This window comes from Myotis myotis, unplaced genomic scaffold (assembly GCF_014108235.1).
Source record: "Myotis myotis isolate mMyoMyo1 unplaced genomic scaffold, mMyoMyo1.p scaffold_m19_p_3, whole genome shotgun sequence".
NCBI classification, from domain to species: Eukaryota; Metazoa; Chordata; class Mammalia; order Chiroptera; family Vespertilionidae; genus Myotis; species Myotis myotis.
Genome location: NW_023416335.1, coordinates 148857608 through 149001786, shown reverse-complemented (window position 1 = coordinate 149001786; position 144179 = coordinate 148857608). Strand labels below are relative to the sequence as shown.

The 144179-nt window shown below is 41.5% G+C and overlaps 2 protein-coding genes across 8 annotated transcripts in view; one reads left to right on the top strand and one right to left on the bottom strand.

Annotated features, from left to right (window-relative positions):
• The first annotated feature begins 32279 nt into the window (after positions 1 to 32279).
• Positions 32280 to 91762, top strand: CAND1 (cullin associated and neddylation dissociated 1). Of its 7 annotated transcripts, XM_036297743.1 has the most exons (15): positions 32290 to 32708; positions 48099 to 48242; positions 60730 to 60884; positions 68587 to 68710; positions 70250 to 70506; positions 70593 to 70698; positions 73617 to 73762; positions 79775 to 80067; positions 82202 to 82343; positions 82699 to 84192; positions 85771 to 85866; positions 88329 to 88498; positions 88583 to 88747; positions 90363 to 90470; positions 91190 to 91762. In XM_036297743.1, exons 1-15 carry the CDS (start codon positions 32641 to 32643, stop codon positions 91412 to 91414), a joined length of 3693 nt encoding a protein of 1230 aa, XP_036153636.1. In that variant the 5' UTR covers positions 32290 to 32640; the 3' UTR covers positions 91415 to 91762. The 7 variants fall into 7 exon arrangements, with proteins under 7 accessions (XP_036153641.1, XP_036153640.1, XP_036153637.1 ...); XM_036297744.1 differs by lacking the exon at positions 88583 to 88747 and having other exon boundaries at positions 32286 to 32708; XM_036297749.1 differs by lacking the exon at positions 82699 to 84192 and having other exon boundaries at positions 32292 to 32708.
• Positions 91763 to 134114: 42352 nt separating this feature from the next.
• The window catches only part of LOC118650622 (EKC/KEOPS complex subunit LAGE3-like), a 21972-nt gene continuing 11907 nt past the window's right edge, over positions 134115 to 144179 (bottom strand). Inside the window, exon 2 of the mRNA XM_036298978.1 lies at positions 134115 to 134726. Coding sequence (XP_036154871.1) covers positions 134218 to 134726 — 509 coding nt within the window. The 3' untranslated portion in view covers positions 134115 to 134217. The remainder of the gene's footprint in view (positions 134727 to 144179) is intronic.

Here is a 144179-nt window from a genome sequence, read left to right as displayed (position 1 = left end):
AGCTGCCTCCTGCACACCTCCCACTGGGGATGTACCCACAACGAAGGTACAAGCCTTTGGCTGGAATCAAACCTGGGACCTTTCAGTCTGCAGGCTGGCACTCTGTCCACTGAGCCAAACCAGTTAGGGAATTGCTTGCTCCTTTTCTGAACTATGGGGCTGAAAACTGCTGATGGGAGGAGAATAAACATTTAGAAGGGAGATTGTCTTTTTCCAAAATACAAACACTACGGTATTTCCCCTTTGCCATGGCTTCACTGTGTGCAGTTTCAGTTACCTGTGACCAACTCTGGTCTGAAAATATTAAATGGAAAATTCCAGAAATAAACAATTCATAAGTTTTAAATTGCATGCTATTCTAAGTAATGTGATTAAATCTCTCGCCTTTCTGCTGCAGCCCTCCTGGGGTGTGAATGATCCTTTTGCCCAGTGCATCCACATGGTAGATGGTCCCTGGTCCTTAGTCACTTAGTTGCCTTCTTGGTTATCAGATCGACTCTTGTGATATCTAGTAATCCTGTTTTATTTTAAGAATGGCCCCAAAGCCCAAGAGTGGAAAGGCTTGGGATTCAGATGTGCCAAGAAAAGCCATAAAGGGCTGCCTTTAAGTGAAAAGGTGTGAACGTATAGGAAAAAGCATAGTATAGACACGGGGGTTGGTTCTATCATTGGTTTCAGGCATCCACTGGGGGTCTTGGAACATATCACCTGAGAATAAGGGGAGACTTCTACTACCATGTTGCTAATTTCTCACAATCTTTCTCTCACTCTCCAGGAAGAGTGTACAGTCCTGTTTGAGGAACGCAGTCAGACTAGCACGACATCGCTATTAGTAGCCATCTCCCACAGAGGGCTCACTGATGTGCCAGATGCTGGGTAAAGTTTTGAATCCGCATATTTCCATTTTGTCGTCACAAGAGACCTATGACCTAGGGGTTGTTACTCATTAAATAAGGCTAGTTAATGCTGGGTCCTGTTTTCTAACTCATGTATTTCTAACCAACTCCAAGCGATCACTGCATATGCTGCTAAATTTTCTCATAAAAGCCAGGAAACAGGATCGGAAAGAGTGTTCAATGTTTCATTAGGCTAAATGTTTGATTCTTCCAAGATTTATTTTTTAAGGTACTAGTAACTCAAAGGATTGCTTAAACTAAAATTGGAAATAATAGGATGATAGGACACAACTGGCTCCTCCTCCCTCCCCCCCTCTCCCCCCCCCCCCCCCCCTGACACACACACACAATTGACTTGACCAGAGACCTTAGTTTAACCAAAATAGTCTGACAGTAACACATTTTTCAGAGCTAGGGCTAGATGATAAGAACAGGATGTCAACTTCAATATTTTGTAAAAATAATCCCTAAATGTCAGGTGTTTCATGGAGGTCAGTACGCACTATTTATTCTCCTACTGCTATACTTCTAGAGGTTGAAAGTTGGATTAAAGAATGGTAATTATGAGTCCTTACAAAATGCCTTATCAGAACAAAGAGAGATTTAGTCATCTTTACTGTAATGAAATACGCTGTAAGATCCTAAAGTCGTTTTTAATATAAGCATTGGTTGAAAAACATTTTTTAGATTAACCAAAATTTATTCAGAGAAAAAAAAATGACCAGAACATCTTTCATTCCCCTAATTGAGAGGCTATCTCCTCAACAGCCTATGTATGTTTTTTTGCAGCAGTGTGTGTGTGTGTGTGTGTGTGTGTGTGGCTGTATGGGGGGTGTGGTATTGGCCTGGGCTAAGCATAAGAAAAGTTAACAATGTTTCTGCATCTGAGATTAAAATTTTCCTCTTCTGGAGCCAAGGCACTTAAAAGAAGCCTGTCACCATCATCCATTATATTTTCTACGAGATGCAAATTATTCAATAAATGGCAGCAGTCACTTCATTTCATTATGAAGTTACTATTGATTATTTGCTATTGGCAATTTCAAACTGATTAAGTACAATAATATTTACTAAAACCAGGGTCAAGAGATATAGAGCACTTCTGTTGCTGTTTTTAAAAAAAAAAAAAAAAAAAAAAGCCTACAACTGTGAAGCAAGTATGAAAGTCCAAATCCAGCTCAGAAATTCACCTGGTTTCTGATAAAAGATGTGCTAAATGACATTGTAGGTTTGGGTATTCGAGCTATGCAAGCAACCCTAGCAGAGACCCCCGATCGTAAGATTAAAGGGCATTACTTCTCCGTGTGCAGTGTTTCTCCTTGACTGCAGCAGCTTTTGTCAAGGACACTAGGGGTGGGACCCACAGTCCGCAGGATGAGAAAATCCAGGCTGTCTAGGACCTGATGCTGTGCTCTGAAAAAGAAGAAGGAATGGTGTTTCACCCCCCAGGCCAGGGTTCTAATTGCATACCCCTGGCATTTAGAAATAACTGAGTATATCCTCCCAACATATGTAGATGTATTTATTTACAAATTGCATACATATGTTATTATTCTAATAAACTATGCACATGAAACTTATACAAATAGACTTTAAAAAAATTAAAATATGCAAACAACAGTTCTCGTATTTTTCGGCTTTATCCCAATGGGTTGAGCAATTCCTGGAGTGCACAACCCTTCCTCCTCCCACTTGGTGTGCCGCTGCTCTAGGCTTGACAAGTACAGGCTGCCTGTCCTTTCTTTCGAATCCACAAGTCCCCTGATTAGCAACTATCTTATTGTATTTAATATTTAGGAACAAGATTAAGGAACATTTGGAAAAATTACCACATTTATTTCGGAGAACAATTTCTAGAGAGATTGTGTGCAATGGCAAGAAAAGAATTTCCCTGGTTGTTTAAGCTATTTGTCGTTTTGTGAAACATTCTGCTTAAAAAAGAGTTAAGCCCAGTTTGAGAGAAGCCAGTAAAATGGACGTAAGGCTATGCAAGACTCAGTAAAAAGAATTTACTGAATAAAAGTGGGACTAATGTGTAGAATTCCTCAATTATTTCAAAGTAATTTTCAGTTAATTATATGCAATAGTGAGTTTAAAATGGATATACTTTGGGTTCTCTGAGACCATAACATTTTCACAGCATATTCAATTAGGTAGTTCATAAAATATAAATAATAAAATGGCATATTTAGATGTAGTCATAAAATAACATTTATATTAATTAAATGTTTTTAATATATTTTTAATGATTTCAGAGAGGAAGGGAGAGGGAGAGAGAGATTGAAACATCAATGATGAGAGAGAATCATTGATCGGCTACCTCCTACACGCCCCTACTAGGGATGAAGACCACAACCCTTATCTGGAATCAAACCCAGGACCCTTCAGCCTGCAGGCTGACACTCTATCCACTGAGCCAAACCAGCTAGGGCCAATTAAATGTTTAAGTAAAATAATAAGACAAATACTTTCAAACTTTGGATATTTCATTCATAAACCAAGAAATAGTTTCCTCTCCTAACCCTGATCCAGTTCCACCTTTGGCAGTCCTACCCATGTTTCAAAACTTCTCTCTAATTCCATTTCTTTATCAACTATTTTGAAATCCATTCTCACTATAGTCAGAACTAGTCACTTCCCTCCGGTCCATGTGTTGCACATTTATGTCACTTTTTATCAGCAGCCTGAATAATAATAGCTATTTTGCCCTAAATCAGAGGTTGTAAATGGCAGATCTAAGAAGAGTTCAAATCTATCAAAATTCAAGTCCATGTCCCTCTGCCATGCTGTATCTTATGAATTATAATAACTAGATTGGGGTCCCCAAAAGGCTGGCATGGTATTTCAACATTTAGCATAGTATCTTGTACAAACTGGGAAATCAAAAGTGTTTGGTAATTCAAATTGATAAATACAAAACAGCTATTCTGAATATATGTGTTCAAACTATGTATATATTAACATATAGAATAATTTCACAGGCACTTAAAATTCATATTATTCTTCAAATTTATTTTTAAGAAAAAGAATATAGAAAGGAACATGGGGAGAAAGCAAGTGGACTATAATAATGTACTAACTACTTTAAAGAAAAAATATCAGAAGACAAGAGAATACAACTTAAGAGGAAATGTACTGAAAAGAAAATAAATTCATTACTTGAGATTGATTTTGCAATCTATATCTAAAATTTTTGTTCTTCTTCAACTGTTTCCAATTCACAGTAGATGGTGAATGATGCACATTAAAAAATATAGAGGGCTACAAAGGAAATTCACTGCCACATTGTAATATTTGAATACCCTTCTCAAGAATTCTAGGGTATCAGAATAGGCCATTGGAAATCCTCTTTGAGGTTTCCCAGGAAAAATGGTGACGATTCCTTTGTCTAAACCCAAGGGAATGGTGGTGGAAGGAATTGTCATATACTAGCAGATACCTGAGAAAGACAGTGCATCCCTCCTGAGACAGGAGAAAGGCATGTTGGAAGACGAGTCTGGCCGTGGGACTTGTCCAGCATGGTTAGAAAAGGGCCCTCTTGAGAATGGCTCTGGATAGTTTCTGAAAGCCTTCCAGAATTGTTCTAAAATTCCTATAGAGAAGCTTCTAAAGCTAAAGAGTAGTGCTACTTTTTGGAGTCCAAAATAGCTATAGTCCTCATTTAATATCAATTCAAGGTTTCTAAGAAAAAATTTTAAAAAACCCACACAATTCTGTAATAATTTCTCAAAAGCCACAACACTTGACAGTTAGGGAAGTTCTCAAAAAAAAAAATGAAGTTCTGACAATAAAATCATAGATGACTGATATGGAAGAACACTACTTTGAAATATCACCTGGTATATTTTCTTTTCTCAACAATTTGTCTTTATCCTCTGTAGTCCTTCAGCCCAGGAAAAGTTAGTTGTTCACAGTAGGAGACACACTGTCTATGGGAAAAGAAGACAACTTAGAACTTTGAAAGGAAAAGTCATTGCCCAGCCCTGAGACCCAAACTTGACTTTTAAAAATTCATAAGGAGACAAGAGCCTTGAAAGATGGCTTTTAGAGAGAAGTAAAGATTTTTCTCAACATCATCAAAGTTTGGACTTCATTCTATCTAGAACCAATGCTTGAAGGGTTTACCATAAGTGAATATCGAACAGAAGCAATGAGAATATGGTATGGGAAAGTTCTTGCAAGACTGGGGATATTACCAAGAGAGAGTGGCTTTCTTTATCCCATGCCTAGAAGTCATTGTCCCTACCTAGAAGTGAGTTTCAGAGAAGGACACATAAATAGAAACACCCAAATATGTTTAATATCATATACAAGGTAAATTGTTTTGTTTCTGTATTAGTTTTATAGGGTGGCTGTAACAAAGTACAACAAACTAGGTGACTCAAAACTACAGAAATTTATTCACACACAGTTCTGGAGGCTAGAAGTCTGAAATCAAGGTGAGGGTAGTACCGTGTTCTCTCCGAAGGCGTCTAGAGGAAAACTGTTCTATGCCTTGCTCTTAGCTTCTAAGGTTGCCAGAAATCCTTGGAGTTTCTTGAGAAGGATATGGCAATACTGTGTGTCAGCGAGTTTCCTCTGTGGGATTCTTCTGCTTCATTAACCACCTACTGTGAATTGGGAAAAGTCAAATAAGGACAAAAATTTTAGATAGAGAATATAAAATAAGCTTATTCTGCCAAGTAATGAATTTTTTTCAGTATTTTTCCACTTAAATTGTATTCTGTTTTTTAAAATTTTTCTTTAGAGTAGTACATTATTGTAGTCTACGGGTTTTCTCCCCATATTCTTTTCCATAAAGAAACAACAAAAATATATTTAAAGAACAGTATGAATTTAAGGGCCAATGAAATGACATTAAATTCTATGAGTATATATAATTTGAATACATATATTCATAGTAGATGTTTTGCAATTATTGATTCAAATTAGCAAACTTTTGTACAAGGTGCTATGCTAGACAGTGCAATACCATGCAGCCATTTAGAGACCCCAATGTATTCATTATATCTCCTAAGTACCAGACATTAGTGCTTAGCATTTTTAAAATATCTTTCTATTGATTTCAGAGAGGAAGGGGAAGAGAGAGAGAGAGAGAGAGAGAGAGAGAGAGAGAGAGAGAGAGAGAGAGAGAAACATCAATGATGGGAGAGAATCATTGATCGGCTGCCTCCAGCATGCCCCACACCAGGGACTGAACCTGCAACCCGGGCATATGCTCTGACTGGGACTCGAACCATGACCCCCTGGCCCATAGCTCGATGCTCAACAACTGAGCCACACTGGCTGGGCATCATTTTTTGAGGAGACATAATTCAACCCACAACAGTTCCCAATGAAAATGTGGGTTTAAGAGCTAATTCAGTTCATTTATGTGATTATTTTTATTATCATTTTTTTCCTACTGATTATAGTATATGGCAATATTGTGTGGCAGTGAATTTCCTCTGTAGAATTCTCCTGCTTCATTAACCATCTACTGTGAATTGGGAAAAATCAAATAAAGACAAAAATTTTGACCCCTCTCTGACAGGCTGACAAATTACAGAATACATGTAAATTTCATCCAACCACCTTTTTCATTTTACTAAGGTGCATCACCTTTAAATTATTTTTTAAAAAATTTAATTGTCTTAAACAAATCAAAGAAAAAGAATATTTAATAACATGTGAAATGTATATAAAATTCCAAACTACGTATCCACATATGTAGTTTTATCAGTATATAGTCACAAACATTTGTTTATATATTTTCTATGGCTGCTTTTGTGCTCAGTGGCAGAGTTGAGTAAACACAGTGGAGATTGCAGGCCCACAAAGCCTAAATTTTTTACTATCCATCTCTTTATAAAAAAAAGTTTGCCAACTTCTGATCTATGGTGATGAGGGCAAAAGGGGATAAATATAAAGTGATGAATATAAATGAATGGAGAAACCTTCAGAGAGTTCACCTTTAAAAGACTTTTGCAAAAATGAGAACAGAAATATGGGAGAACCAAAATGGCGGCATAGGTTAACGCCGGAGTTTGCTGCCTTGAACAACTACTTCAAAAGTGAAACTAAAAGACAGAACGGACATCACCCAGAACCACAGGAACGCTGGCTGAGTGGAAGTCCTACAACTCGGAGGAAAGAGAAACGCATACGGACACTCAGAGGAGGCGCAGTGCTGAAGTCAAATTCTGAGGTGCGGAGTGCGTGGAGCGGGCTGGCAGCGGAGGGTGCGGTTGGCATTTTCAATCAGGAGGGAGTCGCAGACTCTGAGCTCCAGATACGGGCGAGTCTTAGGGACCCAGACTCAAACGGGAGAAGCAGGACTGTCTGGTTTCGGTCAGAGCAAGTGCAGCTTTCTCTCCGAGGTTTGCAGCGGTTGCTGGGACTCAGAGAGGCAGAGCCCCTGGGGACAGGACTGAGAGCCGCCATAACTGCTCTCTCCGGCCCACCTTGTTGATCCTGTGCGACCCGCCCCGCCCAAGCCCTGCACAGAGGCATTTGCCGGATAGCCTCAGGCAAAAGCTAGATTAGCACCTCCCTAGAGGACAGAAGTTCTCTCACTGCAGACACAGCTGATTCTCATAGCCACTTGGCCTGGAGGTCAAACCCTCCCTGGTATTAGCTACAACAATCAAGGCTTAACTACAAGACTGTGCACAAAGACCACTAGGGGGTGCACCAAGAAAGCATAACAAAATGCAGAGACAAAGAAACAGGACAAAATTGTCAATGGAAGATATAGAGTTCAGAACCACTCTTTTAAGGTCTCTCAAGAACTGTTTAGAAGCCTCCGATAAACTTAATGAGATCTACAAGAAAACTAATGAGACCCTTGATGTTATATTGGGGAACCAACTAGAAATTAAGCATACACGGACTGAAATAACGAATATTATACAGACTCCCGACAGCAGACCAGAGGAGCACAAGAATCAAGTCAATGATTTGAAATGCGAGGAAGCAAAAAACACCCAACCGGAGGGGTGGAATGAAAAAAGAATCCAAAAATGCGAGGATAGTGTAAGGAGCCTCTGGGACAGCTTCAAGCGTACCAACATCAGAATTATAGGGGTGCCAGAAGATGAGAGAGAGCAAGATATTGAAAACCTATTTGAAGAAATAATGACAGAAAACATCCCCCACCTGGTGAAAGAAATGGACTTACAGGTCCAAGAAGCATGGAGAACCCCAAACAAAAGGAATCCAAAGAGGACCACACCAAGACACATCATAATTAAAATGCCAAGAGCAAAAGACAAAGAGAGAATCTTAAAAGCAGCAAGAGAAAGAAACTCAGTTACCTACAAGGGACTACCCATACGACTGTCAGCTGATTTCTCAACAGAAACTTTGCAGGCCAGAAGGGAGTGGCAAGAAATATTCAAAGTGATGAATACCAAGAACCTACAACCAAGATTACTTTATCCAGCAAAGCTATCATTCAGAATTGAAGGTCAGATAAAGAGCTTCACAGATAAGGAAAAGCTAAAGGAGTTCATCACCACCAAACCAGGATGATATGAAATGCTGAAAGGTATCCTTTAAGAAGAGGAAGAGGAAGAAAAAGGTAAAGATACAAATTATGAACAACAAATATGCATCTATCAACAAGTGAATCTAAGAATCAAGTGAATAAATAATCTGATGAACAGAATGAACTGGTGATTATAATAGAATCAGGGACATAGAAAGGGAATGGACTGACTATTCTTGGGGGGGAAAGAGGTGTGGCAGATGCGGGAAGAGACTGGACAAAAATCGTGCACCTATGGATGAGGACAGTGGGTAGGGAGTGAGGGCGGAAGGTGGGGCGGGAACTGGGAGGAGGGGAGTTATGGGGGGAAAAAAGGGGAACAAATGTAATAATCTGAACAATAAAGATTTAATTTTTAAAAAAAGAAAAAGAAATATGAGGGAAAGGCACAAGGAAGAGGAGGAGGAGGAGGAGAAGAAATATTTGGAGAAGTAGCAAGGATTATATAGAAATGATGTCAGTGAAGGTAAAAGCTCAGAATATTCTGAGGCTTGTGAAAATTATTGATAACAAGAAAAATTACTTTTATTTGTGAGTAAGGAAACAAGAATGGTATATAAGGCTACCATTTGGGATGAATGGCACAATGTTACTAAATGAAGAAAAAAAAACAGGAAGAGAAACCAAGATGGCAGCATAGGTAAACACCAGAAATTGCTGCCTCCCACAACAAATTCAAAAATACAACTAAAAGACAACGCAAACATCATCCAGAACTACAGGAAGGCTGGCTAAGTGGAAATTCTACAACTAGAAGGAAAGAGAAAGGCACACTGAGACTCAGAGGAGGTGCGGAGGTGGAGTGCAGAGGTACGGAGGCACACACAGCAAGGGCTGGAGACTGAGGACGTGGCTGTCTTTTTAATCGGGAGGGAGTCACAAGCCCCCGACTGCTCTGAACTCAAGTTCCGGGAAGTCACTGGGGACCCAGACTCGTGCAGGAGAGACTGGATGATCTGGCAGCGAGCAGAACTCAGAACCCGAGGGCGGCTTTCTCTCGGACGTGCTTGCAGCAATTACCAGAACACTGAGACGCAGGGCTTCTTAGGGCAGGGCTGAGGATCAGCCATAGCTGCTTGCTCCACCCTGTTGATCCCCTGAGACCCCGCCCCACCCAAGCTGCAGCAGAGGCTTTTGCATATGAATGCCCTGGCCCTTTGCAATCTGAAAATTACCTAACAAACTGGAGCTGGGCCAGAGAGACCCAGAATTTCCAAGAGAAGGCCCAAGGCCCCACAGCAGCTTGCATTGCTTCACAGCTGGGCCTCATTTGGGCACCTCCAAACCCCAAAAAAGGAAGGGGAATCTGCAGATCTCTTCGTAGCTCCTGCTGGGTAACCTCAGGCAGAGGCTAAATTAGCACCTCCTTAGATCCAAGAGACAGTGTACCCAGTGGTCAGAGTGGGACCATCCAGATTACAACTCCTCAGATCCATAAGGGACACACTCAGGGGGCAGACTCAGTGAGCACCAAAGCCCCACTGAAGCAAATCTTGCCCCAGAAGGGTGTCTTCAGCACAGAAGTTCTCCCACTGTAGACATAGCTGATTCTCACAGCCGATAGGCCTGGAGGTCAATTCCTCCCAGTGATACCTACAACAATCAAGGCTTAACTACAACAAGACTGTGCACAAAGACCACAAAGTGGTGCACCAAGAGTGTCCACCTCAGGTAATTGGGGAAGCTGAGCCACTGGGCCCTATAGGACACCTAGCACACAAAGCCACTCTACCAACACAGGGAAGCATAAAAAATGTGAAGACAAAGAAACAGGACACAAATGGCAGAAATGGAGGAAAGCAAACTACTGGATATAGAGTTCAAAACCACACTTTTAAGGTTTTTCAAGAACTTTCTAGAAACCGCCGATAAATGTAGTGAGACACTCAAGAAATCTAGTGAGACCCTTGAGGTTGTGATAAAGGACCAACTAGAAATTAAGCATACACTGACTGAAATAAAGGATATTATGCAGGGTTCCAATAGCAGACTAGAGGATCGCAAGAATCAAGTCAAAGATTTGAAATACGAAGAAGCAAAAAACACCCAACCGGAAAAGCAAAATGAAAAAAGAATCCAAAAATACGAAGATAGCGTAAGGAGCCTCTGGGACAGCTTCAAGTGCACCAATATCCGAATTATAGGGGTGCCAGAAGAAGAGAGAGAGCAAGATATTGAAAACCTATTTGAAGAAATAATGACAGAAAACTTCCCCTACCTGGTGAAAGAAATAGACTTACAAGTCCAGGATGCACAGAGAAACCCCAAACAAAAGGAATCCAAAGAGGACCACACCAAGACACATCATAATTAAAATGCCAAGAGCAAAAGACAAAGAGAGAATCTTAAAAGCAGCAAGAGAAAGACAGTCAATTACCTACAAGGGAGTACCCATACTACTGTCAGCTGATTTCTCAACAGAAACTTTGCAGGCCAGAAGGGAGTGGCAAGAAATATTCAAAGTGATGAATGCCAAGAACCTACAACCAAGATTACTTTATCCAGCAAAGCTATTATTCAAAATTGAAGGTCAGATAAAGAGCTTCACAGATAAGAAAAACCTAAGGAGTTCATCACCACCAAACCAGTATTATATGAAATGCTGAAAGGTATCCTTTAAGAAGATGAAGAAGAAGAAAAAGGTAAAGATACAAATTATGAACAACAAATTATGAACAACATCTATCAACAAGTGAATCTAAAAATGAAGTGAATAAATAATCTGATGAACAGAATAAACTGGTAATTATAATAGAATCAGGGGCATAGAAAGGGAGTGGACTGACTATTCTTGGAGGGGAAAAGGGTGTGGGGGATATGGGAAGAGACTGAACAATAATCATGCACCTATGGATGAGGACCGTGGTGGGGGGCGGGGAGGTGAGGGTGGAGGGTGAGGGGGAACTGGGTGGAGGGGAGCTATGGGGGGAAAAAAGAGGAACAACTGTAATAATCTGAACAATAAAGATTTAATTAAAAAAAACAATTTGAAATACTTAATTTTCTTCATTTCCTTCCATCTTTTCTGGAAGGATTTATCATCATTTGGAAAGAACAAAATAAATAGTAATAATAAAAAAGAAAATCAAAATCAGAGGAAGGCTGTGTGAGAGAGCCCTGGGCCTCTCCCCCTGAAATGACAACAAGTTAATCAACTATAATTCAACAAAGAAATCCCTGGTCAACACAGACACATACCTGAGAGACCTGCACATTGAAACATCTAAAGGCGGGCAACTGGGAATAAATAGGGAGACAAGAAGGGAAGAAAGCTCAGATGGCATGCAGATGGAGCCCTGAAGCCAGGAGCTCGAGGCCCAGCCAGGAGATGGAGGAAAACGGCAGTAGAAGGCACTTCCTTCAGCCAGGAGGAACAGAGAGCTGTGGGGGACAGGCCAGCAGTGGGAATGGCAAGGGAGTGAACAGTATCTGAGATAGCAGACACCTGACAGAGTGAGGAGTTCTGCCGGGCAGCTTTCCACTGTCTGACAGGATCGTGGGGTTTTAGACAAAGAAATGGAACCACAAAGCCCTGCAGCTGCTTGGACTCCCAACACTCGCCTCCCATTGCCTTTGGAGTTGGGTCCAGGAGCATATTATCTGTAATCCAAGAGCTATTGCAGTAGAACCACTGTTTCCCTCATGTAAAAAAATCCTGTGATTCAGTGCCATCTGCTGGAAAATAGGAAAGACTTCTTCATTAATATAGACAGATATAAGTGCCTAGGCAAAGAAGAACAGCAAATACCATGAATAACCATGGTTATAAGGGTGATTAAAAAGAAAAATTCCCAGAAAGTAAGCTGGAACACATGGAAATATGTGATATAAATGACAAAGATTTCAAGATTGCAGTTCTGAAAATACTCGATGAGAAATAAGAAAGTATAGACAAGCAATTCAATGCATTCAGAAAACAATGAACAAAATGAGTACTTTACTAAAAAAAAAAATTGAAACATAAAGAAAAATACCCATCACAAATCCTGGAAATGAAGCAGACAATTAAGGAGATTAAGAGTGAACCGGCTCAGTGTGGCTCAGTGGCTGAGCCTCGACCTATGAACCAGAGATCACGGTTCTATTCCTGGTGAGTGCACGTGCCCAGGTTTCGGGCTCGATCTCCAGTGTGGGTCATGCAGGAGGCAGCAGAACAATGATTTCTCTTTCATCATTGATGTTTCTCTCTTTCTCTCTCTCTCTCCCTCTCTTCCTCTCACTCTCTCTCTCTCTCTCTCTCTCTCTCTCTCTCCATCTATCTCTTCCTCTCTGAAATCAATAAAAATATATTTTTTAAAAAGAGTAAACTACTGAGCATAGAAAACAGTCAATGAGATTGAGAAAAGAATTAGTGATATCAAAGATAGGAATCTAGAAATGGCCCAGAGGAAAGAAAAGAGAGACCTGAACTTAAAGAGAAATGAAAGCGCTCTACAAGAACTATCTGACTACATCAGAAAAAGCAATATTAGAATTATAGGCATTCCGGAGGAGGAGGAGAGGGAGCATGGAATGGAGAGTCTATTCAAGCAAATAGTGTATCAGAACTTCCAAAATCTATGGAAAGAACTAGATCCCTGAATCCAAAAGCAGAACACCTAGCTACCTCGATCAAAAGAGGCTCTCTCCAAGGCACTTGTTATGAAAGCTGTCAAAAATTAATGACAAAGAAAAATTCTCAAAGCAGCCAGGGTAAAGAAGGAAGTGGCCTACAAAGGAAAACCCATCAGAATTTCATCGAGCTTCTCAGCAAAAACTCTACAAGCCAGAAGAAAGTGGAACCAAAATATTCACACATCTGAAAGAGGGAAATTACCAGTCACAAATAATATATCCAGCAAAATTATCTTTAAATATGAGCAGGAAATGAAGATGTTCCCAGAAATGCAAAAGCTAAGGGATATTATCACCAGAAAACCTCCATTGCAAGAACTACTCAAGGGAGTTATTCTACCTGAAACAAAGAACATAAGGTCACAACACTACGAATAAGATCATCAAAAATCTTATAGCATAAACAGGGATAATTTGTGACAACAAAAACATGGAAGGGGAGGGAATAAAGGTCTGAACTGGCAAAGGAGGATGAATATCAGATGCACTCAAAAGAAAAAAAAAAGCTATGCTATATGTGACTTCATTTTTTATAAACCTAATAGTAGCCACACATAAAAATCCCCAAACCAGAATACACAGCTTAAAAAAAGAGAAAAGAGAGGAAAGAAATATGGAATACCATCACATAAAAATGACAGACAGAAACACAAAGGAAAAGAACCAATGGAGACACAGGGCTACCAGAAAATAAAGATAAAATGGCTATTGGAAATCCTCATACATCAATAATTATCCTAAATGCAAATGGTCTCATACATAACTAATTATTCTAAATGTAAATGGCTTGAATTCACCAATAAAGAGGCACAAAGTAACAGAGTAGTTCAAAAAACAAAACCCAACCATATGCAGCCTACATATGACACATTGAAGCTACAAAGACAAAGGTAGATTCAAAGTAAAAGGGTAGAAAATGATTCTCCAAGCAAGCAACATCCATAGAAAAGCAGGTGTAGCCATACTTATATCTGACAAAATAGATTTTAAGATAACAAAGATAACAAGAGATAAGGATAGACACTTTAAAATAATAAAGGGGACACTACATCAAGAAAACATAATACTTCTTAATATAAATACACCCAACCAGGAAACACCAGAATGGATAAAACAACTACTCACAGAACTAAAGGGGGAAACAGATCAAAACACAATCATAGTTGGGGACCTTAATACTCCATTGACAGCTCTAGACAGATCAACCAAACAGAAAAACAATAAATATTGGCCTTAAATGAAACACTAAACCAAATGGACATAGTTGACATTTGCAGAACCTTTCATCCCAGAACACCTCTGGTGCACATATATCGGGTCACAAAACTAGCATCAACAAATTCAAAAAGATTGAAATTATACAAAGCATATTCTCTGACCACAATGCCTTGAAATTAGAAATAAACTGCAAAAATGAAGTAAAGGAACTCACAAATACATGGAGATTAAACAACATACTATTAAAAAATGACTGGGTCAAAGAAGAAATAAAAGAGAAGATCAAAAGATATATAGAGACAAATGAGAATGACAATACAACAAATCAAAACTTCTAGGATGCATAGAAAGCAGTAATAAGAGGGAAGTTTATATCATTACAAGCCTCTCTCAAGAAATAAGAGAAATCCCAAGTGAACAACCTAAACTTACATCTTAAAAAAACTAGAAAAACAAGAACAAAAGCAACCCAAAGTCAGCAGAAGAAAAGAAATAATGAAAAAATTATAGCAGAATTAAATGAAAGAGAAAATAAAAAGACTATACAAAAAATTTATTAAAACAAAGAGCTGGTTCTTTGAAAAGATTAATACAATTGACAACCCCTTGGCTAGACTCATTAAAGAAAAAAAGGGAAAAGACCCATATAAACAAAATCAGAAATGAGAAAGAAGTCACCACAGACATCATAAATATACAAAGAATCCAACTAGAATATTATGAAAGACTATATGCCACCAAATTCAACAACCTAGAAGAAGTGGATAAGTCCCTAGAAATATATAAGTAAATCATGAAGAATTGGAAAATTTAAATAGACTGATCAGTAGTGCGGAAATTAAAACAACCATCAAAAACCTCTCAAAAAATAAAAGTCCAGCCGAAACCGGTTTAGCTCAGTGGATAGAGCGTCAGCCTGTGGACTGAAAGGTCCCGGGTTCGATTCCGGTCAAGGGCATGTACCTGGGTTGCGAGCACATTCCCAGTAGATGTGCAGAAGGCAGCTGATCGATGTTTCTCTCTCATCAATGTTTCTAACTCTCTATCTCTCTCCCTTCCTCTCTGTAAAAAATCAATAAAATATATTTTTAAAAAAATAAATAAAAGTCCAGGGCCAGATGGCTTCACCAGTGAATTCTACTAAATGTTCAAAGATTTTAAACCTATCCTTCTCATACTCTTCCCAAAAGGAGAGGCAATACTTCCTAACACATTCTATGAGGCCAGTGCAACCCTGATACCAAAACCTGGCAAAGATAGCACACAAAAAAGAAAACTACAGAGCAATATCTCTAATGAATACAAATGCAAAAATCCTAAACAAAATACTCGCAAATCAAATACAACAGTACATCCAAAAAATAACACGTCATGATCAAGTGGGGTTCATTCCAGGGACACAAGAATGGTTCAACATATGCAAATGAATCAACATAATACACCACATTAACAAAAGAAAGGATAAAAATCAGATGATCTTATCAATGGAAACAGAAAAAGCATTTGGTAAGCTATAACATCCATTTATGATTAAAACACTCAATAAAATAGGAATAGAGGGAAAGTGTCTCAACATGATAAAGGCCATATGTGATACATGATTCTCCAAGAATATCATACTCAATGGTGAAAAACTGAAAGCTTTTCTTCTAAGATCAGATTCCATTCTCACCACTCTTAACACTAGAGGCCGGGTGCACAAAAATTTGTGCACTCGGGGGAAGGGGGGGGGTCCCTCAGACTGGCCTGTGCCCTCTCGCAGTCTGGGACCCCTCGGGAGATAATGACCTGCTGGCTTAGGCCTGCTCCCAGGTGGCAGAGGGCAGGCCCAATCCCTAGGTGCAGACCCTGGTCGGGCTCAGAGCAGGGCTGATTGGGGAGTTGGGGCGCCGCCCCCTGTCATGCACAGAGCAGGGCGGATTGGGAGGTTGCGATGCCATCCCCAGTCATGCTCAGGGTAGGGCTGATTGGGGGGGTTGGGGCCCTGCCCCCTGTCACACACAGAGCTGCAGGGCGATCAGGGGGTTTGGGCGCTGCCCCCTGTCACGCTGATCCTGGTGCCAGGAGGCATATTACCCTTTTACTATATAGAATAGAGGCCTGGTGCATGGGTGGGGCTGGCTGGTTTGCCCTGAAGGGTGTCCAGGATCAGGGTGGGGGTCCCCACTGAAGTGCCTGGCCAGCCTGGGTGAGGGGATGATGGCTGTTTGCAGCTGGTCACACACCCTTCAGGGTGGGGGTCCCCACTGGGGTGCCTGGCCAGTCTGGGCGAGGGGCTGAGGGCTGTTTTCAGGATGGGACTGAAGCTCCCAACCGCTCCTTTTTTTCTTTTTTTAATTCTGGGCCAGCTTTAGCTCTGAGGCCTCAGCTGCTGAAAACAGGTTTCTGGCCTTTGTTTACCGTCTGTATTTGATACAATGTTGTGGTCCGGCTGGCTGAAGCCCCGCTGAGTAAAGCCGGTTTCTGGGTTTTTTTAGCTTCTATATTTGCAACATAGTTGCTTAAAGTTGCAGCTGAGAGGCCGGCAAGTCAGGCGGGAACGTTGGAGTTCTCCCTCACTGAAGCAAGCAAGCCTCCCTGTTCGCATCAGCTGCCTGGCTGCCAGCCGCCATCTTGGCTGCCAGTTAATTTGCATATCTCGGCCCTACTCTGTGAGTGACAGGGGGATTAGCCAATGGGAAGGGTAGCGGTCGTACGCCAATTACCATGTTTCTCTTTTATTAGTGTAGATAGTGCTGGAAATCCTAGCCAGAGCAATAAGAAAAGAGAAAGAAATAAAAGACACCCAAATAGGGAAGGAAGAAGTAAAACGTCATTTTTTTGCAGATGATATGATTCTGTATATAGAAAACCCTAAAGACTCCACCAAAATAATATCACAAACCATAAGCAAATAGTCAAGTTGCAGGATACAAAATCAATGTGCAAAAAAATCCATTGCCTTCCTGTATATTAACAACAAAACTTCACAAAAATAAATGAAAATAAACAATTCCTTTTGCATTTGCAACCAAAAGAATAAAATACCTAGGAATAAACTTAACAAAGGACATGAAAGACCTATATACTGAAAATTACAAAACATTATTAAAAGAGATTGAAAAAGATACAACAAAATGGAAAAATACTAGTACCCCATGCTCATGGATTGGAAGAATCAACATAGTTAAAATAGCCATATTACCCAAAGCAATATACAGATTTAATGCAATACCCATCAAAATCCAAATGTCATTTTTAAAAGAAATAGAATGAAAAATCATCAAATTTGAATGAAACTACAAACAAACCTGAATAGCCAAAGCAATCTTGAGAAAAAAGAATGAAGTTGGAGGTATCATGCTACCTGGCTTCAAATCATACTACAGAGCTATGATAATCAAAACAACATGGTATTGGCAGAGAAACAGACACACAGATCAATGGAGAAGAATAGAGAGCCCAGCTATAAAACCACATGTATATGGAGAAGTAATTTTCGACAAAGGAGCCAGAAACACACAATGGATTAAAGATAGTCTAGTCTCTTCAATAAACGGTGATGGGAAAACTGTAAAGCCACAGCAAATGAATGAAGCTGGATTACAGTTTGTCCTCATGTACAAAATTAATTCAAAATAGATCAAAGACCTAAATGCAAGACCCAAAACAATGTTACATAGAATAAAGTATAGATACCAAACTTATGGACCTTGGTTTAAAAAAAAAAAAAAGAAAAAGAAAAAGAAAACCAACAGAGTAAAATAGTAAAGAAAAATCTATCTGCCCTAGGTCATTTCCAGGCCTTGATGAATATCTCAAGATATCAAAAAGATATCATCAACCCTAGCCAGTTTGGCTCAGTAGATAGAGTGTCAGCCTGCAGACTGAAGGGTCCCAGGTTCAATTCCAGTCAAGGGCACATGCCTGGGTTTCAGGATCGATCTCCAGTGGGGGGCGTGCGAGAGGCAGCCGATCAATGAGTCTCTCTCATCATTGATGTTTCTATCTCTCTCTCCCTCTTCCTTCCTCTCTGAAATCAATAAAAATAGTTGTTGTTTTTTTAAAAAAAGATACCATCATCTCAATATATCAAAAAACTAGTTGACTATTACTAAGTGGCTATTGATATTAAGAAATTTGGAGAATAGTGAAAAGGTGCTTAAATATAGTTAGTAAAATAAAGCCTCAAATTTATAAAGAAAAAGATTGCTGTAAACTATGCAAACTATAGGATTGAGAGTTTGCTATGACTACCAGTAGGACTCTAGAATAAATTATTAAGTCTTTAAGAACTGAGAAAGGAAACTTGTGATCAGGTTTACTAAAAATTCATGCCAGATAAGCCTCATAATATTTTTGATAGGATTATAACATATATCTTGATTTTACAAACTCCATTGACAGGTTCTCTCATAATATCCTTTGTAGAAGATTTATAAGAAATGATATTTGCAGATTAAGAAGTATAATTAGTGCAGTTATATGGATTTGTAAGTGGAGTACTTGATTAATGATATTCTCCAAAGGGCTGATTAATGAATTAAAGCCAAGTCATGAAGAATTCTCCAGGGTATATTACTGTCTTATTCTTTCTCTCTCTCTCTCTCTCTCCCTCCCTCTCTCCCTCTCTCTCTCTATCTCTCTCTTAAATGAGTTGTTTATGGATATTGCTGACATACCCCTAAATTTACAGAAACTTAGTAACAGTAAGAGGTAGCTAGCATGTCTCATGTTAAAATCAACATTCAAAAATATCTTCAGCAACTGAAGCAAAATTCTACAATTAGATTACAAACAAAACAAAGCAAAACATGACCGACAAAACAAAGTGTGGGTCTCAGTTTCTCAATGCTAGTTGCACAGTAGAATTACCTGGGGAGATTTTTTATTTAATTGGTCTGGGTGCAGCCTGAGCATCAATATTTTTTAGAAGGATCTCAGTGGATTCTAAGCTCGGCTAGAGCTGAGAATCACTTGCAACACTAACAGTGAATTTACAGGAGCGGGTGGTAAGTGAATAACCAGGTCAAGTGCATGTACAGAAGTGTTTAGAGGATTTTGTGGGTCAAAAGATCAATGAAGCCACAGTGAGATGTGACAACTGCAAAAGCTGAAATGAGCTTAAATTGTAAATATCGAATAGATAATTAGGAAATGTTAAAAGTAACTCCCATTTGTCAGGCAATTACTCTTGTATCAGGCACAGTAAGAAAGGATTTCTCATGCATGATATAGTTTAATCCTCACATTATCTCTATGAGGTAGATATTATTATCCTCAAATTGTAGTGGAGAACACTGAGGCTTAGTGAGGTTAACTAATTTGCCTAAATCATTCAGCTAATATATAGTGTGGCTAGAGTTTATGGATTTACTATATGAGTAATGAATAGAAGAGGGCCTAGAGAGACTAATTGTACTGGGAATTATTGGAAAGGAAAAATCTAAGTGATATTTTAATGAAGAATTGGTGTTGAAGTAAATATAGATAATGAAGAAAATGCAAAATTTAAATATTTTCCCAAGATTTCTAGTCTAGAAGACTGGAATATTTGTAGGACCTATGGGAAAAAAAATGTAATAAGGAAGACTGGTTTTTTGGAGAAATATAATTTTGTTTTTTAATAATAATAGTTAATATTTATAAAGTGCTTACCTTGTATTAAGCATTTTATATTCATTTCATTGAATTCTCATATAATCCTAGGGATCATTAGTATTAATCTCCTTTTAGAGAAGTTGCCCAAGAATACAGAATAAGTGGTATAGTGAGGATTTGTACCCAGCTCTCTGTGAGTTAGAGCCTGCACTCTGAAACACCTGGCTATACAGTATCACATGCTGAATTTACAGTGACTGTGCAATATCCAAGCAGAAACGTGTCAGCACCGTGGGAAACATGGGAGTACAGCACAGGCAACATGACTGTCTTATATGTTCAAGTAATTAAGAGTGTATAACTATGCCTACCAAGTAATTTTAAATGGAGCATTAGCACATAAACATTTTTATGTGTTTAAAAATTGTTTTTGTAGATATAAATGGGAAATATATACTCTCTTTTTCGCAATTCCTGGTTCCTCCTTTCTAGTTAATTTCTCTTACTCTCCAGTAGTGACAATTCTGAGTTATTCTTTTTATATCTTAGATCAAGCACTGTCTTTTGGGGAAAATCCATGAAAGAAAACTAAAATTTACTTTGACTCCTATTCTAACTAAGTTTGTTTTTAGCTAACGTAGCTTCTATTTTTATCATTACTTTGGCATCTTTATTGAGGCACAATTAACATCTGAAAAACAGCAAACATTTAAAGTGTGCACATTTGTGAATTGTGACACTTGTATATACCCATGAAACCATTATCACAATTAAAATAATACATTTCCATCAATTTCAAAACTGTTCTGCTGCCGATCATAATCTGTCCTTCTCTCCATCCTCATCCCTCTGTGACCACTGGTCTGCTCTTGTCCCTGCAGATCTAAAATTATACGTAAATAGACTCACCGATTGTGTAGTCTTTTTCTATGATTTCTTTAATTTATACGATAATTTTGAGCATCATTTATGCTGGGGTGTGTGTCAATGGTTTTCTCTTTTTTACTCTAGGAAGTATTCCCTTGAATGGATTCATCACAGTTTGTTTATCTGTTCACCTATTGGTGGACTTTTGGATTGTTTCAGTTTGGCACTACTACAAATAAATCTGATATGAACATTTGTGCTCTTTGTCTTTGTATAGACATATGCTTTCGTTTCTTTGGGGTAGATACATAGAAATGGAATGGCTGAGAGATAGATGTTTAGCTTTTTAAGACAGTTTTCCACCAGCAATGTAGGAAAGTTGCAGTTGTTGCACATCCTCACCATCACTTTCTATGGTCAGCCTTTTTCATTTTAACTCTTCTAATTAAGTCTGTAATGTTGTCTCATGGTCGCTTCTTAAAAAAATATGTTTTTATTGATTTCAGAGAGAGGAAGGGAGAGGGAGAGAGAGAGAGAGAGAGAGAGAGAGAGAGAGAGAGAGAGAGAAGCATCAATTGGCTGCCTCCTCTGTGCATCCCTACAGGGATTGAGCCCACAAGCTGGGCATTCACAGTCACATGAATCGAATCTGTGACCTCTTGGTGCATGGGAGGATGCTCAACCAATTGAGCCACACAGGCCTGGTTCATGGCAGCTTTAATTTCTCTTTCCTGAATACTAATGATATTGAACACCTTTTCATGTGTTTATGTATCATCCTGTAGCTTCTTTAGTGAAGTGTTTGGTCAAATCTTTTGCCTATCCTATCTAATAAAAGAGAAACATGGTAATTAGCCGTACGTCCGCTACCCTTCCTGTTGGCTAATCAGGGCGATATGCAAATTAACTGCCAGCCAAGATGGCGGCCGGCAGCCAGGCAGCTTGAAACTAACATGAGGCTTGCTTGCTTCAGTGACGGAGGACTCCAACGTTCCCCACCTGCCTTGCCGGCCTCTGAGCTTGCAGTTTGAAACACTGTTACAAATACAGAAGCTAAACAAAACCCAGAAACCTGCTTCCAGCCAGCTGGGATCTCAGAGCTGGAGGTGATACAGCATTTCGATTATAGAACCCAAACAAACCAGATACATGCTTTCAGCAGCAGAGGCCTCAGAGCTGGAGCCAGAGCTAAAGCTGGCCCAGAATTTTAAAAAAAAGAAAAAAAGGAGCGGTTGGAAGCTTCAGTCACCCGTCAGCCTGAAAACAGCCCTCAGCCCCTCACCCAGACTGGCCAGGCACCCCAGTGGGGACCCCCACCCTGAAGGGTGTGTGACCAGCTGCAAACAGCCATCATCCCCTCACCCAGGCTGGCCAGGCACCCCAGTGGGGACCCCCACCCTGATCCAGGACACCCTTTAGGGAAAACCAGCTGGCCCCCACCCATGCACGAGGCCTCTATCCTATATAGTAAAAGGGTAATATGCCTCCCGGCACCGGGATCAATGGAGCCGTGAGGCCTCCCGGCACCGGGATCAGCATGACAGGGGACAGCGCCCAAACCCCCTGATCGCCCTGCGGCTCTGTGTGTGACAGGGGGCGGGGCCACAACCTCCCTATCCGCCCTGCTCTGTCTGTGACAGGGGAAGGCGCCCCAACCCCCTGATCAGCCCTGCTCTGTGCCTGATGGGTGGGGAGCTCCCCAACCCCCTGATCGCCCTGCGGCTCTGTTGTGACAGGGTGCGGCGCCCCTGATTGGCCCTGCTCTGTGTGTGACAGGGTGCGGCGCCCCAACCTCCCCCACCATGGGCCCTGCTCTGTGTGTGACGGGGTAGAGCCATACCTCCCCATCGGCCCTGCCCTGGGTGTGACAGTGGCGGCGCCCCAACCCCCTGATTGGCCCTGCTCTGTGGGTGATAGAGGGCGGCGCCCCAACCCCATGATCAGCCCTGCTCTGTGTGTCACAGGGAGCGGTGCCCCAACTCCCCTATTGGCCCTATTCTGTGCGTGACAGGGGGGAGCTCCCCAACCACCTGATGGGCCCTGCTCTGTGCATGACAAGGGGCAGCTCCCCAACCTCCTGATTGGCCCTGCTCTGTGGCGTGACAGGGTACGGAGTCCCAACCCCCCTGATGGGCCCTGCTCTGTGGGTGACAGGGGGTGGCGCCGCAACCCCCGAATCGGCCCTACCCTGAGCATGACTGAGGGTGGCATCGCAACCTCCCAATCCGCCCTGCTCTATGCATGACAGGGGACGGCGCCCCAACTCCCCAATCAGCCCTGCTCTTAGCCCGACCAGGGGCTGCACCTAGAGATTGGGCCTGCCCTCTGCCACCTGGGAGCAGGCGTAAGCCAACAGGTCGTTATCTCCCGAGGGATCCCAGACTGCGAGAGGGCACAGGCCGGGCTGAGGGGGCCCCACTTCCCCCCGAATGCACAAAACTTTTGTGCACCGGGCCTCTAGTTCTCTATAATAAAAGGGTAATATGCAAATTGACCCTAACAGCAGAACCACTGGGAATGACTGGTCACTATGACACACACTGACCACCAGGGGGCAGATGCTCAATGCAGGAGTTGCCCCCTGGTGGTCAGTGTGCTCCCACAGGGGGAACTCTGCTCAGCCACAAGCCAGGCTGACGGCTGCCAGCACAGCAGTAGTGGTGGGAGCCTCTCCCGCCTCCTCAGAAGCGCTAAGGATGTCCAACTGCAGCTTAGGCCTGCTCCCCGCTGGCAAGTGGACATCCCCCAAGGGCTCCCGGGCTGCCAGAGGGATGTCTGACTGCCAGCTTAGGCCCGATCCCCTGGGGAACGGGCCTAAGCCAGCAAGTGGACATCCCCTGAGGGGTCCCAGACTGCGAGAGGGCACAAGCCAGGCTGAGGGACCCCCCCGAATGCACAAATTTTTGTGCACCAGGCCTCTAGTTTTAAAATAAGAATCTGTCTTATTATTATTGCATTCTATGGAGTTCTGAATACAAGTCCTTTGTCAAATACATGTTCAGCAAATATTTTCTACTGATTTAAGCCTTGGTTGTACTGTTAAAAGTAATAGTTTGTGCCCATGAGTAACCATTATTTGCTAAGTCAATTCTAGATTGTGATATATCTTAATTGCTAATAACCACATCAATTATAATAAAGTTCTCACACCTGTTATGAATTAATGCAAAATACTTCTTGTATTCACCATAAAATACAAAGAGAGTTTACCTAAATTTTTTTACTTAGGTTATATAAAAATGTTTGTATTTTCCAAAGTTATATAAATACAGTAAAAATATCTATTTCATTTAATGAACAATTTTTTTTCTAGAATGTTTTTAGCACTTCACTTATTAGTATAAGTAATAATAATGGACTGATTTCATTGCATGAATATCCATTGTTGAAAAATCTCAGCATCATTTCATTATTTTCACTAAAATTACTCTCTTCCCACTTTGTTTTACTGTAATTTTAAAAAAATATCCTTGAGCCCTAGCTGGTTTGGCTCAGTGGCTAGAGCATTAGCCCGGAAGGGTCCCAGGTTTAATTCCTATCAAGGGCACATGCCCAGGTTGTGGGCTCAATTGTCAGTAGGGGACATGCAGGAGGCAGCCAATCAATGGTTCTCTTTCATCTTGATGTTTCTCTTTCCCTCTCCCTTCCTCTCTGAAATTAATAAAAATATATTTAAAAATATATATCCTTGATCCTGTGGACATTTGTCTTTAATTACTTTTTCACACCTTTTCTCAAAAGTAAAAACTTGCACCTGGTAGCAAGCAGATATTTTTATAAGCAACAGGACAAGACATCATCAGCACATCTGTATTTAAAGCAAAATGCAGCATTTGCTGAATTCTGTCACTTTCTTCTGTATCCTTCTGCCAAAACTGATAACCAGCTTTTACATTTATAAAGTTATATTTTTAGTTGCCTGAAAATCCTGGACAGTGATCTTATAAAGTTGTATCAGAAAATGTCATGATTTTTAAATGCCAGATGATGGTTAATCCTATATAATAAAAGCCTAACATGCAAATCAACCAAACGGTGGAATGACTGGTGGAACGACCAGTCGCTATGATGCTCACTGACCACCAGGGGGCAGATGCTCAATGCAGGAGCTGTCCCCAGCCTGCAGGCCCCAGGCCAGCCAAGGTGGGTGCCAGCAGGTGCCCCTCAATTGCCCTGCTGGTCACCCCGCAGAGGGAAGCAACCAGAGGCGGCAGTGGGGGGGCAGAATCAGCAAGTGAGCAGCAGCAGGCTGGCCAAGGCTGGTCCCTGCGGGGGGCCCCCTGAATGCCCTTCTGGCTGCCCCACAGATCAGCCCTGATCACCGGCCAGGCCTAGGGACCCTACCCGTGTATGAATTTCATGCATCGGGCCTCTAGTATTATTATAAAAGTCAAAAATAGCCCTAACCGGTCTGGCTCAGTGGATAGAGCGTTGGCCTGTGGACTCAAGGGTCCTAGGTTCAAATCCGGTCAAGAGCATGTACCTTGGCTGTGTGCACATACCCAGTAGGGAGTGTGCAGGAGGCAGCTGATCGATGTTTCTAACTCTCTATCCCTCTCTCTTCCTCTCTGTAAAAAATCAATATATATATTTTTAAAAAGTCAAAAATAAGAATGAAATGGTAGATAGTCTAAAGCCAATACCTTAGTAACATAAATAATCTTTGTAATTTTCTCTAATATACTGCAAATGTATTTCTAACTCTAAAAGAATGATCCCTTCATAGAATTGCAATAAAGTTTGATTTAGAGTGCCACTAAAAATTAACAAAGAGCGCCTAGCAGTTGTTTAGAAGAGAGTAGATCATAGGAAAAACTCTAGCTATTGGGTTGTTTCCAACCAATTGAAAATAAATCTTCTTAAGATTAGTCATATATAGCATTTACTTCCTTTTGCATCTAAGTTGAATTCAGTATTGACAAATGATCTGTAACAGGAAGCGTTTTATGTATTTATATTTGCATGCAAAGCTGTCTACACTGAAACACAAATCAGAATTGCCCTTTCCCTTCTCTATTAACATATCAGCTTTGACATTCAACAAAGAATTGTATTTCAGAAATTAATGACTAGTTGAATAAATATAGCTCTATTTTCTTTATTTCCTTTAACTCAATTTACGACAAATGTATGAATTAAGCTCAGTCCACATTCACTTGGCAGAAGGCTGTTTTAAAATAAATGTCAAATAAATTCATTTTCTATCAAGATTTTCCTTCTTGCCATCACCCACTGAGAATTCAGTTAAAAAAATAAAATAAAAATAACCAATGGAACAATGATATCCAAATCATGTTTCGTGGTATTCTGATCCCTTGAAATGGAAGTTGAACTTTAAAAAATTTCAAATGTGTCAAGTATCTGCATAGGGAAGGAGAGGGGAAGGAAACACAATTCAATTCATAGAGATTCTACATATATTCCTGTTAGGGATTCACAAGACTTAGCATATGAAATGTTCTGAAATGTCCCACAGTTAAGAAACCTACTTTCTAAACTCTTTCTTAACCACAACTCTACTCTCTAACACATACTCCCCCACCAAGAGTATTTGCTTCTATTGAGTTACAGGAGTATCTTATGGAACTAGTGTTAGGGACTAGTGCACAGTTTGGGAAATGGTACAGTGGAGCTTCCTTGTAATAATAGTGGAGAAAGATGGAAATTGATATAAAGCCCTCAGGCATCTCTTGGGAAAATAACCTGGACTCAGTAATATTCCTCTCAAATATCTGGGGAATTATATGTTATCTATTTAGGCTTCAAGAGCTGTAAAACCGACAAAGAAAATTTTGTTCTTTGTTCTATAACTCCAGACCTTTCCCTTCTCTCTACAAGAGTCACTGTCATTCTAAACGTATCCCTCTTTATTGCCCGTCCGCATTCTTAGAGGTCTCTTTCCTCACATTCCCTCCACATATGTATAAAATGAGGCATTTCTTATTGTTTTAGAAGTTCCCAAGATGAAGATGTTAGGCATAAAATACACTATTTTTAAAGACACCCACCAAGGGAGGACAGTCTCACCTTTTGGGAGTGACTTTGTTGCTCTGGTTCTACTAACACCCTTCCGTCTGTGAGATGACTACCATGGGCAGAAAGGATTTCAGAGAAATGTGACAACTACTAGTTCACAGAGTTCTGAGTGTTGAACCGTTCCTTCCCTTCCTGCTCCAAAAGAAAAAAAAAATCCCATATCTGACAAACAGAAAAACCCAGCACTCAGAAGAAATGAGAATCTCTTAATTAATATTTATCTCTAAATACTTAATACACCCCAGTCTTAACCATATTTAAACACTTAAAGACAATTTCAGGATCTACTTCTTATTACAAATATAGAATATAAATTTATTTTAATTCTATACTTATGGTAAACAATGTTATCAATTTTGCCTAAAAAAAAAAAAAAAAAAAGATTTAAGATTTGGTCAACATGAATGTTCCTCAAGGTTAAGGAACATGTCTTGCTCATCTTTGATCCCCGGTATCTAGTACCTGCCACAGTGTAGGCACAAAATAAATGTTTATGAATTAAGCTAAACTACTGATTGATATTTGAAGAACCTTCTAACAGCTAAAGGGACTCCATTTTTTCTTCCTCTCTCAAATTTCTTGTCTAAGTTTTCCATTGTGACCATTGACTAGAACAGTAGTTCTCAACCTTCCTAATGCTATGACCCTTGAATACAGTTCCTCATGTTGTGGTGACCCCCAATTTCATTGTTACAAATTGAACATAATCAAAGCATAGTGATTAATCACAAAAACAATATGTAATTATATGTGTTTTCCGATGGTCTTAGGCGACCCTTGTGAAAGGGTCATTCGACCCCCAAAGGGGTCGCGACCCACAGGTTGAGAACCACCGGACTAGAAAGAAACCTTTCAGAGGATAGTCTTATCTAGGTTTATTTCCTTTGCACTTAAATTAATTTAGCCTTTACAGATCGTTAAAGGAAAGGATTTCCCCAATATTTAGTAACCAGACATGTGTAGTGACACACATATCAAGTCTCTAAGTGGTCAAGAATACAAAATAAAATTGAGTGCCTCTTATGACTTTGTCACGGGCTAAGTACTTGAAAGAAGCAGAAGTGATTTAAAGTTGGTAGTATATGCTCTTAGGGAATTTACACTCTTATTGGAGGCTAGCATATAAACACTATGATTGATTCAAGATTTTTGAAAGGGAGACAGGGGATGTGAAAGACATCCCGGGTGGGGAGAAGCATTCCAGTATAGAGATTTGGAACATAGTTTTCTAAGCCACATTTGCCTGGGTTTTAATCCTGACTGTAATTTATTGGGTGACCTTCAGCAAGTTGCTTAAACTCTCTGTGCCTCTTAAAATGTGGGTCAAATGAGTTAATGCAGCACCTGCCTATAAGCAAGTGCTTATCATGATAGTGATGTATAAAAACGTGGAACTGGGTCTTTGAGGGACTCAACGAAGAAATTGATGGGAGCAATTCCTATATTAGACTAGTGAGAGAAAGGTCAGAAAGAAAGGGATAGTGACAGATGAAGGAAGCCATTGATTGCCAAAACATTTGGATTTTATTTAGTAATAACTTCTTAAAAAATATTTTTATTGATTTAAGAGAGGAAGGGAGAGGGAGATAGAAACATTAATGATGAGAGAGAACCATTGATTGGCTGCCTCCTGTATGCCCCCCACTGGGGATTGAGCCCAAAACCCGGGCATGTGCCCCTGACCAGAATCGAACCCAGGACCTCTCAGTCCACAGGCCAATGCTCTATCCACTGAGCCAAATCAGCCAGGGCAGCCAGGGAACTTTTAAGCCTGGCTGGCATGGCTCAGTGGTTGAGGGAAATGTTAGGACTGACTATAAGGCATTATAAACCTTAACGGCCATTTGTAAGTTTCCCACCACAAGAGAACAAAAGACCAGGAAAGATTTGCTGGACATCAGGAGTCAAACCATGTAAGGAATGGAAACTGTCCTAAGACACCTGATTGCACACCTGCATTCCATCCACATTCCAAGCCCACCGACTCCCCGCACCGCCGCCCCCCAAACCAAATGACGACAAAAGTTTCCTGCCAGTGATTGCATGTAAGGATGAAATTCCAGCTCCAGGGTGCTGCCATCATTGATTCAATGTCCCCTTGGCTCCGTGCTGTGCAGCCCTTCCCTTTGGATATGCCATCCCCCACCCCCTTCCCTTAAATAAAGTCAATTTTTCTTAAATCACCGTCTGTGATAGCTATTTGGCCTGTCTGCACACATCATCCACCATGTTCACCTTCCAAATGTAAAATACAGTACAGGGAATATAGTCAATGATATTGTAACTATATATCGTGTCAGATGGGTGATCACTTCTTAAATTATATGTGTCTAATCACTATGTTGTACTCCTGAAACTAATATTATATTGTATGTCAGCTGTAATTGAAAATATATGTATGTATATATATATATATATATATATATATATATATATATATATTTTTTTTTTAAAAAGATGATTCCCTCTTGAACAGAAGAACGGGAGGGTGGATACTGGTCAAACCAAGTCTGGTGGCATGGAGGTATGTTTTCTCTGAAATAAGGTGCAAAGTCATCTGATAAGAATGAGAGGGTTGGTGTCAGAATTAGAGGTTTGATGAAACGTTTACAATAGCTTCTAGTTTCATACAGAAAAAAAGGAGAGAGTCCCAGCTGGAGTGGCTCAGTGGCTGAGCCTCAGCCTATGAACCAGGAGGTCATGGTCTGATTCCTGGTCAGGGCACATGCCTGGGTTCTGGGCTTGATCCCTGGTGTGGGGCATTCAGGAGGCAGTGGATCAATGATTCTCTCTCATCATTGATATTTCTATCTCTCCCTCTTCTTTCCTCTCTGAAATTAATAAAAAAATATTGTTAAAAAATTGGTAACAGTATTTTGAAAAACTGGCTATGTAGAATGGTTTGGGATAGGGACAAGTAAAAGACAGAATATAATAATAATAGTCAACTTTTATTAAGTGGTTATCATGACCTTTGTAAATGTGCAAAAAATATTAATTATAAACATTATTATGTTCCAGACCATGTGCTGAGTACTTTAGATGCAATATATGTTATGACTGAATTGTGTTCCCCCAAATTCATATGTTGAAGCCCTAATCTGCAATGTGAAGGCATTTAGAGGTAGGGCCTTCAAAGAAGTAATTAACATTAAATTAGAACTCAGTTAAGGTTAAATAAGATTAACAAGGTGGGGCCTAATCCAAAAGGACTGGTTTCCTTATAAGAAGATAAAGAGTTGCCCTAACCAGTGGTCGGCAAACTCATTAGTCAACAGAGCCAAATATCAACAGTACAATGATTGAAATTTCTTTTGCGAGCCAAATTGTTTAAACTTAAACTATATAGGTAGGTACATTGTTATTAACTTAATTAGGGTACTCCTAAGGCTTAGGAAGAGCCACACTCAAGGGGCCAAAGAGCCACATGTGGCTCGCGAGCCGCAGTTTGCTGACCACTGCCCTAACCGATTTTTTTTTTTTTTGGCTCAGTGGATAGAGCATTGGCCTGCAGACTGAAGGGTCCCAGGTTCGATTCCAGTCAAGGGCATGTACCTTGGTTGCGGGCACATCCCCAGTAAGGAGAGTGCAGGAGGCAGTTGATTGATGTTTCTAACTCTCTATCCCTCTCCCTTCCTCGCTATAAAAAATCAATAAAATATATTTTTTAAAAAAAGAAGAGAAAGAGAGACCAGGGCTGGGAGCACACCGAGAAAAGGCTGCGTAAGAGCACAATGAGAAGGCGGTGATCTGCAAGCCAACGCCTTAGGAGAAACCAACTTTGCTGGCACATTGATCTTGGACTTTCAGAACCATGAGAATATACATTTCTGCTGTTTAAGCCACCCAGTCCATGGTATTTTCTTATGGCAACCCAGTTAGACAAAGCTTATTGGACTCTTAAAACAGCCCCATAAGGTGATACTCTCATGATGGTCATTTGTTACCCACGAAGAAACCCAGGTTTAGAGAGCTAAATGTGAATTGCCTAAGACAGCTAATAAGAGGCAGTAAACAGGATTTACACTCAAGCTGACTGACTACAAATATTATTGCTCAGTTGAAAAATGAAAAATGAAAGGATTTACACATAGTTTGGATTCAGGCTAAAAGAAAAGGTTATCACCAGGTGGCAGATTTTAAGCCTTGGGGTCCACACAAGATAAATGACTGGATTATTTGTGTGTGAAATGTATGTGTATAGTTTATATTAACTACCGAGGAAAGGTCGTCCAGATCAGAAGGGAATTGCAGCTGAAGCTCTCAGGGAACCTAATGATGGCTGACCGGCAAAATGAGGGCAGAGATGTGGTACTACTGGGGAGAAAAGCAGGCAGTATTAAAGTAAAAGGATACATGGGGTAAACAAGAATAATGAGGGAAAATTTGGATATGGATTAAGAGGTCAAAACCTGTGTCATCTGTGTTAAATTTTTTTCTTAAATGTTTTTATTTATTCCAGGGAGAAAAGGGGAGGGAGAGATAGAAACATCAATGAGAAGAGAATTTTTGATCGGATACTAAAACAAGTGATTTGATATCTAATCTATGATTGCTGTGTGTATGTCTCTCGGCACAATAAAATAGACAGCTGTAGGATTATCAAGTCCAAAAAAAAAATTGACTACAGAGGGTAGTCATTGAGCTAGCTGCTCTGAATAAAACGAGTAGGCCCTGAATACAATCAGCAGTCGTTGCCCCATTAATCTTATGACGCGTCTTTCTTGCTTTAGGGAGCTCTTAAACACATGGAAGGAGGGTGCCCAGCAGAGGATCCGCTGTCTTTAGAGGAGGCTACCATCACTTTTAAATATTAGCGAGTGGTAGAAAGTTGCTACTAGGCCTTTGCCAAGAACACCAACTGCTCTGCAATGAGCCTGCCCAAAGGCGGCAGCCTAGCTCTGCAGACATCCCTTACGCAGAGACAATCCGAATCTGCGGCAGAAACCCAACGCGCGGCGATCTAAAGGTTTTCTCTCCACTACAGCTGCCTTACCAGACTGCAAATCCCAGCATTCCTCTTTTACGGGAGCCAATAAAGAGACGCTGCTTCAGCCAATCACATCTTGATCCACTATAACACCCCCCCAAACTGAATTCTGGGATTTGTGGTTTTCACGTGGCAGCATTCTACCATCGTGGTTAAAGCAGTGTAGGCCACGCATCCGATTCAACATGAAAGCTCCTTTGAGTCATTCTATTGTTGGTCTCCAGGCTAACCCGTTCATTAGCATTATTTCCAGGCCTTATACACGTTAAAAATTAGTAAACTTTTTCCTCCGTCACACAGGAAAAAAAAAAAAGTTATTTTTAGATTAAAGCACACTGGTCCCACTCGTCCCCCATCCTTTAACCGTCGCATTTAAGTCTCGCGAGAAGAGCCCCTTTGGTCGTGGTCTTGCGTCCTAAAAGGCGGCGCACGTGAAGACTGACAAAGGCCTCCTCCAACAGGATTGCCCTTCAACTAGCGTCGCTACAGCGTGCGTGGGGAGACCTCCGTGAACCCTGACCTCCGCTCGCCGTAGCGTCCCGCGTCCGCCGCCCCCGCCCTCGGAGCGAAGGAGGCGGGTTTTGGCCTCTTGCCCCGGGGAGAGAGTGCGGAGGGAGTGGGAGCGAGCCGAGCCCGAGTGGAAGGTCCGGCCGCACTCCTTGCTTCCCATGAGCCCGCTCTCCGGCGAGCTGCGCCGTGGTTAGGCCGGCCTCGTAGCCTCTGCTTTCCCCGGGACAGGCCCACGCCTCGCCGGGGAGGGGGCCACCCGTCGAGGCGCCTCCCTCGTCAGCGTCGGCGTCGCGCTGCGACCCTGGAAGCGAGACCGCCGCGAGCGAGAGGAGCAGCAGCAGCGGCGGCGGCAGCGGGCAGCAGCAGCAGCAGCGCCAGCGGGCGGGATCGAGGCCGTCAACATGGCGAGCGCCTCGTACCACATTTCCAATCTGCTGGAGAAAATGACATCCAGTGACAAGGACTTCAGGTGAGGCCGAAATGCGACCCTCAGCCCGCCTCGGGGTCGCCCGTCCGCGGCGCGGCGCGGCCCTCAGACGGGCCATGCCCCACCCCTTTGGCCTGCACCGGCGTCCCCGCTCCTCCGAAGTCCCCTGCCCACCCCTCGGATCCCAGGTCCCGGCAGCCCCCTTTCCCCTCGCGCCGGGGGACCCCCTCCCCCCATTCTTTTCTCCGGGCCGTTGCCCGCCGCTGGTCCCCGGCCCTTGCAGTGTCTCCAAAAGTCCCCCCCGCGCGTTCTCTGCTACACTTTCGCCCTCCCCCACACCCGGCGGGACTTTCGTGTCCCAGGTCGCGGAAAGGGGCGAAATCGCCCACACCGTGGAGCGGGGAGTTGCTCGGGCGTGGAGACCGGGGGGCCGGGCCTGCTCGCCGGGCCGCCGGAGGCGCTAGGCCGCTGGCTCGCCGGGGCCCGCGCTCGGGGGGGCCCAGCCGCGAGCCGCCTCCTCTCCCGCAGCGGCGAGCGGGCCTCGGGGCGTTCGTCTTGCACGCTTTGCTGGTTTCGAGCCCTCCTCAGATTTAAGTTATAAACTTTTCCTTTGGACTGTTTCATTCGTGGGCGTGGGGAGAAGGGGGAGGGCAGCCAGGACCGAGGGAACTGGACTCGTCGGGTTTTCCCGCCAGCATCTCTTGTCATGTTCCCTGGTCAGGTAAAACCCAAGCAGGAACTCGGGGTTTCAGTTTTATTTGTTTGAGATCCGAAGTGTACTGCCCGGAAGGCGCCTTGCTGATCCTTAAACAGCAAAGCAAGCCGAGCAAATGGGTCTTGTGGGAAAAGCGGAGTTTCTGAGGCGGATGGTCCATGTGGTAGCAGTTCTGTTCCAGAAGACTCACGCTGTGGGTTCCAGACCTTGGTAACATGCATGTGCAAGAATTGTTCTGTTTTCACGGATTACCTTGATTTCTCTTTCATTTTTGCAGTACGGTAAAATTTTCAATCCTTCCTTCCCGCCTCCCATCCCATCCCTAACTAAAAAAGCTCTTGATGTTAGAACAAACGTGTTTTTTCTTTCTTTGATACTCATTTTGTTCTGTGAGGTTTAGTGGTTGTATTTTTGTGTGCATTTTGAAAGAACATAGAGTCTTCCATTAAAATTGTGGCTGAAGAGCTTATGTATTTATTTGTGGTATGAACAGTATGATTTAACGCCTGAAAACATGTCTAAATCTTATCTACCAGGAAGAAATTTTCTGATTTGTGAAACAAGAACAATGAAAAATGTAGAGTGTTCCTAAATAAATTGATGTGCTGGCATATTAAAATGGCCAATGAAATACAGTTTTACTCAAAGCCAAGTGATTTTTAGAAAGTTGCTACCTAGGGGGTTTTTTAGTATCATATTTGAAACTTTTAAAATCTAGTTTGCTAATACTAAAGATTTAGTGTTGTGACTTTTTGGAGGAGGCTTGTTTATTTTGGGTGTTTTGATACTTAGATTTGTGTAGTTCTAGTGCCAAAATCAAGATTTTTAGGGGAAATAAAAATTTTTGGTTGTTGGTTGTTTTTTAAAAAAGGATTTGAATGCTCTTTACTTTCATTTGCAGCTTTGCTTGCTCCCAACTCAAGCCATTGAAGTTTAAGTAAAACTAACTTTCAGTTAGTGGAGTGTATGGTACTAAATTTCATTTTGATTGTGTTTGATTTCAGTATAAACATAGCACTTTCCCTATAATAATAGTCCAGTTTTGTTAAACTAGTCAGACTTGTGTGGGTAATATGTTTAGAATACAGAAATTAAATGTAATAATATGCATATGTGATTATTGACTGAAGCTTTCTTGAATTTCCTGTAAAGACAAAAGTACACACATGCTTTTTGGTTTTTGGTTTTTAAACTGAAAGAATTAATGCTCTGATGTTAAGCTATAGTCAGTATTGAACTTGATAAGGATTGTCTACCAATTTGAGCTGGAATAAATCAAAACATTGCTGGGAGGATTATTCTCCGAAAAGTGTAATATTGAAATATTTATAATAGTTCGTATAAGTATTATAAAAGATAATTTTAGGTAGGAGATATGTTTAGGAACAATAATTGACTTCTAGTAATTTGGCATCATTAAGAGTTTTTATTAATTCTGTTTTAAAGACTTGTGATATGCTCAAACCATCCAGTTAACAGACAAGACAGTCTTTGGAACTAAAGCACTATGTATATTACAGACATTTAAGAGATTAATTAAAATAGTGAGTATTTGGAGGTTTTTCAGTATAGGCATTTACTTGAATACATTCTGTTTTAAAATAATGCTTTCTAATTTCTCATTAGAAATGTATTTACTTGTTTGTTTATTTTGATGTAAATATCAGAGTTTTTCTACTACATGTTTTACAATACCTAGTGCCAGAAAGTTGTGAGGACAAGGCTACTTAACATTATATAGTATCTAACATGTGCAAACCACTCTACCTTGTGCCAAGGGGTAAAGGGGGGAAAAATCATCTAAAAGGAAGAAAAAAATGTATTCTTCCCATGGTGGACTCCAAACAGAAAACCTACTAGTCTCAAGATATGAGTTCTGGTCATGTAGGATTTTTTGTTGTGAAATATCTGTGAGATCTTGAGAAGGCTATTTAATTTAGAATTAAATTTTCACTTGAGAGACTTGTACATGGGTGATTACGTAAGGTCCCTTATAGGCCAGGAATTTCAGGTTTCTGTGGATAACTCTTCGTCCATTAATGCAAAGAAGGTAAAAAAGTATGTACAGGCTTCAAAGTTTGAAATGTCATCACTTTAAAAGAATTGTTTTGTGGGACTTAAATCATAGGCTCAATTTATTGAAAAAAACAGACAACTAATGCCTTTTTTTCTGTGGTTAGTATTTTGTATATTTTGAAGGTGGGATATATATTAAGGTTTAGTACCAGTAGGTAGGTAAGTCTGTAGATACCATACTGAAAACAATATGCGTGAATCATGTGAATGCCCCACTTATGAATATTAATATTGGGTTGAGATAACTAAGTTCTGCTTTTATTTTTATACTAGAGGCCCGGTGCACAAAAATTTGTGCACTGGGGGGGGAGGGGGGTGCCTCAGCCCAGCCTGTGCCCTCTCGCAGTCTGGGACCCCTCGGGAGATAATGACCTGCTGGCTTAGGCCTGCTCCCGGGTGGCAGAGGGCAGGCCCAGTCCCTAGGTGCAGCCCCTGGTTGGGCTCAGAGCAGGGCCGACTGGGGAGTTGGGGCGCCGCCCCCTGTCATGCACAGAACAGGGCAATCGGGAGGTTGTGATGCCACCCTCAGTCACGCTCAGGATAGGGCCAATTGGGGGGTTGGGGCACCGTCCCCTGTCACACTCAAGGCAGGGTCGATGGGGAGGTTGCGGCGCCACCGCCTGTCACGCACAGAGCAGGGCCCATCAGGGGGGTTGGGGCTCTGTACCCTGTCACGCACACAGCAGGGCCAATCAGGGGGTTGGGGCGCTGCCCTCTATCACCCACAGAGCAGGGCCGATCAGGGGGTTGGGGCGCCGCACCCTGTCACACACAGAGCCACAGGGCGATCAGGGGTTGGGGAGCTCCCCCCCATCAGGCACAGAGCAGGGCTGATCAAAGGGTTGGGGCGCCTTTCCCTGTCATGAACAGAGCAGGGTGGATAGGGAGGTTGTGGCCCCGCCCCCTGTCACACACACAGCCCCAGGGCGATCAGGGGGTTTGGGCGCTGCCCCCGTCACGCTGATCCCAGTGCCGGGAGGCATATTACCCTTTTACTATATAGGGTAGAGGCCTGGTGCATGGGTGGGTGCCGGCTGGTTTGCCCTGAAGGGTGTCCTGGATCAGGGTGGGGGTCCCCACTGGGGTGCCTGGCCAGCCTGGGTGAGGGGATGATGGCTGTTTGCAGCTGGTCACATACCCTTCAGGGTGGGGGTCCCCACTGGGGTGCCTGGCCATTCTGGGTGAGAGGCTGAGGGCTGTTTTCAGGCTGGGGGTGACTGAAGCTCCCAACCACTCCTGTTTTTGTTTTTTCCTGTTTCTTTTTTTTTTTATTCTGGGCCAGCTTTAGCTTTGAGGCTTGGCTCCAGCTCTTAGGCCTCCGCTGCTGAAAGTAGGTTTCTGGCCTTTGCTTACAATGTTGCGATCCTGCTGGCTGAAGCCCGAAGGACTAAAGCAGGTTTCTGGGGTTTTGTTTAGCTTCTGTATTTGTTACATAGTTGCTTAGAATTGCAGCTCAGAGGCCTGCAGCGGCAGGTGGGGAAAGTTGGAGTTCTCCGTCACTGAAGGTAGCAAGCCTCATGTTAGTTTCAAGCTACCTGGCTGCTGGCCGCCATCTTGGCTGGCAGTTAATTTGCATATTTCCCTGATTAGCCAACGGGAAGGGTAGCGGTCGTACACCAATCACCATGTTTCTCTTTTATTAGATAGGACTAGAGGCTTGATGCACGAAATTCGTGCACTTTGGGGGAGTGGGGGTTCCTCGGCCCGACCTGCACCCTCTCACAGTCTGGGAGCCCGGGGGGGATGTCCTACTGACGGCTTAGGCCTGCTCCTCGCTCAGCCCCTATTGGCCAGACCCTAGCAGCAAGCTAATCTACTGGTTGAAGCATCTGCCCCCTGGTGGTCAGTGCACATCATAGCGACTGGTTGACGGGTCAACTGTGTGCCCCCTAGTGGTCAGTGTACATCATAGTGGTTGAGCGGCCTTAGCATATCATTAGCATATTATGCTTTGATTGGTTAAACGGAGGACTAGACACTTAGCATACTAGGCTTTTATTATATAGGTTACTTCACCACCAACTGAATTAAAGTATTCCAATGAGTCAAGAGCTAAAGAAAAAGTTTACCTTTCTTTTATTCCTCTGTTCATAATTCTATATAATAAAAGGCTAATATGCAAATAGACTGAACGGTGGAATGACTGGTCACTATGACGTGCACTGACCATCAGGGGGCAGACACTCAACACAAGAGCTGCCCCTGGTGGTCATTGTGCTCCCACAGGGGGAGCACCACTCAGCCAGAAGCCCTGAGCTGGTCTCACAGCTGGTGAGTGCAATGGCAGTGCTGGGAGCTTCTCCTGCCTCTACAACAGCACTAAGGATGTCCAACAGTCAGACATCCCCCAAGGGCTCCCAGACTGTGAAAGGGCACAGACTGGGCTGAGGGATCTCCCACCCCCCCATCCCTGAGTGCATGAATTTTGTGCACTGGGCCTCTAGTAGTTAATAATAATGGTTAGTGTGGACTTTTATGCACTTGATACTGTTTGTTTATTTTTAATCTTCACCTGAGGATATATTGTTTTTCTGTTGTTTTAAATTCGTTTGTTTTTGTGTTTTCTTTCTTTTTTTTTTTTTTTAAGGGAGAGTGAGAGATAAAACATTGATTGGTTGCCACCCTTACATGCCTTCACCTGGAATCGAACCCAACCACCTTTTGGTGAGTGTTCCAATCCAGGCCCCTCTGCCTCCCAGGGTGATCCTATTTAGTTAAGTGGATACTAACAATCTCTGTTACAGCTGAGGAAACTGAAATGGTCATGTTAATTACTTGCCCAAGGTCAGCTTGACAGTAGTGGATCTAGGTTTTCCAGATATCCCCAGAACATGAACACTGTGTGCTCCTTCTCCAGGGTTTTGACTAGGGGACATTAAAAGTAAGTCCTTAAATTTCAGTTCCAAGTTAGACTTAGGGAATATATTGTGCTGGAAGAAGCTTTTAATAATTCCCTAAGAGAGAATACAAAAAGTTGAAGATCTTGTGCTTGCCCACAATATCTGCATGCTGGCTGAATGGTTAAGACACTACTGTAAAAAAGATAAGTACTCCATGGCAATATGTCTTTGTAGGCTGAAGTGGCAGAGAAGATGAAAAAAAAGCAAGGAGATTCATGTTGTAGAGTGTCTGAGGGTCTAAGCTAGTTCTTTAAATTGTATGTAGAGAAAACTGTGTGAAAGTATACATACAGCCCTAGCCGGTTTGGCTCAGTGGATAAAGCGTTGGCTTGCGGACCAAAGGGTCCTGAGTTCAGTTCTGGTCAAGGGCATCTACCTCGGTTGCAGGCTCCTCCTCCCTGGCCCAGACCCTGGGCAGGGTGCATGCAGGTGGCAACCAATTGATGTATTTCTCTCACATCGATGTTTCTCTCTGTCTTCCCTCTCCCTTCCACTCTCTATAAAAATCAATGGAAAAATATCCTCGGGTGAGGGTTACAAATAATAATTAAAAGTTTTTTAAAAAAGAAAGCACATGTACAGCATTTCATTGGGGGGAAGGGGGAGATTATCTTGACTGTACCTAGCTTGGGGGTGAGTATTGTTCTGGAAACTCTTTGAGGGTAAGGAACCTTGTCTTAACTGAACTGAATTCTTTACTCTGTTTAGTGCCTTGACCATGTAGGTTCCCAATAGCTACTTGTTTAGTTGAATTGGATTTTAGTTCAAGTTAAGAAAAAAGCATGTAGGGATTTGGGGAAGTTTCCTCCAGAAGCCAGTATGAAATCTACCAATCTATTTTTATTTTATTTAAGAGGGAGTGTGAAAGGAAGGGAGAAAGAAAGAAAAAGAGAAACAGTGATGTGAGGGACATCAATTGGTTGCCTTCTTCACTTTACCAGACTGGGGTGGGGATCAAACCTGCAATCCAGGTACAGTGCCCTTGACCAGGAATTGAAGCCAAGACCCTTCATTATGCCGGCCAGTGCTCTAACCATTTGGCACACCAGCCAGGGCCAGTGTATTTTTTTGTATACCATTTTATACAATCTAAAATAATTCACTGCATTGTAGAATTTCTTAGTTTGATAATGGTTTGTGTGTTACCCAGTGTATTTGTGTTTTGGATATTGGAAATCATTTTCTCTAGAAAGCTGTTTAAATGCTAATAAAAACCTCAGTACTGTTAAATGGAATCAGGCTTTCAGAGCTGGAAGGGACATTAGAGATCCTGTAACATAGCTGACAGTACTGTGTGGGCATTCACAGAAATGTAACAGAAAATACTAAGTGAAGTTAACTGGACTGCTTGTGCTCAAAAAAAAGTAGGTTTAAGCAGAAGAAATAGATTTGTAGAGAATAAGAAGGTGATTTGGGGGTATTTTTAAGTACCATGCAGGTTGATGGCAGTAAGTTACTTGCTTTCACTTACGTGATTTTTCTTTTTTTAAAAATATATTTTATTGATTTTAGAGAGGAAGGGAGAGGGAGGGAGAGATAGAAACATCAATGATGAGAGAGAATCATTGATTGGCTGCCTCCTCCTGCACACCCCCTACTGGGGACTGAGCCTGCAACCCAGGCATGTGCCCTTGGGCAGAATTGAACCTGGGACCCTCCGCAGGCTGACTGACGCTCAATCCATTGAGCCAAACCAGCTAGGGCTACGTGATTTTTCTTGATATAGGTATACTGGTAACACTGATTATATTGCAGCTCACCACTGACCTCATTGAGGGAACTGGTAAGAAGAAAGATGACAAAAAATTAGTTCTGTTTACGTGAGCAATATTAAGACTGACCCAAGTTAATTCATGGCTCTGAGGCAGTGGTTCTCAACCTTGGCTGCACATTAGAATCACCTGGGAATCTTTTTAAAATCCTGGTTTCTGGGCCTCATCCTCCGGGAAGTCTGTTTCTTTGTTACTAATGTTGTGGCCCCACCCCATAACAAAGAAACAGAATTTCCAGAGGATGAGGCCCAGAAACCAGGATTTTAAAAAGATTCCCAGGTGATTCTAATGTGCAGTCAAGGTTGAGAACCACTGCTCTAAGGGAATAAGTAAGAAAAAGCTAAATTCCAGTGGTGTGTGTACAAGATCTTTGAAAGAGAGTTGGTTCACTGGGTGAAGCAGTTGGCTCATACATTTAGATTTTTGATGCAGTTGACCACAAGGGTAAAATTGTGTTTACATATGAGGGAAAGGTTGTGGTGAATTACTCATTGTGCAGTACAAGGTATTTATTTCTACCATTATTTATGCTTCTCTGCATTGAATAATTTCTCTCCTTAAGGAATTTTCAGTTTTGTAGAATAAGCGAGGTGTGGAAATTCTAGACCATGACTGTCTTGTTCATAACTGTGTTTGCAGGGCTTGGCACAGTTTCTAATGATAATATTCCCAAAATATTTGTTGAATAAATGAATGGCACTGCCTGTAAGTTATATCCAAGTGGTATTCCCATGGGAGTCTAAAAGTTAACATCTTAATTTCCCCCTCTCTCACCTTAAATTACACCTTTATTTTAATTCTAATTCTAATTTTGTCTTGTTACATTACCATTCACCAAATGTCCCAGTTGGAAAATCTTGATGTCACCCTTTTACCTTTCTTCTCAAATTAGTCTCCCTGTAGGGCCTTTTTATTATTACTGCTATTATTGTTGTTGTTGTTGATTTTAGAGAAGGGGGAAAGGTGGGGGGACGACATTGATGTGAAAGATACATTGATCAGTTGCCTCCCTTAGAAGACTGGGGTCAAACCTGCAACCTAGATGTGTGTCCTCACCAGAAATCAACTCTAAGACCCTTCGGTGCAGGGAATTAAGCTCTGACCAACTGAGCCACACACACAGCCCAGGGCTCAGGCCTCTTTTTAATCCAATCTGTTAGTAACTGTTCCATTAGAATTTTCTTCCTGACCTGATCATATCCTTCCCCACTAATTCCCATTGATTACAAGATAAGCTTTAAACTTCTTAGCTGTTGCCCACCTAAGTTCGCTTAAATTACTCTTCCCCCAAATTCCTGACAATCTTCATGTAACTAATTTAGTGGGTATTTTCTTTACTGGTATTTGATATGTAAGCAGTTTACTACTTTTTCCTTCTTGAAATTATTTTACATAGTTATCCCTGACACAGCTTGGATTTATTACTATTATAGTAAGGGAGCACATCAGCAAGAGGTTTGGGACCTATTTATTTGGGTAATTTGGAAAAAGATATAATGAAGTGGAGACTTGGTTTAGATTGGATGTTGTCTGAAACCAGGGCACTTGCATCATTTGACATCTTAATGTTACAGGTAGGGCAGACTAAAGCAGAGGAAGAGCTGTAATTGGTCAGTCACTCAAGAGAGGAGAAAGTTTTTGGTATTTTATGTTGCTTAGTGACCTTGTCTGATAAGGTTGTTCTGTGAGGTTATGTCGATGAAACAATATGCTTTAGCTATAAACATCAGATCAGTTTGGAGTAACATTGAGGTTTAGGTATGAGCCTCAGATCAATTCCTGGACTTCAGTGGCTGCTGCTGCTTTCTCAGTTTTCATTTTTGGCCAAAGGCAGATGAATTTGGGCTGCAGGACATTAATTCATGATGTTCAGTTCACATCTTCACTATTGCTGATATTTTGTTGTTTCAGATCAGAAGAGTAGCCATTTTATGTAGTTTGTAGTTGAGCCAGGCTTATTAATCCTTTCTTCTGTTGTAAGATTAGAGGTTGAACCATCTGATGTGACAGTGGCTGTTTAATAACATTAAGACTCTGGACAGGCTACCTATTCGACTATCACATCTGAGTCCTGTGGTTTTCTTCTTCTCTGTCCATTTCCTAACTCTTGTCTTTTTATTTATTTATTTTTATTTTTAAAAATATATTTTATTGATTTTTTTTACAGAGAGGAAGGGAGAGGGATAGAGAGTTAGAAACATCGATCAGCTGCCTCCTGCACACTCCCTACTGGGGATGTGCTCACAACCAAGGTACATGCCCTTGACCAGAATTGAACCTGGGACCCTTCAGTCCACAGGCTGACGCTCTATCCAGTGAGCCAAACAGGTTAGGGCCCTAACTCATGTCTTACCATTCCCATATCTAATCAATTTCAGAGTCCTCTTAATTTTAACCTTGTAAATCTCAGGGTTGGTTCTCATTATTCAAAGTTGCCATGAAGATTCAATTAGCTATTCTGAAACATTGCTTTTAGGGGAAATACAGGGTTTGTAACTTGGTGTTATATGTGTTTCTGTTTAAAAACACCTTATTTAATATATTAGAGGCCCGTTACACAAAATTTGTGTAGGGGGAGGGGGAGTCCCTCAGCCTGGTTTGGGACTCCTTGCTCCTTTCCACCCGCCTGCAGAAGAGGCAAGAGAGGCTCCTGACACCAACGCTGCACTCGCCAGCTGTGAGCCCGGCTTCTGACTGAGCATCGCACCCCCTGTGGCAGTGCACTGACCACCAAAGGGCATCTCCTGCGTTGAGAGTCTGCCCCCTGGTAGCCATTGGATGTCATAGCGACTGGTCGTTCCGATGTTTGGTCAATTTGCATATTAAAGTTTTATTATATAGAATATTGATTTATAATATTGAACTCAAGGCCAACAGCACTATAACTTATGCCTAAACAAATCTGACATGTAGTTTTTTCGGGGAGATGCATCACAGCTTTCTTGTACTTAGGAATACTAGACAGTACTTTTGCACTACTATTGGGGGTCATTTTAAATAGCAAAATTACCAGCAAAAAGCACAATTGTGTATAAAACCCGACACTAAGTAGACTGAGAAGAGATACATTAGTGCCTTTTTATCCACAGTTTCTCTTCCTGCAGTATTAGTTACCCATAATCAACTGTGATCCAGAAATATAGTTAATAAGTTTTAAATTGAGCACTGTTTTGAACTCTCTCACCATCCCACTCTGTCCACATGGGTATAAATCATCTCTGTCTGGCATATCCACATTGTATACCCTATTTGCCTTCTTGGTTATCAGATCGACTTTCCACTGCACTGCTCCTTAGTGCTTTACACTGAGGTACTTATTCACCACTACCACCCACACAAAGATAAAAAATTTAAAATTCCAAACCAGCTTTCCTAATGCAAACCCCTATTAATCTTTTGAAACCCAAACTAAGCATCGGTTTTTTGGAGTGATCATTGCCAAATGCCTTTAAGTATTGTTTTTAAAAATTTGTAACATTGAAATTTGTCTTTACTAGTCTTCCCATTAGTAGATGAAAAAGTTAAGAGAAAGGGACTGAGTCTGTGTTTATTATCCAAGCCATTAGTATCATGCCTAAAAGAGTAAATGCTCAAGGGACAGTTTACCAACTAGCTTTTCAATCTGCCATAGAGAACATTCAAAATGGTCAATTTCCTTATAAGAAGATTTTTAATACAGTTTCTTATATTAAATTAACATAAGGAAGAAATATTCAGGGGTAACTCTTATTGTAACCTCATACTATATCCAATTTTTCTGGTTTTTAAAAATATTAGCTATTGCTAATTTTGCTGGTGCTCATTTTAACTCTTTTTTTAAAAAAAAGTTAACCATTAATAGTTTTTTGAAAATCAGGAGACTTCTTTATTAGAATACTAGTGTCCCGATGCACAGATTCATGCACATTGAAAGGAAATTAATTAGAAAAAATATTTTAATATAACTATTCACGTCTTGCTAATGAAAAGATAATAAGATTCTACCAAGTCTCCTATCTACCTACTCCAGGACTTCTGTGAGGATCAAAGGAGATGAAGCACAGAAAAATGCTTCCCAAACATTTGGTTAAACTGTAAAATGTTTGCACCTGGCTATAAAGCAAGCCGGGTTCCTGGGCTGAAGAAACTCCAAGGAGGCTAGTCGCTAGGGAGAGGAAGCCAGGGTTGCTACATGACATCATTACCCGCTTCCCACAGTGACAGTTTCTGGGCTTGGCTGGCCTATGGGCTGCATTTTGCGCTGTGGGGTCTTGGTAGCGTTGGCTGCAATTTGGTGGGGTGTCACTCTGGGGTGGGGGTGGGGCCTGTGTTCCACTTAGGGGAAGCCGAGTATTGGTTTGTCGGCGACAGGTCCATGGTGCCATTTATTTTTAAACTAGAGGCCCAGTGCACAAAAATTTGTGCACGCGGGGGGGGGGGGGGGGTCCCTCAGCCCGGCCTGTGCCCTCTCGCAGTCTGGGACCCCTTGGGAGATAACGACCTGCTGGCTTAGGCCTGCTCCCGGGTGGCAGAGGGCAGGCCCAATCCCTAGGTGCAGCCCCTGGTTGGGCTCAGAGCAGGGCCGATTGGGGAGTTGGGGCACCGCCCCCTGTCATGCACAGAGCAGGGCAGATTGGGAGGTTGCGATGCCACCCTCAGTCACGCTCAGGGTAGGGCCAATTGGGGGGTTGGGGCACCGCCCCCTGTCACACTCAAGGCAGAGTCGATGGAGAGGTTGTGGCGCCACCCCCTGTCACGCACAGAGCAGGGCCCATCAGGGGGTTGGGGAGCTCCCCCCTGTCACGCACAGAGCAGGGCCCATCAGGAGGTTGGGGAGCTCCCCCCTGTCACGCACAGAGCAGGGCCGATAGGGGAGTTGGCACACCGCCCCCTGTCACACACAGAGCAGGGCAGATCAGGGGGTTGGGGCGCCACCCTCTATCACCCACAGAGCAGGGCTGAGCAGGGGGTTGGGGCGCCGCCACTGTCACACTCAGGGCAGGTCCAATGGGGAGGTTATGGCTCTACCCCATCACACACAGAGCAGGGCCCGTGGGGGAGGGGGGTTGGGGCGCCACCCTCTATCACCCACAGAGCAGGGCTGATCAGGGGTTTGGGGCGCCTTCCCCTGTCACGAACAGAGCAAGGCCGATAGGGAGGTTGTGGCCCTGCACCCTGTCACACACAGAGCTGCAGGGCAATCAGGGGGTTTGGGCGCTGCCCCCTGTCACGCTGATCCCGGTGCTGGGAGGCCTTGCGGCTCCGCTGATCCCGGTGCTGGGAGGCATATTACCCTTTTACTATATAGGGTAGAGGCCTGGTGCACAGGTGGGGGCCAGCTGGTTTGCCCTGAAGGGTGTCCTGGATCAGGGTGGGGGCCCCCACTGGGGTGCCTGGCCAGCCTGGATGAGGGGATGATGGCTGTTTGCAGCTGGTCACACACCCTTCAGGGTGGGGGTCCCCACTGGGGTGCCTGGCCAGTCTGGGTGAGGGGCTAAAGGCTGTTTTCAGGCTGGGACTGAAGCTCCCAACTGCTCCTTTTTTTCTTTTTTTTTGTTTTTTTTGTTCTGGGCCAGCTTTAGCTCTGAGGCTCCAGCTCTTAAGCCTCCGCTCCTGAAAGCAGGTATCTGGTTTGTTTCGGTTCTTGAAACTCTGTATCAACTCCAGCTCTGAGATCTCAGCTGGCTGAGGTTTTGTTTAGCATCTGTATTTGTTATAATGTTTGAAACTGCAGGTTCAGAGGCCTGCAGCAGCCTGCGGGGAACGTTGGAATATCTGTCACTGAAGCAAGCAAGCCTCATGTTAGTTTCAAGCTGCCTGGCTGCTGGCCGCCATCTTGGCTGACAGTTAATTTGCATATTTCCCTGATTAGCCAATGGGAAGGGTAGCGGTCGTACGCTAATTACCATGTTTTTCTTTTATTAGTGTAGATGGCCAGTGTGTGTCATGGCAACTGCTGTGTTGAGCGTCTGCCCCATGGTGGTCAGTGTGCATCATAGCTACCGGTCGATGGATGGATACTTAGCCTTTTATATCTATCCTAGAGGCCCAGAGCATGAAATTTGTGCACTTGGTGGGGGGTCCCCTCAGCCCAGCCTCCGCCCTCTTACAGCCCAGGAGCCCTTGGGGGATGTCAAACTGACGGCTTAGGCCTGCTCTCCGTGGGAGAGCAGGCCTAAGCCATCAGTCAGACATCTTTAGCAGAGGCGGGAGAGGCTTCCGCCACCACCACTGCGCTTGCTAGCTGTGAGCCTGGCTTCTGGCTGAGTGGCACTCCCCCTATGGGAGTGCACTGACCACTCCTGTGTTGAGCGTCTGCCCCCTGGTGGTCAGTGTGCTTCATAGCGACCGGTCATTCTGTAGTTCGGTCAATGTGCATATTAGCCTTTTATTATATAGATATATAAAACCCTAAGCAACTGGTTGATCCTTTGATCAGCTGCCTCCTGCACGCCCCCTAATGGGGATCGATCCTGGAACCAAAACATTTTTCTACATTGGGCTTATCTGCTTTTTTACTGAAATTGATGGTCATCATGTTTTTCTTTAACATGATTAGCATTTCAGGGATTCTTAGAGGTGCTAATTACTATGGTTATTTAATGAATTTTATCTAAGTAAAATGGTTAAGATGCTTTTAATTGTTTTCTGTGTAAAAGTGCCTGCCTTCATGTGTTATTCAGTTGTTTTATTTTACTTTCCAGAATATTGTGTAGTTTTAACATACTTTTGTCATATAAAATGGAGATGGGCTTCCAATTAGGAGAATTATTACATGCTTAATCTGCCAGTGTTACTCAGTGGTTGAGTGTTGACCCAGTTCCCAGGATATCACAGTTCCATTCTTGGTCCGGGCACATGCCTGGTATCAGGCTTGATTCCCCAGTAGGGGGCATGCAGGAGGGAGCCAAACTACCTTTACAAAATTTGATAAGAATTGTGCTTGCATGTAATTTTAAACTGTGAAGTTAGCATTAAATGAATATACTAATTACTGGACTTATCCTTAAACTGTCTTATAATTGATGAATTGCTAAATTAAGTTCTTTTGCCAAATTCTTGCCACATAACTTATTGCCTAAGTTGCCAGATTATCTGCATAGCTGATAAAAATCCCAATAGATACATACATTACTAAAGTAGTCTGATCAAGAAATTGGGAAAATTGTCAAAAAACTTATCATTTTAGCTCTAATTTGTTTAATTGGTTTAAACATGGATCTTTGGCATTTCTGCATGTAACATAAAATATTTAAATTTTGCTCAAACTGGATCTGGTTGAAATAAAAGAAAAAGGCATTAAGTAGTTATTTCTGTTAGATTCTTTTTTTAGGTAATGGGGAGCCAAGAATTATGGGGAAAGTTCATTTGGTCTTTAAACAGATTTTTGGAGCTTTATTTCAATGGGCTTATCTGATATTCTGCGAAATTACTTTTAAAACAATGAACTCTCTGGTGAGGTATAAGGGAAGAAATCTGCAAGTCTGTTTACCTTATTTATATCTTCTGTTTAGTCCTTTTATTTAAAACTGAGATTAGACAGTTGATCAGTGGGGATTTTGTCAGGCTGTTCAGTATTAAACCTTCCTTTGGCAGTGGTTCTTAAGGGGAGGGGCTTGGATGTCAGGTGGAACAGCTTTCCAGAATCACCTCATTATCACTTTTCTTGAAAAGACACCTGATACCTAGTGGTGGGAGTTGGGATGGAGATGAGAATTTGTATTAATATGTAATATGTAACACACAGTATTACTTAAGAAGGTATTCTTAATGTTTGTTGTTAAAGGCTTCCTAGGTAAAACTCAAATCGCATGCAAAGAAAAAATTAGGAGGAGCTTTTCTCCCCTTAAAAGCAGTGATGCAATTAATTAGAATGAAAGATCACTCACTGTAGGGTCTGTCAGTAAATGTGAAGTCAAGACTAACCTGGAAAAGATAATTTTGGGTAATGATACCTGATTGAAATTAACAAATTTTAATTTTTTGGTAGGTTTATGGCTACAAATGATTTGATGACAGAACTGCAGAAAGATTCTATCAAGTTGGATGATGATAGCGAAAGGAAAGTAGTGAAAATGATTTTGAAGTTACTGGAAGATAAAAATGGAGAGGTACAGAATTTAGCTGTCAAATGGTAAGTTGTTTTTTTTACTTGCTTACTATGCTCTTTACCACATTTAAAATACTGTAATGGTAAATTATCTTAGTCTTGTATTAGGTGACTGGTGAATGTTTAGTATTTATACTTGGTATACTACATTTTCTTATAGTTTTTATATTGACTAAATGTATTTTATGGTATTTAATTTCTTTTAAAGTACATATAGGAAACTCCAGGAAGAGTGGTTCTCTCACTTGTTTGACCCAATTATTTTTTAGCTTTATTAAAATGCCTACCTACCTCTATCCATCTCTATATTCTAGTGTTCAAGGAGTTCAAGGAAAGTACAGACAAAAATAAGACTTAAAGAATAGCAGCAGTTAAAACAGCATCATTAACACTGATGATAAAATAGTTACAAAGAACCTTTTTTTAAAAATATTTTATTGATTTCAGAGAGGAAGGGATAGGGAGAAAGATAGAAACATCAGTGATGAGAGAGAATCATTGATTGGCCACCTCCTGCATACCCCTCCCACCCCCCAACCCCCCCTTCCCATGGGGATTGAGCCTGCAACCTGGGCATGTGCCCTGACTGGGAATCTAACTGTGACCTACTGGTTCATTGGTGATTCTCAACCACTGAGCCATACCGACCAGGCTACAAAGAACCTTTCTTAAAAATTGTGAGAATTTCAGTTGTCTTTGTGTGTACAGTACAGAGCATCACGTTAGACATGATGCTAAGAAGAAAACTTGAAAGTTGGACTTACTCTATCAATGCATCTTTTTAATTTATACATACCAAAATATTAGAAATCCTTAATTTACATAGTAAGTGTAACCTTTAGTTTCATATAAAAATTAAGTAATGGAATTTTATGTCATTTTATGTTATATAATATGTGATAATCAATTTAAATGAAGTATTATCTCATTACTATTCCTTTATTGGATTCCTTATAAAGGTTTTTAATTTGTTTTGAGCTAAGCCTTTAGATACTTGCTCTAAGAGTAGACAAAAATGTGAGGCTCATAGATCAATATAGAATTTCTAGACATACAGTACAACTTTCATACATGTTTCTTTAACTTGGGACATTTTCATCTTTTAAATTTTTTTTATCATCCGAAGGACAGTCAGGCCCAGAAATCTTTCACATACTCTTTGAGACTTCAAAGAGTATATAATTCCAGTACACATACTTCTAGTACTATTCCAGAACATAAAGTATGAAAACCATCCAGTCTTTTATTTAAGCTAAATACTGATATCAAATCCTGACTAAATAAAGATAACACTAAAAAAGAAAACTACAGACCAGTTTCATTTAAATGTTCAAAATAAAATTAAACAGCATATTAAGTGTAACGTCCCATGATCAAATGAGGTTCATCACAAGAATATAGGGCAGTTCAATATTATGTGCTTTATTGATACATTTGTTTCATCACTTTAATAGATCGGAGGAAGGAAAATACTGCCTGGTTAATTGTCAAGGCAGTGTGAGACTCTACCTTCATTTTGATTTAGAAAAAACACACACAAAAAAACATAACCCAACTCTTAGGTTACTTTGGATAATTAGAGGAGTGAAGCATCTTTCAAAGACTAGCATCATATTTAATGTGTCATTAGGGGGAAAAACAGGTCAGAGATGCTTTATCTCACTAGAGAGAATTCATCACCAGTTTGAAGTAAAACAATAATATGGATTTGATAGTATCTTTTTAACATTAAAAGTTCACAAACACACATTCACACCTCAACACAAATACCAATAAATTGAAGATATTAGCCACTGTAAGACAAGGAGAAGGTTTGTACGCATAAGAATTGAAAAAGGTACCTGGGAAAAATTAAGTCAATATAGAAAAAAATATTAAGGTAAGCAATGAGAATTCCGTGAAGTAACAGAATGTAAAATTAATGAACAAAAAACAGTAACTTTCATATAAGCAGGTAATAGCCAGTTGGAAGATATGGGGACAAATGTCCATTTATTACAGCAACAGAAAGACAAAATGCCTCAGAATAAATGTAACAAGAAATGTTACAATGGTGATCTTGAGTGAGGCTATCTTATAATGTAAGAGAAACTTAACAATTTTATCTTTTTCAAAACTTTTATCAAGGAAAACTTTAAAATACTCCTAATGGATAACAAAACTGTACTTGGAACAACTGGAAAGACATCCCAAGTTCTTGGGTCAGGATAACTCAATTTCTCCAGACTAATTTAATGCTTACCTAATTATAAAAATCAGTGCTTTTCCCCACAAGATAGAGAAATTGATTCTAAAGTAAATTTTGGTGGGAAGGAGAAGAGGGCAGGGTGTTTGCTCAAGGTAGCTAAGAAAACCCTATAAAAGTATAACAAGTAGTGGAGTTGGGGTGGGGGCATTGATTAGCCTTATTTGATAGGAAAACATTGTGTTTCTCTAATCAAAGCAGTGAAGTAGTGAGGCATTAATAGAACAATGAAGTAAAATAGAGTGGAAAGTACATGATGAAGGTGGTAGGCATCATAGGTGAAAAGTTAGGTCTTTTTTCAGAAGACTAGATAAACATTTGAAAAAGATAAAATTGTACTTTTACCTCACACACAACATCCCTACTTGAGGTCACCATTGTTTTGTTCTCCTTAAATTAGTTTTGCCTGTTGTAGAACTTGATTTAAATAGAGTCATACAGTATGTGTAGGTTTGTGTCTGGCTTTTTTCACTTTCATACAATCTGTGAGAGTTATCTATGTTGGGTGTATTGGTATTTCATGAATTTGTTACTGATTAATAGTCCATGATACCACACTCTGTTATACATTTGGTTTCTTTCTAGGGTTTGGCTATTGTGAATAAAGATAAAATAAACATTCTTGTGTGAGTCCTTTTTAACTTAGTTCCTGTGTCTTTATTTCTTATGGATAAATACTAAGTATGAAATTGCTGTTGTCTATTTTGAATTTTTTAAGAGCCTGCTAAATTGTTTCTTAAAATATTTGTACCTTTTTACATGAAAGTACTAGTTGTACCACATTCTCACCAACACTTGGTTGTGTCACTCTTTAATTTTAGCCATTCCCATGGGTATGCAGGTATAGTTTTAGTTTATATTTGCCTAATAACTAATGATATTCAGTGTTATTTTGTGTTTATGGCCATTGCTTTATCTTTTGTTGACTTTTCCCCCCGATTTTTATTTTTATTTTTTTCCATATAAAAACACATTTTTTATCAATTGTGAATACCAATGATTATCACTTTATCACAATATCTTCAACCAGATAAAGCAACCCAATATACAAATGAGCAAAGCATGAAAAGATAATTCACTGAAGAAATACAAATGGCTAATAAACATAAAGAGTTCAACCTCACTCTTAATTGAAGAACCAATTTTTAAAATTGAGTTTATCTTTTATTATCAAATTGTAGGAGTTCTTCATATATTCTGGATATGTCTTTTGGCACTTATGTGTTCTGTAAATATTTTCTCCCAAAATGATGAACTTAAGTTTTGAATTTTAGTTTTAGATTTAGTTTAATCTAAAAATTACTTTCAACTTTTCTTTTATGGTTATTACTGTTTCCTAAGAAATCTTTATTTATGTTAAGTTACAAAGATTTCCTCCTGTGTTTTCTTCCAAAAGCCTTATAGTTTCAGCTTTTCCTTTTAGTTCTATGATCTATCCTGAAGTAATTTTTCAAAATGTTTTTACTGATTTTTAAAGAGAGAAGAATGGAGAGGGAGAGAGAAACATTGATGTGAGAATGGAACATCAATTAGCTACCTCCTGCACACCCCTTACTGGGGATTGAGCCCCAAACTGGGGAATGTGTCCTGACCAGAATTGAACTGGCAGTCTGTAAGTGCACAGGATGACACTCAGACAACTGAGCCACTGAATTAATTTTTATGAAGTAAGAAATGAGTTCATTCCCCCCCTTCCCATAAAGATATCCAGTTGTTGAAGTGCCATTTACTGAAAACACCTTTTCTCCCTGCTGAATTGCATTGGCATCTTGGTCAGAAATCAGTTAACTAGAAAGATGTGGGTCTATTTCTAGACTATTCTGTTCTGTTGATCTGTCTATTCTAATGCCAGTATAACACTGTTTTATTAATGTAGTCAGGCTTTTTCATTCTTGGCACTATTGATTTGTGGGGCCAGATAATTCTTTGTTGTGAGGAGTTATTCTGTGTATTATAGGATGTTTAGCAGCACTTTGTCCTTTACCCACTATTTGCCAATAGCATTCCTTCTTCCCCTCAATAGTTAGTAACAACCAAAAATGTCTCTAGACATTGCCAGATGTCTACCAAAGGGTGAAAATCAACCTTGGTTGGGAAATGCTGGACTACATCTGTAAAAGTCTAAAGTAAGGTAGTGTAAGTTTTCTAGTTTTATTTTCTTCCCCAATTTCAGGTTCTTATATTTCCATCTAAATTACAGAATCAATTTGTCAATTTCTTTTTTTAAAATAAATAAGCTAACTTAAATTTTGAGTGGGACTGTGTTGAAGCTATAGAAATATTTGAAGAGAATATTTTAACAAGAATGAGGCTTTTAACCATGAATTTCAGTATTGAATTTTTTTGTTGATTCTTCAGAATTTTCTACCTAAATAATTGTTATCAGTGACTACCCTTCATTTAATCCTGATTTTGGTAATTTGTGTTTTCTCTTTTTACCCTTCAATTCCTCTATGGATTTACAAACTTTACTACTTTTATCGAATAACTGATTTTATGGCTTGTTAACTTTCTCTATTACTAATTGCCTATTTCATTGATTTCTTATTTCCTTCTTCCTTTCTAATTCTTAAACATTTATATTTTTCTCTTAAGTACTTCTTGAGCTATATCCTATAAATTTTGATATTTTCATTTTTTTTTTCTATTTGAAGTATTTTTAATTTCCACTGTTATTTTCCCTTTGATTTATGGATTATTGAGAAGCCATTTTCAAATTTTGAAGGTTATGTAGATGTTTGTTTTTATTTTTACTGGTTTCTAATTTAATTCCATTATGGTCTGAAGACCACACTCTAAGATTTAGGGTCATTTTGTTTGTTTCTTTGTTTTTTGGTTTTCTTGTTTTGTCTATATATTGAGATTTGTTTTATGTTTCGGCATATGGTGGTAGGTCTTGGTGAATGTTACATGTACACTGAAAAGAAAGTGTATTCTGTAGTTGAGTACATTATTTTAGAAATGTCACTTATGTCAGGTAGATGACAGTATTGTTCAGATTTATATCCTTAGTGATTTTTTTCTTTTGTTGATATTAAATACTGAAAGACAGGTGTTAAAATTTCAGCTGTGGTTGTCAATTTATATCTTAAGTGTTTTTCTCTTAAATGTCAATTTGTTCATATACTTTAAAGCTGTATAACTGGGTACATACACATTTACAGTGATACCTTTTTGATATTTGACTTTTATGAGTATAAAATATTTTTAAATATACCATATCTGGAAATATATTTTCTCTTGTGTTAATATAGCTATTCCAGCTTTTTAAAGATTGTTTGTATAGTGTATCTCTCTATGTTACTTTTGTAGACTTCAGATAGTCCATTGACATTTATTGTCAAAATTGATATAGTTGGATTTAGATGTGCCATTTTGATTCTTGTTTTGTTGTTGTTGTGTGTTATTTTTTGTTTTGTTTTTGTTGTTGGTTTTCTTCCTCTGCCTTCTTTTGGGTTAATCAAGTATTTTATAGCAGCAATTCTCAAAGTTTGATTTGGGGGCTCCTGGGACATCTGTGACCCTGAAAGTATCAAAACTGTTACATAAGTAATACTAGGGTGTTATTTTCCCTTTTCTCATAAGTGCACAATATAACTTTCCAGAGGCCACATGATATGTGATATTACAACAGATCGAATCCAGTTGTTTCAAGCCCAAATATTAATTTGTAAAAAATGTAAAATTTTTACACTTTTATTTTTTGAAGAATATAATTATTTTGTCTTGAAAATATTATTTATGTGCCCTAGCTGGTTTAGCTCAGTGGATAGAGCGTTGCCCTGTGGACTGAAGAGTCCTGGGTTCGATTCCGGACAAGGCATGTACTTCGGTTGCAGGCTCGATCCCTGGCCCTGGTCAGGACATGTGTGAACACAGCTAATTGATGTGTCTCTCTCTCATCAATGTTTTTCTCTTTCTCTGTTTTTCTCTCTCCCTTCTATTCTCTCTCAAAATCAGTGGAAAATATCCTCAGCTGAGGATTAACAACAACAAAAACAAATATATATATTATTTATGTTGCCCGTGCAGGAGGCAGCCGATCGATATTTCTATCTCTCTATCCCTCTGCCTCTGTAAAAACTCAATGAAAACATATTTTTAAAAGTATTATTTATGTTAACATAATTTATTATTGTCACTTTTAAATTTCAGTATGTTAAATATTGACAGATACAGCCCATGTAAAGAAAAGTTCTTGGGTTCTTCATTGATTTTGGAAGTGTTAAAAGGGTTTATGAAACCAAAAAGTTGGGAATCACTGTATTATAATATTTAATTTTGGTTTCCTCTGTTGACATTTTAGAAAGCTGTTTGCATTACTATTTTTGATATTCACTCTAGGCTAGGGATTATAAATTGCATCTTAAATTTATCACAGTCTATTAATAAAATTAGTACTTTACCACATGATATAAATTATATAAGCCTTGCAGTAACATTCTTCTTTCTCCTGTCTTTGTGCTATTGTTTTTTACATATTTTCATGTGTGCTTGTGTACATAATGCAAAAAAAATAATTTAAAAATATAGCCACATATATGTCGATATGTATATGTATATGTATGTGTATACACACACACACACATTTACCGTTTCTCATGATCTTTCTTTATTCCTTTTCTGTAAATCCCAGTTATCACCTGGTTGAATTTTCCTTTAGCCTAGAGAGCTAAGTATAGGTCCGGTGGCAATATATTCTGTTTTTAACTGAAATTAATTTATCTTCATTTTTAAAGGGTAATTTTACTGGATATGGAATCCAGGTAGTTTTTCCTCTGATTTAGTTCCATCATTATTGTTTTCTAAAACAATAGTTTTAGAGGTTTTACATTTATTATCTGCAATAAAGTTAGTCCAAAAAAGTTGTTTTGTCATTAATGTAAGCTAGAACTCTAAATTTATGATCAGTTGCCTCCTGCACACCCCCATACTGGGGATGTGCCTGCAACCAAGGTACATGCCCTTGACTGGATTCGAACCTGGGACTCTTCAATCTGCAGGCCGATGGTCTATCCACTGAGCCAAACCAGTTAGGGCTTCACTCCCAATTTTCATTGTTTCACGTTAGTTCTCTCTCCATATATGCCATGTCTTTGTTGTCACTGCCATCATTTTGGATTGGGCTATTCTTGGATTTCTTTAACATTTTTGTTTATTTTTCTTTCTTTATTCCCTTAATTCCCCAGATTTCTCTCCCTACTACTTCTCTAGTCAAACAGCATTTATTGATTAAGCATATACATGTGAAACACTGACCAGGGTATTTATCAGATAAACTATTTTCATTCTGCACTTAATGCTTGAGAAAATTCATTGACTCCCAGTTTTACCACAACACATTTAAATTAGTTGGGCTGACATTAAAGGTTCTCCATTATGTCCCAGGGGCCTATGTTTCCTATTATGTTTTTCATCTGCCTTTTATATCAAACACTTCTTTCATTTCTTTTTCAATATGCATTCCACTTATTCTAGTCTGTGATCTTTTTATATGATTTTGCTCTTTTTTTCTAGCTGTATCCCATCAAAGCCTAATACCTAAAAAACTCTTTAGGTGCACTCTCCTGTAAATACTAACATTGAATTTAAAAGTTTGTTTGTTTCTTTGTTTTTACAAACACTGTGCAGTGTAGTGAATGCCTTCATTTATTTCTAAAGTAGACATGTTAATTCCTTACCTCACCAACCAGACAGTAAATTTTTGGTGATAGAGGTTATACTATGCACTACAGTACTAAATATAATGGCTCCACCTCAATGAATAGTCATGCACTAAACATTACGTATTTTGTATACTAAATTCTTTCGGAAGGACACAAAGCTATGACCTCAGCCAGTGGACCTACATGCAAACCCATCTATCTATCTATCTATCTATCTATCTATCTATCTATCTATATATACTAGAGGCCCGGTGCACAAAAATTTGTGCACTCGGGGGAGGGAGGGGGGTCCCTCAGCCTGGCCTGTGCCCTCTCGCAGTCTGGGACCCCTCGGGACATAACGACCTGCTGGCTTAGGCCTGCTCCCGGGTGGCAGAGGGCAGGCCTAATCCCTAGTGCAGCCCCTGGTCGGAATCAGAGCAGGGCTGATTGGGGAGTTGGGGCGCCGCCCCCTGTCATGCACAGAGCAGGGCAGATCGGGAGGTTGAGGTGCCACCCTCAGTCACGCTCAGGGTAGGGCCGATTGGGGGATTGGTGCACCGCCCCAGTCACACTCAAGGCAGGGTCGATGGGGAGGTTGCGGCATCACCCCCTGTCATGCAGAGAGCAGGGCCAATCAGGGGGTTGGGGCGCTACCCCTGTCACTCAAGGAGAAGGGCCCATCAGGGGGGTTGGGGCTCCGTACCCTGTCATGCATAGAGCAGGGTCGATCAGGGAGTTGGGAAGCTCCCCCCTCTCACGCACAGAGCAGGGCCTATCAGGGGGTTGGGGAGCCCCCCCCTGTCACACACACAGCAGGGCTGATCAGGGGGTTGAAGCTTCCCACTTGTCACTCACAGAGTAGGGCCATAGGGGAATTGGGGCACCACCTCTGTCACACAGAGAGCAGGGTGGATCAGGGGGTTGGGGTGCCACACCCTGTCACACTCAGGGCAGGGCTGATGGGGAGGCTATGGCTCTACCCCGTCACACACAGAGCAGGGCCCGTGGGGGGCAGTTGGGGCGCCGCCCTCTATCACCCACAGAGCAGGGCCTATCAGGGGGTTGGGGCGCTGCCACTCTCACACTCAGGGCAGGGCCGATGGGGAGGTTATGGCTCTACCCCGTCACACACAGAGCAGGGCCCGTGGGGCGGGGGGTTGCGGCGCTGCATCCTGTCACACACAGAGCAGGTCCGATCAGGGGGTTGGGGCGCCTTCCCCTTTCACGAAAAGAGCAGGGCAGATAGGGAGGTTGTGGCCTCGCCCCCTGTTGGACACAGAGCCGCAGGGCCATCAGGGGGTTTGGGCGCTGTCCCCTGTCACGCTGATCCCGGTGCAGGGAGGCCTCGCGGCTCCGCTGATCCCGGTGCTGGGAGGCATATTACCGTTTTACCATATAGGATAGAGGCCTGCTGCATGGGTGGGGGCTGGCTGGTTTGCTCTGAAGGGTGTCCCGGATCAGGTGGGGGTCCCCACTGGGGTGCCTGGCCAGCCTGGATGAGGGGATGATGGCTGTTTGCAGCTGGTCACACATCCTTCAGGGTGGGGGTCCCCACTGGGGTGCCTGGCCAGTCTGGGTGAGGGGCTGAGGGCTGTTTTCAGGCTGGGACTGAAGCTCCCAACTGCTCCTCTTTTTCTTTTTGTCTTTTTTATTCTGAGCCAGCTTTAGTTCTGAGGCTCCAGCTCTTAGGCCTCCGCTCCTGAAAGCAGGTGTCTGGTTTGTTTAGGTTCTACAATCGAAACTCTGTATCAACTCCAGGTCTGAGATCCCGGCTAGCTGAAAGCTGGTTTCTGGGGTTTTGTTTAGCTTCTATTTTTGTAACAATGTTTCAAACTACAAGCTCAGAGCCCGGCAAGGCAGCCGGGGAACGTTGGAGTCTTCTGTCACTGAAGCAAGCAAGCCTCATGTTAGCTTCAAGCTGCCTCGTTGCCGGCCGCCATCTTGACTGGCAGTTAATTTGCATATCGCCCTGATTAGCCAATGGGAAGGGTAGCGGATGTACAGCTAATTACCTTGTTTCTCTTTTATTAGATAGGATATAAAAGCCTAAGTGACTGTTCGCCTGGTAGCTATGAGGCACACTGACCACCAGGGGTCAGATGCTCAACGCACAGGCATGGAAACATGGAAAAGACTGATGAATCTCAGAGGGAAAGCGGAAGTAGGGACGGGGGGAAGAGATTAACCAAAGATCTTATATTAATCCTAGAGGCCTGGTGCACGGATTCATACACCAGGAGGTCCTTTGGCCTGGCCTGTGGTGATCGAGCCTAAACTGGCACTTCGACATCCCCCAAGGGGTCCCGGATTGCAAGAGGGTCCAGGCCAGGCCGAGGAACCCCACCGGTGCATGAATCTGTGCACCAGGTCTCTAGTAATAGTATAAAATATCCTATCTAATAAAAGAGAAACATGGTAATTGGCGTACGACCGCTACCCTTCCCATTGGCTAATCAGGGCGATATGCAAATTAACTGCCAGCCAAGATGGCGGCCGGCAGCCAGGCAGCTTGAAACTAACATGAGGCTTGCTTGCTTCAGTGACGGAGGACTCCAACGTTCCCCGCTTGCCGCTGCAGGCCTCTGAGCTGGCAGTTTGAAACATATTTGCAAAAACAGAAGCTAAACAAAACCCAGAAACCAGCTTTCAGCCAACCGGGATCTCAGACCTGGAGTTGATACAGAGTTTCGATTGTAGAACCTAAACAAACCAGACACCTGCTTTCAGGAGCAGAGGCCTAAGAGCTGGAGCCTCAGAACTAAAGCTGGCTCAGAATAAAAAAGACAAAAAGAAAAAGAGGAGCAGTTGGGAGCTTCAGTCCCAGCCTGAAAACAGCCCTCAGCCCCTCACCCAGACTGGCCAGGCACCCCAGTGGGGACCCCCACCCTGAAGGGTGTGTGACCAGCTGCAAACAGCCATCATCCCCTCATCCAGGCTGACCCCCACCTGATCCGGGACACCCTTCAGAGCAAACCAGCCAGCCCCGACCCATGCACCAGGCCTCTATTCTATATAGTAAAACGGTAATATGCCTCCTAGCACCGGGATCAGCGGAGCCGCGAGGTCTTCCGGCACCGGGATCAGCATGACAGGGGGCGGGGCCACAACCTCCCTATCTGCCCTGCTCTTTTCGTTAAAGGGGAAGGCTCCCCAACCCCTGATCAGCCACGCTCTGTGCCTGATGGGGGGAGCTCCCCAACCTCCTGATCGCCCTGCGGCTCTGTGTGTGACAGGGTGCGGCGCCCCAACCCCGCACCCCACGGGCCCTGCTATGTGTGTGACGGGGTAGAGCCATAACCTCCCCATCGGCCCTGCCCTGAGTGTGAGAGTGGTGGCGCCCCAACCCCCTGATCTGCCCTGCTCTGTGCGTGACACGGGGGAGCTCCCCAAACCCCTGATGGGCCCTGCTCTGTGCGCGACAGGGGAGCTCCCCAACCCCCTGATTGGCCCTGCTCTGTGTGTGACAGAGGGCAGCGCCCCAACCCCCTGATTGGCCCTGCTCTGAGCGTGACGGGGTGGTGCCACAACCTCCCCATCGACCCTGTCTTGAGTGTGACAGCGGGCGGTGCCCCAACCCCCCCAATCGGCCCTATCCTGAGCGTGACTGAGGGTGGCATCGCAACCTCCCAATCCGCCCTGCTCTGTGCATGACAGGGGGAGGCGCCCCAATTCCCCAATCAGCCCTGCTCTGAGCCCGACCAGGGGCTGCACCTAGGGATTAGGCCTGCCCTCTGTCACCCGGGAGCAGGCCTAAGGCAGCAGGTCGTTATCTCCCGAGGGGTCCCAGACTGCGAGAGGGCACAGGCCGGGCTGAGGGACTCCCCCTCCGCCCCAGAGTGCACAAATTTTTGTGCACCGGGCTTCTAGTACACCACTAAAGGAGAAAGATGCAAATTGACTGTACCTTCACAATGTCCACCAGCCAATCAGGAGTGAGTACGCAAATTAACCTCATCGCCTCCGTGGAGACTGACAGCTGGGAGGAGGCAGCTCTCAGCACTGCATGGCCTGCTTGGCCGTTGCCGCGGCGACCCAGGAGCAGGCAAACGCCACCTGCAGGCAGCACCCAGCATGGCCTGCTTAGCCGTCGCCTCAGCAACTGGGGAGCAGGCAAGTGCAGCCCACAGGCAGCACCCAGCACAGCCTGTTTGGCAGTCGCTGCGGTTTGGAGCAGGCAGGCCCCGCAGAGAGCAGAGAACCATGGGGAGCAGACCTAAGCCGTCAGTAGGACATCCCTAAGGGCTCCTGGACTGGAGAGTGTGCAGGTCAGGCTGAGGGACACACGCACATGTACACACCCGTGCACGAATTTTGTGCACCGGGCCTCTAGTCCTAATATGAAAAGCATATACCACAGGTGCTTTGGGTGAACAAAGTAGTACTATCTTAAGTTTCATTATACTATAATGGAAATCAGTGGGGAGGGGCGATTAGAAACTAACTGCAAGGAGTTTATGTATCAAGAATTTCTTTTATGCCCTTATTTGTATACTATTTATAATTTTGGCATAGTGTGTTTACTTTGTGTTGACAGGTGCTAGGCAGGAAAGTTAATGTTTCTATTTTTCTGTTCTTATGTTTATTTAGATTAAAATCTCTGTTTTTCTTTATATTACAGCCTTGGGCCTTTAGTGAGTAAAGTGAAGGAATACCAAGTAGAGACAATTGTAGATACCCTCTGCACTAACATGCTTTCTGATAAAGAACAACTTCGAGATATTTCAAGTATTGGCCTTAAAACAGTAATTGGAGAACTTCCGCCAGCTTCCAGTGGTAAGTAAGCAAGGTCACGTTTTTTTTTTCCTGTTTCTCTTTGTAGATATTTCTCTTCTCTTTTTTCCCCCCCTCTGGTCAGGGAAGGAGAGAGGTGTCCATCCTAAAAGATCTTTGGTAATCATCCCTTTGTAGAACTGTGAAAAAAAGGCCAAAGTCTTATTTTTTATTAAAAATTAAAAATTCACTTTTAAATGAATTATTTTATTGGATTTAAGTATCTCATAGGAATTTAAATATCTGAATGATTCTTATGTTGGAGCAAGATTTAATATTGTTGTACTAGAGGCCTAGTGCATAAAAATTTGTGCACTTGGGGAGGGGGGGCGGTCCCTCAGCCCGACCTGTGCCCATTTGCAGTACAGGACCCCTTGGGGGATGTCCACCTATCTACTTAGGCCCACTCCCTGGGGGGGATCGGGCCTAAGCTTGCAGTCAGACATCCTTTTGGCAGCCAGGGAGCCCATGGGGGATGTCCAACTAAGGGTTTAGGCCCCCAAGGGATCGGGTCTAAACCGTTAGTTGGACATTCCTAGTGCTGCCACGGAGGTGGGAGAGGCTGCTGCCACCACCTCTGCGCTGGCCAACCATGAGCCAGCTTCTGGGTGAGTGGCACTCCCCATATAGAAGTGTACTGACCACCACGGGGCAGCTCCTGCATTGAGCGTCTGCCCTCTGGTCGCCAGTGCACATCATAGCAACCGGTCATTCTGCTGTTCAGTCAATTTGCATATTGGCCTTTTATTATTATACTAGAGGCCCGGTGCACAAAAATTTGTGCACTCGGGGGGAAGGGGGGTCCCGCAGCCCGGCCTGTGCCCTCTCGCAGCCTGGGACCCCTCGGGAGATAACGACCTGCTGCCTTAGGCCTGCTCCCGGGTGGCAGAGGGCAGGCCTAATCCCTAGGTGCAGCCCCTGGTCGGGCTCAGAGCAGGGCCGATTGGGGAATTGGGGCGCTGCCCCCTGTCATGCACAGAGCAGGGCGGATTGGGAGGTTGCGATGCCACCCTCAGTCACGCTCAGGGTAGGGCCGATTGGGGGGGTTGGGGCACCGCCCCCTATCACACTCAAGACAGGGTCGATGGGGAGGTTGCGGCGCCACCCCTTGTCATGCACAGAGCAGGGCCAATCAGAGGGTTGGGGCGCTGCCCCCTGTCACGCACAGAGCAGGGCCGATCAGGGGTTGGGGCGCTCCCGCGTGTCACACACAGAGCAGGGTTGATCAGGGGGTTGGGGCGCCACCACTGTCACACTTAGGGCAGGGCCGATGGGGAGGTTATGGCTCTACCCCATCACACACACAGCAGGGCCCGTGGGGTGGGAGGTTGGGGCGCCGCACCCTGTCATACACAGAGCCGCAGGGGCGATCAGGAGGTTGGGTAGCTCCCCCCTGTCAGGCACAGAGCGTGGCTGATCAGGGGGTTGGGGCGCCTTCCCCTGTCAGGAACAGAGCAGGGCCGATAGGGAGGTTGTGGCCCTGCCACCTGTCACACACACAGCCGCAGGGCGATCAGGTGGTTTGGGCGCTGCCCCCTGTCATGCTGATCCCAGTGCCGGGAGACCTCACGGCTCCGCTGATCCTGGTGCTGGGACGCATATTACCATTTTACTTTATAGAATAGAGGCCTGGTGCATGGGTGGGGGCTGGCTGGTTTGCCCTGAAGGGTGTCCTGGATCAGGGTGGGGGTCCCCACTGGGGTGCCTGGCCAGTCTGGGTGAGGGGCTGAGGGCTGTTTTCAGGCTGGGACTGAAGCTCCCAACTGCTCCTTTTTTTCTTTTTTTTTTTTTTATTCTGAGCCAGCTTTAGCTCTGAGGCTCCAGCTCTTAGGCCTCCGCTCCGAAAGCAGGTGTCTGGTTTATTTAGGTTCTACAATCGAAACTCTGTATCAACTCCAGGTCTGAGATCCCGGCTAGCTGAAAGCTGGTTTCTGGGGTTTTGTTTAGCTTCTATTTTTGTAACTATGTTTCAAACTGCCAGCTCAGAGGCCTGCAGCGGCAGGCAGGAAATGTTGGAGTCCTCCGTCACTGAAGCAAGCAAGCCTCATATTAGTTTCAAGCTGCCTGGCTGCAGGCCGCCATCTTGGCTGGCAGTTAATTTGCATATCGCCCTGATTAGCCAATGGGAAGGGTAGCGGTCGTACACCAATCACCAATTTTCTCTTTTATTAGATAGGACTAGAGGCAGTGCACGAAATTCGTGCAGGGAGTGGGGGGAGTGTCCCTCAGCCCAGCCTGCCCTCTCTCACATACTGGGAACCCTCAGGGGGTGTCCTATTGACAGCTGAGGCCCGCTCCCTGCTCCCCTTGGGGAGCGGGCCTAAGCCGCAGTCTGGCCTCCCTTTGTGGGAGGTGACCGGGCTGATCAGGGGAAGGAACCAGCCCCATGACCCCACTGCTGCAGCTACTGCCAGTCACCACAGCCAGCAAGGTTTTTTCATCAACACGAACTCCAGTCCCGTCACCATGAAAAAATGACAGCTTTTTTTAGTTATTTTCAAGATGTGTCTTTCATATTATAATAATTTCTTTATTATTTTTTTATCCTCACCTGAGGATATGTTTCCATTGATTTTTAGAGAATGTGAAAGAGAAGGGGAAAGACAGAGAGAAACATCAAAATGAGAGGAACACTTTGATTGGTTGCCACCTGCATGAGCCCTGACCTGGGCCCCGACCAGGGAGGAGCCTGCAACCTAGGTACATGCTCTTGGTCAGAATTGAACCCAGACCCTGCCATCGGCAGGCCAAGGCATTATCCACTGAGCCAAAGTGGCTAGGGCAGGATATGACATTTCTTAGCCCTCCAGCTGCGGACCTTCGTTTTTTTCACCTGGAGTGTGGTGAAAAACCCTAGATCACCGTTTTGGATTGTTATTGCCCAAGTTACTAAGAATATTACCAGTGGCACACAGGGAGCTTAACCAATGAGCGGTCAGAAAAGGTGCTTCGTCTATAGTTCACACCAATCTGCGGCTTGGCACCCCACCCACCCCCACCCCAGGCTTGACGCCTCTGGCCCAGGCTTCAGGCCTGGGCAGGGGAACCCCATCTCCCCCGATCAGGGCCTCCACCCTTGCCCAGGCCTGACGCCTTGGACAGAGGCATCGACCCCCATCATCCTCCAATTGCCAAATTGGCCCCTTGCCCAGGCCTGATGCCTCCACCAGATGTGTAAGGCCTGTTCAGGGGACCCCCATCTCCCTCCCATAGCTGGTTCCGCCCCCCGCCCAGGCTTGACGCCTCTGGCCCAGGTATCAGGCCTGAGCAGGGGACCCACACACCCCTCCGATTTATGGCTCCACCCCCCGCCCAGGCCTGACACCTAGGCCAAAGGCGTTGACCCCCATCACCTTCCAATCGCAGGATGGCCCCTTGCCCAGGCATGACGCCTCTTCCAGAGGCGTCAGGCCTGGGCAGGGGACCCTCATTTCTCCCTGATCACTGGCTCTGCCCCCCGCCCAGGCCTGATGCCTCTGGCCCAGGCATCAGGCCTGGGCAGGGGACCCCCATACCCCTCCAGTTTCCGGCTCCGCCCCTGGCCCAGGCCTGATGCCTCTGGCCCAGGCTTCAGGCTTGGGCAGGGGACCCTCATATCCCCCCAATCACCGGCTCCACCCCCCACCCAGGTCTGATTGCTGGCTCCGCCCCCCCCCCCCCCCCCCCCCCGCCCAGGCCTGATGCCTCGCCAGAGGAGTTGACCCCCATCACCCTCCAATCGCTGGATCGGCCCCTTGCCCAGGCCTGAGGCCTCCGGCAGAGGTGTCAGGCCTGGGCAGGGGACCCCCAGCTCCCACCATCCCCGGCTCCGCCCCTGCTACCCAGAATCTCTGGCACCGCCCCTGCCAAGACCTAAGGCCTCTGGTGGAGGCATTAATCCTGGGCAGGAGACCCCCAGCTCCCCACGATCTCCCGCTCTGCCCCTGCCTAGACCTAATGCCACTGACCAAGGCATTAGACCTGGGCAGGGGACCCCCAGCTCCCTACGATCCCTAACTCCGCCCCTGCCTAGACCTAACGCCTCTGGCCAAGGCATTAGGCCTGGGCAGGGGACCCCCAGCTCCCCGCAGTTGCAGGCTCCGCCCCTGCCCTGGCCTAATGCCTCTGGCCAAGGCATTAGGCCTGAGCAAGGGACCCCCAGCTCCCCGCGATCTCCCGCTCTGCCCCTGCCTAGACCTAATGCCTCTGACCAAGGCCTTAGGCCTTGGCAGGGGACCCCCAGCTCCCCGTGGTTGCAGGCTCCACCCCTGCCCAGACCTAATGCCTCTGACTGAGGCCTTAGGCCTGGGCAGGGGACCACCAGCTCCCTACGATCACTGACTCCGCCCCTGCCTAAACCTAATGCCTGGGCCAAGGCGTTAGCCCTGGGCAGCGGACCCCCAGCTGCCCAGGATCGCTGACTCCGCCCCTGCTCCCTGCAATGGCTGGTTCCGCCCCTGCCCAGGCCTAACGCCCCTCCCCTAACGCAGGGACCCCCAGCTTCCCGAGATCTCCCGCTCTGCCCTGCCTAGACCTAATGCCTCTGACCTTGGCCTTAGGCCTGGGCAGGGGACCCCCAGCTGCCCAGGATCGCTGACTCCGCCCCAGCTCCCCGCGATTGCAGGCTCCACCCCTGCCCAGGCCTAATGTCTTTGGCCAAGGCTTTAGGCCTGGGCAAGGGACCCCTAGCTCCCCGGAGTGCCGGCTCCGCCCCTGCCCAGCTCCCATTGCCGGCTCCACCCCTGCTTCCCGCTATCACTGGCTGGTTGGCAAAGGCACCAGGTTCTCTGATCACGGATGGCTCTGCCCCCCGCCCAGGCCTGATGCCTCTGGCCCAAGCTTCAGGTTTGGGCAGGGGACCCTCATATCCCCCCAATCACCGGCTCCACCCCCCACCCAGGTCTGATTGCTGGCTCCGCCCCCCCCCCCCCCCCCCCCCCCCCCCACCCAGGCCTGATGCCTCGCCAGAGGAGTTGACCCCCATCACCCTCCAATCGCCGGATCGGCCCCTTGCCCAGGCCTGAGGCCTCCGGCAGAGGTGTCAGGCCTGGGCAGGGGACCCCCAGCTCCCACCATCCCCGGCCCTGAGGGCCGCCTTTGCCCTGCCCCCGGCTCTTCCCCCCTGGGTTTCCGATCTCCGTCAGTGGCAGGGGGCTTCTTCCGTCCTTTCCCTTTTGCCTCCCAGCATTGTGCCTACATATGCAAATTAACCGCCGTCTTTGTTGGCGGCTAACCGCCATCTTAGTTGGCAGTTAATTTGCATATTGCCCTGAATAGCCAATAGGAAGGGTAGCTGACGTATGGATAATTACCATGTTTCTCTTTTAATAGATAGGATAGGATGTCCCTATTTTCCCCCTTTTGCCCCCTCTACCCAGCTCTTGCCCCCCACTTCTCTCTGGCCATCACCATACTGTCTGTGTCCATGGGTTTTGCATATATTTTCTTTGGCTAATCCCTTCTTTAAATTCACTTCTTTACATTTTTATTTTCAGATAAGTGCTTATAACTGCACTATTATATATTTTTTATTATATCATTTAGAATTAAGATATTTTTAATTGAACCCTTGTAAATTTTAGCACAATTTAATAAATTATGCTAGAAGCAATTAGGAGATTTTTCATGTAATGCAGATACATTTCAATTAATATTTTATTAATTTTTAATATTTTTTAATTTGAAATAATCTCATACATGTAAAAAAAAAAACTATAAAATACTACAGCATATTATATGTACCCTTCACCCAATTTCTTAGGTGTTAATAATTTAAACATAACAGTTAACAAAATTTGGAATATATTTTTCTTATAATCTCTTTAATGTTACTTAATCCATTTACTTTGTTTTTGTTAATCTTCACCTAAGGATATTTTTCCATTGAATTTTAGAGAGAGTGAAGGGAAAGGGAGAGACACATTGATTGGTTGCCTCCTGCACATGCTCTGATAGTGACTGGGGATCAAGCCAGCAACTGAGGTAATGCCCTTGACTGGAATCGAACCTGGGACCCTTCAGTCCATGGGCTAATGTTCTCTCCACTGAGCAAAACAGGCTGCAGCTTAATTCATTTACTTTTAATCTATATGTGTCTTTATATTTAAAGTGGGTTTTGTTTTTGATTCACCCTCATAATCTGTCTTTTAATAGGTGCGTTTATGCCACTGACTTTCAGAGTGCTTACTGATAGAGTTACTGCCATATCAGGCGGCTTCTGGGGCTTCCAGGACCGGATCCAATCACAGGTGGCAGGCAGGAAGGCGGCTTCTGGGGCTTCCGGGGCCAGCCTGTGGCCCGGGACTGGATTCGATCAAGGTGGCAGGCAGGCAGGCGGTCGCACACAGAGGCCTGGATGGTGGCTCATGCTGGCAGCTCACGCTGTCCTGCCCTGCCTGCAGTATGCAAATTAGCCGCCATCTTTGTTGGTGGTTAATTTGCATATTGCACTGATTGGCCCATGGGAGGTGTAGCGAAGGTACAGTCAATTACCGTGTTTGTCTATTATTAGATGGGATGTACCATGACTATAGAATAGTTATGTCATCCTATGCAATGAGGCAAAAGATAATCAAAATCATGAGCTATTTCTGATTCGCTCTTTATTTTCAATATTAATTTTGCTTTGCTTTAGAATTTATGATATAAAACATTGAACACTATTAAGACAGCTGTGAAATAGTTCAGTTTACTAGTATCTTTAGGTAAGGTTGAATCTCTTATAACTACTTGATAATTTTAAAAACCTTAAAACTCGCCCTAGCCATTTGGCTCAGTGGATAGAGCGTCAGCCTGAGGACTGAAGAGTCCCAGGCTCGATTCTGGTCAAGAGCACATGCCCAGGTTGTTGGCTCTATCCCCAGTAGGGGACATTCAGGAGGCAACCGATCAATGATTCTCTCTCATCATTGATGTTTCTCCCTCTTCCTTCCTCTCTGAAATCAATAAAAACATAAAATAAATTAAAAAATAAATAAAAACCTTAAAACTGCAATTATTTCACCAACTCAAGTATGTTATTTATAATTTTATTAACTATATTGATATTTCCCTTATTTTTTTTCTCATTGAAACATGTTTGTTTTCAGCTGATTACTTGTTGTTAACCATTCAGATTCTTGCAAAAAATTTTTCTCTCTCACTTTTTAAAAACCCAATCTACTTTAAAATAGTAACCGTGATTTATGAGTTCTCTGGAACAACATTTTCACTTTGTAATGAAGTTATGGAATCTTTGGATTGGAATGAATTTTATTAGAGATTACAATTTTCTCTTTTTTAATAAACCATGTTGATTTTTGTTTGTGTTTGATCATTAGTTTTTAAAATTCACTAAAATTTAAAAGTCTAGGTTTCTGGTAAAGAAAACTTCAATAGAGAAAAATCTCATTGCTGCTTTCCAAGCACTTACAGCTACTACTGATTCCATAATTGGCATTTATGCCATGAATAGAAATTGATGTCCAGGAGAGCCTATCTGAATTGATATTGTTTTCCCTGGGTCACGTACTCCTTCTGCAGTTACTATCTCTCATTTTGTGAATGTCTAATAAATTATTTTATTGAGAAACAACCTATTTTGAAATGCATAATTTTGTGACACGGACCTCTTGAATCAGTCTCATAATCAAGTTTAAAGTTGTTGAATGTTTGGCAACTTCCATGAGTATAAGGTGGAATTTAAAATACTTTCCTTGAAATTATTACTGGTTTCTTATTCATGCAGGCTCTGCATTAGCTGCTAATGTATGTAAAAAAATTACTGGACGTCTTACCAGTGCGATAGCAAAGCAGGAAGATGTCTCTGTTCAGCTAGAAGCCTTGGATATTATGGCTGATATGTTGAGCAGGTAAATGTGCCTATAATTTGTATTAGTTGTAATATAAATATGATGTGCATTTATTCAAAACCCCTTATGATATGTATAATAGAACTTGGTATAGAATTATTCATGTTTAAAATTGTGGCTGTTTTGTAAATATGTGTGGTTAGGAATCAGGGAAAAATAAATTTGTGATTAAAATATTTCAGCAAAGTTTTTATGTTTTATTTTACTCTTATATTCATGAATACAATGATCTACTGAGATAAGATGTATAGGCATAGCAAATTTTTCAGTTAATGTTTGTAAACTTCAAGTTTACACTGCATGTTTTTGAGGAGGAAGGAACTTGTCTTTATACATTTGTTGCTTTTCTACTTTCCTCTGGAAGACAAATTTGGGGAGATACAAAGATCTAAACAACTCATAGGGGAAAATACCTTAAAAGGACTATCAATTTCAGTTTACCCTTGATTTTCATAATCATTCTATGTCATCATTATTTGTGTGTTAGTTGTGGCTAATGCACTTCAACTTGAAAATAAATAATCAAATGACTTCATGTGGTACATATTGAAGAGGTATCATCCTGACACACAAAGAGCTTATACCAGTGATGGCGAACCTTTTGAGCTCAGCGTGTCAGCATTTTGAAAAACCCTAACTTAACTCTGGTGCCGTGTCACATATAGAAATTTTTTGATATTTGCAACCATAGTAAAACAAAGATTTATATTTTTGGTATTTATTGTATATATTTAAATGCCATTTAACAAAGAAAAATCAACCAAAAAAAATGAGTTCGCTTGTCACCTTTGACACGCGTGTCAGGTTCACTGGCTTATACTCTACAACAGGGGATTAGAATGCAAATGGCTATAATATAAGGCAGAATGAGACTAAATACTAACTGCAAATATAGTGTGTTTTAGGGTTTAAAATGGAAGTATTGAAAGTTCAGTTAGACTTTTTTTGTCCTCTGTGTGCTTTGATTTACTAGGATTGTCTTGGCACATAGATATTTGACTGCTATTGACTTATTGAACCATCTATGTGAAATGATTTGGAAGAAAGGGTTGGAGCAACAGGATAAGTGAAATTTAGTATACAGATATGTAGAAGAAAGACAGTGGAAAGAGGGGGTAGTCAAGAGATACTTTGAGTTGTGAACCCTGAAAGAGCTGTAATAGAGAAGAGAAAACTATCAATAGAGAACATTGTTTTATAGATCTGGGAAGGGGAAAATTACAAAATCATATTGTGTTTTTAAATTTTAATGTACTCCCAGTGTATTCCCAAGTCGGTTGGTTGGATAATATAGGTCTAGATTCCAGAAGGTTTGTAATTTAGGGATACAAATTTCAAAACTACATTCACTTAGCTCAAGGTTTTAGTTGGGTTGGTAGAGATAGTAAGAATTTAGTTGTCCTTTCATTCTGATTTTGGATTATGTCATGTAAATTTTTACTCTTTGAATACATTGAGTTCAGGGGCCAGATATTTCAGTAATGCTCAAACATCTTGAATTTATTTGTTGTTTTCTTTCTTTTTAAATTTTCTTTTAAGGCAAGGAGGACTTCTTGTTAATTTTCATCCTTCAATTCTGACCTGTCTACTCCCCCAGTTGACCAGCCCTAGACTTGCAGTGAGGAAAAGAACCATTATTGCTCTTGGCCATCTAGTTATGAGCTGTGGAAATATAGTTTTTGTAGATCTTATTGAACATCTTTTGTCAGAGTTGTCCAAAAATGATTCCATGTCAACAACACGAACCTACATACAATGTATTGCTGCTATTAGTAGGCAAGCTGGTCATAGAATAGGTAAGCAATGTTTAAATATTTTCAAGTTTTCTTTAATTAAAAAAAGTATTAATGAATGTTTTTAAGAACCAATATGCTTTTCTTAGGTGAATACCTTGAGAAGATAATTCCTTTGGTGGTAAAATTTTGTAATGTAGATGATGATGAGTTAAGAGAGTACTGCATTCAAGCCTTTGAATCATTTGTGAGAAGGTAAGTTACTAAGATCTCTGTTTTTTCAAATAAAATTTTTTTCTTTAAAATAATAAGAGCTAGATTTAGTGGGTGAGGAGAAATGGGTTATTTTACTGACAGCCTGGAATCAGGCCAGAAATGTATAAATGTATAGTGAATTTCTTTTCAATAGTTTTTGAGGCCTGTCACATACATTTTGCTAGGGCAGTGGTTCTCAATTGGAAACCTTGATTTAAAAAAAAAAAAAGAGAAAGAAAGAAATGCAATTATGTACTAGAAGGGGCCATGTAACAGAGTTTTCCCCTCTTTGCCTAGAATTGACAGTGTCTTGACAAAACAGTGTCTGGAGACTTCTCTGGTTATCTGCAGCAATACCTTGGTGCACCCAGTGGTTTTAAGTAGCTTTGTAGTCATATCGAATTGCTAAAATCAGAAATTGTGGGAATCGTTTTTGTCCTTTTAATTGAGGAACAAATTATTCCTTTATTTTGGGGCATTTATATGCTCTTTCTTCTTAACATACAGCTAGATAATCAAACCTAGATGAATGTACACTGACATTTTCACAAATAATCCTAATTGCCAAAGAGAGCAAGTTCATATGGGCTTAATCCTCTAGTCATATGTTGAAAATATACAGCATATAGTAGTCCCCCCTTATTCATGGTTTCTATTTTCAGTTACCCACTATCAACTGGTCCAAAAATATTAAATAGAAAATTCCAAAAATATAAAAGTCATAAGTTTTAAATTGCACCCTGTTTTGAGGAGCCTAATGAAATCTTGCACCATCCTGTGGGGATGCGAATCATCCCTTCGTCCAGCATATCCATGCTGTATATGCTACCAGACCTTTAATAGCTGTTTCTGTTATCTGTTGCATGTGCTTTTTTTTTTTTTTTTTTAATACAGACGTGCTGCTTAATGAAGGGGATATATTCTGAGATATTTCTTCTTAAGGTGATTTCCTCCTTGTGCAAACAGCAGAGTGCACTAACACAAACCTAGGTGGTATAGCCCATCACATACTGAGACCATGTAGAATATAGCTTATTGCTCTGTAGGGGAGAAAAAATAATTTTCTCTCTGTCTTTCTAGGTTTTTAGTTGAGACTCCATGTAATAAGATAGATTAACAAGAAAAAACACAGCCTTAGCCGGTTTGGCTCACTGGATAGAGCGTCGGGCTGGGGATTGAAGGGTCCCAGGTTCGATTCCGGTCAAGGGCATGTACCTTGGTTGCAAGCACATCTCCAGTAGGGGGTGTGCAGGAGGCTGCTGATCAATGATTCTCTCTCATTGTTGTTTCTAACTCTCTATCCCTTTCCCTTCCTCTCTGTAAAAAATCAACAAAATATATTAAAAGGAAAAAAAAACAAAGTTTAATAACATGTGTATCTCATGTCTACATGGGAGAGACCCACGAAAACTGACTTATCAAAATGGCTGAAGATACACCCCTTAGATATACCATCTTTAGTTGAAGAGAAAAGATGATGTTAGGTGTGAGAGCAGTCAGTTTGGGGATATTACCAGGAGAAGCAAGATAAACAAAAGTAAGTTTGTTATAAAGATTCATTGATACAAGTTTCTCCCTGGCTATACCCTCTTCCTGGTATAGCCAGGGAGAAACCATTACAAATAGAGATTTCCCTTATAAATGTAAATATCTTTTACAAAGGGTACTTTATACTTGGTCTTCAGAGCTTCTCATATCTGCTATTTCTTAAAATTAACCAGCTTAATATAATCTTTATGCTAAGAAGACATATTTTGGGGTGATAAATTCTGTTTCACTGCAACTCCTAGGCTATAAACCTATACAGCATGTTACTTTACAGAATACTGTAAACAGTTGTAACAGTGGTAAGTCTTTGTGAAATGCATTGCATTAAGACGGCGATAGTTTTTCAGCTTCATCATAATCTTACTAGAGGCCCAGTGCACAAAATTCATGCACAGGCAGCATCCCTAGCGGATGCCATCTGCCGGCCGGGGCCTCCCTTCCCCAGCTGCCTGCCATCATTGCTGGCTGGGGGGAGGAGCCGTAGGGTGGTTGGCCAGCCAGTTCCATCCCCTGGTTGAACTCCCTCTCGTACTCCCTGTCGAGGGGACAATTTGTGTATTAGGCTTTTATTATACAGGATGGGACCACTGTCGTCATACATGAGGTACTTTATTGACCGAGAAGTTGTTATGTAGCACATGAATGTAATGGCCCTCAAATGTAAGAGTAGTAATCCTGGCAATTCCGATATGCCAAAGAAAAGTCATATAAGTGTATGTATAATGTATAGGGAAAAAACACACACACATACACACACACACACACACACACACATACACATATATATAAGGTTCAGTACTGTCCGTAGTACAAACTGGGGATGTCATGGAACATAATCCCATGGATAAAGGAGGGACTACTGTATGCGTATTTCTTTCTGTTCTACCCCACATTAACTCTGACCATTTATTATAAAAATCATTCTGGCCTGGCTGGTGTGGCTCAGTGGTTGAGCATTGACCTATGAACCAGAAGATCATGGTTCGATTCATGGTCAGGGCATATGCCTGGGTTGTGGGCTTGATCCCCAGTGCGGGGTGTGCAGGAGGCAGATGATCAATGATTCTCATCATTGATGTTTCTCTCCCCCTCTCCCTCTCCGTTCCTCTCTGAAATCATTAAAAATATATTTTAAAAAATAAACATCATTCCGACTTAAGAGATGTTAAAATGTGAAGGCTAAAGTAAATCTTTTAAAAATGAATCCAGTGGAAGAAAAAGATGTAGGGTCATTGGTGTTGAAAAGTCTGGGTTCCACTTTCCTGGGCTATATTAAAGGTTAAGAAAAAGTCTAGTAACAAAGCAAAACAGCAGGTATTGAATCAAGGAGAAAAGTAGTTACTCAAGCTAGTTTTTGTTTCTTTCTTCAGATGTCCTAAGGAAGTATATCCTCATGTTTCTACCATTATAAATATTTGTCTTAAATATCTTACCTACGATCCGAATTATAATTACGATGATGAAGATGAAGATGAAAATGCCATGGATGCAGATGGTGGTGATGATGATGACCAAGGTATTTCAAATTAAATAGAAGAAATTTGTTTGTTAAATTTTCATGAAAGACCAGTGTTACAGATGGAGTTGATTTCTTACCCCAAATTGCACTATTTATTATTTACTAGAGGCCTGGTGCACAAAATTTACTAGAGGCCTAGGGTCCCTAGGCCTAGCCAGCGATCAGGGCCGATCTGTGTGGCGATCAGCGTGCCCCCGTTGGTACCTGCCTCAGCCAGACTGGCACCACCAGCCAACTCACCGGCCGGCCCTAATGCCGGTTGCCTCCCTATGCGATCAGGCAGACCCCCCTGCTAATACCCACCTTGGCTGTCCTGTGGGCTGGGGGCAGCTCCTGTGTTAAGCATCTGCCCCCAGGTGGTCAGTGCTCATCATAACTACCAGTCATTCCGTGTTCAGTCAATTTGCATATTAGGTTTTTATTATATAGGACTAGAGGCCCGGTGCACAAAAATTTGTGCACTCAGTGGGGAGGGGGGTGATCCCTTCAGCCCGACCTGTGCCCTCTCGCAGTCTGGGACCCCTCAGGGGATGACTACCTGCTGGCTTAGGCCCGCTCCCGGGGGATTGGGCCTAAGATGGCAATCAGACATCCCTCTGGCAGCCCGGCAGCCCTCAGGGAATGTCCACTTGTCAGCGGGGAGCAGGCCTAAACTGCAGTCGGACATCCTTAGTGCTACTGAGGAGGCAGGAGAGGCTCCCACCACCACCGCTGTACTGGCAGCCATCAGCCTGGCTTGTGGCTGAGCAGAGCTCCTCCCATGTGAGAGCGCCCTGACCACCAGAGGGCAGCTCCTGCATTGAGCGTCTGCCCCCTGGTGGTCAGTGTGTGTCATAGTGACCAGTCATTCCCAGTCCTTTTGCTGTTAGGGTGAGTTTGCATATTACCCTTTTACTATATAGGATAGAGCCCTGGTGCACAGGTGGGGGCCAGCTGGTTTGCCCTTAAGGGTGTCCTGGATCAGGGTGGGGGTCCCGCTTGGGTGCCTGGCCAGCCTGGATGAGGGGATGATGGCTGTTTGCAGCTAGTCACACCCCCTTCAGGGTGGGGGTCCCCACTGGGGTGCCTGGCCAGTCTGGGTGAGGGGCTGAGGGCCGTTTTCAGGCTGGCAGGTGACTGAAGCTCCCAACCTCTCCTTTTTTCTTTTTTTTTATTCTGGGATTTATTTACCTTCTATGGCTGTCACTGGAACTGAGAGCCGTCTTTAGCTCTGAGGCTCAGCTCCAGCTCTGAGACCTTGGCTGCTGAAAGCAGGTATCTGGCTTTGTTTGGCGTCAATAATTGAAACACTGTTGCAGCTCCAGCTCGGAGGCCTGGCTGGCTGAAAGCAGGTTTCTGGGGTTTGTTTAGCTTCTATAATTGCAACATTGTTTCTTAGAGTGCAGCTCAGAGGCCGGCAGTGGCAGGCAGGGAACCTTGGCTTCCTCCATCACTGGAGCAAGCAAGCCTCCTATTCGCTTCAGCTGCCTGGCTGCCGGCCGCCATCTTGGTTGGCAGTTAATTTGCATGTCGCCCTGATTAGCCAATGGGAAGTGTGTCGGAGGTATGGTTAATTACCATGTTTGTCTATTATTAGATAGGATAATGATGAAAATGGAAATGACCTCAATATTTAACAATAGCAAATTGATTAAATTATGGGAAAACCAGGTATTGTTATACAGTATTTTCAAAGTCATGTAGAAAAATATTTACTAAAGCAGTTAATAAGTTGAATTAAAAAGTAGGTAACAGGAATTACTATATCCCAGTTTTATTTCATTACAAAAGAAACTTCAGCCCAGTAAATTTGAAGATTTTAATTGGCTTTAATTAAGAGAGTTATGAATCTAGCAACTAGAAGGGCTAATTGGCTTTAATTGAGGTATTTATTAATCTAGCAACTAGAAGGACTCTATGAGAGTTGTACAAAATAGAAGGATCTTATAGGAAGAAGAGTGGGGCAAGGAAGTTATTAGCAAAAGAAAAGAAAGGATTATTTGGGGGCTTGGACTTCTTTTCTTAGGGGAAGGGTTTTCATTTATGCAGATTCTCTCTTCTGTGGAGGATGGAGAGGGCTTATGTGACAAATTACCTTACTGGTGCTTAACCAGAATATTCCATAGTAGTTATTTAAGATTGATGTTTCAGATTGAAACTGCAGTTAGATCAGGTATTAAATTTAGATTTGGTATCATGGACTTTTAACAACAATGATGACATTTTGGGCCTGTGGGTTTTGTTTTTGTTTGTTTTTTTAATTTTTTAAAAATATACAGAAAAAAATGTAACATTTTTCTCATGGCTAGCAATTAGATTTTTGTCCTTCATTGTTCTTCAAATTTTCTACGTAGCCTTTTGGTAATGAGGGAAATGAATGTTATTTTTATAGCTATACCTATAGATATACATATTCAGAGTAGTGTGGTTGGTTTGATACATAGCTACTTTCATGAAAAATCCTAAATGTTGTTTGAGGCTCTATTTAACTTTAGATTATTCATGAATAATCTAAACATTTCTGAGGCTCTTAAAGTTTATGTGGTGCTATTATTTAAAATTTATGTCATGGTATCTACTCTGGAAAGGAGTAGCACTTAAGGACATAGGGGTGGTTCATGTTTTCTTGTTTGCTTGTTTTAAGAGAATCATAATAGAGATGTTTAAATGGATAAGTTACTAGGTATATAGGTTGGTGGATTTCCTGTTATTTTTTTATAATACTTTTTCATTTGATTCTTTGAGAGAATTTACATAATGACTTTCCTCCAAATTCTGTAATTTCATTAATATTTTAAAAACAAAACAAAAACAACTTACAAAAAACTCCTCTAAACCCTATATTATGCTCTAGCCACTACTGCCCAATTTTTCTCCTTTACAGCAGAACTCCTTAAAAGTAGGCTCTCCAGTTCTTTTCTTTCCCTTCTCTCTTGAATTTAGTTTTCCAGTGATGGACAAGATTGCCAGTGACCTCAAATGTTTGCCTCTACCTGTTACTTAATCTCAGCAGCATTTCTTTATTTAACATTCAGAGTACCACCCACACTCTCCTGGTCTTAGTCCTATCTTTGTGATTACTCCTCAGTCTCCATATTGGTCCTCTCATCACCCTGACCACTGATTTGGAGTGTTCTGGGGCTCAGTCCTTGAACTTCTCTCTTATACTCTTACTAGAAGCCCGTTGCAGGAAAATTCCTGCAAGAATAGGGCTTCCTCGGGCCGATCGCACCGCCAAGCCCCACCGCCCAGGGCCGCACACAGAGGTCCAGGCTGGGGGCGGGGCTTAGGTGGCATACAGGGGCCTGGATGGCGGCTCGCGCTGTCCCGCCCTGCCTGTAGTATGCAAATTAGCCGCCATCTTTGTTGGTTAATTTGCATATCATGCTGATTAGCCAATGGGAGGCGTAGCAAAGGTATGGACAATTACCATTTTTGTCTATTATTAGATAGGATGTTTTTGTTTATCTTGTTTAGTCTTCTAGCTGAAAATCCAAATTTCATCTTTATCTGAGACCTTTCCTATGAAGTCTAGGTTCATGTATACAGCCGTTTTGTTTGCTGCTTAGATGTCTATAAACTATCTTCTCCCCGGCCTTTCTTCCATCCCCTGTCTAACCTGTTTCTTTAGCCTTTTCCATCTCAGAATGGCACCTCCATTCTTTTTTAGTTTCTCAGACCAAAAACTTTGGGGTTATACCTGATGACTTTTTTTCACTTTTCTCTCCCCTCTCCCCCCGATCTTAGGACTTTTCCCTTATTTTATACTCTTAATCTCTCTCTTCAGCACTTTTATTTTTTTAAATACACTTAATCACTTCCTGACATTTTGTAATTATTTTCCACTTAGCAGGATGTCAGCTTCATGAACTCAGAGATTTTCATTTTAGTTCGTTATTGATTGCTTTATCCTAGTGCCTAGGATGGTACTTGACACACAGTAGGCACTCAATAAGGGAAATCTTAGCTTCTAATAGGATATCATTTGAAAGAAGCTGTAGCAGTATATATTCCAGGTTTGGATTGTTGGCTTTTAGTGCACTAGTGCACTTACATTGAAAAATAAACCAACTTCAGCTGCTTTATCAATTTACGTATTAAAATTTCAGTGATTAGGATGCTTGAATTTTTACCTTTTTTTAAATAAAATAAATTCCTGCAAAGTTATTCCCATAGTTGAGTTGCTGTGAGAAAAACTTCACTTATTTATTTGCTTTTAAATAGTCTATTTTAATAGCACCTTGTAATTTTTATTCCAGTAGGTATTGGTGAATAAATCAAATGCCTTGGGTTTAGCAGTATTTGGTTGGGTTTTCCTATAATGTGCTAAAAGGAAATTAAGTAAACTTTTAGAGATTGGACAGTTTTATTATACATCCTAGGATTTTCTAAGGCTACATTTACCTTTCACTGGCTAATTGGGAAATAAGTCAATGAAGAGATGATATTTTTCCCCCCAGTGAAGAATCATTTTGGGGCTTTAGTCTTATCTAAGAATAGCAAAATTCCTACTAGATAATTTTGGACTGCCCTTAGAACTGTTAATATTTTTACCATCCTCCTGACTTCGTGTTACCCAACTGATTCATCAAACTGATGGTGTTAGAAGGAAATAATTTTCAGAGATTTCACACACGCAAAAGTTATCAGGTATACATAAATAAATGGAATTATTAATGCTTATGGTTAGAATATTGTTTCAAGCCTTAATAGGAGTTTGGAGAAGATGATGCTCTATTGTTATATGGGCAGAATTTTCTTGTTATAATTGAGACAGTGTAGTTCTTTAAACTGCATTAAGACAGTATCTTGAAAGGTTGAGAATATGCATATTTGTTCCTAATAACTCCCCATTAACAAATTTAGTGAAAAATCTTGTAGTTGCAAAGAAAGCTGATGTCAGAATTCTCTTTATCCCCAGAAAATTAGTTCTACAGAATGTCCTGGGATTGATAGCCATTTTTCTTATCACATCATCTATAGCCAAAAATCTATTTCAAGAATCTATATATACTTAAGCCTAATATGCTGTGTCTGACCATTCGACTGGTCGCTATGATGCGCACTGACCACTGAGGGCAGACGCTCCAACCGGTAGGTTAGCTTGCTGCTGGGGTCTGGCCAATTAGGACTGGGTGAGATGGGCCAGACATGCCCTGGAGCCCTCCTGTGATCCCTCCTGCAGTTGTTATTGTTGTTGTTGTTATATCATGTTATTTATTTATTAATCAATTTATATATTATTTCATATACATTTTACTAATTGCCTTTAATCTCCGACACTTCTATTATAGAGAAAGGGCAAATAGTGATATATTAAAAAAAAAATTCTTCTAATTAATTTCTTTTCAATGTGCATGAATCTGTGCACCGACCACTAGTTATCTAATAAATTCTCCAATTGTTTGATTTTGAACTTTAATTCAAATTGTTTAAAAGACTGGGGCATATATGATTTTACAGATATTTTTGTTCTAAATAAGTTTAATGTGTTAATGATTTTAAAGGGTTAATAAGCAGCTCATTACTCGCTATAAATGACAAAATGTTTAACAAATTAAAAACATAATTGTACCCTTAGCCAGTTTGGCTCAGTGGATAGAGCATCTGCCTGCGAACCAAAGGGTCCTGGGTTCAATTTCAGTCAAGGGTACGTACCTTGGTTGCAGGTTTCTCCCTGGCCCAGGCCCTGGTCAGGGCTCATGCAGGAGGCAACAAGTTGATGTGTTTCTCTCACATTGATATTTCTCTCTGTCTGTTCCCCTCTCTTCCACTCTCCCTAAAAATCAATGGAAAAATATCCTCAGGTGAGGATTAAAAAAAACCCACAAAAAACATAATTATGATCATTTTTATTTAGAGGTTAATTTATCAAAGTTAACTGTATCTGTTTAAGTTCTAGTTCTTTATAAACTTATCCACTCCCTATATGTTAGTGAAAAGTTAGAAAACTATCTTATGAATTTACTTCCTGTGTAAAACAATAAACTTTCCTATGATTAATGGCCTAATGTTAAAACTTCTCTTTAGGGAGTGATGATGAATACAGTGATGATGATGACATGAGCTGGAAAGTGAGACGTGCAGCTGCTAAGTGCTTGGATGCTGTCGTTAGCACAAGGCATGAAATGCTTGCAGAATTCTACAAGACAGTCTCTCCTGCACTGATATCCAGATTTAAAGAGCGTGAAGAAAATGTAAAGGCAGATGTTTTTCATGCATACCTTTCTCTTTTGAAACAAACTCGTCCTGTGCAAAGTTGGCTGTGTGACCCTGATGCAATGGAACAGGGAGAAACACCTTTAACAATGCTTCAGAGTCAGGTCAGTTTAAAAGTATGGTTTTGAAAGTCATGCTAGTAAATGTGATCTTTAAAATGGTATTTTTAATGTGGAAATGTGAGTTCCAGAACATCTTTAGCGAAACAAAGTTCTGAGATATGTTTGTATAGTAGTTTATGTATGTTCATATTATGTTACTTGTAAATAGTTTATTGTGATTGAAATATTCTTGATTTTACTGGATAAACAATATTAAAATTTATGATTCAGTAAAGTAATTTTTATCTTTGATATTAATGGAGAAATCTTAGTGGGGTCGGACTACTTGTGATACCAATTTTCTGTTCGAGTCTGAGTTCATTGTCTAGAGAAATCAAAGAATGAGTTCATGGACAAAGAGATGAGCAAAGCAAAATGTTATTACAGAAAAGCTCCCTGCTGCAAGGAGGGGACCCAAACAAGTTGCCATGGAAGCTTCTTTGTCTAGGAGTTAATGTGTCCTGCTAACTTTCCATTGGTTGATCCGAAAAATTCAGCCCTAGCAACATTCATACACATTTTAAATTTCAGGGTTCCCGTTTACTTTCCCCGCCCTGTGTGTCCACCTCATAATCAGGGCCCTTCATTCTTGTAATTTTACATGGGACAGGGTGTGGCTGATGAACTGGTTCCTACTCGTGCCTGCAGGGGTTAGCTGCATTTCCACTTTACATTATCTCCTCATAGTCCCGTCCCTTACTGCCTAGCGGCTTCTAACTCCTCACTTGCATTCGTAACTGGCTTCATTCCTAATTTAGCTGTGTGATCTTGGAAAGATTATTTATTCTGTTTTTGAACTATGTTTTTATTGATTTCAGCGAGGAAGGGAAAGGAAGAGAGAGAGAGAAGCATCGTTGATGAGAAAGAATCATTTATTGGCTGCCTCCTGCATGGGGATCAAGCCTGCAGTCTGGGCATGTGCCCTGACTGGGAATTGAACTGAGACCTCCTGGTTCATAGGTTGACACTCAACCACTGAGCCATGCCAGCCAGGCTAGATTATTTATTCATTTTTTTAAACCTCACTTTTTTCATTTGTAATAAGGGTTTACTTAGAACTGTCTGCCTAAAGTAGTGATAGAAGAAATGATCTATGTAAACATTTAATGTAGTACCTTCTAATTGTAAGTACTTGTAAATGGCAGCTCTTATGATTAATAAAATACACATTTTCACTTTAGGTCAACTTTTCTAAGTTCCTAAACACTACAGCTGTATAGCTCCCATTTGGTATGTGCTAGGCATTTTCCTATCGTACGTGTAATCCCTGTTGCAACCCAGTGGGATACATATTTGTCCATTTTTATAGATTACAAAACATGTGAGCCAGATTAAACAACTAAACCAGAGGATGGGATGTATATACCGTATCTATCTTGTTTTCAAGTAGTACAAATTTAAAAGATTTGTGGTGAACTTTAAAGGTGAACATTGAAGATTAATTATAGAAAGAAGTAAGAATAAAGTATACGGGTGACATAAGCATTTGAATAAGTATATAGAAATTAGGTAAAAACACAGGGAATTCTGATTATGTTGGATGAATTAGGTGTTTTCTTTTGTGTGTAGTTCTCAGATCATTGTTCGATATGATATGTGGCTGTATCCTGGCATTCATAAGATTTATTAGTAAATATCCTATTTAGGTTTTAATAACAGAACATTAGGATAGAAAATTTAGAAGCTTACATTTTTGAATCATGCCCATGTTATTTGTTTGATATGAGGTTGATTCCATTGTAATGGCAAACTAAAAGCAAAAAAGAGGACTCATTTAATGGTTTCTTTTCCATAATTTGTCTCTTTTTTCCTTTCATGCTTTTCTGTGTTATTCATGTTAAAAAAAAAAAATTATAAATTATGCTCTAAATATTTTGGTTGAAAATTTTGTTATTTGGTAAGATTTATATTTTAGTCTTGTGCATTTCTCTATCAGTATCAAGCAAATACAGTTACAAGAGAACAGAATTGATGCAGCAAAGTTTATATCTAATAGTCTTGTTAGCAGTTAGAGGAATTAGGAATTTAATAAAAAAAGATAAGTTCTTCCCATTCTCTTCATCCACTGTAATTTGTGTTACGTGTACTGAAGAAATACCAGCAGCTGAAACAGCTAATGAATGTGTGATAATTACAGGTTCCCAACATTGTTAAAGCTTTGCACAAACAGATGAAAGAAAAAAGTGTGAAGACTCGACAGTGCTGTTTTAACATGTTAACTGAACTGGTAAATGTGTTACCTGGGGCCCTAACACAGCACATTCCTGTTCTTGTACCAGGTATGAAAGAAAGAGTAATAAATCACTTTTGGAATTTAATACAGACTTTATTAAGACCTAGATAAGCTTAAATGATTCCTTCAAAAGGATAAAATTTGTGACAACTTGATTTATACATAGACCTAAGCTTTGTTATAGAACCATCTAGAACATCTAAAGTTAGAAATTTGCAAGTAAAAAGTTAAATCTTACTTATATTTAAATTTTTTGGCTCTGGTATCATAGATTGTGGAATTTCTACTACTTTAGTGATAATGTGATGAAGTAGAAACTAGTGGTATTTTAGAGATTAATTTTTTAATTTTTTCTTAAAACTATACATAAAAATTATTTGATTTTTTTATTGGCTTTTTAGGAATCATTTTCTCATTGAATGACAAATCAAGCTCATCAAATTTGAAGATTGATGCTTTGTCGTGTCTATACGTAATCCTCTGTAACCACTCTCCTCAAGTCTTCCATCCTCATGTTCAGGCTTTGGTCCCTCCAGTGGTGGCTTGTGTTGGAGACCCATTTTACAAGATTACATCTGAAGCACTTCTTGTTACTCAACAGCTTGTCAAAGTAATTCGCCCCTTAGATCAACCTTCCTCGTTTGACGCAACTCCTTACATCAAAGATCTATTTACCTGTACCATTAAGAGGTTAAAGGCAGCTGATATTGATCAGGAAGTCAAGGAAAGGGCTATTTCCTGTATGGGACAAATTATTTGCAACCTTGGAGACAATTTGGGTTCTGACTTGCCTAGTACACTTCAGATTTTCTTGGAGAGACTAAAGAATGAAATTACCCGGCTAACTACAGTGAAGGCGTTGACACTGATTGCTGGGTCACCTTTGAAGATAGATTTGAGGCCTGTCCTGGGAGAAGGGGTTCCTATCCTTGCTTCATTTCTCAGGAAAAACCAGAGAGCTTTGAAACTGGGTACTCTTTCTGCCCTAGATATTCTAATTAAAAACTACAGCGACAGCTTGACAGCTGCCATGATTGATGCAGTTCTAGATGAGCTCCCACCTCTTATCAGTGAAAGTGATATGCATGTTTCACAGATGGCTATCAGTTTTCTTACCACACTGGCAAAAGTGTATCCATCCTCCCTTTCAAAGATAAGTGGATCCATTCTCAATGAACTTATTGGACTTGTGAGATCACCCTTATTGCAGGGGGGCGCTCTCAGCGCCATGCTGGACTTTTTCCAAGCTCTGGTTGTCACTGGAACAAATAATCTAGGATATATGGATTTGTTGCGCATGCTGACCAGTCCAGTTTATTCTCAGAACACAGCTCTTACTCACAAGCAGTCCTATTATTCTATTGCCAAATGTGTAGCTGCCCTTACTCGAGCGTGTCCTAAAGAAGGACCAGCTGTCGTAGGTCAGTTTATTCAAGATGTCAAGAACTCAAGGTCTACAGATTCTATTCGCCTTTTAGCTCTACTTTCTCTTGGAGAAGTTGGGCATCATATTGACTTAAGTGGGCAACTGGAACTAAAATCTGTAATATTAGAAGCCTTCTCGTCTCCTAGTGAAGAAGTCAAATCAGCTGCATCTTATGCATTAGGCAGCATTAGTGTGGGCAACCTTCCTGAATATCTACCATTTGTCTTACAAGAAATAACCAGTCAACCCAAAAGGCAGTATCTTCTGCTTCATTCCTTGAAGGAAATTATTAGCTCTGCATCAGTAGTGGGCCTTAAACCATATGTTGAAAACATCTGGGCCTTATTGCTAAAGCACTGTGAGTGTGCAGAAGAAGGAACCAGAAATGTTGTTGCTGAATGTCTAGGCAAACTCACTCTAATTGATCCAGAAACTCTCCTTCCACGTCTTAAAGGGTACTTGATATCAGGTGAGTACCCGGGTTTTCTAATTCAATTCAGCGGCACATATTTGTTTTTTTATTGATGTCAGAGAGAGGGAGATAGAAAGAGAAACATTGATTGGTTGCCTCCTACATGCCCCCAACTAGGGATGGAACCTGCAACCTGGGTATGTGCCCTGATTGGGAATGGAACCTCCACCTTCTGGTGAAGAGGACGACGCTACAATCAACTGAGCCACACCAGCCAGGGCCCTAGGTTTTCTTATCTTAAAAAAAAAAAAATTATTATTAGCAGTTGGTTGCCTTAAAGGGTGCCTAATGCATAATTTAAAATATTTCTGTATCCTGTTACATATAGAACCCATTGCCTTATGTTATAATATGGAGCCATATTTGAATAACATTTTGTTTAAAAGAATAAAGACAGTATAATTGGATAATAGTAAAATAAGTCTGTTCTAATTTTCATTATATTTTAATGTTACTCCTGTTTTAAAATGTAGCAAAGACAGGTGTTTCTTGAACTAATATATCTTGAAGAACTTGCTAGTAATTATAATACTAAAATTGGTGCACTTAAGTTTAGTTCAATGAAAGATGCTAGAAGAATTTCCAAATTTAATAGTGTAAATCCCTTTGAATGAAGTAGAAGGTAATAATAGCCATTTATTCTTAGAAGTTGCTTCCTTTTAAAATAAAAAACTTAAAGATATTATAAGGTATTTATAGATGTAACCAGTTCCCTTTTATGAGGGCTCGATCCTCCACTGCTACTCTCCCAGGCCTCCTTCTTCTCGGAAGAAATTGTTTATTTAGACACATAATAGAACTAGGGGCCCAGTGCACAAATTCGTGCACCTTGAAAGGAACTGTGGGCTGCAAGGCTGCGGTGGGCACAGGGACAGGTCTCAGCTCATCCTCTGCGCCCCTGCCTGGCCCCTTCTGCCATGGCCCCCGGTTCCCCTCTGCCAGCAGCCTTGCTCCCACCCACTGTTGGCATGGAATGATTGGGGCCATCGCCAGCAGCTGGTGCAAGCGGCAGCTGCCAGCCCTGATCACCCCTTAGAAGCAGAGGGAGGTGGAGAAGCTCTGAGGGGCGATAGGGGCCAGCAGCCGCCGCTCTCACCAGCTTACAGCGCCAAGTGATTGTGGCTGACACCAGGCACCAGCAGCAGGTGCAAACACCAGGGAGAACCATGGCACACGGGAACAAAGAATTTTCAGTAACCACTAGAGGCTGGCCCTGATGACAGCGACTGGTGCCCTGCTTTGGTCTGGTGCCCCTGCTCATCTATACCATCCTGCCATGGCCAATGCCCACTATGTTTCGTGCGTGCCCCCTGGTGGTCAGCGCACGTTGTAGAGACTGGTTGTTCTGCTGTTCAGTCTATTTGCATATTAGGGTTTTATATAGATAGTTTCATAAGTAAACTTTTCATAAGTAAACTCTCTGTTAGTATTCTGATAGCAATACCCTCTCTTGCCAAAGAGAATTTAAAAAAATTGAAAACACTAGTGTTATTTGAAGTGGTTTGAAAATGATAAACGTGTCCATGGATTTTAGTAGACTTACATACCAAGAGATTTAAATTTATTTTTAATTAGGCTCATCATATGCCCGAAGCTCAGTGGTTACAGCTGTGAAATTTACTATTTCTGATCATCCACAACCTATTGATCCACTATTAAAGAACTGCATAGGTAAGTGGAAACAAAGATAAACGTACTGATTGATTGACTATTTATTAGTTAATTGTCAAAAACCAAATCATTTCAATAACTAAAAATTTCACCAAGGAATCTCAGGTGCTTTTAAGGGTCTGGTAGTTGTTTCATTAGAAAGATACTGCTAACATATGATCTTACATACTTACATTCTGTCATCCCTTAGTTTGAAATTGTTAGCAGATAATTTTGTAAATAACTGAAGTGAGTAAATACACACTAAGATGTCTCTAAGAGTCAACTATACATTTGATAATCATATTCTGGGAATGGCCTAAAGTAATAGTGGGTGGTAGGGAGGCATATTTTATCTTTCTAAATAGTCCTGAAATTTCCTCCCAGAAAAATGAATCTTAACCTGAGCTGTTAGGGCTGCAATTTTCTGTTATTACACGTAACCCTTCAGTTCCTGAGGGGATTGTTGAAACTTACATATGTAACAGCCTAAGAATAAAAAAGATAATTACCAGAACTAAAAGGAGATACTTGAGAACAACTAGGGTTCTCTATTCCTGTGAAGACAAGAATTAGCTTTGAGGACTTTTTATATGATGTCATAATTTCCCTGTGTTTTTTTCATCATCAGTTTTCCTAGAGTTGGTAGTAGTAGCTAAAAGCCCTCAGAACTCACTTTTGTGCTTTCTTGAGGACACAAGAACAGAAATAGAAGTAGAGAGGATAGAAGGACATGGGAAAGAAGCTTCCCATTGTCAGGTCATTCTACAGTGAACCAGAAAGGGGAAAAGCACAATTTAAAATAACTACAGAAAGGAATTACCAGTTCAGACTAAAGGGGACACAGGGATAAATGGGTGCTAATAATTTAAAGAAATTTTCTATCCAAAAATTTTTGCCTTTGTTTTCCCACACCCTTTTTTTTTTTTTTTTTTTTTTTTTTTTTTTTTTTTTTTTGCTTTGGTATATTTACTCACATTTGATACTGTATAAGATAGGACAGAGGAAAAGACCATTGCCACATCTCTAGAGACATCTTTCCAGGTTGACAACAGTCAGTGTCATCATTGGTGTAGTTATTCAATCAGGTGATTATTGTTCTAATTGAATTATGGTTGAGTTCAGTATTATTTGTGATTATATGAACATCCTACAAACACCTAGGAAGCTTTTTAGAAACAAATTCCTAGACCAGAGTTGAGAACCACTCATCCTAGTCTATGTCACCATTTGTCCATAATAATAGCAATGTTTTATTTAGATGCTTTACTGAAAGCATTTGTATTACAATTAGTGTTCTAATTTAATGTCTAAGTAACTCTAAACAAACAGGATGAAGAGGTTTCTTATGGTACATTTAAATTCTTTTTTAACCCAAGCTATCTCCTAAGTTTTTGTAATCAGAACTTCCCTAGATGGTCAACATTGAGTTTACCAATCTGTGGTATCTGAAGTATTTCTTTCCTCCCATTTTTTTACATTGCTGTTGTGATACATTTAAGTCTTCTGGCACTTCTCTTTTTCCTTGTGAATTCTAAAAGATTGCTGATGATAGGGTTGAGATTACATAATGATAGCTCCGTGTGAATACCAGGTGCATACTAAACACTGTATTCAACAATATACATGTATTTTTTCTGTTTTAAAGTGCCTTAGGCGCTTTAGCTTTTTGTCCTGTTAGGTTTCAGTTTCCTCCTTTTATACTCTTACCTTTTTACCAATATGTATATTTCTCGTTAAAGATACATATAAAAATACGTATATTTTTTGGAGGCACATTTCTCTTTGTCATCTGATAGATTGTGTACTTGTTAACAGTATTCCATCTTTATCAAGCAACGGATATGTCCTCACCTTGTTTATCTTATTTTGAACTCAGTTTTTTAAAATTCTGTTTAGGTTGTTTTTAGTGTAGTAATTAATAATTTTGAACTCCAAGGACATTCAAGTTATTAGATTCTGTGCCTGCTGCAGGGCTCCACCACTTCTCTTTGCAACCCACCTTTTTATAAAGTATCTATAAAAGTAATTAAGGAATGTTCTGAACTCTCACCATATATCCTCTGTATCAGCAGTCGCCAACCTTTTGGACCTCACAGACCAGCAGTGGTCCACGAACCACTGGTTGGCGACCGCTGCTCCAAAGGTTTCCTTAAACCAATGGTCGCCAACCTTTTGGACCTCACAGTCTGCGGACCACTGGTTGACGACCGCTGCTCTGTATTATAGGTGCTTGAGAGTAGATTATCAATTAAATCCACTCACATTGAGACATGATGGTTTACCTGCTGCCAAAAGAAACTAGATAGTTTACTTAGTATTTCATCATGTTCTTCCCTAACCCATATTAAATAACAATACCAACCACAATAAACTATCAATTTAGAAAAAGGTATCACATATATTTTCTTGTAAGCTTATCTTTTTTTTTTTTTTTAAGCTTATCTTAATTATTGTATGTTGCTTCTCTTATAATTTCTCAGGTGATTTCCTAAAAACCTTGGAAGACCCAGATTTGAATGTAAGAAGAGTAGCCTTGGTCACATTCAACTCAGCGGCACATAATAAGCCATCTTTAATAAGGGATCTTCTAGACACTGTTCTTCCACATCTTTACAATGAAACAAAAGTTAGAAAGGAGCTTATAAGAGAGGTAAGCTAGTTAGTTAAATTACACTTTCTCTAAGACTGTCTTTTACTTTTAAGTATATGCACATACTCTTTTGTGTTTCAACAGGTAGAAATGGGTCCATTTAAGCATACAGTTGATGACGGCCTGGATATTAGAAAGGCAGCTTTTGAGTGTATGTACACACTTCTAGACAGTTGTCTTGATAGACTAGATATCTTTGAATTTCTAAATCATGTTGAAGATGGTTTGAAGGACCATTATGATATTAAGGTAAGATGTTTGTGCCTGTTTTTAGAATGTTTTAGAAGACTTAACTACAGTGACTTTTACCCTTGTAATTTACTTTTGTCTGTTGAGAAAAATTGTTTTGCTTGTCAATGAATTATAATATGCAAAAATAATAGTGCTATAATTGTAACATTAGTTGACATACAGAAAAAAATCCAGAAACCTTTTCATTGGAGGAAGAGGTCAACTCTTAGTGGATGGGAAAGTCCAAGAAATTCATTGCAGCTTGCTTAGCGCAGTGGTCAGCAAACTGCGTCTCGCAAGCCACATGCGGCTCTTTGGCCCCTTGAGTGTGGCCACAAAGTTTCAATCACACTGTATGTGCTCGCACGCACGTGGTATTTTGTGGAAGAGCCACACTCAAGGGGCCGCAGTTTGTCGACTACTGGTTAGCGCATAGTCCCTAGGTGATTTCCCTCCAAAGAAGAGAATGGACAGGTTTTGTTCAAAGTATAACCTGTGATCTGTTTGGCCTATCTTAAAAGTATGCTGCAGTTACTACCCACGGAGGGTTTTCTGCTGTTTTACAAGATACCCATATTATTTACCTGAATTGAAGGATTTTTATTTTCTAGTCTATTATATTGGGATTAATATCAAGAATTTTTTAAAGGATAACAATTCAGATTCCTAAACAATCTATGTAGAAGCAACTAGAAGAGAAATCATACCACTTTTTAGGTTTAGAGAATGAACTTATAACTGTTCTTTGTTTTCCTATTTGATCTTGTCCATTTCAAATGTGAACTATTAAAGGGTGAATTGAAAAATAGTAAGTGCATTCTCTCTCTCTCTCTCTCTCTCTCTCTCTCTCTCTCTCTCTCTCTCTCTCTCTCTCTCTCTCTCTCTATCTCTATCTCTATCTCTATCTCTATCTCTCTCTATCTCTCTTTTTTCCCATTCATGGCCTTTGATCAAGCAGGCAAAAGTGGTAGTTGAGCAGTTACGCAGCCAGACTCAGAACTCGAACATTTTTGTTTCCATTTGTGGTAGTAACCTGACCCCTCCCAGATCCATTAAAAAGAGCCCCCAAGGACGTAATAGGATCTTCCTGTTGAATTCTACAGTTTATAGTTCAATAGAAAAAAGATTATGGGTTATCAGGCTTTCTGTGGATTAATCTGAAGATAACCAGTTTGTTTTGTGTTTTGTTTTTTAAAGGAAAATCTGCTAAGATAGTAGAAACTAAAAAGACCTTTCTCCTGGTTCAGTTATTTTCTTATTCAATGCTTTCCATTTTGGTGCACATGAGCTTTTTAAAAAATTCTAAGTCTATGGCCCTATCCTAACAGTTTAAGTAAAAGTCTCTGGGAATGGGACAAAGTTCCCTAGTTCTAATGTGTGGCCAAGATTCAGAACCACTTTTCTAGCTCTTACACTAGGACCACATTACCAGGTATAAGTGAGACCTCAGTAGTACTTGTAACTGAAATTACCTCAGGTAAGGTTTACGACAACTGTTAAAGACAGATTACATGAAAATGAAACTTCATGGTGCATGCTAGTCATTTTCCTTTTAAAAGCTTTGTTAGAATTTGGAATTGTCTTTAGAAAAATAACACAAGGTCTACATTTTGTCTTTCTTTATTCATAATAGATGCTAACATTTTTAATGTTGGTGAGACTCTCCACCCTTTGTCCAAGTGCAGTACTGCAGAGATTGGACCGGCTTGTAGAGCCATTACGTGCCACATGTACAACTAAGGTAATCATTGGTAGACATCAACTTAGGATGGATTTGGTGTATTCATGATTTCTATTTGTCCTAATTTAACCATGCTAACACCATATTGAATGTGGATGTTTTAGAAAACTTAGCACTATTTAATGCTATTCTTTAAAGTTTTTATTTATAATAACAATTTGATACATATTTTGAAGTATTGATACAAGATAAAGTGAAATTGTTCCACAAAAAAGGAAATGTTTAATTCTGGTGGAGGTGGGATGGTAATCATAGAAGACTTCAGATGAACATGATGACATTTAAAATGGGCCTTAAAACGTCAGAAATATGTTTAGATTCAGAAGGTGAAAACAGGGCTTTCCATATAATAATAACTATATGAATTAGGGCACAGAGATGTTTATATATATGATGTGTCTGAAGAATAATGAATAGGGTGACAAGAGGGGTAGTTTCTTGGTGGAGGCCAAAGTAGGACTTGCTAAGCAGATAAAGCTCAGGTTTTCACTCTTTAAACCGTGGTTCAGGATTTTGTTTTCCTAATGGGGTTACTCACTTAAAAGGAGACAAGCTCCTGCTAAAAAGAAATTTAAAAACAACTTAGAATACAACATGACTTTTGGACCTATGAAAGAGCAGCTTTGTTTTATTGACCAGAAATTTCTAGGTGCTTAAATTTTGTTTGTATGATAGTTTGTCTTTTATAGCATATAATATAAATTTACTCAATGTTACAGGTAAAGGCAAACTCAGTAAAGCAGGAGTTTGAAAAGCAAGATGAACTAAAGCGATCTGCCATGAGAGCAGTAGCAGCACTGCTAACCATTCCAGAAGCAGAGAAGAGTCCACTGATGAGTGAATTCCAGTCGCAGATCAGTTCCAACCCTGAGCTGGCAGCTATTTTTGAAAGTATCCAAAAAGATTCATCCTCTACTAACTTGGAATCAATGGACACTAGTTAGATGTTTGTTCAACATGGGGACCATGACATTGACCTTATGATGCACTGAATCGACAGGTTAATCATAAGACATGGAAAGAGAAGTATCTAAAAGCTTCAAAATGTTCCACTTTTTTTTCCTTCATGGAGACAGTTTGGCTTTCTTCCATTTTTGTTTTTGTAACATTTATTTCAGAAATATGTATTTCCATAACCCAGAGGTTGTAAAACCACTAATGTTTTAGTGGTTAGGGCAACATTGAAAATGGAAACTAAAAGTTAGGATTTATGGAATATGGAGATATAGGTTCCAGGGTCTACTTGCCCTGTAATGTTTAGGATTAAAACGTTAAAATTTTGTGACCATGAATTTCTTTCTTTTATAAAAATTTCTCATACTTAAAAATCAAAAATTCTGGAAGATAAAAACCATGTTTCTTTTTCTTATATAACATTTTGTTTCAGCAACATAAGTTGATTTTTAGCTGGCAGAGAAGAATATCTGTGTAAGATTTGTTACATTTTGGAGGATTTGGCAATTTAAAAAAGATAAGGTATCATTTTTTTTAAGTATAGGGATTAGCAATATCCCTGTTGCGCACACTAATTTTGCATGAGCAAGTTTACAAATATGTATTGTCTGTAAAGCAGCATGTGCAGATTATTCATAATACAAAAGTTAAAATAAGTATTGTATTAGTGCAATTTGCAGATATTTATTTTTGCACAGAAAACAAATCTGGAGAGAAAGTGAGGAGTAAATTTTTGAAACTTTGGTTTTCTTAATGCCAGTGTGAATTTGCCGATGTTTTCAGCAAATCAAGTCCCAATAACAATTTGCCACTTTTTTCTATTATAAATTTTCTTACACATTTAAAATTTGAATATTTAAGTACACAGTTTTTCTCAGTTACCCATTTGTGTGTGTGTTGCCACTTAGAAATTAAATTCTTAAGGCCAGTTTTTTTTCTTTCATTCCATTTGTATCTCTATATCCCTTTATCAAAGGGTACAAATACTGTGTATGCTTTTAAACTTTAGTTTTAGGAAATTCTGAAACAGGCTGCCACAGGTTTGTTAGCTAATTATAGCATTTCCTTTTAATTGAGTTAGATTTCCCCCTCTCTTGTAGAGCTAATTTACATATTGTATTTGGTAAATATTGACTACTTTTCCTGATTAAGGGGTCTCTGCTGGGGGAAACAAAGCTTTGCAGTACTTTATATCATAGTTGAAATTTTATTGAACATATCCTTCAGTGAACTCATTTCACACTGTAGCCTCTTCCTTCAAATTTGTGGTGCTCCTGTAACAGTAAGAACTATCTTCTGAATAAAGACATCTCCTATGCTGTGCAAAACATAGTTTACATGTATTGAAGGAGGCAGTTGTTAAATTTAGTGACCAGTTTTAAGCAGTCAGATATTTGAAAACTGCACCCTTTATTTTTGAAACTGTGAATTAGAAACATTTTTTTCTGCTGTATTACCTACCTGCTTTAACATCTAAATATGCAGTGATTTGAATTGGTGACATACTGTGGTTATTAGGTTAACAGCTTAATTTTGAATATTCAGATGACAATGCATAAAACATATTGACATGGAATGTTACATGAAGTTGGTGCCATTTCAGAATGTGGCAGGTGGTATTCTTATACCATAATTTGCATAGAGTTGTAATAGAAATTTATTTTGAGACATTAGTATATATGTACTATACATTACCGTGGTATAGATGTTGTGGATATATTTAAGTATTTGGTTACATGGTTTCACAATAAATTACAATACTGCAGGCTCTAGGACCAAATAGGAAACTGACATGCATATGTTATGTGATGTCTTAGTTAATTATCTAAAGTTAAATTCAAATATTTTTCATGTATTGGATTTCTCCCTTTTTTAACCTTCATATTTTTTTTTAAGTTTTGAAAGATGGTTAATTTTTTTTAATATAGCTGAAATTCTTTTAATACAAAAATAGGTTCCGCTCTTTCTAGTAGTAGATATGGTTTACATATATAATGTATATTCACATACATAAAATAAGTAACAGAAGAATGCTCAGATTTTAAATGCCAAGTCATACTGATTAACCCCATACTTTTTCTGGTGATGTCCTGATACTGATATGGTGGTTGCAAGGTGTGAGGTCCAGTCATAATCTGCCACTCAGACTGCTTATTGGTCTTTTAAGATTTAGCTAGTTCTGCTTAGCATCTCTACACATGTAGATTCTTTAGGAGATCTAAAAATTAATAGTAAAAAAAGAGCTGTTTGCTGATTTTCTTGAGTATGTTTAAATTGTTTGGATTCACCTGATTTCTTTTTAAAGAAAACTCAATATGGTGTTGTGTTTTGAGTTTAGGTTATTTTATGAAAATAAGGCAGAAAGGACATTTGGTATGGCAAGGCCTATCCTAAACATTTATAAAATCAGTAGCATTGAATGATAATTTTAAAATTATGGTCATATTATTCATTAATGATATCTAAAGATCCCACTGGTAATTAGAATTCTTAAAAGGTTGGAATACGATGACTTCATCAAATGTTTGAATATTTACATAATTTTTATGTACCCATAGTTAAATAACCAAATCAGTCATTTTTTAACACTTTCGTTGGGTAAAAGGCAAAGAAATAATGTCCATGTCTAATTTAACCAGTTATAAGGGATGTTCTGATACCTTTATATCTAGCTCAATCTCAGACATCATAAAGGCATGAAGTTCAAAATAATGAGATACAAAATCCTCATTGAAAAATTCAATTACCTGGTTAAGAGGCCTTGTAAGTTATACCTAACCACATGACAAAGTATATAATAATATCTCACAATTTAAGAAGTTGAACACTTATGCCCACTTTATTATTTTTTGTTTTTTAATCTTCACCCAAGGACATGCTTTTATTGATTTTAGAGAGAGGAAAAGGGAGAGAGAGAAACATCCATCAGTTGTCTCCTGCACATACCCTGACTGGAGATCAAACCTGCAACCTAGGTATGTGCCCTGACCAGAATCGAACCTGAGACCTTTCAGTGTATGGGACAACATTCCAACTGAGCCACACTGGCCAGGGCCATTTCTGCTCACTTTAAATTTTACCCAAAATAAAGTGTTTAAATTAACTCCTAATCTCTAGATATAATATACCTAATAAATGTTTTGATATTAAAGAGATTAAAATTTTAGCAAAATAATTCAGATTCTAGCTCTAAAATTGAATTCTAATTTTTAAACCACTGCCACATCAGATTCATATCTGTTTTTGAAATCTTATTCAAACCTCTGTGAAATGGAAAAGGGACAATACAGTGTTCGTTTTACTAATTGGAAAAAGGATATTCTGGATTTAACTGACTTTTCTAGGTAATGAAAACTCCTTTGAAACCTTCAGTTGCAAAAATGGAACACAATGAAAGTACTTGGTGGCAAGCTGCCACAAGCTGACTAGATAAGGCCATTAAGAAAAATGCATTCTGAAATTACATAGTTCCCTTTTACAATCCAGTAAGTTGCTTTATTTTCCTATTAATACTAGAAATAAAGATTTGTGAACACTTATACTGTAATTTAAGACAAGATCTATCGGCAACATGTTTTTGCTCGTTGTAACTTAGAAAGTTAGCTCTAAATTCAAAATGGGATTTGTTTTTTATAACAAAAGCCAACTTCAATTAGAATTACTGCGGAGAGCATTGCAGATAATGTTAACTTTGTTAGATCATGTCAACGTGTGTCGGGTTTCAGAATGATCTTTAGTAGAGGGACTCTTAATACCCTTGATGTCTTCATACCCTTTTATTCTGATCTTAATGATCAGTGGTGGTTTTGGCAAATTGAATTATTTAGGTTTTAGAAAGAAAAAGTTTATATTCTGTGAACTGAAAGCCTTTCTGGATCAGGGAGTATTGGAATTGGTGTATTTAGCCATTATCAGTAACTAATGGTTGATGCACATTGAATGATTTTATTCTGAAATGCTCTCTCACACATAAACATCTAAAGAATTGTACTCTGGAACTGGTTAATGTGTAATACTATGATAACTCATGTTTTACTAGCCTGTAATAATCCTATTACTCAGCAGAGCTGTTTCACTTGTTTCATAGACATTTTAATATAAACCCACTGCTTACTTAGGCAAGGGCAACGTAAATGTGTATGGTGGTTGCTTACTGTAATCTTGGCGTATTTTTAAAAGATATAAATGTGCATCTTGGTTAGAATCGTTAACCATCCATGAACTAAGTTAGGCCTTCCTAAAAAGCCTGGAAATAAACTGTTTCCTTATTCCAGAAGTAAAAATCCATGCTTTCCTCCAGAATTTATACTTTAATAGAAAACTGCATGTTCTTTTTAGATCAGGATTTCTCAACCTCGGCACTGTTGACATTCTGGACTGGATAATTCTGTCATGAGGTGCTGCCCTAAGCTTGCCTGGCCTTGACCCACTTAGATACCACTATAATATCATCCCCACCCCTATCCCCTTTGTGACAACCAAAATTGTCTCCAGCTATTGCCAAATGTCCCCAGAGGAGGGTGCAGTGAGGCATAGAATTGCAGTTGAGAACCACTGTTTTAGAGATTTTTCTTGCTAACAGCTATAGCTCATATACATGTAGAAGTTTTCAGATATTTTTGAGTGTCAGCTCTTAAGCTTCCAAACTCAATTTAAGTACTGCTTCTAGTTAACCTCTTTCACCCATTATTTAGAACTGTTATGATTAGTAAAAGTAGATTTCTACTTTATATACTGTTACTTTCTCTGATTTAAATAGATGCTTCTTATTAAATCCTTTAGCATACTGTTTTTCTATGGGTATAAAATGCTTTCTGCATAATGAACAGAAATATGAGTTATAAAGGAGCTACTACTATACAGGGGAGTATGAGGCACTTTGAGTGCTTTGGAATCCATATATATAAAAACCTAAGCGACTGGTGGACCAGTAGCTATGATGCCACTGACCACCAGGGGGCAGACGCTCAACACAGGAGCTGCCCCCTGGTGGTCAGTGTGCTCCCACAGCGGGAGCGCTGCTCAGCTGACCAACAGGTGCCAGACAAGAGGCTCATAGCTGGCGAGCGCTGCTGCAGCGGCACAAGCCTCTCCCACCTTCATGGCAGCACTACCGAGTGGCGGAGTCGTCAGGTGCAGTGGGACCAAGATGAGTGGGAGCCTGGCTCAGGCTCGGGTTCCTCTCAAGCCGCCTGCCACATCATGCACTACTTCCCTCAGGGGATGTTGGACTGCTGATTTGGGCCCCATCCCCGCAGATTGGGCCCAAACCAGCAGTCCGACATCCCCCGAGGGGTCCCGGATTGCAAGAGAGTGCAGGCCAGGCTGAGGGGGCCCACTGGTGCATGAATCTATGCACCAGGCCTCTAGTATACTATATAAAAATGTTTAGGAACACTACCCATGGGCAGCTAGTGTATTTTCCTTGAATTCTTAGAAGAAGAGTAAATAGATTTTCAAAATTACTCATTTACATTCTCTAAGAAAAGTTTGCCCATTAATTTACTTTTTTGAACTAGTATGGGTAATTTCCTAGCCTATGTAATAAAAGGCTAATATGCAAATTGACCGCAGCAGAACAACTGGTTGCTATGATGAACACTGACCACCAGGGGGGCAGACACTCAACATGGAGCTACCCCCTGGTGGTCAGTGTGCTCCTACAGGGGGAGCACCACTCAGCCAGAAGCCAGGCTCACGGCTGGCAAGCACAGCAGGGAGTGGGCCTAAGCCATCAGTCAGACATCCCCCAAGTGCAGGAATTTTGTGCACCAGGCCTCTCACTATAAAGACATGCTAAATAGTGATATACTGTGTAATTCCTAAACAATATATATTTGAACTTGGAAGGCAATTATTAGCTGACTATATATAGCAGGTTTTTGCTAACTCTCCAAGGATTAGATGATATTTGGAGATAATAAAATGCTTCTTTATACCCACACATGGTATACCCACACATTGATTTTAAAGACTGATGGTGATAGCATGTGGCAGGGAAGCTACCACAAATTGCTCATTTGAAACAAGACCACTGAGTGAGTGAGTAGTCTTAAACTTCTGAACCATTTCAGTCCCATTTGAGAGAATTGGCACAAACAAAAATAAGATTTTCCTTTTACATGATGATACTGAAATATTAATGAGGCTGATTTGTCAGCAGTTTGAATAAGCTCAGAATGCTGAGTTTGGAAACCTTGAAAATCAGTCTTTAAAATCTCCTTTTAAAAGATAAATTTGTTTCAGCATCAGCTGTCCTCAATACAATCAACTGAGAGGCCCACTGTAACCTGTTATACCATAGCCCGTGCTCACAGTGCTCTGCATGGCAAGATGGATACAAAATTTGTTGCCATGCCTCCATTCCTGTGAATGGATCATCGGAGGCAAAGCTACCTAATTATATTTTTCTCTTTCCTTGGTACCTTCTGTTTTTTAGCATTATGTGCTTAAAATCAAGGACAGTGTGTAGAAAAACATACTTGATACGTTTCATCAAATAGTGGCGAGATGGGGGAATACATGATTCTGTGTGATTTGTGGCACTGAGGTTCCTGGCCTGGGAATCAAGACAAGAAGTCATGTACTCTAGAGAGGGAACAGAATTGACAGAAGCATAGAGACAAGAGGTCATGGTATACTTAGAAGCTGACTATTGTAGTTTGAAATATAAGGGGCAGTGAGAGGGGACAATTAAAAGGGGGACTGTAATTTGATCTAATTTCAGGGGTGTGGCAAGCCAGGCAGTCTTATGATCAGATTTTACTTTTGAAAGATTATCTGCAATTTAGGTAGAAAAAGTTAAGACATTTGCTGATGAATTAGGACATTACTGGGATAACACAAGTGAGAGGGATGTTACTCTGAACCAGTGTATTTTTAGAGTGGAAGTCAGGTTTCAGATAAAATTATAGGACAGTAATTGATTAAATATTGGAATATTGGAATTATGTGCTATTCTGCAATACAGACGGTCCCCAAAATACATAGTTGAGAACTTACTCTCCATTGTGCCATTGGGGGTCTGCTTCCCATCTCTTGGACCGAGCTACCATTCTACTGTCGGTTGCTGTGACCGGGGGAAAGTGAACACAGAATCGACTGTCTTCTAGTGCTTTCTCCTGACACCACTCCAGTCACCACTTCTGATCATATTTGGTGGGCCAGGAGTCATGGTTACAACCTGACAGCTGAACACCATTCCCAGGGCATTGGTGAGAATAGTAAGCTCAGATGAGCTGTGGAGTGATCCTTTCTTAGAAGCAGGGGAGTAGAGTAGTTACGTCACATGGCATACTTCACCACAAACAATTCAAAATTAGATGTTCCTTCCACCTTGACTGGGCAGCTCAGTTGGTTAGAGCAGTGTCTGGATTCACTGAGGTTGTGGGTTTGAACCCTGGTCAGGGCACATACAAGAAGCAACCAGTTAGTGCATAAATAAGTGGAATAACAAATCAATGTTTCTCCCTCTGTGTCTCATCAATTAAAAAAAAAAAAATTAGATGTTCCTACATATCCTTACAAGTTATTTTCAACCCACCCTGCCACTGTTTCTCTTAAGCTCTTCCTCAGTGCCTGTGTTGACTCCTCTCCCTTCTTCCTTTATCTTTTCTTTCTTCCTTCCTCTGTGGCCACCCTCACCCCTTCCAGAGTAACAATCAGATTTTGTTACCTGCTTTTTAAGCTGTGGCATCCAGAGCTATGGATCATCTACCTCAAGCAACCCCCCCCCCCCTTTCACATTTCAGGTGTATTTTTCCAAACAAAAACAGCAGTCTCCCTACGAGTGCCAACAATTTAAATGTCTTCTGACATATACTTATGTAGGTACTCTTATTTAATATCCCAGTCCCATGATTCTTGCTTTTATCAACCTTCATATCTACCATTTCAACCATCCACTCGGAAGACTACAGCTTGGATATTTTCATCCGAAGCTGTTTGAACGTGAACTCTTAATATCCTATTCTAACTATAGCCTATCAAGTCCTGTCCTCGCTATAAACTGATCTTAGTCCTGCAGTCTGTTATTTCTCACCATTTTCTTCCAGTCTCTCTTAGCCTCGTGTCTTTATCCAATCTTGATCTAGTTGATTTTATAAATGGCTTATTCATAAAGTTACTTGTCCTTTTATTGCATTTAAAGATGCTCCTTGTATCCCCTAACCTTTCCTTTAAGTGTAACACTTATCCCTTGCCAACCCAGTAGACTCACTTCATCAATGCAATTAAGGCCAATATTCCTGTCCTTCCACCTAAAAATCTCATGTCCATTCTCATCCTCATAGCCTCAGCTCAGAGACTGAGTTGTCCTTTAGTTCAACCTCTCACATAGGTTTCGGTGAAGCTGGTTCTTCATCTCTTTTTCATTTCAGCGCCACTTCCACTGGTTCCATCTGATTGTCAAAATATGCTGAAATCGAATCTAAAAGATTTTTTTTTTTTATTGAATCTCCCACAAGTTGCCATCTATCTGTAGATAATTAGATTTGCATTCCCAATTTTTTGCCTTTTCACTTCTTAACCTTTTCTAATCTGGCTTTCACTCCTCATTTGGTGGTCATAGCAAAACAATTTCAGGGAAATTTTAGATGGCAAAATGACCTTCCGTCTTCTTACTTGAACTCATTGATACTAATACTGTTGATCACTCCCTTCATGACACTACTTGTCTTGGCTTCCAGGACACCACTGTCTTCTGGGGGTTTCCTTATACCTAAGACCACTGAGTCTTAGTTTTCCTTAAATATTGTTCACTGAGGCCTTCAGTCCACATGTCTTCTCATTGTATATAATCCCTCCTAGGTCATCTCATCCATTCTCAGATTTACGTGTTGTTGATCTCTAAATCTGTATTATATGAAACTACTAGCTGGACACCCTGTAAAGGTGTCTCATATAGCCTCTCTAATGCTGAACTCAGCATCTTCCCCTGGTTTTTCCTGTCTTTATTTCCTTGCTGATGGCATCCTCTTTTCCCAGCTACTCAAGCTGGGAATCTGAGCACAAGTTGCAGGGGCAGAGTAGCATCAACAAGGATTCTGCTGCCAGACATCGCCTGTGTTTGAATGGTGGCTGACTACTCGCTGTTTGACTTGGGTAAATTACTTAGCCTAGTTCCCACTTCTATAACATGGGAATAAAAATAGTAACTACCTCATAGAGTTATTGTATTAAGTAGAAATACTTATAAAATAGTTAAAACTTCCTGGTACATAGTAAGGGCTATATAATCGTTAGCTCTTACTAGCAGCATTCTGCCCATTTTGTTTCCTAAATACCTTTTCAGTTCCTCCCCACTCCTCTTTTGGTTAAAGATCTCATTTCCTCTTTATGATTGGACTACTGCAAATGGCTCCTAATTGGTATTTTGTGTTCATTTAGCAAGTTAATTTATTAAGCATTTTGCTAGGTCTTGCAAAGGCAGGTGAGAGAGAGTACCTGATATAAAGAAGTGTGCTGGTTACCATGAGAATACTGACATAAGGAAGCACCACAAAATTCTACCACATGAGAAATATATATGAGGGACAGAGTTGGTGAAAATGGAGGATATCCATTTTGCATGGATTGGGCAGGAAAGGTTTGTAAAAGAGATGAAATGTCCTAAGAGGTATTCCTTAGAAGAGTGATTTTCAAATGAGTGTGTATCATATTCATCTGGATGGCATATTAAAACAGTTTACTGGGCCCCAGCTCCAGAGGTCTGGTTCAGTAGATTGGAGTGGGGCCCAATAATTTGCATTTCTCCTAAAATTTCTGGTTTTGATGCTGCTACCCCAGACCACACTTTAGGGATCACAGCATTAGGATACCCAAAGAGCATTCATTCCCAAGTCTCTCCACACAACTGCCAAAACAATGTTCTTAACCATTTCACATTCTTGCACTACATCCTTCAATGGCTTCCTTTTGCTTATAGGGGATGTACAAGCTTCAGATCTGGCTACTGTCTGCATCGCTAGCCTCAGTATCTGTCACACCTAGGACTGACCTTTATCCTCTGAGGGAACAAAATATTTCCCTCAGCCACCAGGCTGATCTCTGCCCTCATAGCTTTGTTCAAGTTTAAGTTGTGCCCTTTATCCAGAATATCCAGAATTCTCTTTCCTTTGTGTGTAGTTTGAGTCAAGGACTCCAGGAAGTTTTCCCTGATGTCACGTAACAAAAAGGGCATCATCTAGGAGCCAATTCCCATGTTTGGGGCCTGATTTCATATCCACACATGTATGGTCCAATTTCTTAAAAAGCACCCCTCTGGTAACATTGCATAGATACTTCTATCCCCCATGCCATTGCAATGGCTGGGTGCAGGAGGGTAAAGGAACAAGCCAACTGGACCAACTGTTCACAGACAGCCTTTTATGTAAAACTGAATACTGCCAGCCACCCTGTACCAAATGTTTCACAGCTTAGAGTCCTTCTGGGGTTTGGCTGGACTAAACCCCCAAAGGGCTTTGTGACTTCCTTTCCTCTGATGGCCCCTGCTTTCTGTCTTCTAGGGATTGGTCAGAATTTCTGAAATACATCCTTGGGCCTTCCCATCTTCTCTATATATTTGGGATTTATTCCTTTTTACAAATGTTTACTGTCATTTAAGTAGAATTTTGAGACTGAATATGTAGCACATGAGGTTTGTCTGCCATCTTCTCTAATGCTTTCATGAGAAACAGTATGACATAGTTGAGAGCTCGTCTCAAATCTTATTCTACCACTAATTTGTGAGATTTGGGGAAAATTACTAATATTTTGGGGTATGTTTCCTCGTTAGTAAAATGGAGTTATGTGTATCACCTTCAAAGAATTGTTAAGAAGGTTAATGCATATGGGAGAACATTTGGCAATGATACATCTGATAAAGAGTTAATATCCAAAATATATAAGGAATTCATACATCTTAACAAAAGGAAGACAAACAACCCAATTAAAAAATGGGCAAAGAACCTAAATAGACACTTCTCCAAAGAGGACATACAGATGGCCAAGAGACATATGAAAAAATGCTCAAAGTCACTAATCATTCAAGATATGCAAGTCAAAACGGCAATGAGGTACCTTCTCACACCTGTCAGAACGGCTACCATCAACAAATGACAAGCATTGTGAGGATGTGGAGAAAAGGGAACCCTAGTACACTGCTGGTGGAAATGCAGACTGGTGCAACCATTATGGAAAACAGTATGGAGTTTACTCAAAAAGTTAAATATGGAACTGCCATTTGACCCAGTGATCCCACTTCTAGGAATATATCCTAAGAAACACAAAGCACCAAACAGAAAGAATGTATTCACCCCTATGTTCATAGCAGCACAATTTATAATAGCTAAGATCTGGAAACAGCCCAAGTGCCCATCAGTAGATGAGTAGTTAAAAAAAGCTGTGGTACATTTACACCATGGAATACTATGCAACGGTAAAAAAGAAGAATCTCTTATCCTTTGAGACAGCATGGAGGGACCTGGACAGTATCATGCTAAGTGAAATAAGTCAGAGAAAGACAAGTATCACATGATTGCACTCATATGTGAAATCTAAGTAACAAACTGATGAAGGGAGTGGATCCAGAGATATGGAAGCATGGAACAGAGTGTGGAATCTCAGAGGGAAGGCGGGGGAGGGTGGGTGTGTGGTTGGGTGAGAGGTAATCAACCAAAGACCTTGTATGCATATATGCATAATCCATGGACATAGACAATAGGGTGCTGGAGGCCTGGCGTGGGGAGGGGTGGGCTGGAGCGGGTCAGTGGGGGACAAAAGGGGACATATGTAACACTTTCAACAATATAGAATTATTTTTAAAAGAGGTTAACATACATATACACATAAAACAGTGTGTGGTATGTAGTAAGCTTTTAATAAATATATTTGAAAAATATATTCATATATGACTGACTATAAGAGCTTCATAGTCTACTCAGATTTTTCTGATGTTACTTTCATTACTGATTAATTGAGCTTTTTAAAGAGGGATGTTATAAAAGTACTTAGTGGGAAATTTTTACCCCAAAATTTGAGAATGCTAGGATGACTCAATATTAGGAACTATATCAGCCTAAACTATTATATTAGTAAAGTGAAACAGTAAAACTATAAAGACTAATTATCAGAAACCAATAACAAATAATATTCTAAATGGTGAAACATAAAAACTATTTGACTTAAAGTTATGTGCTAGAGTACCAGCATTATTATATAACATTATCTTGGGGATTTTCAAAAAAATTAAAAGATAATGAATGATATGAATTAGAAAAGAGATAAAGGGCCTGGCTGGTGTGCTCAGTGGTTGGATGTTGACCTATGAACCAGGAGGTCACGGTTTGATTCCAGTCAGGGCTCATGCCTGGGTTGCAGGCTCAATCCCCAGTAGGGGGCATGCAGGAGGGAGCTGATCAATGATTCTCTCTCATCGATGTTTCTCTCCCTCTCCCTTCCTCTCTGAAATCAATAAAAACATATTTAAAAAGAAAAGAGATAAAGGAAGACAGTCCAAGATGATAACCTAGGATCCTGAACTCATCTCCTTCCATGAACACATGTGGAACAATTTTCTCTGAAAAAGACCTAAAAATTAGCTGAGCATGTACTTCACATCAGCAAATGAGCAAAGGGTCACATCAAGGTGGGTCAGAGAGGCTGAGACAACTCATCATAAACCCCACCCCCTCCACGTGCAGCAACCCATAATCAGGAGAAACTTCTCCTTGACTAAAGGATTTGTACCCCACATTAGGCACCCCATCTTTTTTGTTTTGTTTATATTTTGTTAATCCTCACCTGAGGATATTTTTCCATTGATTTTTAGAGAGAGTGGGAGAGAGAGGGAAAGACAGAAACATCAATGTGAGAGAAACACATTGATTGGTTGCCTTCTGTATGAGCCGGGACCAGGCCCTGGGCTGGGGAGAAGCCTGCAACCGAGGTACGTGCCCTTGACCGGAATCAAACCTGGGACCCTTTGGGCCACAGGCTGACACTCTATACACTGAGCCAAACTGGCTAGGCCAGGCACCCCAACTTTTAAGACCTGAGCCTGAGAAATGAGCTCACAAAGCATCTGGCTTTGAAAACCAGCAGGACTCGTGTCCACAAGACCCCAAGGGCTGTAGCAAATTGAGAAATGCCTCTTAAAGTGCTCAAGCATAATCATTTGCCCTAGGGGCCAGGTGGCCCAGTTGGTTGGAACATTGTCCCATACTACAGAAGGTTGCAGGTTCGATTCCTGGTCAGGGCACATATATATGTGTCGGTTCAATCCCTGGTGAGAGCACATACAGAAGGCAAGAGATTGATGTTTCTCGTTCACATCGATGTTTTTCTCCCTCTTCCTCTCCCTCTCTATCTCCCTCTCCCCACCCTCCTTCCTCCTTTTTCTAAACAGGTGAAGATGAAACAAAAAAAGATATTGAATGAATACATTTCTTAAAAAACCCAAGATGCATCTATATGCAGCCTCCAACAGACTCACTTTAGATGTGAGAACACACACAGACTGAAAGTGAAGAGATGGAAAAAGATGTTCCATGCAAAGAAAAAATAAAAGAAACATGCACTAGTTATATGCATTATCAGGAAAAATAGACTCTAAAACAAAGACTGTAATGAGAGACAAAAAAGAGTATTACGAAATGCTCATGGGATAAAAGAGAAATTGCAAAATGATCATGGGATCAATCCAACAAGAAAATATAACATATGTACATATTTATGCACCGAACCTAGGAGCACCTAAATATATAAAACAAATATTAACAGACATAAGGAAAAATGAGATGGCATTACAATAATAGTAGGGGACTTTAATACTTGACTTACATCAATCGATAGACCCAGATAGAAAATTAATAAAAAACATTAGATTTAAATGACACATTAGACCAGATGAAATTAACAGATATTTACAGAACATTTTATCCAAAAGTAACAGAATACCCATTCTTCTCAAATACACATGGAACATTTTCCAAGATAGATCATATTAGGCTACAAAACAAGTCTTAATAAATTTAAGAATATTGAAATAATATCAACAATTTTTTCATACAATGGTATGAAAATAGAAATTAATGACATGAGGAAAACTGGAAAATTCACAAATATGTAAAGATTAAGCAACATGCTACTGAACAAATAATAGGTCAATAAAAAATTTGAGAGAGCCAAATTGGTGTGGCTCAGTGATTGAGCGTTGACTTATGAACCAGGAAGGAGGTCATGGTTTGATTTCTGGTCAGGGCACATGCCCAGGTTGTAGGCTTGATTCCCAGTAGGGGGCATGCAGGAGACAGCTAATCAATGATTCTCTCTCATCATTGATGTTTTTATCTCTCCCTCTCCTTTCCTCTCTGAAATCAATTAAAAAATATTTTTTAAAAATTGAGAGAAATAAAAAAAATACTTTGAGACAAAGAAAAATGGAAACATAACATACTAAAATGTATAAGATGCAGCAAAAGCAGTTCTAAGAAGGAAATTCATAGCAATAAATAGATACCTGACGAAAACAAAATAGCTGATTTTAACAATACATTAAGAAAATTATACACCATAATTATGTAGGATTTTTACCAGGGACACAATGGTGATTCAATATCCACAAAACAAGTAATGTGATTCTTTATATCAACAAAACCAAGATTAGCACAGCAAAAGAAACCATCAACAAAACAACAAGAAACCCCACTGCATGGGAGAACATATTTGCCAATGTTATCACTGATACGGGTTTAATCTCCAACATTTATAGGGAACTCATACAACTAAACAAAAGGAAAATAAACAACCCAATCAAAAAATGGGCAATGGACCTAAATAGAAACTTTTCAAAAGAAGACAGAAGGAAGGTCAAGAGACATATGAAAACATGCTTAAACTCACTAATCATCTGAGAGGTGCAAATCAAAACGACAGTGTGCCAGGGGATTGTCAAGGGTTGGGGGGAAAAGGAAACATATGTAATACCCTTTGTAATACTTTAAGCAATAAATAAATAAATATTTAAAAAACAAAACAATCAAAAAAAAATGACAATGTGGTACCATCTCACACCTGTCAGAATGGCTATCATCAACAAATCAACAAACGACAAGTGCTGACGAGGATGTGGAGAAAAAGGAACCCTCGTGCACTACTGGTGGGAATTCAGACTGGTGCAGCCACTGTGGAGAACAGTATGGAGTTTCCTCAAAAAACTAAAAATGGAACTCCCATTTGACCCAGTGATCCCACTTCTAGGAATATACCCCAAGAAACTAGAAACACCAATCAGAAAGGATATATGCACCCCTATGTTCATAGCAGCACAATTCACCATAGCTAAGATTTGGAAACAGCCTAAGTGTCCATCAGTAGATGAGTGGATTAGAAAGCTGTGGTACATCTACACAATGGAATACTACGCTGCAGTAAAAAAAGGAGTTCTTACCATTTGCAACAGCATAGATGGAACTGGAGCGCATTATGCTAAGTGAAATAAGCCAGTCAGAGAAGGATAAATACCACATGATTTCACTCATTTGTGGACTATAATGAACAACACAAACTGATGAACAAGGACAGACCCAGAGACGGAGAGGCATCTATCAGACCATCGGGCCTCAGAGGGAAGGTAGGGGAGGGTGGAGGTAAGGGGAAGAGATCAACCAAAGGACTTATATGCTAGCATATAGGCCTAACCAATGGACACGGACAACAGGGGGGTGAGGGCATGAGTGGGAGGGATAGGGGGTAACGTGGGGATAAGGACACATATGTAATAACTTAATAAAAAATAAATAAATAAATAAAATAAAATAAAAAACAAATACACCAGAAAAAACAACAACAACAAAAAAAGGATAAATATTATATGATCATTTCAATAGTTGTAGAGAAGGCATTTGAGAAAATTCAACATTCATTTATGATAATAACTCTCAACAAAGGCCATATATAACAAGCCCACTGCTAATATTATACTCAATGGTAAAAAGCTGAAAGCTTTTCATCTAAAACCAGGAACAAGATAAAAATGTGAATTCTCACCACTGCTACTCAATATAGTATTGGAAATTGTAGACAAAACAATTAGAGAAGAAAAAAAAAGATAGCCAAATTAGAAAGGAAGAAGTAAAACTATAACTATAAACCCTAAAGAATCCTCCAAAACACTAATAGAATTAATAAAAGAATTCAGTAAAGTAGCAGGATACAAAATTAATATACAGAAATCTGTTGTTTTTTTAATACACTAACAAATGAACAAGTAGGGATAATTATTTTGGTTGTGTTTTTCATTCTTTGCTTCCACCCATAGATCTCTAGCTCAGAATGAATCAGAAGTAAATCAGTACTTAATTCTGTGGTTTATATCAAGCTAATAAAGAATGATTCCCAAGTGAACAAAAAACAAAAAATCAAATGAACAGAAGGAAAAAAATAATAAAACAATCACATTTACAATTATATCATCAAAAAGAATAAAATCCTAGGAATAAAGTTAACCAAGGAGGTGAAATACATGTACTCTGAAAACTATAAAACATGGGGAAAAAATTGAAGGTACAAATTAATGGAAGGATATGTGGTACTCATGGATTGGAAGGATTAATACTGTTTAAATGATAATACCATCCAAAGCAAGCTAAATATTCAAGGCAGTCCCTATCAAAATACCAATGGCATTCTTCTCAAAAGTAGAATAAATAATTCTAGAGTTTATATGGAATCACAACAGACCTCAAATAGCTTAAGCAATCTTGAGAAAAAAAGAACAAAGTTGAAGGTATCACACTCCCTGATTTCAAACTATATTATTATCTACACTAATAAAAAAGAAACATGGTAATTGGCGTACAACCGCCACCCTTTTCATTGGCTAATCAGCGAGATATGCAAATTAACTGTCAGCCAAGATGGCGGCCGGCAGCCAGGCAGCTTGAAACTAACATGAGGCTTGCTTGCCTCAGTGACGGAGGAAACCAACGTTCCCCGCCTGCGGCTGCAGGCCTCTGAGCCTGCAGTTTAAGAAACATTGTAACAAATACTGCCGGACTTCAGCCTGCAGAATCACAACATTGTAAGCAAAGGCCAGAAACCTACTTTCAGCAGTGGAGGCCTAAGAGCTGGAGCCAAGCCTCAAGCTAAAGCTGGCCCAGAATAAATAAAAAAAAGGAAAAAAGGAGCGGTTGGGAGCTTCAGTCACCCCCAGCCTGAAAACAGCCCTCAGCCCCTCACCCAGGCTGGCCAGGCACCCCAGTGGGGACCCCCACCCTGAAGGGTGTGTGACCACCCTGCAAACAGCCACCAGACCTTCACCCAGGCTGGCCAGGCACCCCAGTGGGGCCCCCCACCCTGATCAAGGACACCCTTCAGGGCAAACCAGCTGGCCCCCACCCGTGCACCAGGCCTCTATGCTATATAGTAAAAGGGTAATATGCCTCCCAGCACCGGGATCAGCGGAGCCGCGAGGCCTCCCGGCACTGGGATCAGCCTGACAGGGGGCAGCACCCAAACCCCCTGATCGGCCCTGCTCTGTGTGTGACAGGGTGCGTGCGGCACCCCAACTGCCCCACCCCCACCCCCCCGCCACGGGCCCTGCTCTGTGTGTGACGGGGTAGAGCTATAACCTCCCCATTGGCCCTGCCCTGAGTGTGACAGTGGCGGCACCCCAACCCCCTGATTGGCCCTGCTCCGTGAGTGATAGAGGGTGGCGCCCCAACCCGCTGATCCGCCCTGCTCTGTGTGTGACGGGGGCGGCGCCCAACTCCCCTATTGGCCCTACTCTCTGAGTGACAGGGGGGAGCTCCTCAACCCCCTGATGGGCCCTGCTCTGTGGGTGACAGGGGGGAGCTTCCCACCCCCCCAATGGGCCCTGCTGTGTGCGTGACAGGGGGCAGCGCCCCCTGATTGGCCCTGATGGCGCCGCAACCTCCCCATCGACCCTGCCTTGAGTGTGACAGGGGGCAGTGCCCCAACCCCCCAATCGGCCCTACCCTGAGCGTGACTGAGGGTGGCATCGCAACCTCCCGATCTGCCCTGCTCTGTACATGACAGGTGGCGGCGCCCCAACTCCCCAATCGACCCTGCTCTGAGCCCGACCTGGGGCTGCACCTAGGTATTGGGCCTGCCCTCTGCCACCCGGGAGCAGGCCTAAGCCAGCAGGTCATTATCTCCCGAGGGGTCCCAGACTGCGAGAGGGCACAGGCCGGGCTGAGTGACCCCCCTCCCCCCCCCAGTGCACAAATTTTTGTGCACCAGGCCTCTAGTTATAGTATAAAACTATAATAATCAAACAGTGTGTACTGGCACAAAAATAGACACACAGATCAATGGAACAGAATAGAGAGCCCAGAAGTAAACTCAGGCTTATATGGTCAATTAATCTATGACAAAAAAGACAAGAATATAAAATGGAAAAATGACAGTTTTTTCAACAGCTTGGTACAGTAAACCCTCAATTTTGCAGACCTTTACTTAATGGACTTCAGATTTAATGGACAAAATTTCTGGTCCATATGTCATATGTGAAAATTAATACCCTGTTAATTTTAAAATGCTTTTAACTAAGATTTGCATGTAATTAAATTAACAGGTCATTTTTTTGTTATTAATTCACTATTATTTTTGACAAATTCTAGCAAATAAGCCATATATTGGAAAAAACACTGTAGTAATTTTGCTGACATAAATAAATATTATGCATCTACAACTGTAGTCTACATATTTAAATTCAAGAGTAACTGCTTGTAAACAATGTTCGGCAAATGATTAGCACATGATCGCACTGCATGGCTCTAGTAATTGGTTCTGTTGTCGAGTGGCGTGACTTTTTGCAGCAGTATTAACACCTGCTGGTGATGTTCCTATGTGCACTAAGCCACACCTCAGCTGTGTGCAGTTATTTACTAGTTGTGACTGGTGAATGCTCGCATTTACTAGACCTACTTAGTATAAATTTAAAATACTGTAATTTATATAGAAACATTTTCTGTGAAATTAAACTTTTCATACATATTTAATTTTAATTACACAAATGTGTCTACATAAGTAAAAACAGGTTAAATAGCCCTGACCGGTTGGCTCAGTGGATAGAGCATCAGCCTGGGGACTCAGGGGTCCTGGGTTCGATTCCGGTCAGGGGCATGTACCTTGGCTGTGGGCACATCCCCGGTGGGGAGTGTGCAGGAGGCAGCTGATCGATGTTTCTCTCTCATCGATGTTTCTGACTCTATCCCTCTCCCTTCCTCTCTGTAAAAAATCAATAAAATGTATTAAAAAAAACCTTTATAAAAAAAACAAACAACAAAACAAAACAAAAAAAACAGGTTAACTTATTTGTCAAATTTTTAACATAAGCATTCGGAAAACCTATTTTATTATGTAATGGACTTTCAGCTTTAATGGACACCCTGAATTAGTCCATTATATCAAGGTTTTACTGTACTGGGAAAATGACACAGATAGATGCAACAAATAAAATAAAACTGGACAATTCTTTTTAACCATATGAAAAATCATCTCAAAATGGATTAATGACTTAAATGTAAGACCTGAAATCATAAAACTTCTAGAGCAGTGGTTCTCAACCTTTCTAATGCCGCGACCCTTTAATACAGTTCCTCATGTTGTGGTGACCCCCAATTTCATTGTTACAAATTGAACATAATTAAAGCATAGTGATTAACCACAAAAACAATATGTAATTGTATATGTATTTTCCGATGGTCTTAGGCGACCGCTGTGAAAGGGTCGTTCGACCCCCAAAGGGGTCGCGACCTGCAGGTTGAGAACCGCTGTTCTAGAGAAAAGCAAACTGATTTTTTTCCAGCAGAAACAAACTTTGTAGGCCAAAAGGAAGTGACACAATATATTCAAAGTGCTAAAAGAAAAAATTCCAACCAAGAATACTATGACCTGCAATGTCATCACTCAAAATGAAGGGGAGGGAGATAAGAGCTTTCTACACAAGCAAAAAGCTAGAGTTCATCACAACCAAACTCATAGGAAAAGAGATCAGATTTTTGGTTACTAGAGGCAGGAGGTGGTAGGGGGTGTGTGTTGGAGGAAGATGGTCAAAAGGTACAAACTTCCAGTTATAAGATAAATACATAAGAATTCCTAGGGGTTAATGTACAGCATGGTGATATAGTTAATACTACTTATGATATATAGGAAGTTGCTAAGCGAGTAGATACTAAGACTTCTCATCACAAAGAGAACATTTTTTTCTTTTCTTTTTATTGTATCTACAAGAGATGATGGATGTTAACTAAACCTATTGTGGTAATCATTTCACAATGTATGTAAATCAAAACACCATGCTGCACTCCTTGAACTTACACAGTGGTGTGTCCATTATTACTCAATAAAACTGGGTGGCCGGGGAGGCGGAGGCTGTTACTATTGGCTAATGCAGGGTAAGAGTGTGTCCCTGCTGCTTTGCCCCATCATCTTTTTCATTGTTCCAACCAAGCCTTACAGCTAGGTTTCTCAAATCCCCGTTTCCCCTGGGGCTCTCCTGGGGAACATTATAACTCTATGCAGGTGAATTCATGCCAGAACCCCTCTTTACAGGTTTCTAGAAACATCACGCTTTCTTTGTCCTGAGAGTCTTGGCAAGATAGTTACCAATTGGGGGGAGATCTAGCCTACCTGTGTTGCACATAGTAGGAGTTAAATGTTTTTTTAAAAAATATATTTGTATTGATTCAGAGAGGAAGGGAGAGGGAGAGAGAGAAACATCAGTGATGAGAGAGAATCATTGAGTGGCTGCCTCCTGCATGCCCCACACTGGGGATTGAGCCTGCAACCTGGGCATGTGCCTTGACTGGGATTCGAACCATGACCTCCTGGTTCATAGGTCGATGCTCAACCTCTGAGCCAGGCTGGCTGGGCTGGTTTGTGTGTGTGTGTGTGTGTGTGTGTGTGTGTGTGTGTGTGTGTGTGTGTATTGAAAAAGCAAAGGAAAACACAGCACAGAACAGCAAGTCAAAGAAGGCAGAAGAGGCATATTTCAGAATGCCTCTAGTTTTCTCTGTTGCTTAGCTTCGTTCCTGGCACTGCCATCTAATTGATCTGACAGTCTGATAATCTCCTACCTTCTCTCATGCCTCCATATCTAAATGAGTGTATCACTGTCAGTTCCTAATTTTACCTCCTAAAAGTACCTCTCTTGATTTCCCTCAGATTCTCTGCTCTGATTAGGTAACAGTATTCTAATTGGTTTCTTTCATTTTAATGTATTTTCTTTTTCAGTTACAGTTTACATTCAATATTACAGTTAATATTTCAAATGTATAGCATAGTGGTTAGACAACTGTATACTTTACAAAGTGGTTCCCCCCAATATTGGAGGGTGAGTGCTTAAAATATCAGGGTGGGGGACCTCATTGGTTTCTTGACTCTCACAGCAGAGGGGAGGATAGATGGGCAGGAGAAGAAATCAGTGTTGTCTTTCTAAAGTAAAATACGCGATTATATGAATCCTTCATTTAAAATCTTGCAGGGATTCTCCATTGCTTATTGATAAATACAAATTTTAAGTTTTCATTCTGTTGTTTTTTTTTGTTTTGTTTTCTTTGTCTTTTACAAACTTCCCCGGATCTCCTTGACCTGTCCCATTTCATCCCATGTTAACTTCTACTTCTAATCCAGATTGCCGGGAGCCGGTCCATGCTTGCTGTTTCAAGGGACCTGGCATATATGGCATACTGTTCTTAATATGTTTGCTCACCTTCTTGGCACTATGTGTTTTAACCAAGGTCTCCTCTCTGAGAAAGGTTGTTTCCCCAGGTAGGGATTTTCCCCTGAAGTTAGGGAGGGAATAAAACCTCTTAACTTAGTGCCAGGCAGGTAATTAATCACTTTAACTATGAACAATCATACTTAAGCTACATAATCTTTACTCCCTGGAATGGAGATAAGAAACGCCCTAACCTTTGGAATAGAGATTGATAGGATTGGAATCAACTGGTATAAATACAGATGTAACAAGACAGAACTTAGAAGACAGAACCTACACAGAACCTAGAGACAGAAGAACTTCGCTGGAGAGAACATGGCAAAAGATCCTGGACTGAACCTGACTAGAACCTGGTGACTGAACCTGGCTGGAGAACCTGGACAGAACCTGGCTGAAGAACCTGGCAGGAGAACCTGGAGAACCTAGCAAGAGAACATGGACACAGAAGTTCGCTGGAGATCCTAAGCAGAACCTCTCTGGAGATCCAGACCAGAACTTGGATGGAGATCCTGGCTGGAGATCCTGGCTAGGCTGCTGATCAACTGAACGCTATCTTCGTATCATTCCTTCTTCGCCAACTCCGTCCACACCTTTGGGGACCCCTGGACTCGCTGGGGTTGGACCCCGGCACCAGATGGTTTAGGTTTAAGTATTCCCTGCTGGCCTGTGCATTTTCATATGTTATTTCTTCTTTTCGAAGCCCTTCTTGCTATTTCCCCAACTCCTGGTGCACCCAGGCTCAGCTCACTAGCCAGCTTTGTCTGAAGTGTGACCACCTTGCTGAAACTTTCCCCAACTCCCCTAGCAGTTAGTTGCTGCCTCTACTGTTTTTCTGAAGACAGGTTCTGTTTTTAGGCACCCCAGAAACGCCAGAACAGTCTCCTGAGTTAGAGGGAGAGGGCCAGCCCCTCCTTGGTTCTTGTCAATGTTGTAGGAATGAAGTCAAATGAGTGACAGCAGTGTTGCAATAAAGTCAATTTATTTAAAAAGTAAAGCAAGTACATTAAAGAAGCCAGGCAAGCAAATTTATCAAAATACATCTGGCCTATAAGGTGCGGCTGGGCTCTCTCAGCTAACCTGAGGAGCGAGTGTGGTAGGGGTTTGGCGGTTAAGTACGTTTTTGTCTATAGGTTTTAAAATTATCTTGATACAGATGAACTCTTAAGACCTCCCCTTTTACTTTGTTGTGGCTTTCCTAGAATTTATGAGAAGTACCTGGTGATTTTATCTTGATAAGCCCCGAGATTGCTGGCTTCACTGTTTAAATAGTGAGATGAAAACTGCACTTTCTTCCTTCCCCCTTCCCTCCTGTTGTTTTAGCAATTCTGGGGCGATTTATGCTATGAATTCTCAGGTGAGAGAGAAGGGGCATTAAGATCCCCCCTCCTCACTCCCTCCCCTCCTCCCTCCTTTCCTGCAGGCTTTGGTTAACCCTTTGTTCTCAAGATAAGATCCGGAGGCAAAATGGTTGTAAACTGGCCTTGTTTAATTTTCTTGTCTGTTTCCCTATTCCTCCTGCCCTAGAATTCTCCTAGCTTCTTACTATCCTATAACAGTTCTTCATTCGTACGTACTTATGAAGCGCTTAATATGTTTAAGGCATTAAGGTGCCAAGATGAAAAAGATATAGTCCCTGCCGTCAAAGACCTCAGTCTAGTGGGGATGCTTAAGCTGAGTCTTAAAAAAATTAATATAGTAGATCACTGTGTTTCAGTCAGATATAGGCATAACTCATTTCATTGCACTACACAGATGTTGCTTTTTTTTTTTTACAAGACTCTCCACCAGCAAAAAGACTTATGACTCACTTTATTGTGATCCCTGCTTTACTGTGGTGGTCTGGAACTGAACCCACCAGATTGTTAGGTAGGGAGTTAGACATGAGCGGCTGGGGTGGGGCCTGTCCTGGGGTCCTGGACAGGGGTCGTGCCAACACTGCCTTCAGACCGCCTATCTATGGGCAACCCAGTAGCTAGCAGACCAGCCAGTTTGGACCCCTAATCTTTCATATCACTGGTCAGACGGTTTAGATACCTTGACCTTTTCCTCCCTAAAGCTAGCATCGAGGCCTCAGTTGTATTTCAGCTCCAGGCCCAGAAAAAGCAGCAAAACCAGACAAGTAATCCATGGCTGCTTCAGGATCAGCTGCATTTACTAATGACCCCTTCCCTGGCAACGACCAACCAGTAGAGGTGATGGCCCTGAAAGAGCACACCTGGAAAGCTGATGAATATTCTATTAAGACCCTCCCCTGGTATCTCCCCTAAGATTTCCACCTATAAGTAGAGAAATATGCTCAGGACAAAGGACCCAGCTCACACTCTCCCTATAAGGAGCACACCTGTACCATTCCACCACAGGCACATATCCCCCAACGTCTATGGGGCTTCAGGAGACTAGCACCCAGGCGAGTCATGGGCAGAGGCAGCTTGGCCGGGGCTAACCCCGATCCTGTCTCCAAGGCCCCCTGTTCTCTGATTTCCCAGTGAGCCAAGGCAGCCCAGCCTGGGCACCTGTTGCTTCTTCTATGCCCTTCCTTGTTTCCCTCTCCTAACTATATTTTTGCTGTGGTCAATAAATGCTTGCCTGCTTTACTTTCATTTTCGTTGACCTTAAAATCTTTTCTGCGTTGAGGAGAAGGTTACTCAGCTGGCAATCCCAATCGGTAACAGTAGCTCTGAGGTATGCCTGCCTCCTCTCATCCTAGCTGGACTTGAACCTCAACAATATGCGGCTGGAAATATCATGGCCACTTGCCACTGCAATAACACTGAGAATGAAATCAACACATGTCAAAAAGCAGGGGATAAGCAGAGAGAGAGAAAAATAGTCTCAGTGACACATTTTGATCCATGAATCAAGTTAGTCCCAAAGCCAGCTTACCTTGGAAATTCAGCTCCATGAGTCAATCAATTTCCTTAAGCCAGCTTGAGTTGTCTTTTCTCCCATTTGTAACCACTAAGATCTTAACTCATACAATAAAATGTTGTCAGGTAGAAAATGGAAGTAATGAAAATGAAAATAGCCTATACAGGGGCATGGAGGACTAAAAGAAAAGCTAAATGGCAGAATGTGGAAAGAGAGGAAAGAGACAATAGGGGAGAAAGGGCATCCGGTCAGGATTGATTTTAGTAGACCAGATGAAAGCTGACAAGGAAAAAGTGAAGCACACTGAAGAACCAACAGCTCTTCTGGGAACTGCCAGAGAGGGGAGGACACAGGGCAAACTAGCCCCTAGGGTTGCTGCGACAGTCAGGCACACACAGGGTGTCACAACTTACCGGAGCAGGGACTAGTGGAAACCGCCTGGGAACCAGCGCTGGAGTAGGAAACCTGATGTTAGGCTAGGTGGCTCAGGAGGCGGTGTAGGAAATAGAGAGAGTCAAGTTAATCAGAAAAGAAAGAAAGGAAAGGCTTTATTCTGTGTCCCCGGGCGACCCACGTGGATCCGCACCAACAGGGAGGGGGGCGCTTTTTTTATACAGCTGTTCAGTGAGGGCGGGGGAGCATGAGCTGTGGGAGTTCCCACTGTGGGGGTCGTCACAGTTTCCAGGTGTCGTCATCTGCCTGGTAGCTGACCTGTTAGGAATTCCAGGGCGGGACTGTTACCTGCATCACCATTTGCCTGGTGCACTGGCCTGTTATGGATTCTAGGAAGGGCCCAGTATCTGCGTCGCCATCTGCCTGGCAGAGGCATGCATCAGCTCCTGGATCCCCTTTCGACCTAACACCTGAGCTGAAATTGATGAATTGCTGGAGGCTCAGTCAGTGTGGACTGGCTGAGAGTTAAAAACTTCAGGAGGACTCAGTTATAAAGAGGACCCCACAATTTTGTGAGTTTTACCTCCAGGAGCTCACAGTAAATATGGGAGAAGAATCTCCTCATGCTTCCAGCAGGGTGAGGCGACAGAGACATTTGGAAGCTCTTCAGGCACTTGTTCTTAATAAGATTTGCCCTCAGGGGAAACTAATTACCCAGGGCCTCACCTGCTGGGTGTTATCAGAGCCTAAGTGTCCTGGGGGAAGGAAACACTGAAGTTTAGCTCCATCTAGCCATCCTGTCCTGCCTGAGGGGGAGAGGAACTAAGAAGCACTTGTGAGGTTCAGGGTCCAGAGCAAGCATGTCAAACTCTCGGCTCACAATGAATATTTTTGTGGCCCAGCCAATATAACGGTATCTAAGAAAAGTTTTAATAAAAATTTCATAACTTAATTCTTACAATATCCTGTTACACATAATTATTAATAATGAACTACAACGTTCGCTAATGACTGATTACTTTAATCGTGTTGCATTCATTTCCCTTACGCGCCTTACTCACAGGCGCACCATTTCTCTCCACTAATACTAGCAGTGAATATTTTAGCAGCCTATGGCCACGTCATTAGTCTTGGACTGACTTGTTTGGTGTGCCCAGCAGGGAATAATTCGCTTTCAGAGAACAAGAAAAATAGGTTTATTTGTGTTACGCTTATTAATTTGTGCAGTTATTCAGTGTCTGGTAAGTTAATGTTCAAGAAAAAATATTAATTTTTATTAAAATGTCCTATTATTTTATGTTAATGATGACTCATTTATTTCAGCCCTTTGTATTCAGCATGTCTCTATCAAAATAAACCTACATTTCTATGAAAATTGAAGTTTTTGTTTTTTTGTGGCCCACATAAACTTAAACCTGGTTTATTTGGCCCACGTTAGCCTTTGAGTTTGACATGCTTGGTCCAGAGGTACAGGCTCACTGAGACTGAGGCCTCACCCCAGGGCTGCAGAGCCCTCCCTCCCCAGCACAGCTACCTTGCTACAGGCCTGCTTACAGCAGTTCAATCGACCTGGTCCATCATGCTCACTAGCAAGAAAAACTCACAAGACATACCACAAGGCAAAAAAACACAACTTGAAGCGACAGAGCAAACATCAGAACCAGACAAGTTTGAATTACCAGACAGGGAATTTAAAACAACTGTGATTAATATGTTAGGAGCTCTAATGGATAGAGTAGAGAGCTTGCAAGAAGAAATGGGCAATGTAAGCAGAGAGGGAAATCCTAAGAAAGAACCAAAAACACGGTAACAGAAATGAAGAATGACTTTGATGGGCTTATTACTAGACTGGATTCAGCTGAGGAAAGAATCTCTGAGCTTGAGAATCTCTGGATGGAAACTTCCCAAAATTAAAAGCCAAGAGAACAAAATACCCACGGTCTGTGAGACAACCAGAAAAGGTATAACATATGCATTCTCTTGTGGGAATACTGCAAGGAAAAGAGAGGGAGAGAAGGAACAGGAGAAATATTTGAACAATAATGACTGAGAATTTCCCCCAAATTAGACCACCAAACTACAGTTCCAGGAAGATCTAAATCACCAAGCACCATAAATAAAAAAGCAAAAACAAAGAAATAAGACTATACCTAGGCATATCATTTTCAAACTAAATAGGCATGTCATTTCCAAATTAAATTAAATAAAAAATAAAGAAAAAATCCTGAAGAAAACCAGAGGAAACAACACCTTACCAGGAACAAAGGTAAGAAATATATCGAATTCTACTCAATTCATGAAAGCAAGAGGACAGTGGAGTAAAATATTTAAAGTGTTCAGAGAAAAACCCACCATCCTACAAATGTGTACCTTGGGAAATTAAACAACTTGATTTTTAAAATTGGCCAAAGACCATAATAAGCATCACATTAAAGACGTACAGATGGAAAATAGGCACATGAAAAGATGCTCCACATCAAATGTCATCAGGGAAATGCAAAGTAAAACAGTGAGATACCACTGTACAACTATTTGGCCAAAATCCAGAACACTGATAACACCAAATGCTGGTGAGAATCTGGGGCAATAGGAACTCTATTCTCTAGTGAGAATCTGGGGCAATAGGAACTCTCGTTCATTGCTGTTGGGAATGCAAAATGTACAAACACGTTGGAAGATAGTCAGGTAGTTTCTTACAAAATTAACAAGCCTTAACATAAGATCTAGCAAGTATGTTCTTTGGTATTTACCCAAAAGAGCTGAAAAGTTATGACCTCACAAAAAACCAGCATGTGGATATTTATAGCAGCTTTATTCATAGTTGCTAAAACTTGTAAGCAACCAAGATGTCCTTTAGTAGGTGAATGGATAAATAAACTGTGGCACATGCAGGCAATGGAATATTATTCAGTGCTCAAAATAAAGGAGCTATAAAGCCATGAAAAGCCACAGAGGATCCTTAAATGCATATTAGTAAGTGAAAGAAGCCAATCTGAAAAGTGTATTTACAAAAGTATGATTACAACTGCATGGTATTCTGGAAAAGACAAAATTATTTAGACAGGAATAATATTGGTGTTTGCCAGGGGTTGTGCTGTGTGAGAAGTGATGAACAGAGAGAGAGAGCACAGAGGATTTTTAGGGCAGTGAAAATACTCTTTAAAATACCACTAGAGGCCTGGTGCACAAATTCATGCACGGGTGGGGTCCAGCCAGCCCTGATTGGGGCCAATCAGGGCCTGGCCAGCCGGAGGGAGGGGCCACAGGCGGTTGGCTGGCCAGCCTTGCCCCCAATCGGGGTGGAAGGGGGCTATCAGGGCCACAGTGCGCATCAAAGCAACCAGTCATTCTAGTCGTTCCAGTCATTCTGGTTGTTCTGGCGTTCCAATCACTTGGCTTTTATATCTACACTATTAAAATACAAACATGCAAATTGACCGTACCTTTGCTACTCCTTAAGCCACGCCCACCGGCCAATCAGAGCAACTATATGCAAATTAACCCAACCAAGATGGTGGCCGGCAGCCACGGAGCTGGAGCGAATAGGAGGCTTGCTTGCTCCAGTGATGGAGGAAGCCAAGCTTCCCCCCTGCCACGGCCTGCTCTGAGCTACACTCAAAAGCAACAAAGTTGCAATTATAGAAGGTAAATAAATCCCAGAATAAAAAAAAGAAAAAGAAAAAAAGGAGAGGCTGGGAGCTTCCATTGCAGACGGGCTTGGCCAGCCTGAAAACGGCCCTCAGCCCCTCACTCAGACTGGCCAGGCACCCCAGTGGGGACCCCCACCCTAAAGGGGGTGTGACCACCCTGCAAACAGCCACCAGACCTTCACCCAGGCTGGCCAGGCACCCCAGCGGGACCCCCACCCTGATCCGGGACACCCTTCAGGGCAAACCAGCCGGCCCCCACCCATGCACCAGGCCTCTATCCTATATAATAAAAGGGTAATATGCAAACTGATCCTAACAGCAGAACAACTGGGAATGACTGGTTACTATGACACACACTGACCACCAGGGGGCAGATGCTTAATGCAGGAGCTGCCCCCTGGTGGTCAGTGCGCTCCCACAGGAGGAGCTCTGCTCAGCCACAAGCCAGGCTGATGGCTGCCAGCACAGCAGTGGTGGCGGGAGCCTCTCCTGCCTCCTCAGCAGCGCTAAGGATGTCTGACTGCAGCTTAGGTCTGCTCCCTGGTGGCAAGTGGGCATCCCTCAAGAGCTCCCAGGCTGCCAGAGGGATGTCTGATTGCCAGCTTAGGCCCAATCCCTCAGGGAGCAGGCCTAAGTCAGCAGGTGGTCATCCCCTGAGGGGTCTCAGACTGCGAGAGGGCACTGGCCAGGCTAAGGGCTCTCCCTCCCCCAGTGCACAAATTTTTGTGCACCAGGCCTCTAGTATATAGATATTGATGAATAGGTGTCATCAGACATATGTCCAACCCTCTAGAATGTACAACACTGAGTGAACCCCAACATAAACTATGGACTTAGGGTGATGATGATGTGTCAGTATAGGTTCATTACTTGTGAAAAATGTACCACTTTGGTGGACAATGTTGATAACAAGGGAGGCTATGCATGTGTGGGGGTAGGCAGTACATGGGGAATGTCTGTACCTTCCTCTCACTTTTGCTGTGAAACTAAAACTGCTTAAAAAAAAGTCTTAGAAAAATGACAAGAGCCCAAACTAGAATTATGTTAGTAGTCCTCGAGATGGGAGGACATACGTGAGAACTATTTAGAAGGTGGCCTTTCTGAGACCCAGTGCCTTATAGGGGAAAATGGGTCAGCATTGCTTTTGAGGCTGAATCTCAAGTTTCAAGCATGAATAAAGAGATGAATGGTAGTGTCTTGGAGGAGAACGCAGGGGCAGTTTTGCATATAAACACACTTGATGTGTTTGTGGGACATACAGTCAGGTCTGTAGGGATTTGGAGAGAAAACATTAGAAGTCACCTATGTCCACCCCTGAATCTCCAGAGGCAATAACTTTCACCACCTTTATCTCTTTCTTCTAATATTTTCTTCCAGATTTCTCATTAATGTGCATAAACTGCAATTTTCTGATTATCCAATTTTAGTCATTCTTTATCAACTTCTTATTAGAAAAAAATGTGGATTTAGCAATTTTAGGCTACCCCTTTCTCTCACTTTCCTTCCCATTGTGTCTTTCCCAAAAGCGTTACATCACAACTTTGGTTGAATTAACGATCTGTGTTTATTTTTGCTATCATATGTAAATACATTGACTTCTGAACCCCAAAGTGCTCTTTGGTTACACTCATTTTCTTTTCTTTTTTAAAATATTTTATTAATTTTTAATTTTTTAAATTGTTTTATTGCTTAAAGTATTACAAAGAGTATTACATATGTCTCCTTTTTTTCCCGCCCTTAACAATCCCCTGGCCTCCCTTATCCCCCAGTGTCTTATGTCCATTGGTTATGCTTATATACATGCATACAAGTCCTCTGGTTGATCTCTTACCCCCCCCTCCCCCGTCCCTCCCGCCCCTCAACCCTCCCTGGCTTTCCCGCTGTAGTTTGACAGTCTGTTCGAGGCAGCTCTGCCTCTGTATCTATTTTTGTTCATAAGTTTATAATGTTCTTTATTATCCATGAGTGAGAGAGATCATTTGGTGTTTTTCCTTCATTGACAGGCTTATTTCATTTAGCATAATGCTCTCCAGTTCCATCCATGCCGTTGCAAATGGTAAGAGTTCCTTCTTTTTTACAGCAGCATAGTATTCCATCATGTATATGTACCACTGTTTTCTAATCCATTCATCTACTGATGGGCACTTGCGCTGTTTCCAGATCTTAGCTATGGTGAATTGTGCTGCTATGAACATATGGGTGCATATATCATTTCTGATTGGTGTTTCTGGTTTCTTGGGATATATTCCTAGAAGTGAGATCACAGGGTCAAATGGGAGTTCCATTTTTAGTTTTTTGAGGAAACTCCATACTGTCTTCCATAGTGGCTGCACCAGTCTGCATTCCCACCAGCAGTGCACGAGTGTTCCTTTTTCTCCACATCCTCTCCAGCACTTGTCATTTGTGGATTTGTTGATGATAGCCATTCTGACAGGTGTGAGATGGTACCTCATTGTTGTTTCAATTTGCATCTCTCAGATGATTAGTGACTTTGAGCAAGTTTTCATATGTCTCTTGGCTTTCTGAATGTCCTCTTTTGAAAGGTGTCTATTTAGGTCCTTTGCCCATTTTTTGATTGGATTGTTTATCTTCCTTTTGTTAAGTTGTATGAGTTCCCTATAAATTTTGGAGATTAGGCCTAATTTATCAGATATAACATTGGCAAATATGTTTTCCCATGCAGTGGGCTTTCTTGTTGTTTTGTTGATGGTTTCTTTTGCTGTGCAGAAGCTTTTTATTTTGATGTAGTCCCATTTGTTTATTTTCTCTTTAGTTTTCAATGCTCTAGGAGCTGTATTGGTGAAGAAATTGCTTCGGCATATGTCTGAGATTTTGTTGCCTTTGGATTCTTCTAGTATTTTTATGGTTTCCCATCATACATTTAAGTCCTTTATCCATTTTGAGTTTATTTTTGTGTATGGTGTAAGTTGGTGATCTAGTTTCATTTTCTTGCATGTATCCGTCCAATTTTCCCAACATCATTTATTGAAGAGACTATCTTGACTCCATTGTATGTTTTTGCCTTCTTTGTCAAATATTAATTGAGCATACTGGTTCGGGCCGATTTCTGGGCTCTCTATTCTATTCCATTGATCTATATGTCTGTTCTTGTGCCAATAACAGGCAGTTTTGAGAACAGTGGCTTTGTAATACAGCTTGATATCTGGTATTGAGATCCCACCTACTTTGTTCTTTCTCAGGATCGCTGCAGCTATTCGGGGTCTTTTTTTATTCCAGATGAATTTTTGGAGAGTTCGTTCTAGGCCTGTGAAATATGCCGTTGGTATTTTAATGGGAAGTGCGTTGAACTTATAGATTGCTTTGGGTAGTATGGACATTTTAATGATGTTGATTCTACCAATCCAAGAACATGGTATGTTCTTCCATCTGTTTATATCTTCCTCTATCTCTTTTTTCAACTAGTTTTCTGAGTAGAGGCCTTTTACCTCCTTAGTTAAGTTTATTCCTAGGTAGCTTAATTTTTTTGGTGCGATGGTAAATGAGATTGTTTTTTTAGTCTCTCTTTCTGTAAGTTCACTATTGGTGTATAGAAATGCCATAGATTTCTTGGTGTTAATTTTGTATCCTGCTACATTGCTGAATTCATTTATTAAGTCTAATAGTTTTTTGATGAAGTCTTTAGGGTTTTTTATGTATAATATCATGTCGTCTGCAAATAAGGACAGTTTTACTTCCTCTTTTCCAATTTGGATGCCTTTTATTTCTTCTTCTTGTCTAATTGCAATGGCTAATACTTCCAGTACTATGTTGAACAGGAGTGGTGAGAGTGGACATCCCTGTCTTGTTCCTGTTCTTAGGGGAAATGGTGTTAGTTTTTGTCCATTGAGTATGATGTTAGCTGTGGGTTTGTCATATATGGCTTTTATTATGTTGAGGTATGACCCTTCTATTCCAACCTTGCTGAGAGTTTTTATCAAAAATGAGTGTTGGATTTTGTCAAATGCTTTTTCTGCACCAATTGATATGACTGCGGTTTTTTTCTTTCAATTTGTTTATGTGATGTATCACGTTTATTGATTTTCGGATATTGTACCATCCTTGCATCCCTGGGATAAATCCTACTTGGTCATGATCTTTCTGATGTACTGCTGGATCCGATTTGCTAAGATTTTGTTGAGGATTTTGGCATCTATGTTCATGAGGGATATTGGCCTGTAATTCTCTTTCATTGTGTTGTCTTTACCTGGTTTTGGTATTAGGGTGATGCTAGCTTCATAGAATGAGCTTGGAAGTGTTCCTTCCTCTTGAATTTTTTGTAGTAGTCTGAGGAGGATAGGTTTTAGTTCTTCCTTGAATGTTTGGTAAAACTCCCCTGTGAAGTCGTCTGGTCCTGGGCTTTTGTTTGATGGAAGCTTTTTGATGACTGCTTCAATTTCTTCCATAGTTATTGGCCTGTTGAGATTTTTAGATTCTTCCTGATTGAGTTTTGGAATGTATTTTTCTAGGAATATGTCCTTTCCTCCAGGTTGTCTAGTTTGTTGGAGTAGAGTTGTCCATAGTATTGTTTAACAATCATTTGTATTTCTGTGGGGTCTGTTGTTATTTTGCCTCTATCATTTCTGATTTTGTTTATTTGGGTCCTCTCTCTTTGCTTCTTGGTGAGCCTGGCTAGAGGTTCATCAATCTTGTTTATCCTTTCAAAGAACCAGCTCTTGGTTTCATTGATTTTATGTATTGTTTTTTGGTCTCTATGCCATCTATTTCTGCTCTAATCTTTATTATCTCCTTCCTTCTGCTCACCCTGGGCTTTTCTTATTGCTCTCTTTCTAATTCTTTGAGTTGTACAGTGAGATGATTTACTATCATTTTTTCTTGTTTGTTGAGATAGGCCTGTAGAGCTATAAACTTCCCTCTCAGGACTGCTTTCATTGTGTCCCATAGGTTTTGGACTGTTGTGTTTTCATTGTCATTAGTTTCCAGGATGTTTTTAATTTCTTCTTTGATCTCATTGGTAACCCAAACAATATTTAATAACATGCTATTCAGCTTCCAAGTGTTTGAGTATTTTGGGTTGTTTTTATTGTAGTTTATTTCTAATATTATGCCATCATGGTCTGAGAAGATGCTTGGTATGATTTCAATATTCTTGAATTTGGGGAGACTTTGTTTGTGACCCAATAGGTGGTCTATTTTTGAATATGTCCCATGAGCCCTTGAGAAGAATGTATATTCCGTGGCTTTGGGGTGAAGTGTTCTGAAGATGTCAATTAAGTCCATCCGATCTAGTGAGTCATTTAGGATTGCTGTTTCTTTGCTGATTGTTTGTCTAGAGGATTTATCCAGTGATGTCAGTGGTATATTATAGTCCCCTACTATGATTGTATTGTTGTCGATCTCTCCTTTGATATCTTCCAGGAGTTTTTTTTTTATGTATTTGGGTGCTCCTGCATTTGGTGCATATATGTTTATCAGGGTTATATTTTCTTGTTGAATTGATCCCTTTAGTATTATGAAGTGGCCTTCCTTATCTCTTGTTATGGCCTTCACTTTGAGGTCTATTTTGTCCGATATAAGTATTGCTACCCCAGCTTTTTTTTCATTTCCATTTGCCTGAAAGATATTTTTCCATCCCTTCACTTTCAGTCTGTGTGAGTCCCTTCTTCTGAGGTGCGTCTCTTGTAGACAGCAAATGTATGGGTCATGTTTTTTTATCCATTCAGCCACTCGATATCTTTTGGTTGGAGCATTTAGTCTGTTTACATTTAAAGTTATTATTGAAAGATAGTTGTTTGTAGCCATTTCTTTTTGTGTGTGGCTGTTTTCTTTCTGAGCTTTTTATATCTTCTTTTTATACCAGTCCCTTTAGCATTTCTTGCATTGCTGGCTTGGTGGTGATAAATTCCCTTAGCCTTTTTTTGTCTGTGAAGCTTCTTATTTCCCCTTCAATTTTGAATGATAGCCTAGCTGGATAGAGTATTCTTGGATTCAGTCCTTTGCTTTGCATCACTTTGTAAATTTCTGTCCATTATTTTCTGGCATGATGTGTTTCTGTTGAGAAATCATTTGATAATATAATGGGAGATCCCTTGAATATAACTTTCCGTCTCTCTCTTGCAGCCTGTAAGATTCTCTCTTTGTCCTGAACATTTGCCATGGTAATTATGATGTGTCTTGGTGTGGGTCTTTTCGGGTTCACCTTGTTTGGGACTCTCTGTGCTTGTGTGATTTTTTTCTTCCCCACCTCTGGGAAGTTTTCTGACATTATTTCTTCAATTAGGTTTTCTAACCCTTGTTCCTCTTTCTGTTGTTCTGGCACCCCTATTATTCGTATGTTGTTTTGTTTCATGTTGTCCCATAGCTCCCTTAGGCTCGCCTCCTGTCTTTTAATTTTTTTCTCCAATTGCTGTTCAGTTTGTGTGTGTTTTGTTTCCCTGTCTTCTAATTCACTAATTCGGTCCTCTGCTTCTCCTAGTCTACTGTTGAAACTTTCAATGGTGTTTTTTATTGCAGCTATATCACTCTTCATTTCTTCTTGGTTCTTACATAATTTATTGATTTTTTTCATCTGTTTCTTTTTGCTTCTTGCATAAGATGTTGATTTTTTCCTCCATCTGGTTTATGCACTCTAGGACCCTTAATCTGAATTCTTTTTCTGTCATGTTGCATGCCTCTGTATCACTTAGCTACTTTTCTGGCGAGTCCTCCTTTTATTTCCTTTGGGGGTTTCTTTGTCTATCCATGTTTGATCATACCGCCATATCTAGATGTTGAGTCGTTCAGTGGCTGCTCCTTGGGTGGCAGTGACTCCTCGGGCTGCGGTTGCTCCTTGGGCGGTTGTGGTAGCAGCTGCTCCTCAGTTGGTAGCAGCTCCTGTGGTGGGTGCTGTTCACAGTTGTGGTGGCTCCTCTGGCTGGTGGGGGGAGGCTTCACACACAGCTGTTGTTCCTCAGACCTACACTCATTTTCTGACCAACTTCGGTTTTCCTTGGATTTAATAATCTCTTAGTTCCTGCTGTTTAGATTTATTTGTATCTATCACTCTAGAACTGTAGAACCACTTTCAATACAGTTAGAACCCATCAAGTCATCCAGTTGTCTTACCTGCACCCCAAGCTCTTGTTGAATTTAGCTTTGCAGGAGGCAGCCAATCCATGATGTTTCTGTCTCATGGATATTTCTATCTTTCTATCTCTCTCCCTTCCTCTCTCTCTAAAAATCAATATATATATATGATATTGATTTAGGAGAGGAAAGGAGAAGGAGAGATAGAAACATCAATGATGAGAGAGAATCATTGGAGAATCACTGATCAGCTGCCTCCTGCATGCTCCCTACTAGGGATTGAGCCCACAACCTGGGCATGTGCCCTGACCAGGAATCAAATCGTGAAATCCTGGTTCATAGATCCACGCTCAACCAGTGAGCCACACTGGCCAGGCTATTTCTCAGTTTCTATCTTCATTTTAAAATGATGTAATTTTTTATACCATTACAGAAAAAGTAAATCTGTGAATTCTGTCCTATAATTGCAGTCTTTGATTTTAGATTGGTTTGGCAGAATTCTAAGGTGGCCCCAAGATTCCTGTCCCTTATGTATACACCCTACGTAATCCCCTCCCCTTGACTGTGGGCAGGAGCTGTGAATATGATGGATGTTGTGGCTGTCCATGATTAGGTTATATTATATGCCAAAGGTGAAGGGATTTTTGTAGATATAATTAAGCTTCCTAATCAGTTGATTTTGAGTTAGTCAAAAAGGAGAGTATCCTGGATGATCTGACCTAATCACATGAGCTCTTTAAAAGAGAATCTAGAGGTCAGAGACATTCCAAGCAGCAGAGAGGCTCTCCTGCTGGATTTGATGAAGCATACATTCATATGAACTGTTCCTGGATGGGGCTATGTGGCAGGGACCTGAGGGTGGCCTCTATTAGCTGGGAGCAATTCACATTATTAAAAATAAAACGGTGGACACTGCCATTCTTGCATCTCACATACACAGTTTTGACTGCTCACAAGCAGCCCTGCAGGCTCATGCAATTTTGCTGTAATGTAGTTTCATGCCATTTAAATTTGGGAGAGTGGATTAACAGGTACTTCTCTGCCAATGGCTTTGTGTGTTCTGACGCCCATTAAGAAACCCAAGGGATCATTTAAGTTTATGTTTTCTTTTATACTGTAGGGAAATTATATGAAACTAGAGGCCTGATGCATGGATTTGTGCACCGGTGGGGTCCCTCAGCCTGGCCTGCACCCTCTCGCAATCTGGGACCCCTCAGGGGATGTCGGGCAGCCAGTTTCAGCCCGATCCCAAAACTGGCAGTCTGACATCCCCCGAAGGGTCTAGTAGTGCACGAAGAGACAGGTGGCTATGGAGGAGCCCGAGCCTGGGCCAGGTGCTGCACCGCTCCTGCTCATTCCGGCCCTGCTGCACCTGCCACCGCCCCCACGCGGTAGTGCTGCGGCGGAGGTGGGAGAGGCTTGTGCTGCCGCAGCTGCACTTGCCAGCTGTGAGCCCAGTGTCTGGTGCCTTTTGGTCAGCTGATCGAAGCTCCAACTGTGGGAGCACTCTGACCACTAGGGGGCAACTCCTACATTGAGCGTCTTTCCCCTGGTGGTCAGTGTACGTCATAGCAACCATTCAACCAGTCATTTGGTTCTTCGGTCATTCGGTTACTTAGGATTTTATATAGATAGATAGACCAGAGGCCCAGTGCATGAATTTGTGCATGGGTGGGGTCTGGCCAGCTGGGGGGAGGAGACATGGGTGGTTGGCTGGCCAGTCCTGTCCCCTGGTTGAACTCCTGGTCGAGGGGACAATTTGCATATTAGCCTTTTATTATATAGGATAGTGAAGTAAACAGCAGAGTTTTACTAGTATTTGGCAAGAGGGACTCAGAAAAGCTTGAGGGAAATAGAAAGGCCAATAGCAGATAGAAAACAGGGGGTCACTAGTGGTTGGGGAGAGAGGAGACTCGGCCAATACCCCATGGTGTACATGAAGAGAGCTCTTCGCTTATGTTTGAGGCCTTCATGGGACTTCTTAGCTCCCCCTCAGGCCTACACCCACAGTTCGGAGTCTTTTACCACCTCTGTCTGGCTTCCTGGTAGAGAAACTTTTATTGGTGACTAACAAGTCCAGGCATGTGATGGAAAAGAGTGAGATTTCTGGGTCCCAGGGCAGCCCGGACTCAGGGACTATTCCTGCTGTAGATAAGGAATAGGAGCTAAAGGTTGGCACAGGACAAATGGCTATTCAAAACATATTAGTAAACATGTTCAACTGATTATCTTGGATTCTGACCAATCAGATTAGCCCCTTCTCCCTCCTTGAAAGTAGCTAGGATGGCATACACATTCCTCCTCTCACAAGGGCAGTTACGGACCTGGGGATTTGAGGGATCTAGAAGCATCTCTGTTCTATACTATTGATGGGCCGATGTACGTATGTCCAGCAATGAAAAGTAGCTGAAGACACTCATTTAAACTTAAGAACAAGACAGACACATCCATCCCTTCCTTTGCTTATGTTTGCTTTATAACTCCTAAGTCTATGGACATGGTGATCCAAATAAACAAAGGATGATAACTTTATGGGTAAAACAAAGATAAAGACAAAAGCCCTTATAATCACATCTATATTCAGATGTGGAGCATGACTGGACTTCTAAACTGAAGGGAAAAAATCATAAGAGTATGGAATCAGGAGGGAGTTTTATTTCAAGAGGAATTCTCCAGCCTGTATACCCACATTATAACTTTTATTATGAGAGTGCCCCCCCCTTTTTTTTTACAACCACAGTTACATCCTAGTTAAAATTTAAAGTTGGAAACAGGAGAGCTTTTGAAACCTATGATTAACTTTGAATTTCTTAAAAACAACTAAAGCCTATCCCCTTTTATTACTGGATGAAAAATATTTTACTGCATTACACTATTTTAATATCTTGTTCCAGACCTAGGCTTAATTGCCCAGCTAGGCTTTTGAGGTTAATTATAAGTCCAGAACTGTCATTACATCTTGACTGGTTTCCCTGGCCAGGCGTGGTCTGCCTTGTTGTGATCTGGACTATCCGGTTTGAAAGGTTTTGAAATTCTGCAGGAAATCTGTACTGCTGCCTCCCAGGTGAGCTCATCTCCTTCCGGTTTATTTTGACGAGGGCCACATGGGGTGAGTGTATTGGATTGGTGGCCCCAGAACCTATGGTTTCATGGTTTACATGCTCAAAGACAAAAATACTGAAACAGTTTAAGTGGAAAGAATTGTAGAGGCAGAATATAGCAGCAATTTTGAATTCATTCAATCCACAAAGATGTATTGAGTGCTTCCTATGTGCCTGGCACTGTTGTAGACCTTGGGGACACAGGAGCGGACCAAACAACTCCTGCTCTCTAGGTGCTTCTGTTCTCATAGGGGCAAGGGAGATGATGGCCACAGATTAACAAATGTCTATAACATGTCAAATGGTGGTACCTGCAAACATAAAGTAGAGGAAGGAGATAGAGAGTGCTGTTTCATATAGGATGCTGAAGGAAGGCCTCTCTGACAAGGTTACATATGAAGGAAGTTAGGCAGCATGTGAGGATAAAGAGCATTTCAGTCAGAGGAAGCAGCAAATGCAAAGGCCCTGGGGTAGATGAGTAAGGGTGTTCAAAGAACAGTAAGGGTGCCTGTAGGGCTGGGACAGAGGAAGTGAGGGGAAGAGTAGTGGGAGATTAAGTCAGAGATGAAGAGTCAGGTCGGAAGACTGTAAGCTATGGTGATAACTTCTGACTTTAGGGCTTCTGATGGGGATTCTTTGGAGACATAAGAGTTTCATTTGCTGTAACAAATTGCCACTCACTTAGTGGCTTAGAGCAGCACAAGTTGATTGTCTTACGGTGCTGGAGGTCAGACACTCGAAATGGCTCTAATGGAATATACTAGTTGGCTAGGGCTGCCATCATAAAGTACCACAAGTGGGTGACTTAAACAGAGAATTATTGTCTCACATTTCTGGAGGGTAAAAGTCAGATCAAGGTGTTGGCAGGCATGGCTCCTTCCAAGGGCTGTGAGTAAGAATCTGTCCCACGCCTCTCCCCTAGCTTCTGGGGTTTGCTGGCGATCTCTGGGATTCCTTGGTTTGTTGAGGTACTACCATGATCTCTGCCTTCATCTTCACCTGCTGTTGTGTGCATGTCTGTGCCCAAATGTCCCCTTTTTGTATACACACCAGTCATGTTGAAATAGGACCTACCCTAATGACATCATTTTACCTTAATTACCTCTACAAAGACTATCTCCAAATAAGGTCATATTCTGAAGTACTGGGGATTAGGACTCCAACATATTTTGGGGGGAGACCCAATTCAACCTGTAACATGGGGCTAAAATCAAAGTGATGGCAGGGCCGCTTTCCTTCTTGGGTCTTTAGGGGAGAATCTGTCCCCAGACTTACCCACCTTTTGAAGGTTGCCCGCATCGTTTGGCCCTTTGCCAACAATGCACCACTCAGCCCTCTCCTTGTGTGTCACATCTCTGACTCTGCATTCCTGCCTCTCTTCTAAGGACCCTTGTGATTACATCTGGAAAGCCAAGGGTAATCTCCCCTTGAATAAATCTCAAAATCCTCAATTTAACCACATCTGCCAAGACCATTTTGCAGTGGAAGGGAACTTATTCATAGGTGCTAGGGATCAGAACAACTTTGAGGGGTCAATATTCTGCCTATTTTAAAGAATTTTAAGCAGAGGAGTAATAGGATCTGCACTGTATTTTAAAAGAATCAATGTCTGCCTGAGCTGATGAGCCTGCAACCCAGGCATGTGCCCTTGACGGGAATCTAACCCGGACCCTTCAGTCTGCAGGCCAATGCTCTATCCACTGAGCCAAACCAGGTAGAGTATATATCATTATTTTTTATTCTTATTTTATATATGAGAGAGTTGAAAATTTTGGAGGTGACTTCTGGTGATTCAGTTTTTAGTTCATTGGAATTATTTTCTGAAATTGGCTATTTCAATGCTTTGATGACTAGTTAAGTTTATACTGGTGATAAATGGAAACAGATATTATTTGGTGTCTCCAGTGTATTATAAATAAATTCACTAATCCCAAAGCCAGGGAGAGTTCCATATTTAGTTTTGGTGAGGATTAATGAGTTAATATACATACAAAGAATCTAGAACATTGTCTGGAATATGTAAACCCTATATAATGTTAGCAATCATTATATTATTTATGATTTAGATGCAGTACTTCCAAAAGATATTCAAAGTGACAATTTAGGGAAAAAAGGCAAAACAAAAGTAGAAGAACTTTTTGTATTGTAAGTATTTAGAAAAAATTAGTTGCTACAGCCAAACATTTAATTTAGTTCTGAGCATCTAGAGCGCTACATCAACCCCCCCCCCCCCCACCGCCCCACATTATGTAATAGAGTTCTTGTTGATTTGTAATTGAAATAAAATTAGGTTGTCTGAAGAAACAGAACTTTTCATGGAATGCTAATCACACTTCAATGTGCAGATCTTCACATGCGGGCTTTGAAACATGATTTTTTTGGTCTTTTGTAAAAGCCAAGGACATGGCATTAAACCTGAGTACAGTTAAGTCCTCTATGCACGTGCTAACCCACATATCCCAGTGCTTACTTTGCACAGCGGCCACCCTCCCTTGTTGCCAAAGTCACTTTTAAAAATGCAAACCTGATCATGTTTCTCCCCTGCTTAAAATTCATCCCTGACACTGCCCACAGCAGTGTTTTTCAAGCTTATTTTTAGCGAGAGAACCAGTTCTTCACATTAGAGCTTACACGGAAATCCAGTGGACAAAGATAGAAGCTGGGCTGCTCTGGATGAAGTGTGGCTGGGAACTGATACCCTACCTATCTGGCCCACTGGTTTTCTGCTCTTGTACTCTGTCCCATTCTCTGAACTGTTAGGACACAGCTCTCGGCATAGCCCAAGAGGCATCCTTTCCACTCTCAGATGTTGCCATACAATCTGGACTTTGGCTGAGCTTAATTAAGAATCAAATTAGTCAACTGAGTTATTATTTTTAAAAAAATATATCTTTATTGATTTCAGAGAGGAAGGGAGAGGGAGAGATAGAAACATCAATGATGAGAATCATTGATCGGCTGCCTCCCGCACGCCCCCTACTGGGGATGGAACCTGCAACCCAGGCATGTGCTCTGTCCAGGAAGCCAACGTGCAACCTCTGGGTTCATGGGTCGATGCTCAATCACTGACCCACATCAGCTGGGCAACCAAGTTATTTTTGAGAATAAGAGCTGTTAAAAAGAATTAAAATCACCTGATTTTTTTCATATTTACTTACTGATCAACAAACTAGTTTTATGTTATTGTTGGACATTTAAAATGATTCCATTAAAATTGTTTTTAAGTCTCTTTAAAAATATTAAAGCAGATATATTATCTGAATGTTTAATAACACAAGCATAATAATTATATTTCTTGAACCATATTACTGTATTTTAATTAGTTTCTTAGTTGGATCTGTCCCTACGTCTATGACTGTTTCTCCTCCTCTCTGAGTAAATAATGCATTTTTTCAATATGTTCTAAAGTTTTCATGAAATTGCTTATAACATTCAAAATTGTATTTTATGGTATATAAATTGGAAACATTTGACATTTACTTGCATTTCCTCTGAGGACCCTATTTTATTTATTTATTTGTTAATCCTTGCCTGAAGATATTTTTCCTTTGATTTTTATAGAGTGGAAGGGAGGGGGGGAGAGAGAGACACATGATTGATTGCCTCCTACGTGCCCTTGACCAGAATCAAACCCAGGACCCTTCTGTATTGTGGGCCAAGGCTCTATCCACTGAGCCAAACTGGCCAGGGCTATTTTATTTATCTTTGAAGATATTAAAAAATGGATTTTTAGAGAGAGTGGAAGGAAAGGGGAGAGAAACATGTGAAAGCTGAAGATCATGTATTGACTGCTTCCTGCATGCTCCCCGCGGGGACCCTGACCGCACACTGGGCGTGCGCCCAGGCGGGGAATCCAACCAACCACCTTTCCGCACGGGAGGACGCCCAACCAACTGAGCCAGGCGCCAGGGCATTTACTTATCTTAGTCGCTCGGCTTTATTTGCTGCAGTGACAAACACGTAAGCATCAAACAAAACAATGAACCACAAGTGCCCAAGATTCGGGCCCCATGTAAGTGCAACTCCTGCAGGACTCAGGCGGCAGGAAGCATCAGCCCCTCTTCCCAGCCCGGGCTCAGCGGGAAAACGGGGGGCCCGAAGCGCTGCAGGGTGCGCACCCCCAGGGAAAGCTGGCTGAGGAAGCTGACCACGGAGGCCCGCAGGAGGCCAGGGTCTTCGGCCGCCCAGCTGACCGCCAGGGCGCTGCCGCGCACCGCGAGCTCCCGCCCAACCGCCCCTCCGCGAGGCTCCGGGTCCGGGGCCAGGGACCCGCGGGCGATGTCTGCCTCCGAGGAGGACGGGAAAGGCACCCGGAGGGAGAATGTATGCGGCCGATTTCCGGGCGCTTGGGCCGCGAGGACGGCGTCTCCGCCCCGCCGTGCGCTGGGGTCGCGCAAAGCTCCGAGCTCCGCCGGCTGCCGCGCCCGCCCCGCGCGGGCTGCCAACCCGGCGACCCCGGCCGAGGCCTCCGGTGAGGGCCGCGTCTGCCGCACGCGTGTCCGCCGAGCTCCGCCTTCGACCCCGCCCCCGAGCCGGATCCCACCTGCGCTCTCCACGGCCAATGAGGAGCTGCGGTTCGTTCAGAAGCTCCGCCCCTTCGCGCTGACCCCGCCCCGCGGGCCTGCGCCACCGCCAGAGGTGTGGTGGGTTCCTTCCAGCTCCGGGGCCTCATTCTAAAGAGAATACGGTATATCCTCTTTGAAGTACTTCATAATCTCAGAGCAAACTCTGCTAAGTGGAGGATATTTTTAATTCTATTTTTTAATATTTTTAAAGGAGAAACAATTTTAGCCCACATATTTTTTCTTGGACTCAGTTTACCTTTCTTTGATACGCAGTTTTGTAAGACAAACTCATTAAGAAAGTTATGTTTTTTTATGTTTATTTAAAACATTTCACCAAATTTAAATGTTGTGAAAGCGTAGGCTTCTTGAGTAAACCACTCTATTCGGGAATAGCATGCCTATTTATCCAATTAAAATAGGAGTTCCATCAAAAGATTTTTCCCAACTGGAGATATTTCAAATGTAATGCAGCGGTTCTCAACCTGTGGGTCACGACCCCTTTGGGGGTCGAACGACCCTTTCACAGGGGTCGCCTAAATACATCCTGCATATCAGATATTTACATTACGATTCATAACAGTAGCAAAATTACAGTTATGAAGTAGCAATGAAAATAATTTTATGGTTGGGGCCACCACAACATGAGGAACTGTATTAAAGGGTTGTGGCATTAGGAAGGTTGAGAACCACTGAATTATAGAATTTCAAAATTCTGTATATCATTTTTTAAACTATTGTTGTTACATTTGTTCACTTCCTTGCTTTCATGGGGACATATTTCATTGCTTCTCTGTTTATAAACTTTATTCAATAACCTTAATTCCCTGAAACTTTTCACAAGCTGAAGTTTTTTGGTCCTCCATTTGTTGAATGCCCTGATTAAAGATTCCAATACTTTTTAATAAAATGCAACCAAATATAGAGATTTTTTTAATCAAAAAAGTTATTCTACAATGCGATCCCACCTCACACCTATGATAATGGCTATCTATATATATAAAAGCCCAATGACTGGAACGGCGGAATGACCAGAATGACTGGTGGCTATGACATGCACTGTGGCAGCCAATGAGCCTGATCTGGGCCCCGATCGCCGCCCCTACCAGCTAGCCTGGTTTGATAGACCCCCGTTAGGGCGGGCTGGCCAGACCCCACCCATACACAAATTCGTGCACTGGGCCTCTAGTCATCAGTAAATCCACAAACAGTAAGTGTTGGCAAGGATGTGGAGAAAAGGGAATTCCGGTGTGCTGTTGATGGGAATGCAGATTGGTGCAACCACTATGGAAAACAGCATGGAGTTTCCTAAAAAATTAAAAGTGGAGCTGCCTTATGACCCAGTGATTCAACTTCTGCTAACTTCCCTGAAGAAACCCAAAACATTAATTCAAAAGAATATATGTACCCCTATGTTCATTACGCTGTTATTTACAGTAGTCAAGATATGGAAGCCACCCAAGTGCCCATCAATAGATGAGTGGGCAAAACAGCTGTACCTTTCCCCACTCCTTTCCCCAGGCGAGGTTTTCTTGCATTCTCCCTCCTAAGCTCCAAGGGCCCTTCTTTTGCTTCTGTAACTTGTTTCCTGAGCCTGTTTCTTCTACTGCTCACTTCTACCTCTGTGACTTTCTAAAGAAACTTTCTATTACAGTTTGAAAACAACAACAACAACAACAAAAGCTGTGGTGCTTCACAAATGGAATACTACCCAGCCATAAAAAAGAACGAGACCTTACCTTTTGTGACATCATGGATGGACCCAGAGGATATTACACTAAGTGAAATAAGCCAAAGACGAATACCATATGATTTTTCTTATATGTGGAATCTAAAGAACAAAATAAACAAAAGAGAAACAGACTCATAGATGCAGAGAACAGGCCTATGGTTTTCAGAGCTGGAGGAAGGATTTGGGGAGGGCTGTGTGAAAAAGGTGAAGGGTTAAGGAGTACAAATTGGCATTTCAGAATAGTCACAGAGATGTAGATTACAGAATAGGGGATACAGTCAATAATATCATGATAATTCGGTAGGGGGCCAGGTGGGTACTTGAAGCAGCAGGGGGAGCACTCGGTAAAGTACACGATTTTCTAACCACTTTGCTGTACTCCTGAAACTAATACAGAATAATATTGAATGTAAATTGTAATTTGAAAATTTAAAAAAGTCTAATACCAATGTCGGCTGCATAGGTTGATTTAAAAAGTAATTTATTTAAAGAATTAAGCATTTTTTAATACAGTATTGTTTTTTTTTTAAAATATATTTTTATTGATGTCAAAGAGGAAGGGAGAGGGAGAGAGAGATAGAAACATCAACTATGGGAGGGGGTTCTCTCTTCCCACGACCAGGGCAGAGAGTGAGAACTCGGGGTTGATGAAATCTTGTGTAGAACTCGACGAGGTTTAAGGAAAATGAATAAAACAAGACTGAGACAGAAATAGAGGAAAGCTGGGACTGGGTGTGGCGTCTGCCCTGTGATGGAGGGACAGAACGATGGCTAACACCGGAAGTAAAGTTTAATAAATACTCAAATGACAGGAAGTTACATCACATCTGAGTGGGCCTTGAGTTCCTGGTGACATCATGAGATCCATCCCCTTAACACTGGGCAGGAAGGTCAAACTGAGTGGTGTCCCAGTCTCTTGACCAGGTCCGCCCTCAGGGTGTGGCTCTGCCTTTGCTCTGAGTTTCAGCCGACATATTTAAAGATGCCAGAATGTTTACTAGTGGCCCTCAACAATCAATGATGAGAGAGACTCATTGATTGGCTGCTTCCTGCATGCCCCCCACTGGGGATAGAGCCCGAAACCCAGGCATGTGCCCTTGACGGAACCGGGGATTCTTCAGTCTGCAGGTTGATGCTCTATCCACCAAGCCAAACTGGTCAGGGGAAGAATTAGGCATTTTAAAAGTTCAATAGATAATAAGCAGCAAAGAGAAAACAGTGTTTTGCTGAAATACTGTTTTTATTTAGCAGCAGCTTTATCGCAACAATTTTCTAGTTCAGATTTTTGATTATGTGCCTATATAAAAGATGTGAAAATCACTCTCTTTTGATTGGCAGATTATTAAACCTTATTTTGGACAGGTTTATATATTGTGTGTGAATTGCATATGCCCCATGGATTTCTTAATTTAGTAAATATTGACTTTAGATTTTTGGCCTCCAGAACTGTCAGAGAATAAATTTCGGTTGTCTTAGGTCACCAACTTTGTGGTAATTTGTTACAGCAGCCCCAGGAAACAAATACATATACGTTTACAACAGTACTTATCACATGTAACTGTAGGGCCGCCTGCACTACACCGTGCACTTCTTAATGACAGCTTATTTGTCTTTATAGTTCTAGCTTTCAGCAAAGTGCTTGGAATAGACGTTCAATTTTTGGTTGAATGCGTAAATGGTGTTAATGCTTTAGGTTTTCATTTTTTATAGAGTAAGGACTTGGAAAAGTATAAATATATACTTAAATAAGTATAAATCTATTACAATAAATTAAAATTAATACAAGTCGCAAGCCTCTGTTTTTACTGGATAATGGAAAACTCCGTCTTTCCAATTCAAGTTTCCTTAGTCTGCTCTGGTTTAAGACTCCGTCTCTTTCAGATCTCTGCCCTTTCCCCCAGAGGTACCTCAGGTGGATTGCTATAGACATATGTCTGTGTCTCCACAACATTCCTATGTTGAAATCTAATTCTCAAGGTGATGGTGTTAGGAGGTGAGGGTCTGTGGGAGGTGATTAGATTATGAGGATGGAACCCTCATGAGTGGGATTAATGTGCTTATAGAAGAGACACCAGAGGGCTCGTCCACCCCTCTACCTTGAGTGGACACAGTGAGAAGAAGCCCATCTTAGGAAACACGTCCTCACTAGACACTGAATCTGTTGGCACCTTGGTCTTGGACTTGGCAGCCTCCAGAACTGTGAGAAACAAATTGCTGCTGATTACAAGCTTCCTGGTTTATGCCATTTCGTGTAGTAGTTCTGTGGCCTGACCAGTGCCTGCGGAGGTGTGGCTCTCTCTATCTGACCCTTGGGCTTCAGTCCTTACAGCCATTACTTCCCTTGAGTTCCTTGTGATTCTGCTGAGGCATCAGATTGTTACACACACTCCCTTCACTCTGCATCCCCAGCGGCTGCTGGCTGGTTCTCAGCCACCCTGCACACTTCTCAGGAAACGGGAATGCAGACTGGGACGTGGTGGGACCTCCCCGGGCCCAACAACTAGCCTATGTATCTTCTTCATCTATTGCTTTCAGATAAACGCGCTTCTCCATAAGATTTGTACCATTATGGACACTACTCTGAGAAGCTGGGCACTGTTCCTTCTCCGCTGGGATCTCCCCTAACTTTCCTGAGGTTTTTACGAAGTTTCTATAGTCTTGCTGCCCCCTTGCTCCCAGGAATCAGTTTGTGGCCTGGAGGGTCAGGCCTTTACTCTGGGATCTTCCAGTTTACGGAAGCTGGTCACTGCCTCTCTGAGCCTCCCTTTTTTAATTCTCTAGTTAAACTCTTATTTTACTTGAGGATTAATATGGCAACTCATATTGTTAGAGGCGCCTTTTATTGACATGAGTCAGTGGGAGAGGACTGCCCCAACCTTGATCCTTGTCTTCTCATAGAAATGAGTTTATAGGCGAGGCCTAGATTGTGTTGTGTAAAGCCAATTTATTAAAGCAATTAAAGCACACACCTTTATTAAAGAAGCAGGGCAAGCAAACTATTCATTTGGCTTATGCAAGTGCAAGCTGGCTCTCCACTAATCTGAGGAGCAAGTTGGGTGGAGGTCCGAGGCGTTATATACCCTTCTGTCTTTAGGTTTCAAAATTCCTTTGCTGAATATTTTGGTATGGATTAATTTTTAAGGTCTTTTTTACTTCCTGTGGCCTTCCCAGAATTCACGAGAAGCACCGAGCAGCTTTATCTTGCCAAACCTTGAGACTGTTGGCTTTATTGATTAGGAAGCAAAACTGTCCTTTTTTCCTTTCTCCTTTCCCCTCCCTTTCTGTATTCTTTCCTTAGGGAGGCTTTTAACCATTTGCTCTCAAGTGTCCTTGGCCTGGGAAGATAATGGTGTGTTATTTGCAAGCTGGTTGCATATTGTCCACACTGTTTGGTCTTGTTTTAACTTTTTTTGTGCATGTGTCTCAGTTTCCCCATCCCTCCTGCCCTGGAATCCTCTAACAATATCATCACACTGTGAGTCTATTATAAAAGTTGTCCCAAAATTCACGCAAGAAGTAATTTTGATAGAAAACACAGGTTTATAATTAAAAATTGTAAATTTTTATTGATTCATAAAGTATACAGTATAGGGTTATGTATGGAATAGCACATCGGGTAAATGGCTTCCACGGCTTTGCTGGCACATAAGCAAAGCCGTGGTCTTCATTGGTCTTCATTGTCCCTGCTCCTGGGCCATAATTGGTACCTGGTAATGCTTATCAAATTGAAGGGATTGAAATTAAAGGGCAACAGATATTAGAATATGATTCAATAAACCAAGTAAAATTAGGCTTTTATTTTTGTTGTTGTTGTTAATGCTCACGCAACATTCAAATCTTGCGTGAATTTTGGGACACCCTTTACAAAGTCTGTGCACCAGGTCCACCAGGATTTGACTTCTGATCCTTAAGGCCCAGATTTTCAGAGATAAACAGAACGAGACAAAAAATTAACTCCTTTCCTTCTAAAAAAACAAAGCAAGAAGCCAAATTATTTCTCAATTTCCTGCCTTTGAGAATTAGAAGCCATGCCTTTTGCAACTAAGGGGAGTAAATACAAAACTCCAGCTACCGCTTGAGTGGTGGCTGTGGGAACGCTCGTGGTGAAAAGAGGAAATGGAAAAATATACAATTCGATAATAAAATATTACATCATTATTCTAATTGGCAAAAGTATCAGACCAAGGTCAGGGAAAGTAAAACAATTACTTGGAGATTTAAAAGAGGAGGGTTTTCTGAAAGAAGATATTTAAACAAAGTATTAGTGATGAATGGACAGAAATGGACATTTTAAAGTATGGTAGGTATACACATTCTGCTCTTTATAAATTTCAAGTCTCTGTAGATCATCAAAATTGATAAAAGAAGTAAGCTGGTACTTCATAGACTATTGAGATCATACATAATATTGGAAACTACATATCAAGTCCTTATTCTAACCAGCCTGGTATTATTTCTGACAGTGAACCAAACACGTTATTTGAGAGATGGAGTTTCCTTCTGTTACATAGTCTTTAGAAGTTAAGGGATCTGTCTGAATATCATCTTCCCTGGACATAGTAAAGGTGCCTTCAAAGAATCAGTGAGGAACTTTAAATATGAAGTGACTAATTTCTACCTTAGAAACAGAACTCCCTTTATAACAAAGATGACTATAGGAGACAAACTAATGAAGCTTATGCTTTTAGTGAATTGAGTTGGGAGAAGAGGGAAAGTTCTGATGTCCATGCAGAGGCCACAACTTAAAAACTCAGATTCCTACAATACCTGAGTGTCAGCTGCACACTTAGCACAGTGCTATGTGACTACATATGAGAGGGTACTGGCCACAGAAGGACATGTTGGGTAGGGAAAGAGTCTCAAGGTCTGGGCAGTTCTAAATATTATTTCTTACAAAATGTTTAAAATGTAGCATAGTATTCTGTGGATGCAGCTATAAATAGGATGAGCTGACAAGAACTCAACCAGATGAAAGTTGCTAAAGGCAAAGAAGAAATTAACATGTAATTGACCAAGTAGCCAATGGCCAAACCTCCCTTTGGGAGGCAGCGCTTTGGATACGAATCCCCTGTCTCCTTTACTTGCTGCAAGTAAATAAAACTACCTTGCAACAACCATGTCTCCTTTTTGAATAGAGCACCCCAAGTGGCGAGCCCCTTGAGTTCAGGAACATACAGGTGGCCTACTTAGTCACTGCTGGACTCAGAGAGAGTCAGCGGTACTCCAGGGAGGCCTGGGAAAGCTGAGGAGCCGTGACCTGCTTCACATAAAGGTTCGTTCTTGTGGGTCTAAACCAGTGATGGCGAACCTTTTGAGCTCGGCGTGCCAGCATTTTGAAAAACCCTAACTTAACTCTGGTGCCGTGTCACATATAGAAATTTTTTGATATTTGCAACCATAGTAAGACAAAGACTTATATTTTTGATATTTATTTTATATATTTAAATGCCATTTAACAAAGAAAAATCAACCAAAAAAATGAGTTCGCATGTCATCTCTGGCACGCGTGTCATAGGTTCGCCATCACTGGTCTAAAACATGGGCTGATGGGCAGAGGGGCTCTCTAGAACAGCTGAGAGATGACACGAGGGAGAGGGAGGAAGTAAGTGGGCATGTCTTCTTGCCCGTCCGAACTGGCCAGGAAGCCACTGTCCTGGCTGTCTGTAGTGCTGCGTCCCACCAGAAAGCAACCCCATTCTTTCTTTCTTTTTTTTTTTTTAATGATGCCTGTCACCTTTATTTATTTATTTTTTTAAAGGGGAGAATGATGATTTTTATTTTTATTTTTTGAAAATATATTTTATTGATTTTTTACAGAGAGGAAGGGAGAGGGATAGAGAGCTTGAAACATCGATGAGAGAGAAACATCCATCAGCTGCCTCCTGCACACTCCCTACTGGGGATGTGCCCGCAACCAACGTACATATCCTTGACCAGAATCGAACCTGGGACCCTTGAGTCCGCAGGCTGACGCTCTATCCACTGAGCCAAACCGGTTAGGGCAAGCAACCCCATTCTTAACATCTCAATCAATGGTCATCCTTCTGGCAGACATTTGCAGAGACCTGGCTATATTTTTGACTCAACTCTGAGTACTGGGGTAGACAGACAGACTCTTAAATCATTTCCTAGAATGAACCTATAGCTTGTGGGAAGGGAAAACAATTTTACTAACTTGTGATGGTGCTGTGCTGAAGCTATGTATAAGGTCTGTATGAGCACAAAGGTGAGGGTCTCCAGATTGCCTGGAGGAGACAAGAGAAGGCAACTCCTGGGCTGAAGCTTAAAGGACAAGCAGGTCAAAGGGAAGGCATGTGAAGTAGAAGCAAGAGCTCATATGAAGCATGGGGACCCAAGGGAGCCTGGCATATTTAAGGAAGCTTGCAAGTAGTTCTGTGTGCTGGAAGTTGAGTTTGTGGTGGGAGAGTGGAAGAAGAGAAATTGCCTAAAACCAACTCATTAAAGACTGTGAAATCTACAGGGAAAGGATCAGTGCCAATTTAGATATGTTTTTGAAAACTTTTAAAATGAAGTGTATGAAGGTGGCCAGCCCCTTGGTTTATTTTGGTGTAATCTCACTGACCGGATAGAGCACCATTTTTGATGAGCGTCTTTAGGAAGTTGAAAAACAATTGCTGAATTGATCATCTCAAAGCCTTGTATATCTCGGTCAAGAGTCAGGCTACATGGATTTATCATTAAACATAAACAACCTAGTGTTCAGCTGAGAATTCTTGGGAACTTTTAGGTCCATGCTTTCCTCCCCTTTATTCCTCTTCCTCCCTCACCCTGGAATCTTGGTTGCTTTGATGACCCAGCAGTTTTGGACACCTTCCTGCTTATCTTCTAGTTCAAGAATTTGGTTGTGGGCCACCGAAACATTTCAATTTCATGGATATTTGTAAAACTGAACTTCTGACCCCAAATGTGGGTTCCGGGGGAGGTGGGGATGCTGCAGTTCTGTTGTTGATGTCGTTGTGTGGGCAGAGTTCCTATCTCAAGAAGCTTGGCAGTAACGAACGTTATTTCTCCTCTTGGCCCTCAAGCTTGGGAGAGTTCCCATGTGATTGGCTTTAGCAAGTAACTCTGTCATGTTACGTGAGATACTTTATCTTTTTTTTTTTTTTAATTGGGCCACCATGTGCTTCCTTTCAGTTTATGGGTAGATGGGGAAGCCAGTTTCAGATAGAGTCAACCTTTTGGGAATAGGAGTTATATCTTTTTAAAAAGTAGTTTCTCACACTGTTTTTATAAGGTAGGCCCTCAAGAAAAGCTTTATTAAACACAACAACAAAAAGCCTGACATATCCAATGCTGTGTTCAAACCGGCCATCTTCCAAAATAGCAGCAAGCCAGGTCACCACCAGCAAATCACTTCATCAGTTACAAAAGAAAGGTGGCATCGCGCTCTGAAATCCCAAACCCGTGTTCCATGTTCTGTGTTTTATGAATAAGCATAACGGGTATTCAGAAAGGAATCAGCCACCCCTGGCTACTCCAGGACGTTGGTGAGGTGTATAAGCTACAAATGTCCCCAAGAGTCAGGACGGGATGGGGGCCAAATCTTTAGAAAGAACAGATGGTCAAATTGTCCCTGGTGGGAGTTGACCTTAGAGTCCACGCCCCTCCACTCATGAATACAGTTTGTGCTTTGGGACTGAGAGTGGTTGGACTAAAATAATTTGTTCTCTAGAGTTTTATG

Coding starts and splice junctions, on each gene's coding strand:
- CAND1 (XM_036297743.1), top strand. CDS start 32,641: ATGGCGAGCGCCTCGTACCACATTTCCAATCTGCTGGAGAAAATGACA. Junction 32,709..48,098: donor TCCAGTGACAAGGACTTCAG/GTGAGGCCGAAA, acceptor ATTTTTTGGTAG/GTTTATGGCTACAAATGATT. Junction 84,193..85,770: donor TAAAGGGTACTTGATATCAG/GTGAGTACCCGG, acceptor ATTTTTAATTAG/GCTCATCATATGCCCGAAGC.